Source organism: Garra rufa, chromosome 8 (genome assembly GCF_049309525.1).
Source record: "Garra rufa chromosome 8, GarRuf1.0, whole genome shotgun sequence".
NCBI lineage: Eukaryota > Metazoa > Chordata > Actinopteri > Cypriniformes > Cyprinidae > Garra > Garra rufa.
In genome coordinates this window covers 7,899,030-8,043,208 of record NC_133368.1, presented here as the reverse complement: position 1 = coordinate 8,043,208, position 144,179 = coordinate 7,899,030, and the positions used below count along the sequence as shown (strand labels likewise).

General features: G+C 37.2%; 2 protein-coding genes across 2 annotated transcripts; one reads left to right on the top strand and one right to left on the bottom strand.

The window, feature by feature from the left end:
• Positions 1 to 35,559: 35,559 nt before the first annotated feature.
• Positions 35,560 to 128,318, top strand: uxs1 (UDP-glucuronate decarboxylase 1). The gene is made up of 15 exons (XM_073845464.1): positions 35,560 to 36,336; positions 56,495 to 56,522; positions 59,510 to 59,558; positions 65,845 to 65,888; positions 67,898 to 67,958; positions 68,467 to 68,647; positions 77,634 to 77,738; positions 82,012 to 82,071; positions 92,932 to 93,053; positions 109,924 to 110,043; positions 111,972 to 112,015; positions 123,790 to 123,850; positions 125,749 to 125,806; positions 125,890 to 125,993; positions 127,517 to 128,318. Exons 1-15 carry the CDS (start codon positions 36,249 to 36,251, stop codon positions 127,646 to 127,648), a joined length of 1,257 nt encoding a protein of 418 aa, XP_073701565.1. The 5' UTR covers positions 35,560 to 36,248; the 3' UTR covers positions 127,649 to 128,318.
• Positions 128,319 to 130,055: 1,737 nt separating this feature from the next.
• Positions 130,056 to 135,162, bottom strand: ecrg4a (ECRG4 augurin precursor a). The gene is made up of 4 exons (XM_073846135.1): positions 135,023 to 135,162; positions 133,920 to 133,961; positions 133,584 to 133,747; positions 130,056 to 130,373 (listed from the first exon to the last, which is right to left on the bottom strand). Exons 1-4 carry the CDS (start codon positions 135,090 to 135,092, stop codon positions 130,224 to 130,226), a joined length of 426 nt encoding a protein of 141 aa, XP_073702236.1. The 5' UTR covers positions 135,093 to 135,162; the 3' UTR covers positions 130,056 to 130,223.
• Positions 135,163 to 144,179: the final 9,017 nt, after the last annotated feature.

The window sequence follows — 144,179 nt, the reverse complement described above, 5'->3', positions numbered from 1 at the left end:
AACAGTACTAAAATGACTAAAACCCCCAAATTTGTTGTCTTGAATATGTTAATGGGCAAAATTGTGCAAAACTAGCTTAGATCTCATTTGTTTTCCTTTTTCTTGCTGAATTTCTCTCTCCTTTCATCCCTGAAACTTAAAATAATAATAAATAAATAACAAAAACAAATGCAATTTTTAATTAATTGCAATTTTATGAATATTCAAATATATTTAATCATTTTTTCTGTATATAATCTTGTACTATGTACGCAAACCTATTATAGTTATGTTTTCTGTCATGATTGTTCTTTGTTAAAGATACTTAAGTCTTTCCCTGAGTTTGTATGGAATTATAAATTCTGCAGTAATAATAATACAAAAAATTTGAGCGACATTGACACCTCATGGCATCAGTAACACAACAACCCTACTAGTACGCTTTCCTCCATGTTTGCAACATCTACACAAAGGAGACGTCGATCAGTTGCTCAAAGATCTTACCTTTGGAGAAGACTGTTGATTTTACACTCGGAAAATGTAAGTATTACTACTTAGAAATTAAAATAACTTTAGAATGCATTGCTAGCCCACTCCAACACTTACCAACAATAATAATGATAGATGCTGACTAATAATTAATGATAGTTCTAGTTAAACAAGCATAATGGTTTTTTTTTTCAATGAAGTAATGAATAAATGCATACGCTTATGAAAATGTTATATTTTATTTACTGACAACATCAGGAAACATGAATAAATTAGTAAACTAATACAAGTATCCATGAACATAAATAAATACACATGGAACAAAGCTTTATTTAAACATATTGGTCTTTTAGTCTTTTTCTACTAAGGATGAAGAGACCACAGCAACATCTGCTCCAGATGAGGTAAAGGGCAGGTGGAGTGATGGAGGGTCTCATTGATGGCACTCGACCATTTCCAGGATGCTGTTGTGGATTTCTCCTTTCTCACTGCACACACCAGTCTGCAGACATTTCAGATCATACAAAGATGCACAAATATAATACAAAAGCTGTCATTTTAACAGCACAATGTCATTAGATCTCTGTATTGGAAATTACAAAATGATCAATCTTTATATTAAGTTTCGGATTTTACTTTTCCCCAAAAATGCTGCAGTCACCTTTCCATTCAGGTCCTGCTCCACCACAAAAGATCTGCAACAAAGGCACAGAAATCAAGAATCTGAAAAGTTCTGTTATAGCTCTGTTTGAAATGAGTTTGAAGTTCAGTTAGGCCTACTATATGTACATGTGTTTATTTACATTACTTACATTAATGTAAAGCAGTGTTGACAGTGAATTCTCACATAACGTCCATCACTCACTCAGATGTTTTGTGTTGTGATGTGCTCTAGAACATTTTCCTGTCATTTGTTAAATAGACATTTATTAAACGTCTTTAAAATGTATATTTTATGTAAATCCGCTTTTGAAGACGTACGTGTATTTCCTGGAGCTTAATTTTCGCTATACGTCATAAAACATGTTTTAACAGCGAAATCACAAATATACTATAGCATAAGCTACTGTATAACATCTTGGCACCTTATGCAAATCAACAGGTTACGATAAAGTAGCTCAACAAATATGATTTTTAAGACAGGGAACCGTGTTTTGGTTTGTAATACTCACATTTGTAAACACCCTCGTTGCGGTTCTCAATCACGTTTGATGATGACGTTTTGGCCTCCTGTGGACTCCTGGGATTGAAAAGTATCCATCGATGAAGACTTCAGAATCTGAGCTGAAGCAGTAGGACATCCGGGGATTTCTCGCCTACTCTTTTATGAATACTGAGGTTTCGAACATACTTCTTTCTTCACGTACTCTTTTTTCCTACTATATAGTAGGTAAGTAGGCATATTCGGACGCACATTAAGTAGACGTACCCCCGAATCTCGCGAGAATTAGTGCATTCGCCTACTAATTCTCGCCTACTCTTTTATAAATACTAAGGATTCGGACATACTTATTCGCTCGCCTACTGCTTTCCCCTACTATATAGTAGAGAAGTAGGCGATTTCGGACGCAGCCAGAGTCTTCGCTGGTTCCGCCCAGACTCCCAGAGTCTCCGCTGGTTCCACCCAGTCCTCCAGTGACCGCGCCGCCAGAGCGCCCTCCAGTGACCGCGCCGCCAGAGCGCCCTCCAGTGACCGCGCCGCCAGAGCGCCCTCCAGTGACCGCGCCGCCAGAGCACCCTCCAGTGACCACTCGCCCAGAGCCTGCTCTCCCAAAGTCTCCGCTGGAGACGCCCAGCCCTCCAGAGTCTCCGCTGGAGTCGTCCAGTCCTCCAGAGCCCGCTCGCCCCGAGCGCCGTCCAGAGCCTGCTCCTCCAGCGCGCCCTCCAGAACTGGCGTCACCTCTACCGCACCCTCCAGCGCGGGCTCTGGACGGCGCTTTCTCCAGCACGCCCTCCCGTGCTCTCCTGGGCGGACTATGCCCTAGGTTCCCCCAAGAAATTTTTTTTTGGGGGGGCTACTCCCCTGATCAGCTATGGCCTCCTGGACTGTTTACCGGGCCATGGCTTCCTGAGCCCCCAGATCCGCCATGGCCTCCTGGACTGTTTACCCAGCCATGGCTTCCTGAGCCCCCTGATCCGCCATGGCCTCCTGGACTGTTTACCCGGCCATGGCTTCCTGAACCCCCAGATCCGCCATGGCCTTCTGGACTGTTTACGGGGCCATGGCTTCCTGAACCACCAGATCCGCCATGGCCTCCTGGACTGTTTATCCAGCCATGGCTTCCTGAGCCCCCTGATCCGCCATGGCCTCCTGGACTGTTTACCCGGCCATGGCTTCCTGAACCCCCAGATCCGCCATGGCCTTCTGGACTGTTTACGGGGCCATGGCTTCCTGAACCACCAGATCCGCCATGGCCTCCTGGACTGTTTACCCAGCCATGGCTTCCTGAACCCCCAGATCCGCCATGGCCTTCTGGACTGTTTACGGGGCCATGGCTTCCTGAACCACCAGATCCGCCATGGCCTTCTGGACTGTTTACCGGGCCATGGCTTCCTGAACCACCAGATCCGCCATGGCCTCCTGGACTGTTTATCCAGCCATGGCTTCCTGAGCCCCCTGATCCGCCATGGCCTCCTGGACTGTTTACCCGGCCATGGCTTCCTGAACCCCCAGATCCGCCATGGCCTTCTGGACTGTTTACCGGGCCATGGCTTCCTGAACCACCAGATCCGCCATGGCCTTCTGGACTGTTTACCGGGCCATGGCTTCCTGAACCACCAGATCCGCCATGGCCTCCTGGACTGTTTACCCAGCCATGGCTTCCTGAGCCCCCTGATCCGCCATGGCCTCCTGGACTGTTTACCCGGCCATGGCTTCCTGAACCACCAGATCCGCCATGGCCTCCTGGACTGTTTACCCAGCCATGGCTTCCTGAGCCCCCTGATCCGCCATGGCCTCCTGGACTGTTTACCCGGCCATGGCTTCCTGAACCCCCAGATCCGCCATGGCCTCATGGACTGTTTACCCGGCCATGGCTTCCTGAACCCCCAGATCCGCCATGGCCCACCCTCCCTCCCCTATGGATGTAATTAGGCGTGAGACGCACCTTCGGGGAGGGGTGTGGGGTGTAATGTCAGGATATTAGCCTGTTTTGTCCTGTTCTGTTCTGTTTTCCTAGTGTTTTTCCCCTATGTTTCCTATGTAAATGGTTTAGTCCTTGTCTCCACCTTCTGGTTTTGTCTATTTTGGTTTAGTCTTGCCCATATTTGTATTTCCCCCTTATTATCTCGTTTGTAACCACGCCCTGTCTTCTGTGTATTTAAGTCTGTGTCAGTTCACACCCCAGTGTCCATCGTTAATCGTTACTTCTGTCTTGTTTAGCTTCATGTTCTTCGTTTGTTTTCACAATAAATATCAGTGTTTATTTTACTCAGATTCCAACATCTGTATCTCCACTCCTCAACCTGCTTAATCTGTGACACTGGCTTTATTCCACATCGTTCGGCTGCAGACAATATACATCAGTTGCTACACATAGTAAATGAAAGTAAAGATAAAAATTCCCCTTTGGTTTTGATGAGAAATTTATTAATATGGTACAAATAATTTATAATAACCCATCAGCAATTATAGCAACAAATGGCTTACACTCCCATCCATTTGATATCTTGAGAGGAACGAGGCAAGGATGCCCCCTCTCACCAATGTTATTTACATTGTCCCTTGAACCTTTAGCTCAAAAAATAAGACAAGATCAAATTTGTTCCATTTGGTCCAAATCATCGCTTCTACCATTAAACAAAAAAAGCTCAGAGTATCCAGATAACAACTATCCCAATCACGAATCAGATAATTTATCTAGGGATTTTTATACAGTCTTCTCTAAAAAAAATTGTACATATAAATTATGATAAAGTCTTTCAGAAGCTTAAAAGTGTTATTGACAGATGGAGAACACTTCCTGCATCACTGCAATCCAGAGTCTCGACTGTAAAGATGAACATATTACCTAGGGTTAATTTTCTTAGTGCCATGATCCCGTTGCCACCTCTTTTAAAATGGTGTAAAAGACCTGACTCTTTAATTCGCACATTTCTCTGGAATGGTAAACAACCAAAGTTAAAATTGTCTACATTGCAATGTACAAAAATGGAGGGAGGTCTCTCCCTTCCAAATTTTGAGCTATATCATAAAGCATTCCAAATGCATGTAGTCAAGACATGGTTTGACTGTATGAATTCCACATCTTGTAGAGAAATAGAAGCAATTGTTAGACCAATTAGACTTGAAGATGTACTTTCCTCTGGACTCTCTTTGAAGTACTGCAAACAATCATTCGGCCCCATCTTAACAAACACAATTAGCACTTTTAGAGCAGTGGAGAAATTATTAAGTTACGATAACAAATGGCACCTACAGACTCCCTTATGGCGTAATACGAACATTAAATGTGGTTCTGAACCATTCACATCTGAACAGTGGTCAAAGCAGGGAATAAGGACTCTTGCTGACATATGGGATGATAAGGGTATGTTAAGTTTTCAAAACATAGTTTCGTCTTTTAAAGTACCTGCATCGTTTTTTTTTTTGTTTTTGTTTTTTGTTCTTGCAATTGCGTTTAGCCCTTAGGGCATATGGAGTCCCTTGGGGGTCAGCTCTCAAGGCACATCCAGTTCACAGTTGGTTCCCCAACTCTTTTCAACAAAATGTAGTGTCAGCTGTCTATTCTCGCCTTCTTGAATTTAAAATAAAGCAGTTAACACTGCACATGATTTGGGTAAGGTAATTTGTGGACTCAATTGATTGGGAAACGGTATGGAAAAATATATTCTGTTCATCAAAAAATCCAAACCACCAATTAATTAATTTCAAATTCTGTCACAGAATGTATTGGACACCAAAGAAACGTTTCTCATCAGTATCTCAGTATCTGAAAGCCCCCACTGTAATTTTTGTCCCTACCAACAAGTGGGAACATTCATGCATATGGTGTGGGAATGTGAGAAGGTTTATGAGTTTTGGGAAAAGACCTCATCAATACTGTCTTAAATGATAGGAAAAGATATACCAGTGCAACCAGTTGTGCTCCTTCTAAATGGTGATTCTAGTTTAGGGCTTACAGAACTACAAAGAAAGATTTAGATGGCAGGACCAACATCTGCCAAAAAGATAATTGCCCAAAGATGGCTCCCTCCACATTCTTTAGCTGTGCGACACTGGCTACTTCAGTTTGTCATATTATCACAACTATTCAGTGTTTTCAACCATATAATGCTTATTTTAGGTTTCAGACATTTAAATACACATAAGTACTAGCAAAACCATACATTTATAGTTTGTAAAATACACACTGATGTCTTTGGAAGCGGCAATAATGATCCTACAAATATATTCTGACAACATATTTTATTGATATCATATACAGATTATGTAGGTAACTATAAAGTTCACTCTCCTCTTCTCCCAGCTCACCAGAGACTTACTTTAATGTCTTTCGGGAGGAGAGGATGAATTTGCGTGTTAATCCCACAGCTTGGATTCAGCGCGAACAAACATGGCGGCGCACATCACCCGGTATAGATCAACTAACGCGGTCATTATAAAAGTGTTTGAACTTTTAAATACATTTACTTGCACATATTTCGAAATCGTAATATCAGATATTTCATATTATATTGAGCATGCTTGTGAATATTAATAATAAAAAAGGAAAAACGAAATAAAAGCGATCCATGTGTTTTACAGTGCTGTTGTGGCTGCGGTGTGTCACATGACGCGTCGCCATGGAAACAGTAATGCGAAACATTCTAAAATAACGGTCGCCTAAAAAAACTCATGCTGCGTCCCAATTCATACTATCCGTCCTAAATAGTATTCGAAAATAGAATTAGTATGTCCCAAATCGTAGTATGTTTAAAAAAGTATTCCAAAGATTCCCGGATGGTCTACTACTTAACTTCGGAATTCGAAGTGCGGATCAATGCACACTCTAACGGCTAATATTGCCCACAACACATTGCGCGTTGAACGAGGATTCGATTAGAACTACAAACACGCATAAAAAGTGTTAAAAAACTACAAACATGGAGGATATGCGCGACCAACGGACAGGTAGAGAAAGGGGTTTGAGTGATAAATAATCAACGTGTAACCTGATAAAAAATATTTTTTAAATGTTATCCGCGTTATATTTCATGTGCAGCAACATTATGAACTTTTATAGTGATAGGTTTGGTCATTAACGTTTAAATGTATAATTATGCAAACACAAGAGCAGAGTTCTGGGCATGAAAGACTCGTGAAAGAACGTGCCTCTTCATGGTAGGAAATTAAATGAAAGGAAATGTAGATAATGTTAACTGTGATGATTGACAGGGCAGTTTAAACAGTGACAGGATTCAGGTAACTAAGCAAAAGAGCGTCCGTAAAAGAAGCAGTTATGACGAAGTAGTATGTCCCAAAGCTTGCCTACTATTCTGCTACATACTCAAAAGTATGTACTTTTTCTTCACAAAAAGAGTACATACTTTTAGGGCATAGTATAAGTAAGCGAATTGGGACGCAGCATCACTCTTTGGGGTTAGATTAGATAGAATATTTTAAACTCACGTGTGAAAAGGTTAATATGCTGGTAAAATACAGGAGCTTTAGATAGACATTTTTTTAAAAATTGAGATAATTATGCAGCACTTGTTAGGCTCTGTTTGGCTCTCGCAGCCTGTTTGTCTCAAAACAATGTTTTGTCTTTTGATTTTATTCGAAGAGAGGCATAGGTCAACCTTGTCCAGGTACATAATACTGACAGATTCTTGTGACTTTTATCTTCTCATCAATCTATGATGTATGATGCATGGGGTGTGCAAATTAGATGCCTGTAGTGGTGTAAAGAAATCCCATCTTGTCTTGACCTGTGACACAAACGTCTAGAAACGTCTCGAAAAATTGGAATTAGTAAGTGCATCAAAAACAGAGATATTAAAACTGTAATGAATCATCCACATAAAACAAAGCAATTCACCCAAAAAATAAAAAAGTGCTTGAAACAGAATGAATCATGATTAATTAGCACTGCCTTTGAAATGAATACTTTACATCACGTGAACCTGTTTCAAATAGAAAAGCTTTTCTTTCATTCTTTTTCATCTCACAGAATTTCATAGCATTCTCCTGAGCTGATTTCACATGAAGCTACAGATGAAACTCCTTTTCGTAACTATCTTTGTGTAGAAACTTGGCACATGTATAAAAGTCCTGTAAATGCTTCGCCATGACTGTTGAAGGAAGATACATGTTTTGTTGTATGTCTTTAGACAGCCAATTATGACTGCCCTGTGCCTTTTCAAAAATCAGTTATGCAATGCTGCATAAAAGCCAGACTAAATTATACCAGTTCTTACCCACCTTAGCCCTAGTAATCACGTTATATAGTTGTAATTGCTGTGTAAATGTCTAGTTCTGTCTCGTAATCGACAGGCTGTTAATGCAATTGATGATATCACAGAGTTATACGACTTGGGACAAGCTGATTGGTTCATTTTGCATACGCAACCAATGAGCTTGCAGCTTTACATTTAAATAGATGTAGCATTCACTTGGGCATTTCGCAGCGTGCTTTCAGAGTTTCTCTGAAACCCTCCACCTTCCCCAGCTCCACTTGTATAGATCTGCTACGGGTTATGCGGTTTATTGCTATTATGCTATTTGTGCAGCAGCAGCATGTCTTAAATACTCACAGCACTGTATCGTCATATGCGTTGGCAGTAGCAAATTCCAGCACTTGCTTGCAGCATTAATCTACAACTACAGCAATAACAAACCGTAGCAACAATTCAGAGGCACCAGCTTATCAGATCTATTGCGCCTTGACCAAATACATTCAATTTTGTCATATCCATTACCATGCTAAACTTTTCAGAGAGTTGCCATGACAGAAATGCATTTATGCCACCTCCGAGCAGCATTAAATAATGTAAAGACACTTGACACTAGTTATATATAAATGTAAATATTTAGTTGAACAATAACATTACCATAGCAGTATATGCACATAGTAAAGAAAATGATCTAGCTAGGTAAAAGAAGGATGAAGAAGGCCCCTTTATGAATCCCTGCAAGCCAAGAGACAAATGGTTTAACAACAAAAATGACCTACTTTAGAGAATTTGAATAGGCCTACAGCAAAACAAAGCAGCACAAAGTAATCTACTTAATTAATCAATTTAATTCTTCACAGGTCTTGAATTGTTGACAATTTCTGAAAGAAATTGCTGATGGCAGTGTAAAAACATTGCATTTCATGCACAGCATCTGACCTTTTTCCTACCCTGCCACATTTCATTCCTCATTGGGTATTTCACTGACATCACAATTTCTAATGGAATGGAGCAACAAAAACATGTGCCTGAGGCACAAAAAAGCATCCAGAAACCCAGTAAAAAAATGCTAATTTGATATATAATTGACTCAGCTTTTGAAGTTCATTAACGTGTATGATTTTAATGTGAAATTAGACTTTCTAATGGCTAATGATAATGCAAAACAGTTGCTTCAGTTCACACTGCATGCTCACAACAATGTGCCTCCTACGCAATCTACAATCTGCACATCATATCTACTTCTCAACTTCATCACTCATAATGATTTTGTGTTGCCTCAGGGCAATGTGGTGCAGTAGAGTGTTACTACACCGGAGCTGTAAATTTGTTATATAGGTTTGCGAAAGAACGCAGCATTAACAGAAACATGAGCTTCAGATATAATTCTTTGGGAGATTTTCAAATTTCAGCAGCATGCATGGTACAAATGCTAGTATTGACGCACAGATTGACTCACACCCGAAGGGAAAAAATAACAGATAAGATTGGACAGGTGTGAGTTTGACATATGTTTGAAAGATATCCACCTTATTCTTCAACACAGAAGTAAGCCTATGGTCAACACTTCGGATTCATTATCTGTGTTGGGGAAAGTTACTTTTTAAAGCTTTAGTTACTCCCTACAAAATAAACTAATTATGTACTTTTATGGAAAGTAATGTGTTATGTTACTTTTGCATTACTTTTTTTAATCTGGGGAAGTCTTGCTTGTTTGTTTTTAATATAAAAAGTTATATTTTGATTTTTCCGGTTATGGCGGCCACCTGAGAAGACGTGCCTCACGCTGCTCTGTCTTAACCACTATAATTTGCTACTAAAAATACTGCCATTTGCAACAAAACGTGGTAGCATAGTGTTGATGTTAAGACTATAATGTCGAAGTCTGGCAAAGTAAGTAAAGAAAATAGCAAGTCGACGAAGCAGCCGAAGTTAACTGATTATCGCGTTTGCGCTGAGACACAGAAAGGTAACGAAGATGTGGCGGAGGACGGGACCAGTGGTGAAGGGGTGAAGGCGGATGCAATATTGGCTGCCATAAACTCCATGAAAACTGAGTTTTCATCCAGATTCGATGGAATAATGACGGCGATAGAAAGTATGAAGAAGGAAATGAACGACTGCAATGAACGAGTGTCGCAGGCGGAATTGCGGATATCAAACGCGGAGGACGACGTTGCTCACTTGCAAGCTAAAGTAAACAAGTTGGAGTCAAAAAACAAGTCTCTGGAGGATAAACTCGTGGACTTGGAAGCCAGATCCCGCTTGAACAACTTGAGACTGGTGGGCCTGCCGGAAGGTGCAGAGGGACGGGATCCATGCTCCTTTTTGGAGAAGTGGATTCCAGAGGTGTTGGATGCTGTGACGTTGCAGTCCTCAGGTATTATTGAAAGAGCGCACAGAATCGGACCTATGAAAGACTCCAAGGCGCCGCCGAGAACGCTGATAATGAGGTTTCTGAACTACAAGGATAAACAGGCGGTCATCACAGCTGCACGGGCTAAAAAAGACATTCGGTACAAGAACCAACAAATCCGGTTTTATGCTGACTTGGCCACTGGAATACACCAACTGAGGAAACAGTTTGACCCAATACGCCAGGAACTGCGTGACCTGGGAATCCGACACGGAGTGGTTCATCCAGCCAGACTGTTGGTAACTTACAAAGAACAGACCCGTAGCTTTAATACACCATCTGAAGCGCGGGAGTTTATCAAGAAAATCCAGGAGAACACTGGCGCGAGTTAAAATGAACGTAGAACATTTGCATAGTATAGCACTTTGAAAGTGCATTAGCGTTCAGAAGCCAGTCTCTGGTACGAAAGTACTTTCAAATATACACGTTATGATTAGGCTATATCAGACCGTGTGATGTTATGTTTAAGTTGATAAGAAATAGAAATTTGTAGAATAGATTTAAAGTAAACGTGTTGCATATGTTGCAGATAAGTATTATAAGATAGAGCAGCAACGAGTGTTCAGTTAAAAGGATAACAAAGGGTGGTCTGACTGATCCTCACTAGGTGTGGAACAGTCTTTAGTGATACTGGGAGTCAGGGTGGTTTTAGGGGGGATCTCACGGGAGTGGGAAAAGTGTAGTTCATGTTCAGTGTGTTGGATGTGGGTTCAAGCATCCAGGTTCACCATGTTTCCCTGTATTTTTATTTTTATATGGCAAAGTAATCTATCTTTATCATTTCTCAGAGATGTCTCAAGGAGTATCTCTTAATTTTGTTTCTTGGAACTGCAGAGGTCTACAACAATTCAGAAAAGTTAAACAAGTCATGAATAAATTAAAGGAAATGGATTCCAAAATTGTGTTTTTACAAGAAACGCACCTATTAGAAAAGGATGTTATAAGGATAAGGAGAAGATGGCAGGGTAGTGTATTCTCAACATCATTCTCATCACAGGCCAGAGGAGTTATGACTCTTATTCATGGCACAGTCCCATTTCAAATGAAACAAGTACTCAAAGATAAGTTTGGGAGATATTTAATAATTCAAGGTTCTCTATTATCAGAAAATTTAAATTTAGTAAACCTGTATGGCCCCAATACAGATGATCCTAAGTTTTTTGTAGATTTGTTTCTTACTCTTTCAACATTAGCAGGATTATACATAATAGCAGGGGATTTCAATTGTACACTGGATCCCTGTATGGATAGATCCACAGGACTGGATCAATCACATAATAAATGTAGAACAGCTATTCTTTGTTTAATCAAAGAATTTAGTCTGTTGGATATTTGGAGAGAATTGAAACCACATGCTAAAGTTTATTCTTGCTACTCACATGTATTTAAGACATATTCTCGAATAGATTATTTTTTAATTTCTTCAGAATTACGGTCTAAAATTCATAATAGCTTCTACGATAATATCGTGATCTCAGATCACGCCCCATGTTGTATAGAATATGTGGATAGAAAATTAACAAAAGACCCGGCTAGATGGCATTTTCAGCATAAATGGTTACAAGATGAAGAATTTGTGAAATATATAGGAAAGCAGATAGAAGAGTTTTTTGAAATTAACACTACACAGACTTCTGCATGTACAAAGTGGGAAGCATTTAAAGCTTTCCTCAGAGGACATATTATTAGTTATACAGGCTCAAAATCAAAAAAGGTTCGAGAGGAGAGAATACAGTTGGAACATAAAATAAAGACTCTTCAGGAAAAAGTTTATGAGAGAAGTGATCCAAAAATGCAAAGTGAGTTACTAATTTTAAGGGCTGAATATGATAAACTGTCCGCGTTCAGAGCCGCCTCCAGTCTTATGAGATTAAAGCAATCTTTCTTTGAACAAGGAGATAAATCAGGTAAATTACTAGCATGGCAGATAAAACAATTGGAGGTAAAAACACCAATCACAACTGTCATAACAAATGGAGAGGTTGTAGTGGATCCTATAGAAATTAATGGTGCCTTTAGAGGTTACTATAAAGAATTATATGATACAAAAAATGAGACTAATTCGCAAAATTTAAATAGGTTTTTAGATGAACTATCCATACCCCATCTCCCAGATGAACTTAAAGAAGACCTGGAGATGGAAATTAACAAAGAAGAAATAGGGAATGCTATCGATAGTATGAAGTCAGGAAAAAGAGCAGGTCCAGATGGTCTCCCAATAGATGTGTATAAAAAATTTAAAAATAAACTGCTAACTCCACTTCTGGAAATGTTTCTGGAGGCATTTCAGAAAGGTAGTTTCCCACCCTCTATGAATGGTGCTCTAATTATCTTATTGCCAAAACCAGGTAAACCACCTAACAAATGTGAAAATATGAGACCCATAAGTTTGTTAAATTCTGATCTCAAGATAATATGTAAACTTTTGGCAAAACGGTTACAAAAATTATTGCCAAACATTATTAATAAAGATCAAAATGGATTTATAATGGGAAGACAGGGATTCCATAATGTAAGAAGGGTGTTAAACATTATTCACACTAATAAAGAAATGTCAGATACAGCACTATTATCATTAGATGCCGAAAAGGCCTTTGATAGGGTCGAATGGCCTTATCTATTCAGTGTTTTAGAAAGATTTGGAATTGGAGATAACTTCATAAAATGGGTTAAAGTAATATACAAAAATTCAACTGCAGAAATCATTACTAATAGAAATATTTCAAAACCAATAAAAATTAATAAAGGATGCCGACAGGGTTGCCCACTCTCTCCTTTGTTGTTTACGCTAGCAATTGAACCTTTTGCAATTGGAATACGTTCAAATCAGCAATTCTGTGGAATAACAATAGGACAGACAGAACACAGAATATCCTTGTATGCTGACGATGTCATTCTATTCATGTCAAAATTAAGTAAATCAGTTCCGGCTGTGTTGCGGCTAATTAAAACATTTGGCGAGATCTCTGGTTATAGGGTAAACAACATAAAATCTTCTATATTATTGCTAAATTCAAATGAAAGAAGAAATCCAATTTTAGAGGTAATTCAGTTTAATGTTGTTGAGCAGTTTAAATACTTGGGGGTACAGATTTTGCCAAGATTGGAAAACATTGTTGATGCCAACTATGAACCTTTAATGGAAGAAATTAATGACTCAATGGATAGATGGATGTCACTACCAATATCTGTAATTGGGAGAATTAATATTTTAAAAATGAACATACTACCCAAACTACTTTATTTATTTCAAAATATTCCGTTACCGCCACCTTCAGATTTGTTCTCAAAAATCAAAACCATGTTTGTCAGATTTATATGGAACAATAGGAAGGCAAGACTTCGTTTATCTTTGTTGTATTTACCATTTGACAGAGGAGGTTTAAAATGTCCAAACATATTGTGGTACTATTGGGCTGCACAGCTGAGGTCTATTATGTTCTATTTTTCAAAAAATGAGTCTCCGCATTGGATAGAAATGGAATCTCATAATCTAGCCCTACCTCTTCCCTCATATATATATTCGGACACAGCAAAAAAATTACGGAAAAGAACCAAAAATCCAATTGTAAGACATATGTTAAAGATATGGTATGATGTACAAAATTATTTAAAAGATTCTCATTCATTATCTCAATATAGTCCAATATGGGGGAATCAGTTCTTTGTACCAGGAAGAGCAGATGCAACATTCAAATTGTGGGAATCGAAGGGACTTAAAACGATTCAAGATCTCTATTTGACAGACTCTGATATTATGATGTCTTTTGAGGAGTTGAGGTTTAAATTCAGTCTTAACAGGAAGCATTTTTTCAAATACCTCCAGCTGAGAAGTTTTGTTAAAGTAAGTCAAGATAATGCTCTCAGTAGGCCTCCACTTTCATCTTTAGAAAAAATTATGATAAAGGATAATCTGAGAAAAGGTATTATATCTGAATTTTATGAATTGCTAACAGCTTACTCACCTGAGAATTCACAATATAAGTTGAATGCATGGAAGGAAGATTTGCAATTAGAAGTTTCAGACGAAGATTGGAAAGGAGCTTGTACTAAAGCTCAGACAATGTCTATAAATACACGGCTTAAACTTATACAGTATAAATGGATAATGCGAATGTATGTAACACCGGTTCATTTAAACAGATATAATAAAGACATACCAGACACATGCACAAAATGTATGGAGGTTAGAGGAAGTTTGTTTCACTGTATTTGGCAATGCAGAAATATTCAATTATTTTGGGAAGAGGTAAAAGTCATAATTGAAAAGATCATTTCAAAACAAATTTTATTAGACCCTAAGCTTTTTCTGCTGGGATTATACCCAGAAAAACATAATTATAGTAGAAGTGAACAAGCATTTATAGACCTCAGTGTGCTTTATGCCAAAAAATGTATAGCTCTATTATGGACTAAGATGCACAGACCAAGTACTAATCAGTGGATAAGACAGATGTTGTCGAGCCTTCCATTAGAAAAGATAACGTACATATTAAAGGCCAAACAGTATGTATTTGAAAGCATATGGAGTCCTTTCATTAATTATATTAAAGATTTGGATTTAACAGATGAAGAAGTGGATGACTAATCTTTATGGACAAAAGCAGTTTCGACCTCATAGATTGATAAAATCTTTAAAAAAAAAAAAAAAAAAAAAAATTAAATTTAGTACTCAGTATGATTATAAAAGCCAACTTTGAATAGATTACCATGGGCTAAAACAGGGTAACATTCTTGTTCAGTGTTGTTGTGTTTTTTTCTTTGTTTTTGTTTTTGTTTTTTTATTTATTTTTATTTTTATTTATTCCTCTAGAGTAAATGCAGCAATCTTGTGGTTGTATGGTATATGGAAAAATGTACGATTGTAAATGGCTGTATTTCAAAGTGTTTAAAAATGAAAATAAAAATATTGTGGAAGGAAATGAAAAAAAAAAAAAAAAAAAAAAAAAAAAGTTATATTTTTGGCCAGTGTAAAAGCCTTTTCACACCAAAAGCCTCAGGCGTAGAGAAAAGTAAATTTACGTCTGTACAGTAGACCGCAGAAGAAAAAATGTCAACTCTTCAGCAATAAAAAAGGAAAACAAATGTCACATTATGTTGAGTAATTTTTGCTTACTTGTATGGATGAATTGGATCATCGAAGGCCGGCAGCAAAGACATTGGATAATAAAATGGGATTAAATACATAACGGATATTTATTTTTTTAACATATTTAATTATTGCAGGTTTGCATTGATTATCACTGTTTTTATTCATTTTGAGGAATACTGTATCTGTTTTTTAGTGAGTGAGATGAATTAATACATGTTCACATTTATTCTACAAATAAAGTAACATCTCACTCCTGATTTCTCTCAACATGGGGACAGGAGAGCTTTTAATCAATAAATGGGGGAAAACGTACTTGGTTACTTTTGTAACCTCGGTTCCCTGAGATACGGAACGGGTACTGCGTCTGAAAGACGCTTTGGGAAAACTCCTTTTTCTCCGAGACTGAAGCATTTTAATAACGCAGTGTTACTGCACGGCCATTGGTTCGTGCAGTGAGTAAAAAACGAACGAATGGCTCGGCAGCGGAGCTGCACAAGCCTATGGCGAAAACTCGCGCCAGATTCCGCCAGAATGGGCGGAGTAACTGGCTATATAAGCGCGCGTTTCGCCATAGGATCTCAGGTTACTTCGACTGAAGCGACGACTGAGTCGCACGGCTACATAGCACGGCCAGCAACGCAGTTCTCGGGTATCTCAGGGAACCGAGGTTACGAAAGTAACCGAGTACGTTCCCTTTCGATACTTTACTCATACTGCATCTGAAAGACGCTTTGGGGAACCAGTACAATCCCGCCGTTGCTATGGTAGAGGAACGACTAATAATGGCCCTAGCACCTAAGGGCTAGTCCGGGCCATCCTGCTCAATCAGGATAACCCAATAACGACCGTTCCAGGGAGATGATACAGTTTGTAGCTTGCAAGAGGGCCAAGACATATAACATATTAACTAGGTACCGGTTAAATGGCTATCCACTTATGCAGAAAAAATCCGAGCCTGTAAGGTCGGGACATCCAGATTATAAAATCTAGCAAATGTGGACGGCGAAGCCCAGCCAGTCGGCGCACAGATTTCTGCAACAGAAACACCACTGGACCAGGCCCAGGACGAGGCAATGCCTCCAGTTGAGTGGGCCCTAACTCCCATGGGGCATTGAAGACCCATTGAGTATGCCAGCATGATAGCTTCTACTATCCATCTGGATAACCTCTGTTTCGTGACTGAAAGCCCTTTGGTGCAGCCACCGAAACATACAAACAGCTGTTCCGACTGTCTGAAGGAAGCAGATCGCTCCACATAGCTCCTCAATACCCTAACAGGACAAAGGAGGTTGAAGTCTTGGTCTTGCTCCGAGGGAGGAAGTGCCAATAGAGTGATAACTTGATCTCTTCAATCCTGGTGAAAGTGGAAGTCCAATCGTGCTCCAAAAATAAAGTGGGCTGATCGGTCAGTTGCTGCTTTCTGGGGGAGAACAAGAGAGAGAAGTTAGACCAGCGTAGCATTTGGCTCGAGACCAGAGTCTGTCTGTTTGTCTCAGCATGTGCTGCTTAAAAGAGCTGTGGCTGATGTGGTGCAGCTGGGACCGATCAGCCCGCGGTGATGACGTGCAGGTGTGTGCTGTTTGTTGCCAGGGTGATGCTGATTCCTCCTTGGAAGCTTGTCACAGTATATAACCACACCTTGGCTTCAGGATGAACTTGGAGTCATTAGGCCCGAATTCCAGGCATACAGGGTTCACTGAGAGAGCCTGTAAGTCACCCATGCGTTTTACCGATGCCAATGCCAAAAGCAGGGCGGTTTTCAACGTTAGAGGGCGAAGGTCAATGGACTGCAGTTGCTCAAATGGGGGGCTCTTAAGAGCTCCCAGTACTGTGGGAAGGTCCCAAGAAGGGACTGTGATGGGGCAAGGCGGATTAAGCTGTTGTGCACCCTTCAAAAAACTAACAACTAGATTGTTCTTTCCACGGATTGGCCATCCATAAGGATATGGAATGCCGCGATGGCTGCCACATAGACTTTGAGCGTGGAAGGAGATCATCCTTTATCCAACAGCTCCTGAAGGAAAGACAATATCACTGATATGTCACATAAGTTTGGGTCTGCACCGCGGGTGGAACACCAAGCGGAAAAAAACAGACCATTTAAGGTTATAGAGTCATCTTGTAGACGGTGCTCTAGCCTGAGAAATAGTGCTTAAGACGTTCTCGGGGAGGTTTCCAGGCTCCCATCGAGAGACCATAAGTGCAGCGCCCATAATTCTGGTTGAGGGTGCCATAACATTTTGTTTGCCTGTGTCAAGAGATCTTGTCTCAGTGGAATAGGCCAAGGGGCTGATGAGAGCACCTGAGGCAGGTCTGGGAACCAATGCTGGTTCTGCCAGAATGTGGTCACCAACAGGACTTTGAGTTTTTGTTCCCTGACTCGCCTGATGACCTGTGGTATCAGGGCGATAGGGGGAAACGTGTATAGAAGGAGGTTGGGCCAATCGTGGACCAGTGCTCGAATGCTGGATTGCCGTCGCACAGTGCTCCCCAACCCGTGTTGGAAGCATCTGTCGAGACCATCTTCCTTCTGTAGACCGTGTCCAGGGGAATGCCCTGTTCCATCCACTGAGGGTCCTTCCAAGGAGTCAGGGCTGTAACGCAGGCCTGATCCACCTTGACACGCAGGCGCCCTGGACACCAGGCGTGGGACGGAACTTTTGGTTTCAGCCAGTACTGAAGGGGGCGCATGTGCAGCAGGCCCAATTGAAGTACTGGGGATGCAGAAGCTATAAGGCCTAACATCCTCTGAAAAGCTTTGAGAGGGCGAAGGGCTCCGATTTTGAAGGAGGCCGCAAGCTTTTGAATGGCCAAGGCTCGTTGTGGCGTAATAACTGCCTTCATTTGAACAGAGTCGAAAACTGCACCCAGGAACGGTATATGTTTGTTGGGGGACAGACTGCTCTTGGCAAAGTTGACCCTGAGTCCCAGGCACTCTAAGTGGCTGAGGAGAAAGGATTTGTGATGTATTAGCTCGTCCCTCCACTGGGCCAGAATGAGCCAGCCATAGTTCAGGACGCGGATTCCCATCTGTCTCATGCGCTTCGTAAACGTGCGGGGAGCTAGGGACAGTCCAAAGGGAAGGACTGTGTATTGATAAGCCACTCCCTCGAAGGCAAATCTCAAGAATCGCCTGTGATGGGGGGCGATCAGGATGTGAAAGTACGCTTCTTTCAGATCCAGCGAACAAAACTAGTCCCCTGGGCGTATTTGTGAGAGGATCTGTTTCAGTGTAATCATTCTGAATGGCTGCCTGCTGATGGCACGATTCAGATGTCTGAAGTAGAGGATGGGTCTTAGGCCGCCGTCCTTCTTGGGAACAAGGAAGTAACGACTGTAAAAGCCTGACTCGCTCTGAGCTGGGGAAACCGCCTCTACGGCTCCTTTTGCCAGCAAATTCTTCACCTCTGCACGCAAGACGTTTACGTCCTTGCTGAGGACTGAGGTGGAGACCACTCAGCTGAAGTGCGGGGGTCTTCGAGTGATTTGAAGTGTGTAACCTTGTTCTATTATTTCCAAAACCCATTTCGACACTCCGGGGATGGCCTGCCAGGCCTTGGCCCGTGTGGCGAGGGGTTGCATTGGTTCGAGTAGCTGACCGCTCGTGGGATCGCTGCTCAATAATAATGGAAGAGGAAATTTGCTCTTTTTTTGAGAATGTTTGTTTTTTATTTTCTCCGCTATAACAGCGGTAGGCTTGGGGGCTGCAGTAGAGGGCTTCGCAGAACGCTTCACTGCAGCGCAGAAGTCGTCCCAAGCAATGCGACACTTCCTGCCAAAACGCTCCAGCTCCGCCACGGCTCCTAGTCGCCCCAAGTCGGCGCCGACTCAGCTGGCTGCGAAGGCCATACCCCCAGCTGCTCAGCCAGCTCCCAAGCCTGAGCCACGTCATCGATTCTGCACGGCTAGACGCTATCCGTTCCCGAAGCGCCAAGAACTCCGGCCCAAGGTAGTGCTGGACCAGGCGACTCCTGCGTCTTCCTGATCTCAAGAGCAGGAAGAGGGAGGGGCCATGTCTCGCCGGAGCTGGAGCGTTTTGGCAGGAAGTGTCGCATTGCTTGGGACGACTTCTGCGCTGCAGTGAAGCGTTCTGCGAAGCCCTCTACTGCAGGTCCGAAAAGGCCAGTGGGAGAGACTGGAGAGTCAAGGAAGGAGACCTTATCTGCATCCTTGATCTCGGTCAAATTGAGCCACAAGTGGCGCTCGAGTACCACGAGACTGGCCAACAGTCTGCCACTCGCCTGCGCCGTCATCTTCGTGCCGCGTAACGCCAAGTCGGTCGCGCTATGAAGCTCACTGAATGCGGTGTCATCCAGACCTGCCTCATCCAATCCACGGAGGAGTTTGGCCTGGTAGACCTGAAGGACCGCCATAGAGTGAAGCGCTGAAGCCGCCTGTCCAGCCGACGAGTATGCTCATCCAGCGAGTGCCGAAGTGGTCCTGCAGGGCTTGGATGGGTGCGCTGCCTTAGCTTTTCATCCAATGGCAGTGGGCGGCCAGAGGTGTGTGGCCACAGACTCATCCAGTGGAGGCAGCTTCATAGTCATAGCCTTTCTCTTCAGCGCCGTCGACCGTAGTGAGGGCAGAAGAAGAGGAGGCGCGTAGGCGGACAGAGTAGGAAACGCGCCATGACTTTGTAATCTCGTCGTGGATTTCTGGAAATAATGGTGACGCTCTTTGATGAGGGGCCTGGCGGCGCGCCGGCAGGAACCATTCGCCCAGACGACTGCGTGAGGGCTCCTCAGGCGGAGACCAATCCAAACCCAGCTCTTCAACAGCTTTAGTCAGGAAGCAGAGAAGTTCGGTGTCCATGCCAGTGCTGGTCGCGCTGGGTTGCGTAGATGGAAAGGGGGTGGGGTCATGCGATGAGCCCGACAGCTCCTCCTCATCCGATGCGGCCAATGACATGCTGTCATCCATGGCTTCGCACTCGCTCCCTCCAAAAGAGACCAGATCGCTTGCAGCTGCAGAGAAACGGCACAGCATTTGCAGCAACGCCAAATAGTGGCAGGGAATCCGGACCGCAGCTGCTGGCACGACAAGCGCAAGGGCGGAGAGTCAGCCAAGCTTCTTCCAAGGCGAAGGTATCTTCCTTTGAGAGTGAAGTCAGTCTCTGCGAGGAGAAGGATCTGAGATCCTATGGCGAAACGCGCGCTTATATAGATAGTTACTCCACCCATTCTGGCGGAATCTGGCACGAGTTTTCGCCATAGGCTCGCGCAGCTCCGCTGCCGAGCCATTGGTTCGTTTTTTACTCACTGCACGAACCAATGGCCGTGCAGTAACACTGCGTTATTAAAATGCTTCAGTCTCGGAGGAAAAAGGAGTTTTCCAAAAGCGTCTTTCAGATGCAGTACGAGTAAAGTATCGAAAGGGAACTAGTGTTACTTTTTTGAAAAAGTAACTCAAATATTTTCAATTAAAAAGTAATGCGTTCCTTTACTAGTTACTTGGAAAAAAATAACATTATTATGTAACTTGCATTACTTGTAACGTGTTACCCAACACTGTAAAGCTGTTTGTACTACAAACCAGTGTGTGTTCAAAAATTAATATAATACATTAAAATAATATGGTAAGACACACCAGTTTCCACTATCAAGGAGCAAAACAAGCTGTTTTGTACAGCAACAAATAGCAGGAAGCTATTATTTGTCTTAATATTAAGAGTTTTTGCTTAAGCTTTCCATATTTTCTATTGCATTTTCTTGTACAAAATCAGCACATGTGGATAGCCAATTTCTTGAGCAGTGTGAAACACCAAGGTTTCAAAATACACTAGAATAATGCCTGCTTAATATGGGGATTTGCCATCACAAGTGCAAATCATTCCATGAAAAGGGCCAAATCTGGAAATATCTGGCCATGGTAAATTGCCATATAATTTCAGGTTTTCCCTATGTATGTGGAAAATATCTGAGCCAAGTACATTTCCAGAAAAAAACATACATTGTATATGCAGGCATATACAGCTGGTTGTGAGGACTGATGGTTGTCAGGTGTGAAAACTTTTCATATGTTAATGACCAGCAATTAAGGTGCTTGCTGTGTTCTCAGGTGGAGAGAAAAGTGAGCCAGGAAGTTTAAAAAGAGCCTCAAAATAGATTCACATCTACATATGCATGCCAAAGTTCATGCAAATCGTTCCTGATGCAGCTTCACCCACAGCAGAAGTGAGTATAAGGGTTTTTTATGCATCTTTGCAAATGGCATTTCTTAATAATGTGCTTGTTGACCAGTTTTGGCGCTAAATGCTGCTAAAAGTGGCAAAAGCGGCTAAAGTAAACATCAGGACCTAGGCAGAGAGGGGAGGGGCGAGCAGAGCTCATTTGCATTTAAAGGGCCATACAGCAGCGGTTCCCAACCGGGGGGTCACGACCCACTAGGGGGCCTCAGTGATCCTCCAGGGGAGCCTCGAGATATCTTAAAGTGCATATTGCAGGTTAAAAAAAAATCGAGATAAACATATATTCGTGAATGAAAATACTATACGAACCGTTAATGCACTATTTGAAAATATGTTACAAGACCTAAGGGCACAAATTTAGAAGACAAAGTGACGGTTTCCTTGACCGCTCTCAAAAACAGCTTTTTTTTTCACACCGCGTCATATGACGTCACGAGAGGGAGTCGTTCGCCAAGCTCTGATGCTATTCAGTAGGAGCAGTCGTGAGTTAGTGTGTTTTCGGTAGTTATTTTTAATTTCAATTGATCATCGTCATGGTAAATTATTGTGTTTATGGAGGCTGCACAAACTCCAGCCTGTCAGGACATCGTGTCCACGGGTTTACTTACAATAAAAAGAACGGTGCTATCTTCCGTATCTGGGTGCGTTTGTGCGGATGAAGTGACGGGCCTATACTAATGCATCTGCTTCGAAAAACGCGTTCACTTTACACTGGAGGATTATCATCCCGGCGATATGATGCAGTTCAACATGAGATGCTGAAGCAAGAACCAAGTGAGGCTCAGAGCCGGTGCAGTTCCTTCGGTGCACACAGCAGCTTCATCGGGTCCGCCGTCAGCCTGTGGTTCGTCCGAAGCCGTCAGACTGTGGTTCGTCCGAAGCCGTCAGAGATGCAGCTCGACGAAAACGTGAACTGCACCGTAAGTCTTGTTTTTCTTCTCACAACATCTCATAAATACCAAATCCGTGAACATATTTATTTAAATAATGAGACAACTAGATGTGTAGCTATAAGTTTTTGTAAAGCACCGTAGCTAGCTTGTAAGCATTAGCAATATCATTTTAAGAACCATGTAAAAACGGTACCATAGGAGAAGGCATTACTGGTCAGTTATCCTCAGTTTGTTAATATTATAATCATCAAGTCTAGTTACAGCTTGTTCACATTGTTTGCACAGCTAATTTGTAATTTATTGTCATGTGTTGTGTTTATAGGGCTTTGGGAGACATTGCAAGACATGAGGATGTGTGAAGATCTGAAGCAGTGGAGGCCAGCTGTTACCTTCTCTAAAATAACACATTAGTGTGATACCCACACTGAAAATATTTTTCTTTCAGTTGTATATGTTTTGTACATCTACATGTATATATTAACAGTTGCAGTGTTGTGTTTTAAATTGGGTATTAACAGTACTATGAAATAATATTTATGATTTATTGCTGTATAAATTAAACTGAATTGAATTAGCCATAAATGCAGATCCGCTTGATATATATGTTGTAAACTACATAAAAAATGTTATACAGTAAGACAATTTGTGATTGTGATTATTTTTTATTGTTTGTCACCAAAATGGGGCCATTCAAAACCTTTATAAAGTAATCCTTCCTCTGTAAACTGTCTAATAGCTGACACAACACATGCAGGTAAGGGCTTCCTGATGAATACCAGCAGACAACTTGACTGTATGCTGTCATTATTAATTGTCTTATACCAATGGCATCAAAAAGTTTTACTTTACATGTATTTGTCACCTAAATATAGTCAAACTGTAATTGAGATTAAATTTTACTGTTTATTTGTACGTTTTTTATTTGTAAGTATTTAGCTCAGAGTAATAAATGATCTCTACCATAAACTTACTCATGTCTGCTGGCCTGGAGATGTCTATGCCCCTGCCTAAAATGCATTTAAGCTATATGTAGAACCTATTTTGATTTCAGACAGCAAGCCTCAAAGCCTGGGTGCAGAGTCAGAGACGGCACATCAAGTTTGGGGGTATTTCCCATATAAGCATATAATAAAACAAAAAGGTGTTTATCTCTCTCGCGCGCGCGGTAATAAAAACCCGCTATATCACGTAACGTTTGCGTCGGATATTAATGAGTATGACACGCTTGATCAACGATTATTTGTTTGTGTTACTGTTAAGTAGAATCAATACTTCTAGATGACAAATGCTATGATTTTGCCCGATTAGATATCATCAGCTAACACTGATCTCTCACAGACACCTGCCCTGTTCTCCTCACACCACAACTTTATTTGTCTCCTCTGACCGTTGTTCTGTTTAATCCTGGCATGTCCCTGCCCTCTTGGCCACATAGCAGGCTCATATTTGTGTCTGTGGTTCGTCATACGAGTGTAAATAAACATTTTAAATGTTCTCTGCGTCCGAACAGTCATTGCGATCCATTGTTTTCCTATGGTTTACATTGACCGCTCTCCCTCTCGTTACGTCACTACCGGTTTGCCAGTTTTTCAGATGCGGAAGTAAAATTATCTCACAAAAACGACTCTAGAAGCCTTAATAGCGTATTTTGAAGTATATTTTAAAGAAAATCTGGTTCCTACATTATTTTTCTATACATCAATTCACCGGAGTCTCTAACCTGCAATATGCACTTTAAAATTAAATATTATCCTATAATTGTTTAATTTCATTATTAATGCGCTAAATGAGAATAATAAAAGCACAGCCTCTCTCGTGTTCTGTGATTGATTGCTTCAGACTCGGCACAGCAAGCCACATCGCACTGTTAGATACAGACTGAATGGCGGCTCAAAACTTCCAAATGCTATACGCAAACTACTTTTACATCTCTCGGCTGCATGCATGAAGCAAACCGTCGTAAAGGTAAAATGTAAAAACGATTAGTGTCATAATAACGAACTTGCGCGTGCCTAATGTCTTGTGTAAATCAGAGTCGTACATGAGACACGCATAAGTCTGCTATGGATTCACAAACTATGCGCGCTCTCGGGGCTCTGATCCCTATCGCGTTTTTGCGTGAAATTACAAACATTTGCCTAGTTGTCCAAATTAATGTGAGTGTTTTATAATAGATGCTCACCCATAGAAGAGGAGTAAGGCTCGCTGTTTATGAGCATCAGGCGCGCACTGACAGAGTTCACTGATCCCGTCTTCATCAAACCTTCACATCGATGTGTTTCAACAGATTTAGAATGTATTTGCTGTAGTTTGAATTCGTGTATTATTTTTTTAATGGATACAAACAGTAGCTATTCAGTCAGTCAAGTTCAAAGGGATAGGTTTAGTCGTCTTTTGGTATCTCCCTGTTGTACGGCAGGTTCACTTATTTAAGAAAAAGTACTCTTAAGTTGTAAAGAATGTCTGAATTAAAATAATTTTAAAAGTTAGAATTGAGCAGAGGTTTTCTTTAAAGATTATAAGGCATATTTGAAGTTTTAATTTAAAGTTTGTTTGAATTTTGAGTTTTTTTATAACATACAGTAGAATAATAATTAAGGCAAAACAAATGTTTTGGTTAATAAAAAAGTTTTAAAAATAAATATTTTTTTCTTTACTGCGGAAGTACAGTATAAGAGGACATGTCAGGCATAGGGGGGCCTTGCAAAATTGGCCGGAGAAGGAGGGGGGCCCCGGAGTAAAAAAGGTTGGGAACCCCTGCCATACAGTAATATGAGTTGATGTTTTGCGAAGCTGATTTGACAAGCTAAAAGGGTGTTTTTTTACACTGCTATTGAGAATTTTTTAACCAAAGTATATTATAGACTTTTCATTAAGACATTAAAGAATCATATGAACTTGTGGAAAATGGGCATCTGATGACCCCTTTAAAAGGTTCCATGGATGTTCAAGGATCTTTATGGAGCCATCGATGCCAGTAAAGAACCTTTATTTTAAAGAGTGTACACTAGGTACAAAAAGTAATTCCACTCAGGACCTTAAGGACAAAAATGTCATCATTGAAACCCAATTAAAACGTCAATTTTTAATCCCAGGGCAATTCATACAAACTACAAGCCCAACCAACACAGCAGTGACGGTGATCCCTCCCTACCAGACAAGCTTAATGACTTCTTTGCACGGTTTGATGCACAGAACAAAGAGCCTACGAGGAAAGCAACACCCTCCTCCAGCGACCATGTACTCTGTCTCTCCATAGCTGATGTGAGGAGGACTCTCTCTAGAGTTAATCCACGCAAGGCTGCAGGACCCGACCTCATTCCAGGCCGAGTGCTCAGAGAATGTGCCGACCAACTGGTTGATGTCCTAACAGACATCTTCAATACATCTCTGTGCCAGTCGTCGGTGCCAGCGTGCTTGAAGTCTACTATCATTGTCCCAGTGCCGAAAAAGTCATCATTCACGTGCCTGAATGACTACCGACCCGTCGCGCTCACGTCAATCATCATGAAGTGCTTCGAACGGCTGGTCATGGCGCACATAAAGATACACCTCCCTACATCTCTAGATCCACTTCATTTTGCATATCGGTCCAACAGGTCAACTGAGGATGCTATATCCTCTGCTCTTCATCTTACACTGACACATCTGGACAAAAGAGACACTTATGTCAGGATGTTATTCATAGACTTTAGCTCCGCCTTCAATACGATCATCCCGCAAAAGCTGATTGTGAAACTGAGTAGGATAGGCCTAAACACCACTCTTTGCAACTGGATTTTGGATTTTCTGACAGAGAGATCCCAGTCAGTTCGGATAGGTTGTAACACCTCCAGCACCATCACGTTGAGTACAGGAGCGCCGCAGGGCTGCGTACTCAGTCCTTTGCTCTTCACCCTGCTAACTCACGATTGTAGTGCCGCATATAATACTAATCACATCATCAAGTTTGCGGATGATACAACTGTGCTGGGACTGATAAGCAGGAACGATGAGTCTGCCTATAGAGAAGAGGTAGAGCAGCTGTCTGACTGGTGCAGAGATAACAACTTATATCTCAACGTCGATAAGACAAAAGAGATAATTGTGGACTTCAGGAGGACACACCCTGCCCACCTTCCACTCAGCATCAATGGGACAGCTGTGGAGATCGTAAGGAGTATTAAGTTCCTTGGTGTGCACATAACTAAGGAACTTACATGGACAGACAACACCATCTTCCTAATCAAGAAAGCCCAGCAGAGGCTACACTTTCTGCGGAGGCTGAAAAAAGCGAGCCTTCCCCCATCTATTCTCATTACTTTTTACAGAGGTACCATTGAAAGTGTTCTGACTAGCTGCATTACTACCTGGTACGGCAACTGCAATGCATCAGACCGCAAGCGCCTGCAGAGGTTAGTAAAGACAGCGGAAAACATTATTGGAATCCCTCTTTCTTCACTCCAGGTCATATTTCATAAGCGCAGCATTGACAGAGCCTGCAACATTGTGCAGGACCCCTCTCACCCCTCACATAGACTTTTCTCCCTCTTGCCATCTAAGAGGAGATTTTGCAGCATCAGAGCCAGGTCTGCCAGGTTGCGGGACAGTTTTTATCCCCAGGCTGTCAGACTTCTTAACAGCACGCTGCCCCCAAGAATTTTTCAACACTAACTCTACCTCTCCTCAAACCAGTATGTTTGCCTTAATATACATATGCACTGTCACTTTCAAGGACTGTTTCTGGCACATAGAACAAAAAGACTGGAAATCATACACATACCTCAAATATTGTGCACTGTCACTTTTATAATGATTCATTCTGACATATTTTCTCAATTGTAAACATGCTGCTACTCAATTATAGTGTCAAGTTTGGACCCAAATGATGATCTCTATCTTACTGTACATGCAGAGCACAATGCACAATTTTGCACAATGTTTTGTCTTGTTTGTCTTACTTTATTTAAAATTAGCTCTTCTATTGCACTATTGTATGTTTACACTGTAGATCCAGAGCTCTCGCCATTTCGTCTCCCTGTATACTTGTATACGGTGAAATGACAATAAAGTTTACTTTGACTTTGACTTTAGATGGTGCCATTTTTGTTTGGCATATAAAGCGAATACTCGCTTTATTCCTGTTTTCTGCGTATGCATATTATACAGTCAACTGGATTAATTATGCAGCTATAATTGTGTGTTTATGTTAGCACGGATGTCAGAGTATGGTTTGTACCTAAATAAAATGTTTGTGTGTGCGAACCTGTAATGTTTAAAAAAGACAAATGATACTGTACTGAAAATCACAAATCCCACCGCTGTATTTGCCAGCAGAGCTTTGCTGGAATCTAATAGGAAAAGTTTGGTACTGCAACCGATTTAAATCTTACTAAAATCTAATTTTTTGAGATATCAACAGTCTCAGTTTTGGAACACAATTTGTTTAGATGTATGTATAAAATATATATTTTATATACAAATTGTGCATAAAATTTTTTCATAAACTTAAACCTCTATAACTTTTTGGGTTTAATTTTTTTTTACAACTTTTTTTACTTCAACAATAATCTGCCAAGGGTCTTCTTAAAAATGAGAAGTTAAGGTTTATGACAGTTTTTGACACGGACATTTTTGTCCTCTATGAACCTATGTGTAACTAGCCTTATGACTTCGTCATGATTCGTGGTCTGGGAACCACATGTTCATTTTCTCATATTTGAGGCGTGGTTTACGAATGCCCAGAGCCGTTTATTGGGCGCTACGAATGTCTATCAAATGCGCCTGTGCCAGAACCATACAGAGAGAGCTTTGTATGGCTCTGGCCTGTGCGTAGCTCATAGCCAATCATTTCAATTATACCGTATGACGTATGTAGAGCGAACGCCAAAAGTTGCTCTTTTTTCAAAATAAACTTGCGTTCTAAACTACTTAGAACACTATAGACCGTGTCTACACCGGACGCGACAGTTGCCGCGCCGCAACAGCTAAAGTCTGTCTACACTGGACGCGACAAGGCGACCGATGCAAATCATTTAAACTTTGTGTGAGCACGTCATAAATAGAACGCGGCATCAGATTACTGTTTGGGATTTGCCGCCCCGCGCCGCATCCAGTGTAGACAGCATAATAGGTTCTAATGTCATTTGTCGCGTCGCATCACGCCGCTCCCGTCCGGTGTAGACACGGTGTAAGGCTGCATCGAAAGATAACTTCGTGTCTGCTGCCATGCTGGATCCATAGTTATTAACAAACTGCTTTGGTGAGTCGCATAGAAGGCGTCATCGTCTTGCTGCTCCCTCCCCGTTCTGTGATTGGTTCCCTATTTTAGGTGAAAATTAGGTCCATGGTTTCCAGACTAGACTAGCAGCGTGAATAAAATCGCGCTGCGCAAGGCAGTATGGGGAAACCCAGGCTAATGTGTAACAGGGGAAAATAAAAACTGCCCTGTACATGTAAATGTAAAAATAAATAAATAAATAAAACCTATACTCAAATAAAGATTCAATTAAATTGTATTGTTTTTAACATTAATTTATATTTAATTTAGTGATTCCTCTGCATACTACTAGAGGGAGCCTGAGAACCACTACTGGTACTGTACTTGTACAACATTTTGAGAACCACTGCGCAATAGGGTAAAAACTTCAAGAATAACAACATTCAGTAAACAGTAAAGCTGTTAACATTACAAACCAGTGTGTTCATAATGAAGATAATACATTAAAATGACACAGAAAACAGAGATAATAAAGGAATTTAGCTACCTGCTGTCTACAGCGTTGTTTTTTTCTCAGCCTCACTGCAAGTTGTCATAAAAAAATCGAGTCAGATTTTTATGCTCTTACAATTGCGTAAATTGTGCGTTTACGTTCTGTCTCTGTTATCATGAAACCCACGAAAAACAACAAAAACAGCTCAGATTATGGCATCCTCCATTCACCGGCTGTTAATGTTTGTAAATGCCACGCATAAGACGAGTTCCTGCTGCCGGTGCGAATGCAACCATGAAAACGGCCTAAGGGGGAAATTGATTCGCTATAGGAACCACCATGCTGGCTTGTTCCTAGAACAGAGTTCTAAGAACTGCGTGGTGCATATAAATTATGTATAATTTATCATTTGAAGGTATCCTCTCTCTCCAGCTTCTTTCTTCTACTGGTTGTGTTGTAACAACACAGAAGGAACATGCCAGATGAAAGTACCTTGAAGTGAAGAGATGCTTGAAAATTTTACCCGTGCATTTCTCACTTTTAAAACCACAACCTGAACACTTTTGGCAATGTGACAAACACATTAAGTCCAAATATGATGGAAAAAGATTGAACTGTAATACATGCATTAATTTTTTCATTATCAGCTTATTTCTTATACTTAATTCTTATTTTTTTAAGTATAGAATGGATGGCTTGTAGTTGCATCAGTTTAAAGGTATAGAAGCAAAGGATTTGGATGGATCTGTTTGATCTTTCTTTGTTTCATCCACTGCTGCTGCATCTGGAGGTCTTAAGGTAATACGTGTTTATGGCAGTCACAGGCCAAAACCTTAGGTCTCTAGATGGGTGAAAGGCAGAAACTGCATGTGGACAAATGGGAAGTCCTGTTCTTACCAGCGCTGGTACCAAAGGTCTTCTTCTTACCCTCTAAGAGGTGTCTGACCATTGTCCAAGCATCTGACCAAGAAACAATCAAATTGTAATACCTTTGCCCACTGTTGTGGTCAGACAGAGGCCCTGCCATAAACTGGGCCCTGAAATGTGCTGCTCACCACACTAATGACATGCATTTTTTCCTGAGCAATAACAGAGGAACTGTTCAGTTCATGAGTTCTGTTTTGTTTGTTTGTTTTTTTTTTTTTTTTTATCATGAACAGTTAAACTGCCTGTTGTTTCTCAGAAAAAAAATCCTTCAGGTACCACAAATTCTTTGTTTTTTCAGCATTTTATTTGAACCCTTTCCAACATTGACTGCTTAATTTTGAGGTCAATCTTTTCACACTGAGGACAACTGGAAAATCAAATGCAACTATTACAGAAAGTTTAAATACTCACTAATGATTAAGAAGAAAAAATGATGCATTAAGAGTCAAGGGTGTAAACTTTTGAACGGAATGTGGATGTGATATTTTTTCTTAATTTGACTTTTTTATTTAACTTTTGAATAGGCTCGTTTTATAAATTGAACTATTATTTTCTCTTGGACTACATGTAAATGTCTTTTATGTGAAATATCTTATTCAGGTCAGTACTAAAAAATAAAATAACATGCAATTTGTATGACCCCTCTTATTTTGGTAAAATAATTAACATTTAGCAGATTCTATAAGCTGTGTATGTAAACTTTTGACTTCAACTGTATAGGCCTATATATATCTATATATCTATATCTATATCTATATCTATCTATCTATATATCTATCTATATATCTATATATATATCTATCTATCTATCTATCTATCTATATATATATATATATTTAATGTAAAGTGTGACAAAAAAAAGTTAATTGTGCGCACGATTTACAATTTTGTTCCCTTGGTTTACTGAATCACCAACACATTTTACTAATTCGTTCCCTTGTTTTAAGTAAATTATGTGCTCGATATAATAATTTGTTCCCTCGTTTTGAATAAATCGTGTGCACAAAGTGATCAGTAATGGTCAGTAAAACTTTCAGACTATACTGGTCCGTATACACCTCTTTTCATGCTGTAGATTGGATTGTAAAACAAGTATTTCAAGTATTAATAATAAATTATAACATTATAATGTTTTTGATCGTATTTTTGATCATGCACATTACAAGCTAAGACGTATCAGAACATTGCAGTTCACTTGTTCCCATTATGTCTGATACGCGCACACACACACACATACACACACATACACACACACACACACACACACACCCACACACCCACACACACCATTCTTGCTTTTACACAAACACAAGCACTCAGTTATTTTCTCAATCTTCCTTCCATTCTCTTGCACCATGAGAACTTTGGCGAGATGAAGGGCAAACAAGCATTTTCGTTTGTTCTTCTTGAAAGCCTTTTGGTCACACTGGCGTTCTGCAGAGTTGCTTTTCGCTGTGGATTTTAAAGGACTGAATCACAATCACATCAGAAACAGCTCTGCTTGGCTTCCTCCTTCACTATGTGAGCAAGCGTATGTGTTTGTGAGAGTGTATTAGTGAATAGTGTAAATTTTCTCTAAGCATGGCTTTCTCTGTTCCTGTGTGGACGGAACATTTTCTAAAGTGTATTTTCTTCGATTATAATGGATTCTGCCTGACATACTGTTACTTTGAGGTGAATTGCTTGCCTTGCTGTCATGCTTATTTGCCCTGTTCATACTTTCAGAATGTTTTTTTAGGTCAGTCCTGTTGTCAATGATTTGTCAGTAGCTATATTCTCTAGAAATTGTGCGTGCCACTTCAGCATATTATTACAGCCACTTCAACATATTCAACTACAGCAGAATAAAATGGACTCAACCACTGCATATAAATAAGCATGCTGTCCACCCATATAAAAAATGTGCTTTTTGTGCTGTGAGTTCATCCAAAAAAATGTAAATTTGCTAAAAATGTATTCACCCTCAGGCTATCCAAGATGTAGATGAGTTTGTTTCTTCAGAACAGATTTGGAGAAATTTAGCATTACATCAGTTGTTTAGCAAGGGATACTCTGCAGGGTGCTGCAGATAATCCACATGACTCCAGTTCCCCAGTTTAACCTCTTGTGAAGCAAATGGCTGTGTGTTTGTAAGAAACTAGTCCATCATTAAAGCGTTATACTAAACTGTCAATTCTGGCCAAAATACGAGTCTATAATCCATAATAATGCTTCCTCCAGTGAAAAAGCCCACCCCTGTTTTCCTCTCACACCAAAATCCACTGAAATGTTTTTTAGGCTGTTTTTGCTTGAAAATGGTTCTTGTTTTTTTCTACAGATTCAGACAGGACCGGAGAAAGCATAATGGGGTTTAGCTTAGAGCATCTATTTAAACTGGATTCATTATGTATTGTTTTGACAGCTGTTTGAACTCTCACTTTGACAACAAATCCTGTCTTCATATTTTCAATTATATAAGTAAAATCACTCATAAGCAACTCAGCAGCTATATGTTTAGATGTATGTTTTGGTATTAAGTCAGAAGGAATAATTCAGGAAATCTTGCTTAGAGACATATAAACATGACCAAAGGGAGCACAAGTAAAAGCATAAATAAATAAGTGACACTATCAACCCATCAGAGGCCATAAAACACCCCAGCACTGGAAAACAGCATTTGACATCAGAGGGAGTTGATGGGTAGGCAAGTGCATTAGTGAAAAAATAAATCAACACAGCCATACTGCAAGTTACATATCACCAGGATATTTGATGTTCAAAGGTTTTCCAGCATTTAGAGGAGCTGTGTTTAATTAATTTCATACGATTAAATGTGCTTAACCAAACTAAGATTAACCAGTGCACAAATTAATTTCATCCTTTAGCTCATTGACTTAATTAGTCATACTGTGTGCCCATGGATTTCTGAGAATACAGCGTAAACATGGTTATTTATAACCTGTTTAAAAGCCAAGCTATCATTTTACAGCTTCAAATGCAGTTTTCAGAACCTGAATTTTTTAGTCAATTTTCATACTTAATTATCCAAGATTTTCCCTATACCTAATCCTATCATTTAAAAAAAGTTTTTTTTAATGATCAGTTTTTAAAAGTCTGCTGTATTAATTAATCTATCTATCATCTATATATCTAATATTTTAATGAAAGTCAGTATACTAACAGTGCATACTAACCTGTCACCTTTTCTAAAAGAAAGAAAAGGAGAGAAAACCTTCCCAAATGATATTTTCAGCTGTCTGTTATTGCATCACTGCATAGAGCCTTAAGGGCAAAAGGTGCCGAGTGAATCATTTTCCTGACAACACCAGGATAAGGAGATACAGTGTGTGTTACTCACAATCAAGATGAAGCAAACACTGCTTTATTGAATTCAAAATGTCAAAAACTATGATTGGTAATATTGAGCTTGGAGAGCTTAAAGAAGGGATCCTCAAATCTGGCCCACAAGATCCACTTTCCTGCAGAGTTTAGCTCTAACTCTAATCAAACACTCCTGAGCATGCTAATCAATGTCTTAAGGATCAATCGAGAATCACAGGTGGGTGAGTTTGATCAGGGTTGAAGCTAAACTCTGCAGCGCATTGGCCCTCCAGGGCAGGATTTGAGGAACCCTGGCTTAAAGAATTCACTTCAAGAATACAAATTTCCTGATAAATGACTTACCCCCATTTCATCCAAGATGTGCATGTCTTTCTTTCTTCAGGCAAAAAGAAATAAAAGTTTTTGAGGAAAACATTCCAGGATTTTTTCTCCCTATAGTGGACTTCAATGGGGATCAGGTCCAAATTGCAGTTTGCATTGGTTTTAATGCAGCTTCAAAAGGCTCTACGTGATCCCAGCAGAGAAATAAAGGTCTTATCCAGCGAAACGAGGTGTCATTTTCTAAAAAAGATAAAAATGTATACTTTTTAACCACAAATGCTTGTTGTACACTAGCTCTGCAATACATGTCTACGACTTCATGCATTACACAATCACGTTGGAAAGGTCATGCGTCGTGAAATACTCCATCTCATTTTCTCCTATAGCTTCAAAATCATCCGACATTGGTATTTCACCAATGTCGATTGTATTGTTAGATAAGAAGACTTATTCCTTATTCATTTGAAGCTGCAATTTGGACCTTCAACCTGTTGGCACCATTGAAGTCTACTATATGGAGAAAAATCCTGGAATGTTTTCCTCAAAAACCTTCATTTCTTTTCGACTGAAGAAAGAAGACATGGACATCTTAGATGACATATGGGTGCATAAATTATCAGGAATGTTAAAGTTTACTAAAGTGAACTAAACATTCCTGACAGAGATTTCAGGCAACTTGACACTCTGAATCTTCTCTGTGGGCAAAATCTGCAGTCACATCAGACACAGAAATATTCAGTTTGCAGCCTGAAGCACAACATGGTGTTACTAAAAATAGATAGTGAAATAACCTTAGGACTTACCAGTAATCCATAAATTGAACAGCGTGTTTATCCTCAGGTATTGCCAATAACTAAAGATAAAGCACCTTGTAAAGCTCACTGGAGGAAGCGGATAAATTACATATATTCCTGTAATGGAATAAATGTAAATTTCTAAATTTCCAGCATCCATTACTGCAGTATTCAGTGTCACATGATCCTATGCAGAAATCTATCTATCTGTCTCTGTCTACATAGCCTCATATCTTACAAATATACATTTGCATAAATGTAAACCAACAATAAACAACATTATATGCAGATGAGCTCACAAGGTATTTTTTCTCTCAGAACACTCTGCTGAATACTATATATCTGAATACTAATTGGTTGGATTGCATGATCTTAACTGGATGGTTGTGACTCTAAAATCAGTTCCATACCTGCTCTGATATTATTCATGGACAGCAAGAAAAAAACAAAAAGGCCAAATGCAAATTCTAAAGCCAAAGGCAAATAAAGGAGGTGTGTCCAATTTGTCTGCCACTCCATAATATAGCTAATACTAATTCATTTTAGCCCAGTGTTTGGTAAATCACACACATGTACAAAACAGTAATTATTTTTTATGAATTAATTGTGCAATGATTTATTTATTGTAGCTACAATACACAATTTCAGCACAGTGTGGGGACATTTCCAATCTTAAATCTAGGTCATGCAACAAAGGTAGCCTCTTGAGTATTGCCACTTACGTAATGAATTACCTATTAGGAAATAGTGGTGCATTTAAGAAAAGAAAGCGCTATTCCTTATCGAGAAGAAACATTATGTTCTTTTCTTCCTAGTGCTGTCCAAAGACCAAGGAATAGTCAAATGAACCACAGGGGTATGAGTCAACGTGGAAAATCACTGAACTTTAACATCGCTCCACTCACTTTATTCATGAATGGGCCACTGTTCTCATGGTGAATAATTCGATGCTTGATTACTTTCCTCTGACAACGCACAAGAAAACATACTGGTAAACCCTGTGCCTTTTTACATTCACGTACGAGAGGAAGAAACTATTCAAATGTTTACACAAGCTCGTCAGATAGTTTCCATCTATCTGAGGAAAAAAACAAACGAGTTTTAAATTCTTGCTATCGCGGCAGGGTGTTTAATCGATCACGGAAAGCATCGCTTATGTTATCCTGGTCATGAGGATCTAATGTGGAGTCGCTTTATTGCTCTATCGCCGAACTCTTGATTAATGACAATATATTGTCGAAAACTGTGATTCTTGGACAAGACAGAGGATTTAAAGTCAACCCCGTGATATCGCGCCATATTACAGTAACATTAGTTAGTTAGCATCTGTAGCTGCATGTCTACAGCAATGCCGCTAACGTTACATGGCTAACAGTTAACTGACCTCAGAGAGAAATAACTGGCAGCCAAAATGCCGTTTTACTTTCTTTAACCGACAAGCTGGATTCACCCGGATGTTTGCTGACGATAAACACGTTGGACTACTTAAACATTCAGATATTGTTTTGACGCAAAAATAGTTTTGAGAAGAAGTTAGCCTGGTTAGCTTTGGACAGTCGTTTGTGGCACTTAACACACAGCTGCTGGTTATACAGTAACTTTCGCATTTCACTACTTTCGTTGGTTATAAATATAACTTTTGGGTATTGGGATAGTGTAGTGTATTATTAGGAAGTACCAGGGTTGAATCTGATGTGAGTGTGTGATAGATGAGAGAGATGCAGTGGTGGTGAGGAAGAGCTCAATGCCGTGTGTGCTGGAGGATGATGCGGATGAGCTGGATGATCACAGTCATTAACAGAAGAATGATGAAGATCCTGATCGCCCTCGCTCTTATTGCCTACATCGCCTGTGAGTAACATATGACACTAACTGACACACTGCCATACTTAGCTGTGTATCTTAGCTGTGTGTATCTGCTGTACTTTGTTTTTGCGACAATGTTAAGCTTAGTAGCAAGTAACGAAAGTTTATCATCGTCTTGATATCTCTAAAAAGTCATAAATTTCAATAATGGAAAGTTATGGAAATGTATCTAGTACACACCCTGTCTCTTCTCCCTCTGAAAAGTAATGTGTCAGGACCATGTGGTGCCCTACTGTATGTTTTTAACCATGGTATTTTCATGTCACTTCAAAATATACCATGGTAACAGTTACATGTCCAAAACATCAAGTGCAAACCTGTGGTTATATCCTAAAATATTATAGTAGTACCAACCATGCAAGGTTTCTACAGTCACAGAATACCTGGAAATATCAGGAAATGTTCAAAGTGTTATCTTCAGGCCTTTAGAAATCATGGAATAATTAATGTTCATCTTTCACCAACATTTAAGTTTTTAATAATTTTGGAATTACTTTTTGTGAGTGTTATTTTAGTATCACTGAGATACTATTATAGTTTTTATTAATATTTGAATTGTATTATTTATATTTTCAGTTTTAGTAATTTTGCATATTTATAATTTATAATAATACTAAAGTAAATTAATACCGTTTCATTGATTTTATTATTATTTTATTATGTATTGATTTTATATTTATTTTAGTACGTTTTAGAAGTTTTAGTAATTTTGCATATGTATAATTTATAATAATAATAATAATAATAAAGTAAATTAATACTATTCGATTGTTTTTTTTTTAAATATTTTTACTATGATTTCATATTTGATTTAGTACATTAAGTTTTAGTAATTTAGTTTATTTTTAATTTAAAATATTATTAAAGTAAATTCTTATTATTTTATTGATTTTAATATTTTATTATATATTAATTTTATATTTATTTTAGGACATCAAGTTTTAGAATTTTTTGTAATTTTTGTTTTGTAATTATAATTTATATTATTAATTATTAAAGTAAATAATACTTTCTTATTAATTTATTTTTTTCATTATACATTGATTTTATACTTATTTTAGTACATCAAGTTAAACAGAATGATTTTTTTCTACCTGGAATAAAATGAAATGTAAAAACTTAAACTTTATTATATATTGATATTGTATTGATTTTAGTACATTCAGTTTTAGTAATTTTGTTCATTTTTAATTTATAATATTAATTATTAAAATAAACAATATAATTTTATTGATTTTATTACAATTTTTATGTTTTTAGAAGTATTTAGAAGTTTTTGTAATTTTGCCTGTTTATATTTTATAATAATAGTAATTATTATTATTATTAAAGTAAATTAATACTATTTTATTGTTTTTTATTATATATTGATTTTGTATTGATTTTAGTACATTAAGTTTTAGTCATTTTGCATATTTATAATTTATAATATGAATTATTAATGTAAATTAATAGTATTTTATTGATTTTATTATTTTTTATTATATATTTTGTATTTGTTTTAGTATATGAAGTTAAAGACGTTTTTGTAATTTTGCATGTTTATAATTTATAATAATAAATAATAATAAAATTAATAATAATTATTATTAAAGTAAATTAAGTGTTGTATTGATTTTATTGTTTTTATTATATATTGATTTTGTATTGATTTTAGTACATTAAGTTTTATTAAATTAGTCATTTTGCATATTTATAATTTATAATATTAATTATTAATGTAAATTAATAGTATTTTATTGATTTTATTATTTTCTATTATATATTTTGTATTTGTTTTAGTATGTGAAGTTAAAGACGTTTTAGTAATTTTGCATGTTTATAATTTATAATAATAAATAATAATAAAATTAATAATAATTATTATTAAAGTAAATTAATAGTGTTGTATTGATTTTATTGTTTTTATTATATATTGATATTTATTTTAGTACATTAAGTTTTAGAAGTTTTAGTAATTTTGCATATTTATAATATTATCAAATAAAGCAAATTAATACTATTTTATTGATTTTATTATTTTATTATTATATATTGATTTTATATTTATTTTGGTATATAAAGTTAAACAAAATGAATTTTTTTTTGCTGAAATAAAATAATATGAATTTTTTATTTACTTATTTATTTTAATAATAATAAGCCTTGAGCAGTCTTCCCCATTTTGATGAAACTGGAATAATCATGAAAATTAATTTGGTCAAAACGTGTGGGAATCTGACCGTGGTACTTTTGCGTTTTCTGTTTGTCTATCTCTGTTTGACCCCCTGTGTCTGTGTTGGTAAATGTGCTGGCCAGGGGGAGTTTATAACATTTTAGCAGCTGTTTCTGTTTTGGCAGTATCATAATTACATGTTACTGGACTGTGCAACAGGCTTTGCATGAGTGTATTGATATGCCTGCAGCTGCCGTATGTACAGTATTGAAATGTGACCTATTTGCAGCTCATTTCTATTCTTTATCATTGAGGACATTGAACTCATTAAGTCAAGCCCTTTAATTATATCTAAACTGTTAAGTTAATGTGTGTGTTGTTGTGTTTGTCTGTTTAGCTCTCTGAGAGTGAGAGAGTGTTGCTGTTAACCTATTTTTGGAACTGTAATGTGAAATGGTCAGCTTTGTGTTATGTGACAGCTCTGGGCAACAGCAGATAAGCTTCCCTGTGTTACAATGCCAATATTAATGCAGCAAAAACATTTTCTAATTATTTGTATGACATTTGCCTAGCAGACCCACAATTAGAAAAGGAATCTGACAGTCTTTATTAGCTCTAGTTGGAGGACATACATAATACATGAAACAAGAAATTGGAACATTTCAGTGTGTGAAGAGGTTTCTTTATGAATTCACTTCTGATAAGAAAGAACGTTGTGCCCAATAAATGTGCAATTATGTTGTGTTATAACTAGGGATGCACGATATTTATCGGACAGATAAATTATCGACCGATATGGGTAAAATTACCTCATTTTTATTGCTCCGATAAATAAATGAAATCCGATCCGATAAAGTACTCTTGCTGGTAAATCAATCAATCAGTCTGGTTTATCTGAGATTCATCTGCTTTCTGAGTGCAAGTGACTGCAGCTGTAAACAGAAGTGACTCTCGGACTTTGTCGCGTGTAATACGTCATCATCGTCTTCGCCGGTCTTGAAGTTTTTCGCGGTGGCAGAGGAGGACGATGCTATTGTTATTTGCAACACATGTTTAGCAAGGATTCTGAGAGGAGGTAAAAAGCCGTCAAGTTTTAACACAACAAATCTCACTTTAGAGGTCGTCATCGCGGTGAATCTGTTTTAGGGGCCGTTCACATGTTGCGCCTAAAACGCGTGGAAAAACGCTAGACGCGCCGCTTTCTCTTTCTTTCCAAACCGCTCTGTCTGCCGTTGCTAAGCAACCATGACCTGCGCTCTCCATAAAGACGCGGAAGTTTCAGCAAAGGATAAATGGATTTTCAGCATTAAAAATCGCTTGCAGTAGCTCTGTTATTAAATTTATTTAAAAATGGTTATTCCTGTACAGCTATGATAAGCTGTTTCTCCACCTTGGCAGTGCTTTCAATGTTATTAAGGGAACGGGTGAAGCTGATTGGTTGGTTCATGTCATATGACCTGCGTTGGGCTTGCGGCATTCTGAAAGGTTGATGTTTTTATCTCGATTCTGATGTTTTATTCCCTGCCTTGTATGATTTGGTTGCTGCACACATTCATAATATGATCAATAAGAAGCTTTAACGGACATTTGGACATCTGACGTTACTCCATGATGCACTTTTCATTTTTTCCAGGTTGACAAATGTCAAAGCATTTTATTTATTTAGAATTGTGGTGCCTTACACAAAAAATAAAAACATTTTTGAAGAGTCAGGACTAGGGCTGTGCAATAAATCGCATGCGATTGTCATGCGTATCTCATCAGTAAAGCCGGTTCTGTGATTAGTAGTAAATCTCCATCACCTGCGCTCAGATGGCGCGGTATTTAAAACACTGAGCCGTAGATCACTGAAAAGCTACGCAATATCGCGTTCAAAATCGAATGCGATTCATCCGCGATTTTGAACGCGATATTGCGTAGCTTTTCAGTGATTTAGGGCTCAGTGTTTTAAATACCGTGCCATCTGAGCGCAGGTGATGGAGATTTACTACTAATCACAGAACCGGCTTTACTGATGAGTAGGCTTGCCACGATAGACGGTGTTGACGGTGTTACCGGTTTTAAGACGCAACACCGGTGACATCTCTTTTCCACCGTGACACCGTCCCATTTTTTTTTCTTTTTTTTTTTTCGTTTTTTTATTAAATATTTATTTGAATTGAATGGGAAATATCATTCTAAATAATTTACTTAAGACGAGAGCATGCACTATAATAAAAAACTGAACATAGCTACAATGCGTCATATTTCATTTATCACGCGAGGAGTTCACGAGTTTGCGCTTACATATAATAAACAGCGTAAAAGTTAAGCATGTTTGGCGTGCTGTCCGGGAGAGGGCTCCGAGCTTGGTAATCATTCCCGAGCCCGGGGCACTCCCCCTGCCCAGGGAGAGGGGTCCGATCTCGGCATTCGGCCCGAACCCAACAAGCGCTCCTCCGAACTGAAGGTGAGGAGATGGGGGACGGGGGGCTATTTAAAGGGATTCTCTTTTAGTGCTTGGATAGGGAGTGTGATTGCTGATGGTGATTTGTCCGTGTTAATTATCTGTGCGAGCTCCTCCCGAAATTTGCCCGTAAAACATCACATCGAGAGGAGTCGAATTTACAGAAAGAGAATGGCGGCCGATTTAGGGTCAAAAAGCAATGCAAAAGCACCAGTTTGGCAATATTTTGGGTTCAAAGCTTTTTATTTGTAGTTTCGTTGTCGTCCATTCAAACAATTGTCGCCGAATTGCCAATTCCCGCAAAACTGAAAGTGAAAGTATAATGCGCACGCATTTATAAGCTATTTAAAAGCAGAAAAAAAGAGGAAACCCCCACCCCCACGGCGATACCGGTATTACCGGTGTTGTCACATGTCGATTAACCGGTGGGGAAATTTCCTCATCGTCACAACCCTACTGATGAGATGCGCATGACAATCGCATGCGATTTATTGCACAGCCCTAGTCAGGACTGATGTTTGCTATGATTGTTAGACCCAGATATATACAGTAATATACATTTCATTAGTTTATCTCAGATTTTGTATTCTCCTGGGTGCACCAAATTATCATATAAAAATATGAACGTATCGGTATCGGCCACAAGAAGGACGTAATTATCGGCTATCGGTATCGGTAAAGAATTTTCATATCGTGCATCCCTAGTTATAACCAAAGCTTCCTACCTGATTTCATGATGAAAACGTACCTGTGGGAACTTTTTTGCAAGACACAAAATGCGTACCAATAAGTGCATATCACTGCAGTTTCTAACAGAAATGAACACTAGAGGCGGTAAAACAGCAAGCATTTGTAATTGTTTTCGTACACAGTTATGATTACAGCTCCATATGTTTCGCTCTCAGGACATAACAAGCTTGCTCAGTAGCTCAGCTGGCACGGAATTAGACTTAGGATGTGGAATCCTTGGGTATGAATAGGGTTGGGAATCGAAAATCGATTCCGATTCTGGAATCGGATACTTAAGATAAAGAATCGGATACTTGTTATAATATTAAAATTTCGATTCCTCGTTTCGATTCCTGGTTGCATTTTTTCCATCTAGTGATCTGCCAGGACCTTCCGCGCGTGCAATCTGCCAGGACTTTACGTGGTAATGTAAACATCAATCGAAAAGATGGATCACGGTAAGCGTTTAAAAGTGTGTCTACGCTTTGTAAAAACCGAAGACAAATCTACCGCTGCACGCAAACTTCATCTTAGAGATCTGCAAGGGACGGATTTTAGTCCTGCGCCCGCCCACTCCAGAAGGAATATATGTTATTTCGTCCCGCAAAAGCCCACATAAAAGTCACTTATACCCCCGCGGGAAGACAGGTATCTACTTTATCTCTTGGCTGCATGAAACAAACCCTCCCGGTAATGTTAAGGCAAAGATGACCAGAGTAATAGTAACGAACTCGCGCGTGCCTAATGTATTCATTCTTGTATATCGGAGTCGTACATTAGGCACGCATAAGTCCGCTGTTGATTCACAAACTATTCATGCTTTCGGTGCTCTGATCCATAGTATTTTTGCGTGAAATTTCAAAATATTTGCATAGTTTTCCAAATGAATGTCCTGTGAGTTTTTTATAATGAATGCTTACCCATAGAGGTGGATCTTGTAAGGGTCAGTGGTGTTTAAGCACATATGAGCACCAGCATAAACAGATTTACAATGTATTTACTGTATTTTTCATTTATATGTTTATTTTATAATAAATACAAACAGTAGATATTCAGTCACTTAAGAAAGAGTACTCTGAAGTTGTGAAGAATGTCTGAATTAAATAATTTAGGTGCTTTAAATCTGTATGTGTGTATTCATGTTAAAAAGTTAGAGCAGAGGATTTTCTTTTAAATTCAAAAGTATAGCTTTAATTTAAAGTTTGTTTGATTTTTTTTTTATAACATGCAGGAGAAAAATAAAAAGGCAAAACTAATGTTTAGGTTAATAAAAAAGGTTAAAAAATAAACACCTTTAGAGGAAATGTCAGGCATAGGGGGGCCTTGCAAAACTGACCCGAGAAGAAGGGGGACCTGATATAAAAAAGGTTGAGAACCCCTGTAATAAAATAATATGTTGCAAGCTAGCACTGAAAATAAACATATTTAATATATTAATGTTTGACTTTTGTGTTTGTTTGTTTTTTTTTTTTTTTTTTACTAAATCGGAATCGAAAATGGGAATCGAAAAGAATCGGAATCGATAAGTGGAATCGGAATCGAAATCGATAAAATTCAAACCATACCCACCCCTAGGTATGAATCCTGTGAAAATCATCACTCACGATGAGAGATCGAAAAACAAGCTAAAACGGCATGCTTGCGATTGCGTTTTTACGTCACATTCACTTTTGTTCATACTGTACATACTTTGTTTGTACATACGACCCTGGACCTCCAAAAAGTTGTATTTTTACCAAATATAGTTCTATTCTAACAAACCATACATCAATGGAAAGTTTATTTATTTTTTTAATTATAAAAATGTCAATTTCAAAAAATGTGACCAGGGACTGCTCTGCAGAAAGCAAATTCCTAATCTCAGCTGAACACCTCTGGTGTGACTTTAAATGCAGACCATAAGCCAAAAACTAATCACCAAACACCAATGACTTGTACATACACTATGGACAAAAGTATTGGGACACCTCTTCTTTACAACAGAAAAAGCACTTCCAAAACTGTGGCAAAAATTCATGTATTTGACTTTCTTTGCATGTTTGCTTTGTAAACACTGGGTCGGTACTTCCACCTACTGCACTTCACACGTGCATGATTACGTAATCGGTGAAGTCGAGCTAGTGCAAGATGAGCATTTGTGGTTAAAAAAAAAAGTATCTAAATTAATATTTTTCTTAGAAAATGACTTGTTAAGCTAGATAAGACACCTATTCCTCTGCTGGTATCGTGTAGAGCTCTTTAAAGCTGCATTGAAACTGCAATTTGGACCTTCAATTTTGGACCTTAATTTCTTTTCAACTGAAAAAAGAAAGACATGAATGTCTTGGATGACATTAGGGTGAGTAAATTAACAGGAAATTTTCATTCTGGAAGTGAACTTCTTTAAATGTCTCTCTAGCCAATTTCCCTTGTAAGTCTCATTTATATTGTCACTGGAGAATCGGAGAGTGTTGCTGAACGCTGAGAGCATTGCCACCTGCAGTGTCCCCCTGCTGAGTTAATAGCTGTAAACACTAGAAATCAACTTCTGTTCTGTATAAAATTATCTGAGGCAGTCGTTGGCTTTTCATTCCTGTGACAGTGACCGTTGTCCAGTATAATTATCATCGATCATAATGGTAATTATGCATTGATCGTGCCTGCAGAACAGTCTTTCAACTCATTCCCTTCCTCCATTATGAAATCTGAAAAGGTGTGCTGTCTGTCTGGGTCATCTTTAGGGGTGGCACGGTTCACAAGACCCATGGTTCGGTTCGTATCATGGTTTTAGGGTCACGGTTTTCGGTTCTGTAAGGTTCTGCTTTATATTTGTTTTATTTTAATCTTTAACACTCCAGAAGTTTGTTTTGGCATATGAAATGTAGCTTGATTATCCACAATTTAGGATACATTATTAAAAAAAAAGTTTTATCATGTAATCATGCACAAACTGAATTGGACTTGACTTTAAGCACATTATTGAGACCATCTCTGAGGAAAGCTAGGGGAGATTTGATACAGCAATAGAGAAGATATTGATGACATGCTTTTCATTTATTTGGCAAAAACAGGACAATGTGTATCTCCACAGGAATTTATGTGCCTTTTTAGCACATAAAGATTGAACTGAAGAATTAACTTGCATGTCTACCAACACACTGGTGTGATGTCTTCTCAGATGAACTGACAAATTAGAAGTGTTGCCGTTAGCATATTATATGCATTTTCCACAATGCTTGCACACAGTCTCAGTTCGATCTATTCTTTTATTCCCGTCTTCATCATAGGTAACATGAAATCCAAAATGTTCCCACACAACTGACCTGGCTAAGGGGCCGTTCACATGAAGCCTCTTTTGCGCACTCAAGTTTGTTATTTCAAATGTAGACGCGTGGTATGCGTGCTCGTAATGGAAGCGACGCGGTGCGACACGCTCGTTTTTCCCAGGCGCGTCCGCGCCGCATCGAGATAAAAACATCTCAACTTTTCAAAAAACTTTTGTTTTTCATGTACCGTGCCACCCCTAGTCATCTTATTATGGGTATCAGGCAGCAGCATTTGGTTACTTGCATTAGTCTGCATTCATATTTGCATTAGTGAGTCATTACTCGGTATTCTTTGCTTGTTAGATGCTCTTCTGTTGAAAAGACCTGTGTGAGACTGAGAACAGACACATTTGCAGATTATACTGTGTGTAGAAGGCTTATTCATCATTAATCTAATGCTAATTAGTGGAGCAGGTTTTTGAGAAATTATTCTTTTTATTTCGCTCTCTGTTGGTGAGTCTTTCTTATTGGAGTGTGTCTTGATTGGAAAATCATGCACTCATGGGGGAACTGCAGCAGATGAATAATCAAATAATTCAAATGAAAGTAAATAATTTTCAAATGAAAACAATAAAATTAAAAATGTATTTTTTTCTAAAAATAATTATGATGGTTTTATATTTTAGTATATGCATGCCATGTGACAACTAACCAACATCAGAAAATCATTAACATCTTGTTAAATTACTAAAATATTACTTGTGAGTTATAAAGTCAGAATTGCAAGATAAAAACTTTTTTCTCAAATGCGAGTTTGTATCTTGCAATTCTGTCTTTTTTTCCCCACAAATGAGAGTTTATGTCTCACAATGCTGACATTTTTTTTCTTGCAATTCTGACTCTTTTTTTTTTTTTTTTTTTTAAGAATTGTAAGATTGTAGAAATGTTTTTCTCAGGGGGAAAAAAAAGATGAAATTGTGAGTTTATATCTATATCAGAATCGCAATTCTGAGAAATAAAGTCAAAATTGCGACTTTAGTTTTCAGAATTGCGAGTTTGTCTCACATTTCTGACTTTTTCCCCCCAGAATTGCGTGATAAAACTTGCGATTCTGACTTTTTTCTCAGAATTAAGTGATATAGTGAGTTATAAACTCAGAATTGTGAGATATAAACTTGCATTTCTGACTTTTTGCTCAGAATTACATGATATAAACTCACAATTACAAGAGAAAGACCTGGTTTCACAGACAGGGCCTAGATTAAGCCAGGATTAGGCCATAGTTCAATTAGGACATTTAAGTCCTTTTTTTAAATGTGCTTAGAAAAAAAAGCATTACTAGTGTGCATCTTGAGACAAAACAATGGCGCTGATATATTTTAAGATTGATCAGTGCAATTTGATTTCAGTTGAAACAACTCAGACTTACATCTTAGTCTAGGACTAGTCTTAAGCCTTGTCTGTGAAACCAGGGGATAAAGTCTGAATTGTAGGATAAATTGCAATTCTGACTTTTTTTTCACAAATGCTAGTCTGTATCTCGTAATTTTGATACGTTGTCTTGCATTTCTGACGTATTTCTCAGAATTGTAAGGTATAAACTCACAATTGTGAGTTATAAAGTCCAATTTTGAGGTGTAAAAAGATTGATGTTCTTAGAATTATGAGTTTATATCTCACAATTCTGACTTAATTTCTCAGAATTGTGAGTTTATATTTCACGATTCTGAGAAAAAAAGTCAAAATTGTGGGATATGAAGTTGCAGTTGTCTTTTTTAATTTTAATTTTTTTCATTGGCAGAAATGGGCTTCCATAACAATCAGCATTGGCAATTAAAAAAAAAAAAAAAAGAAAATATATGGTCGGCGACTAATGATTTGCATGTAAATCCTAGCTAAGATTGATGTCTGACAGAGAAGAAGACCAGTTAGCAGCTGGGGTTTCCATCAGGCTTTATGGGGGTCAGTGCTGTGAAGTGTTGGTTTATGTGTCTAAAGCCCCAGAGATGGAGATTAAAGCAGGAGATTACAGAGGATCAGTGCAAATCAATCGGCTAATGGTCAGTGCACCGGCCGTCTCGTAGTAAGACAGCATGAGCACGCAACACCAGGACCAGTAGCTTTAAACATTATTCTGCACCACAGAGCACACAGTCACCAAAAGGCCACACAACTTTGTGTCTAAAAGCATAAAGGCTTAGCTTTTTTCACTAGATGAAGTTTCCTGGGCAATGTTCAGAGATCTGGAGAGACATGAAAGAGACATCATGCACCGCTATTTTTGGTAGTACTTGCTCATTTTTCCCTTCTGACAATTTCCTCTTCACTAATGCAATCCATTCATCTCCTCAGTGTTAAATTAACATTTGCTAGTCTTTGCTATATTTAGCCCCTTCTTTGACTTCTAGAGTTTTCTATAAAGCCTATTCAAGCTGCCATTTGCCATATTGAAATTGCCACAAGAACTAGATTCCTGGCTGTTAAGAAAAGCAGGTGATTTGACCTATAGTTATGAAATAACACCGGAGGCAGTTCATTTTAGAAACTGTTTGTATTGTTAAAATTGCATAAAGATGTTTTTGTCCATTTGTTAGGGATTTTTCTGCCATTTCGAGGATTTATGGAGATTTGTTTTCGTGAAAATCTTTTTGTTCGGGTCACTCTTATTTAGCCTCTGTCTTTGCCCCAACCTGCTAATGCCACCCCTGTTTTTCAGTCAGTGATTTCGGCCAAAATTGCTGTTTCGGTCAAAAAATGTATATTATATATATATATATATAGCCTGCCACCATAGAGCCCCCCCACATAACAAATCCCAATTTAACCCCTGCACACAGGTGTCAAGGTCATGGTTTTCCTAACTATGAAGGGGTATGCTGGAGGCGGCATATTGTAGCGCTAGTACTTTTTTGGATCTGAATGTAACATAAGGATGTTTTTATCTCTTCATGTCATTCAGAGCATCAGATTTGCCCCTGAGGGCTGCAGATGGTTTCATATGTTCTTCTATGTGATCATCCCACTTTATGAATATTCATTAAATCTCCTGTTTGACAGGAATTTGGTTGTCATAATATTTATGCTGTGTGTGATTTTCAGAAGTCGCTTTTTCTGGCTGATGAGATATGATTTACAAATTTGCTGCAAGAAATGTTTGATTATTGTGTTGGATTTCTCTTTAGAGTTTTGATGTATTGATGTATCATTATATATCATGTTGTTTGATTTAGAAATAGGATTGTTTAGCGTCACATCTTCCATTGTTTAGATCAGTTAGGTCATTGTTTAGATTCCCCTTATCTTATACTGCAGTTTGTGAACACGGCAGATATATCTGGGTTCAGCTGTTTATCTTCACACTTCATCTTATAAACACTTTGACCAAAAGATGTCCCCTCCGCTGCATGTTTACCTACACTTTTAAAAATAAAGGTGCTTCACAATGCCATAGAAGAATCTTTTTTGTCTAAATGTTTCCATAAAGAACCTTTAAAGGTCCCATATTGTCAAAATCGAAATTTCCTGGCTTTTTTCATGATAACTGAGGTCTAGGGCTGTGTAACTACCATATGAGTTTCAAAACAGTCACTCCACAGTAAACTGCACACAGCCTGAATAAAGTAGCTGTTTCTTTTCACGAGCCGCTGTGACTTCCGTAACGATGTGACGTCCGATCTACTCAGTCACCGCCTTCAGTCACCAACCACCGTCCCACCCTCCTTTTGTCAAACCCAGACAATATCGTGTCCATAACATTGCTAAGCAACAACAACACGGAAACTAATCTAGAAAACCCTGTTCAGTCGATAGATGTCGAAACTACATCATTGCACAGGCTTCAGAACAACGTGAATATAAGAGACCACTGGCACGTCAACTTCAGCCTCTTTCACTCAGCAATTCCGGTAAATACACGGATAATGTGTCCCATGATTTGTTCCGGAGTTGTTTAATTTGGTTCATTCACAGTTGTTTTCCGGAATCTGTGCATGCTTTACACACAACCCATAAAGACATGTGACGTTTGGATGTGAGATGTAATGCGACGCGTACGTTTCACTAAACTGAAACTAACCTGAACAAACTGTGCTTCAGCGCTGATAGTGAGGAGCTGGCTCTGTCTGATCGCTGCTTCATTCCACTTTGCACATATTTTTTTGTCGTGAAGAGTCACATGATAACATGCATCATCACTACAACACTGCCTTTATGGTTCTGGCTTTTGTTCACACAGCGCTCGTTCCCGTAATTTTCCGGAATCAGCGCGCATTGTGAAAGGGGCTTTACTAAAGCAACAGTTATGTAGCCTACTGCATTCGGTGTTTGAAAAAGAAAAAAACATTAATGATCATTCTGAAATATCCTGTTGAGTATCAGCAGGCTAGGCTCTCTCTATCTGGGTTCGGTTACAACGATACTTGACCGTAGTTACCTGTGATTGGCCTGGCTGTGCGTCACTCAGAAAACAACAGGCCAATCAGAAGAGAGGCTCATGAATATTAATTAGATGGGCCAAAATCGACCTGTTGTTGACAGAGCTCCTAAAAAGGAGCTGTAAAAATATATTGAGATGGATTTTGGCACTTATACCGCAAATATATATTCTTGAGGACATCAACAGCTAAAATAAACCTCCAGAAATGTGTACAATATGGGACCTTTAACATCTGAAGATCCTTTCTGTTTCTCAAAAGGTTCTTTGTGGCAAAAGAAGATTCCTCAGATTATACATATGCAATATGTATAATATATGCAAAACAAACAGTGTTCCAACCAATCAGCGTCAGGGGTTTGGTGTTGTGGACTTTCGCTCCGCCTCCCTCACATCCCTGCACCAGTAGGAAAGTCCACAACACCAACCCTCTGACGCTGATTGGTTGGAACACTGTTTGTTTTGCTGTGGAATAGTTGATAGCACCGATTGTTTTTTTTGGCATATCTCGGACCCTAGGCTGACCACAGAGACGCGTTGTTTTTTTACAGTCGATTTATGGGGCAGGCAGCGAGCGGATCGTGAAGAAAGGTCAGCTGAATTTGACACTTTATGTTTCAGGCTTGAAATCGCTGATACAACATTTAAGAAAGAGATGGTTCTTTAAAGAACCTTTGACTGAATGTTTTTGTGTGGAACCAAAAATGGTTCTTCTATGGCATCGCTGTGAAGAACCTTTTAAAGCACCTTTATTTTTAAGAGTGTAGAGGTAAATGAAAAGAGTAGCTGCGTTTCCATTACATATTTGTGCAAAACTTTTGTGATATTTTATAAATGTTGGTTTTAAAAAACCTATTATGAAATATAGGGGTTTGAGAAATTGACACAAAATCTCAGTATTTTATTGATAACAATAATTAGATGATATTTGTGTGTACCTCATGGACTTCCGTGGACAGCTGACTCCTGAACATTTAATATTTTCCATTTTCTGTCTGGTCAGTTCACAGCAGTGATAAAAATTAATCTTTTCCAATATGTTTAAATAAATTTTTACCTTTTATGACCATTTTTACCTTTATAAAGCCATTTTTTAAAGCAGTGTCCATCATCTTTCGAGTCAATTTCTTACATTTGGGCTGTTACCAATCAAATGAAATCATTATGAACAAAATTCATCTTTGCAATGCAGAGGAAACACAGAAGCTGCATCTGAACTGGTATTTAGATGTATTTACACACTCTGTTTAATGCAGCTCAGAGAGACATGGAATGCTTTAATACAGTCAAATGCATTAAATAATGTTTCAAATACTGATATTTGAAATGATTTAAAAATGAAAGATACTTTAAATGTGAAATTAAAGGAACACTCCACTTTTTTTGGAAATGGGCTCATTCTCCAACTCCCCCGAGTTAATAATTTGAGTTTTACCGTTTTGAAATCCATTCAGCCGTTCTCCTGTTCTGGTGTTATCACTGTTAGCATAGCTTAGCATAGATCATTGAATCCTATTAGACCAATAGCATCGCGTTCAAAAATGACCAACGAGTTTCGATATTTGTCCAATATAATACTGCGCCTGCTTCAGTCATGTTATGGCAGCAAACTTCCTTGACTATTACGCCGGAATGGGAGTGTAGTTCCTAATCTTATCAGCCTAGAAAATCGCAGCTTTACATTTTCATTTTCTTTTTAGTACACAATATAACTACAGAAGAGTCACGTTTTAAATAGGACAAATACCGAAACTCGTTGGTCATTTTAGAACGCGATGCTATTGGTCTCATAGGATTCAATGATCTATGCTAAGCTATGCTAAAAGTGATATCACCAGAACAGGAGAACGGCTGAATGGATTTCAAAACGGTAAAACTCAACTTATTAAAGGAACACTCCACTTTTTTTGGAAATAGGCTCATTCTCCAACTCCCCCTGAGTTAATAAGTTGATTTTTACCGTTTTGAAATCCATTCAGCCGTTCTCCTGTTCTGGCGATATCACTTTTAGCATAGCTTAGCATAAATCATTGAATCCTATTAGACCAGTAGCATCGCGTTCTAAAATGACCAACGAGTTTCGATATTTGTCCTATTTAAAACTTGACTCTTCTGTAGTTATATCGCGTACTAAGACCAGCGGAAATGTAAAGCTGCGGTTTTCTAGGCCGATAAGATTAGGAACTACACTTCCATTCCGGCGTAATAGTCAAGGAAGTTTGCTGCCGTAACATGGCCGAAGCAGGCGCAGTAATATCACACAGCACATGTGCAAATGTTTACTTCCGTCAACATATCCAACGTGCATGCAGCACAGGCAGCGTTCCTCGCCATGGAGACATTTTTGAGAGACGATTTAGAAGATATTTACTTTGGTGCAGATCCTGAAACGTATCAATTTGAACCAGAATTCACTGAAGCTAAGGTTTTGGAACGCGAAAGACAAGAAAGTGTGTCTGAACTGCCTGGGACAGAAGGGATGAGGAGAGCAGATTCGAGCTGGTGGGGCTTGCCAACCCATGCCAACTGAAAGTGAGTGCCTGTGTTGTCGCGAGTGGGACCAGGTATTGCCATCGATGGCAAGGGTGGATCTACCTGATGAGGAAGTTGCATGTCGCAACATCCGAGGACTTGGATGCAATGCTGCATCCTGCAGTAGTAGACTTTTTTTCCGGTTTGATCAAATAAACTAGAAAAAACGTCACACGCCGAGTGGACCTAATGGCCAGCTGTCGCAAGAGTAAGTTATTCCTGCAACCACTACAATATATAATATAAAGATTTTAAATGCATACTGTCAGTTTGCATTTTCAGGCTTATATTAATGATGTACACTTTTACTCAAAACTGACTTTAAACACCACCGACTGTTCGCAATAACTTTCTTTTGCAATCATACATGGAATTTGGTCATAGCAAATACTAGGCCAACTGTTCGCCCAAAACTACTCTTCAGGGGTTGCATTTCACAGGTAACGTTAGCCAACAATATCATGTTACACTTACAGCCGTGGGCGATGCTCCTCGTTGTCCTGTCTGTAACGTTAGTTTGAAGATTGTTGGGATCGCCGTGTCCTTTAGACGCCGTGCTGTAGTACCGGTAAAACCATCCAAATAGTCATCTGGTTCAAAATCCTCGGAGCAAACACGCCATTTCTTGATCGTTGCTAACGGTGTTTTGAGATCCATGTTCAGAGCTGCCAGCCATTGATTCATTAGTCGGAATTGCTTTTTTTTTTTCCGTGGGAATTCTATGAAACATGGTACTAGAGTACGTCTTCGACTTACTATCACAGCCCCTTACAATGCACATAACCATAGCTAATCACACACAGGTAAATCCAGCCACTAACAATTTACCAGCTGCAACTCTGACAGCTGCAACAACCGGAATTACACAAACTTAGCACCGGTCACATTGGAAGTTACCTAGCTGGGATCTAATTTCAGGCGCTTTGTGATATTACTGCGCCTGCTTCGGTCATGTTACGGCAGCAAACTTCCTTGACAATTACGCCGAAATGGGAGTGTAGTTCCTAATCTTATCGGCCTAGAAAACCGCTGCTTTACATTTCCGCTGGTCTTAGTACACGATATAACTACAGAAGAGTCAAGTTTTAAATAGGACAAATATCGAAACTCGTTGGTCATTTTTGAACGCGATGCTACTGGTCTAATAGGATTCAATTTATATATATATATATTTATATATATATATAAATAACATGATCAACTTCCAGAAACGTAGCAAGGTTATCAGTAAAGTAATCTACTGTATGTGACATCAGGGGTTTAACCGTAATTTTACCAAGCTACGAAAACACTTTTTGTACACAAAGAAAACTAAAATAATGACTTTATTCAACAATTTGTCTCCTCCGCGTCACCCTAGCTCCATTTTAGAGAGTATACATTTAACACAAACAGCATATGCTGTTCTAGGGCTGTGCCAATAATCAGATGTGATTTTTGGCCATACAGGTACTGATTCTCCCATTGTTTCCTCTAAAGCCAGATAATTGTGTTTCCAGACTAAATCTGGCTACTAGCATACAGAGGTGGCAGCCAAAAAGCATGAAGATCTCTCTCTTCCATGTTTACTGAAACACAGCGGCTCATATCATTTCCAGATGATGAAATGCATTGAGGGGGCTAACCACATCATATACAATTAAAAACTATTATCAGTAGTCTTGATGTGGGTGTATTCAGATGCTTCTTCATAAAAGTTTCTTACTCAATGCATTTTGAAGTACATTGCATATGATCTGTTGTGCGACATTACAAAATACATTCAGGGCATGTAATCTGCTGTATTTGCATGCAGCATAGAGCTAGTATATTTAGTCTGAACTAAAAGGCTCTTGAAAGTTTCTTGGTGGAAAAATATGTTGATTGACATTTATGTAATACTTCTGTTTGTGCAGTGTGACACAATCACCTTACTGCTTAATGTATTCTGGCAAAACCATATTGTAAACTGTTCTGTACGTTGCTTTCTTAGCAAGCATTATTCAAAGCTGCACAATGTGTCCTTGCATGATATTTTATTAATGTGAGCTTTGGTTAATACTTAGTTAAAACTCTGGAGACACAAGTGCAACCACTTACACATATTGCACAGTCTTGAGTTTTAAGTCACTGGAGACCCCAGAACCAGGATGGAGAAATTCCGATAGATGAATTTGGGTCATAGGGAATGCTACTTTGAGAAATGACTGCTCCAGTTCTGTTGGATCCCTAAAGAGGCCCCAGGACTCAACAGAGTTGTTCACCAAGAGAGTGACCTTGACAAACCAGTCTACCGTTGCCTCCCACCTGCCCCAAAACACAATTTTCATGACAGGCAGGACTAAAAATAATTTAACCACTGCAACTGTGAGAACTTGACCAGATGTAACAAGGCATGTTTTGAAGTCTGTATTATTCTATTTCCTGTTCACTTGAGCTCTTCAGAAGCTTTGTTTCTGAAAAAAGCCAGTTTCCTCAGATTAAACTAGAATTGATTTATCAGACAAAATTGCATTTCAAAAGGTTGAAATCAACGTAGTGTTATATGTGACTTTTGTCAGAGACAACAGGGATAGTTCAATCAAAATATGGCATCCTGTGTTGTTCCAAACATATGACAGAGATATTTTGTAGAACACTTTTGGGGACCATCAACTTTCATTGTATGAGACTTTTAAAAAAAATGTATTCCTTTGGGTGTCTGGTTCTGTCACCCTCAAATGGGCCACATCAAATTGCTTCTCCTCACATATTTGCCTTGACATGGTCCACAGAACAGCCTGCCGTAAATCACGCGGCACCCAGGTTTTTGTGGCGACAGCAACAAGGCCACTGGGAAGAACAGGCCAGATTGGGAACAGAGGGATTTACATAATTGTCTCTCCATCAGGTTTCCTGTTCACACTCACCTTTTGCCTTGGATTCTTCTTATACCATACTCTTTTTTTGTTCACCTCACATTTCAACACTTCAACATTTCAACTAAGCTGTCGTTGGTGATACTCATCTAGAGTCAATGTGTAGAGAGCATGGTGTATTATTTATGGTGGTGATTTTTTCCTACTCAAATCCTACTGACATTTTTGATGTGTATTGGCAGGTCTGAGTTGTTTGTCTTTGCGATGTGTAGCCTAGAGAGAAATGATATTCCACAAAATCTTAGTTAAAGAGTAAAAAGCTTGTGTTTACAATATTAATGTTCATAGTAATGAATTATATATAAATGTTCAGCCTCACGTACCCTAGACAGATTCATTTTTTCTACATATGTGTGCTTTGATCAGCAATTTATTGAAGAGGTACTTGGTAGAAACAGTGTGCGTTTGTGATTAGTATTTTATCCTTATAATATTATTCAACTTTTATTTTAGTTTAGTCATATTGCTTTATAGTGAAAGCAGTCTGGACTTTCATTTAATTCTTTTAAATAAGTACTATAGTAACAGCCCATAAATAATAGCCGAGAATCCAACCAGTGACTATTAAACTAACACTCAACCTTTCCGTTTATACTGGATTTCTAAATGTCTAAAGGTATTTAAAGGTTCATGAAACACTAAACTACATTTTCTGAGATTTTTAACAGTTTTTTTTGGCAGTGTTAGCACCCGGTAAATTAAATTGTAGAAGAAAACCAGTTCATTTTAAGCTTCTTTGCACTATTTTCATCTTCTGGGTTTAAAATAATCATGTCAGATTATAGTAGAAACTCATCAGTGTCTCATAATTACTTTTGAGATGGTATATCTTTATACTATAAGATGCCCGTTCTTCTCTTAATTATTTACATCAGTATGTTTAGTTTTCCTTCTGCTTTCCAAGCCAGCATTTATTTCATCCAAAGTACTGCAAAAACAGTACAATTTTGACATATTTTTAGTATTTTAAGATAACTATTTTTTATTTGAATATATTTTTATATTATAAATTATTTTATATTTTATAGATTATACATTCTAATGTTCTGATTTTCTGCTCCAAAAAATTACTGTTTTTACTGTACTTTGGATCAAATAAATGCAGACTTAGTGACCAGAAGAGACTTCTTTAAAAACACTAAAACTCCTACTGTTCAAAAACTTTTGACTGGTAGTGTAAGCGATCAAACTGCTTATATAAACACCACAAAAGAACACTGAATGCAAATGCAAAAGCTCATGTGTATATATATATATATATATATATATATATATATATATATATATATATATATATATAAAAATATAATATATTAATGCAAAGTACAAATGCAAACAGCTGTGCATTAATCTGTGCGTAATGTTCTGTGAGTTTACAAGAGCCATGTTCATTTTGATGTGTGCAATGTCAAATTGCAGCATGTTTTTATTGGAACCTTTGATGCTTTTAACTCTTTTAGATTGGCTCAGAAGCTGTTTTGTTTTTGTCTTCCCTCTTTCATTTTTCAAAACTATTATCAATTGATAACATATGTTTTCCATTTTCAACTGAACCAACATAATTACCTGCTTTAAGCTCTAACAGCTTGACTATATATTATTAATAAAGTTGTAATGGTAATGACTGTAAAAGCATTTTATTGAGAATCAATTTGTATTTGTTATACTTGGTTTGGTACTGATGTTATCTCTTCTTTCTTCTTTTAGCTGTCTGGGGAACCTACGCAAATATGAGGTAATTTTCGTTTCTTTTTGTAGAAAAGATGATGTTTCAGACAATTTGCTATCACAGTCTACTGCAAAAAAAAAATAAAAAATCAGCGGTCCTGTAAATGTCAGGAAAACTAGTAGATGTCAGATTTGCAGCCATTCTGCTCAGATAGGCTGCCCAAAGCTGTCATCATTAGAAGACCTTTTATTATGTTGCTCTTAGGGCTGTCACAGATGTAACAGGTTTTCACGGCATTACTATTGCAGCCTAAAGAATTCATGGTAACACTATTATAGCAATATCTATAGAAATTTGAATAAATAAATGCTATTAGTCTAATTTGTTTTCTTTCTTCTTTTTTTTTTTTTGATGATGACTACACATACACATACTTTTGCCTTTATGCCATAATTAATTTAAAATACAGTATACTTCACATATTTACTGACATATAACTTTACTGATATAAAATTATAATTAAACTATATTAATATGATTTCTTTATTGCACAATGCACAGTAAGTATACCAGTATACTGAAAGTACACTTGCAGGGTATTTTTATTAAGCACATAAATATGTAAATGTATTTGTAGTATACTTAGCACAAAATATATGTATTTCAAATTTTAGTATATTTTTTTTTTTTTTTTTTTTTTTTACAAGGGTACTGGAGTTGTTCACTTTCAGAACAAAAATTTACAGATAATGTACTCACCCTCTTGTCATCCAAGATGTTCATGTCTTTCTTTCTTCAGTCGTAAGGAAATTATGTTTTTGAGTAAAAAATTTCAGGATTTCTCTCGATACAATGGACTTCTATGGTGCCCCCGAATTTGAACTTCCAAAATGCAGCTTCAAAGGGCTCTAAACGATCACAGCCGAGGAAAGAAGAGTCTTATCTAGTGAACCGATCTGTTATTTTCAAAAAAAAAATTACAGTTTATATACTTTTTAACCTCAAATGCTTGTCTTGTCTAGCTCGGCAAGACGAGAGCTTGAGATTCAAAACGGTCAATATCGTTACGGTATGTCCCGTGTCTTTTGCTTCTTCAACTTCAAAAAATCGCCCCCACATCGCTGTTTTACCCTTTTTTTTTGTAAAGGGCATTTAGTCTACTTTGCATGTTCACATCAGTGTTGTTTTCGTCAACTGTCCCACGCTTTCGCTGTAAAACCAAGGGTGGTCGGGCCTTCTCTGCTGCGGCACCTAAACTCTGGAACAGTTTGCCCTTCGCTGTGAGATCTGCCCCGTCATTATCCAGTTTTAAATCAGCTCTTAAAACTTATTTATTCTCTTTGGCTTTTAATTAAGTCACTCTGGATTGATTTTATATGATCTATTAAAGGGATTATATCGAGTGAAATAGTGTCTATAATTGTATTTTGTCTTGTCTATTCTAAAAGCTTTTATTTGCACTCTGTAGCTCTGTACAACACTTTGGCGCAACTCTGTTGTTTTTAAATGTGCTATAGAAATACAATTTGACTTGACTTGACTTGATGACGAAATCATTTGGTTGACGCCACTTTTTTTCATGACGATAACGAGACGATGACGAGATAAAAATGGCTCGTTGATGACTAAAACATGACGAGACGTGTGTGACTTTTCGTTGACGAGACGAGAATAGACGAAAATGTTAGTGGGTGGTCCGTCAGACGTTTAAAATGCATGACATTTCTGCTTATTGTGCATGCCAATCAAAACCTAAAACGTATCTGCCGCTGTGGCAAGCCGTTTTAGCATTAAATACTCTTTGCCATACTAGTATGGCAAGCCGTTTTAGCATTCCATCCTTGTTTGTCTTTTATGTTTTAAAACATTCCTTCATTATTGTAATTATTGGTGAAAATAGTCGATCCGGAAGCTCACATTGTGTTGAACTATAGATCTGCTATTTTCAGAACTTATAAGTGACACTACCCAACAGCAAAATACTTACTGACCTACGTTAATTTGTTAAAAGACTACTTTTTCCCCTTTTTTTGACTAAAACTAGACTAAAACCTTTTTGACTTTTCGTCGACTAAAATTGGACTAAAACTAATAAGCATTTTAGTCCAAAAGACTAAGACTAAGGCTAAATCTAAGATGGTTGTCAAAAACAACACTGGTTCACATTGTAAACACTGGGTCGGTACTTCTGCAGTGATTTAGAAAGATTTTGAAGTTGGGGAAGAAAATGGATAGGAGTTTTTTGACATACCCAAACTGTATTGGCCGGTTCAGCAGACTTAGACCAGACTTAGACTTAGACCGGATGAGCATTTAAGGTTTAAAAGTATATATCGTTTTGCTAGATAAGACCCTTCTTCCTCGGCTGGGATAGTTTAGATCCATTTAAATTGCATTTTGGAAGTTCAAACCTGGGGGCACCACTGACATCCATCATATGGAGATAATTCCTGATTTTTTTTTCCTCAAGAAACATAATTTCTTATCGACTGAAAAAAAAAGGGGGGGGGGGGGGGTAAGTAAATTATCTGTAAATTTATGTTTTGGAAGTGGACTTCTTTAAAGGTAATCCTGCTATGTTGTCTTTTCTGTTATTTAGTTAGATTTAGGCATATAATTACATTATGATTGCACACTGAGAGGTGGTGAAGAAATCATGCTTTCTGCAGTTTAGAAATACACATGCTCACATCGTGATTTTTATTACGATTTCGATTAATCGCAAAGCCCTGGATACTGTGGGCAATTGATGTTTGAAGTTTTCTGTAGGCATCGATTCTGATCAAAGCACATGTAGTTCAAGCCCTGCGTGAACGACCGCTGCACTGTGCGTTAATCAGAAACCGAGATTAGTTTTACGCACTGGGCCATGGAAACAAGCTTTGGTATAGATCAGCTGCTGTCATGCGGTACTTTTGACTGTGAGCATCTTCATCATGTGTCCAGACTGAGCAGAGGAAGAGTATTGTGTGCTTCAGTAAGCTCTGCTTTGCAAGTGTGTGCTTGTATATCTGTATGGCTGAGATAAAGCCGACTGTTGTTGTTTCCCACAGGTCTATACAGGAACACGGAGAGATGAAAGTTGAGCAGAGAATAGATGAGGTTTGTAAGCACAAGCTGTTCATGTTTAGTTTCAAGCTTTGACTTTTTTTTTCTTTTTACATACCTCTTTTTTACTATTTTTAGTTCACTTTTCCACATTTTTATTGGTGTCAAACACCTGCCTCATTTTCACTGGAAACCATATGTACCTAACAGCTGATATCCTCACTTCAAGCTCTTGGGAAACATTGTGCTGCTACCCAAGAGTGCTATATAATTAAAATCTTAATTACTCATGCCTTTGAAAGCAATTAAGTTTCCTAGTCAGGGGCCAAGTAACAAGCAGTGCTGATCTTTGTTACGCTCTGCTTGGATGCCGCAAATACTTTTTTCTGCTTGTGATGCTGTCCTGGCTACAAGTGTGATGTTGTCCGGTCTTTTAAAAGTATTGATTTTATACATTTTTGTCTGTTATGGTATTGTTGTTTTGCAAAGGGAAACAGGTGAAGGCTGGAATACACTACACACAACATTTAAAATCGAAACAGAATTTCAAAACACTCGGAGTCACTTGCCAACTTCAGAAATTGTTACAAAAAACTTGGGCATCAAAACTGAGGATTACGCACTACCAGACTTTCAAGTAGTTTCAAATGCAACAACTTCACACAGAAACAACTGAAAACAATGTGTGTTCTGAAATCGGCTCAAAATTTTGATATCCTGGCCAAAATCAGCGAACTGGCTCTGCTTTTTGGCAACTAGCATTGACTCGGCCAGAATGTGAATTGGACAAAAATCTGAGCAAAAGTCCTGTTGTGTATTCCATCATTAAGGTGGAAAGAAATAATAATTTTGAGTGTGATGTAAAGCCTGCTGCTTGATTTTACACCTGCAGCATTAATACTCTTGCATTCTGCATTTAAGAGTCACTTTGTGATCCTCAACCCAAAGAGTTTAACTTGTTAAAGCAATGAAATGAATACACTGTATTTTGTTTCATTAATATTTTTCTTTAATATTTTTAATTTTGAGGGACTATTATGGTACTAGACAGTATTCACCTCTAAATAACACTGCCGTTCAATAATTCAGGATCAGTACGATTTTTAATGTTTTTTTTTTTTTTAAAGAAGAGCTCTTCAAGGCTGCAAATTAGTTGCTTAAAACCCAGAAAAAACAGCATTATTGTAAAATAATGTTTCATTGTAAAATAAGTTTTCTATGTGAATATATTTTAAAATGTAATTTATTACTGTGATGAAAAGCTGAATTTTTAGCATAATTCAGTGTCACATCCTTTAGAAATCATTTTAATATGCTTATTTATTATCAATGTTGAAAACAGTTGTGCTGTTTAATATTATTTTGGAAACTGTGATACTTTTTTCAAAATCTTTAAAATCTGTTGTAACATATAAGCTACCTAATATAAACTAACGTTTCAAAGTTTTTGGTTGGTACATTTTTTTTTTTAAGAAATTAATACCTTTAATTACCAAGTATGTGTTAAGTTGATCAAAAGTGATAGCTAATACTTCTATTGTTAGAAAAGATTACTATTTTGAATAAATACTGTTCTTTTTAATGCTTTATTAATCAAAGAACCTTAAAAAAAAAAGAATGACAGGTTCCAAAAAATATTTGGCAGGAACATTGTTGCTGAAATGTTTCCAACATTGATAATTCTAATAATAAATTAAAATTTTGAGTAACAGCTCTTGAAAATTCAGTATATAAAAATAATTAAAAACAAAGTATATATAAATATAAAATATATAATATATAAATATTTAAAATAAAGTATATTTTAAAATATATTAAAATTGAATTTAGCCTTCTTTATTCAGTATAAAATGACTAAAGACAACCACAAAGTTAAAAAAAAGAATGATTAATTGGTGGACATTAAAAAAAAAGTTAAATTTGCAACGTTTTATGCTGTTTTTGTACTGATGTCACCAAGCCCTCTTATTTTTCCTTTTTTATTACCTGTCAGTGAATGCCAAAACAATTTTCACTACCTAATTACTTCCAGATGGATCAAGTACTATCCAACATTTTTTATTATTATGCTGATTCACTCAGCAATACAGTGCAACTCTTCATGTTGCTTTTAAAATACACCACATAACTCAACCTCTACCACACTCCTAAAAATAAAGATTCTTTATTGGCAAAGGTTCTATAAAGAACCTTGAACGTCCATGGAACCTTTCAAATGCAGAAAAGGTTTTTTAGCGTCGAAAAGGGTTTTTTAGATTTTTAAAATGCTCTCCAAAATGGTTCTTTTAAGAACCGTTTACTGAAAGGTCCTATTACTTGCAGCTGTGCACATTGTGGTGGCAGAAAAACACTGATAACAAGTGGAAGGAAACAAGTAGAATTCATAGAATAAGATAAGTTCAGACTTCATAACTCTGTTTAACTAAACAATTGCAAGTTTGTCATTGAAAAAATGATAAGTTGATTGTTTTTTTTAAATCAGAATTGTGAGATATAATCTCAGAATTGCCCAAAAAGTCCGAATTTTTAAATAGAAGTTTATAAGTAAAATATTTTTTTCTTTTATTCCATGGCTTACTATAAAACAAATTTTCTTCCACCAGACAGGCACAAAAAAACATAATCAGAATTTTGGTGTTTGCAAACACTGAAATTGGTCTAAAGACATGAATAATAAATCAAATCAAGTGGTTTGTTAAGGTGAAGTAACCTGTTCCATTTCTTAGCATTTAAATGTACCATTTCTACTTAAGGGGTGACAAAACAGGTAAAAAATATTGAAAAAAGTTGGTAAGAATCAGACCTGGGCCACTAAGAAACCAGTCAGAACACCTAAAGCAACCCAATGGAAAACAGTGTAGACTGCTAAATTTTGAATTTGTTGTGTTTGTTATTCCCATGCACCATGTTTGAGAAAGTGTACTTTATACCACGTTTAAAACCTATTTAATTAAACTCATGCCGGTATTTGTACTCGTGCATTCACATTAAAAGCTACATCTGTGATCTCTATCATCTCATTATAGATCCCAAATGTCTGCTTATCACCTTGCGAAAGTTCATTAGAAACCGCCTTTCCCCTATCTGCTTGACCTTAAAGTTCAAAGTGTGTCAACACCTACTGATGTTTATTTGTCAGCATCTGTGATAGCTTTTAGAAACGCTGACATTTTTAGAACGAGGGAAAAAAATGATCGGATAGGGAACGCACCGGCTTCGTGTGGACGGAGTCTTAATCCCCTGCCTGATGTTTGATATTTCATTTAAAGAGGAGTTACAGGTTGGGGGTTTTTGACCCAGATCTTAACTCTTGCTATTCTACGTTCAAATGTCAATTTGACTGTCATTTGGCATGCTAATAAAGTTAGGAATACATAAAGGATTAGTTCACTTCCAGAACAAAAAAATCTATCTTTCTTTCTTTCTTTCTTTCTTTCTTTCTTTCTTTCTTTCTTTCTTTCTTTCTTTCTTTCTTTCTTTCTTTCTTTCTTTCTTTCTTTCTTTCTTTCTTTCTTTCTTTCTTTCTTCAATCGTAAAGAAATGTTTCTTGAGGAAAACATTTTTTATCCTTCAATTATCCTTGGCTGGGCATTTTGAATTATAAATTGTCAATTTGTTTAGCAAATATCGGATCGTTTCACTAGATAAGACCCTTATTCCTCAGCTGGGATCGTTTAGATCCATTTGGAGCTGCATTTAAACTGCATTTTGGAATTTCAAACTTTGGGGCACCATACATATCTATTATATGGAGATATATCCTGAAATATTTTCCTCAAAAAAACACAATTTCTTTACGACTGAAGAACGAAAACATGGAGATCTTGGATGACAAGGGGATGATTATCTACAAATTTTTGTTCTGAAAGTGAACTAATCCTTTAATGAGCATAATTAATAATTATGGATTCATGCTTAAATCAATAAAAGTATTCAGATTCATTATATGATATGCTGATTAAATTAATCACAGTTAATTACATGCATCAGTCCTTTCTGAAAAAACTGTTGGTCTACATTGGCAGTCAGGTACATTTAGCATTGGTGAGCACTTCTTTCAAAAACAAAATTGTATTTGCCTCAAATTTATGAATAGTGTATGCTATTAAATCAACAGCTTTGCTTAAAATACCAGGTATATATGACTTTCTTCTTTCTGACGAATACAGGCATAGTTAGTACGTTTTAAATATGGATATTTTTCGTATACAAACACATCAATTCACTTTAGAAGGCATTTTATTAACCCCCCTGGAGTCATGTAGAGTACTTTTTATGATGGATGGATGCACTTTATTGGACTTAACAACAGCCATTCACTGCCATTATAAAGCTTGAAAGAACCAGGACTTTTTTATATTATAACTGATTGTATTCATTTGAAAGTAGAAATTCAAATACAGTCGTGGCCAAAAGTTTTGAGAATTACATACATATTGGAAATTGGAAAAGTTGCTGCTTAAGTTTTTATAATAGCAATCTGCATATACTCCAAAATGTTATGAAGAGTGATCAGATGAATTGCATAGTCCTTCTTTGCCATGAAAATGAACTTAATCCCGAAAAAACTTTCCACTGCATTTCATTGCTGTCATTAAAGGACCTGCTGAGATCATTTCAGTAATCGTCTTGTTAACTCAGGAGAGAATGTTGATGAGCACAAGGCTGGAGATCATTATGTCAGGCTGATTGGGTTAGAATGGCAGACTTGACATGTTTAAAGGAGGGTGATGCTTGAAATCATTGTTCTTCCATTGTTAACCATGGTGACCTGCAAAGAAACGCGTGCAGCCATCATTGTGTTGCATAATAATGGCTTCACAGGCAAGGATATTGTGGCTACTAAGATTGCACCTAAATCAACAATTTATAGGATCATCAAGAACTTCAAGGAAAGAGGTTCAATTCTTGTTAAGAATGCTTCAGGGCGTCCAAGAAAGTCCAGCAAGCGCCAGGATGGTCTCCTAAAGAGGATTGAGCTGCGGGATCGGAGTGCCACCAGTGCAGAGCTTGCTCAGGAATGGCAGCAGGCAGGTGTGAGCGCATCTGAACGCACAGTGAGGCCAAGACTTTTGGAAGATGGCCTGGTGTCAAGAAGGGCGGCAAAGAAGCGACTTCTCTCCAAAAAAAACATCAGAGACAGATTGATCTTCTGCAAAAAGTATGGCGAATGGACTGCTGAGGACTGGGGCAAAGTCATATTCTCTGATGAAGCCTCTTTCCGATTGTTTGGGGCATCTGGAAAAAGGCTTGTCCGGAGAAGAAAAGGTGAGCGCTACCATCAGTCCTGTGTCATGCCAACAGTAAAGCATCCTGAGACCATTCATGTGTGGGGTTGCTTCTCATCCAAGGGAGTGGGCTCACTCACAATTTTGCCCAAAAACACAGCCATGAATAAAGAATGGTACCAAAACACCCTCCAACAGCAACTTCTTCCAACAATCCAACAACAGTTTGGTGAAGAACAATGCATTTTCCAGCACGATGGAGCACCGTGCCATAAGGCAAAAGTGATAACTAAGTGGCTCGGGGACCAAAACGTTGAAATTTTGGGTCCATGGCCTGGAAACTCCCCAGATCTCAATCCCATTGAGAACTTGTGGTCAATCCTCAAGAGGCGGGTGGACAAACAAAAACCCACTAATTCTGACAAACTCCAAGAAGTGATTATGAAAGAATGGGTTGCTATCAGTCAGGATTTGGCCCAGAAGTTGATTGAGAGCATGCCCAGTCGAATTGCAGAGGTCCTGAAAAAGAAGGGCCAACACTGCGAATACTGACTCTTTGCATAAATGTCATGTAATTGTCGATAATAGCATTTGAAACGTATGAAGTGCTTGTAATTATATTTCAGTACATCACAGAAACAACTGAAACAAAGATCTAAAAGCAGTTTAGCAGCAAACTTTGTGAAAACTAATATTTGTGTCAGGATGGCTTGAGGGTGAGTAAATCATGGGGTGATTGTCATTTTTGGGTGAACTATCTCTTTAATTAAAGAATGACTAAAAGATTAATCACCTAACAACTATTCCTGTTCCTTCACCAAAGCCCATTTAAATTTGGCCTTCTTTTCACACGACCTTAACGACTGCTTTTAGATTCATTTGTAAATCAATTCGAGTGCTGATAGTTGAGATAAATTTCTGCCATTTTGTCTGTTCTGTTTTGCTTAGAAGACTGTAACTGTCTCACTCTCACCTGCATAATTTATAAAGCCCACTCACTCTATATAAATCTCTCTCTGATCGCCTTTTTCCCTGTTCTCTTTGTTTCTTCCTCTTTTCTTTGCCCATCCTGTCCTGTTCTTACTGTGATGTCTCACTTTGTTTTTTCACAGGCAGTGGCACCTCTCAGGGAGAAGATACGGGAACTTGAGCTTAGGTATGCTTTTCTTTTACACCTAAAAATACTTCATACTTCATACCTTGCCTTAAAATCATGCCATGGTCTATTACACATAATAAAATCATTTCATACAATACAAAAATTTCAAAACATTAGTTGTTTTTGAATGTGGCCACACTTGATAAACATGTTTTGCTGTAGTGAGGAAAAAAGCAAGCAATCATTTGATGTAGGATATAAAAATGTTTTGAGCATAGAATATTTCTCAGCCTGAAATTACACTGTGAGTTTGTCTTGTAAAGTGCCATGCTTTTTAAAACAGCCAGCTTTAATTGAAATGGCAAGAGGAGATCAAAATTGCTCAACAATCTTTTCTCAGTCCCTTTTTTTTTTTTTTTTTTGATGATGAGATGTGAAGTCTCTGCAGATTGTAAGTCTCTCTTTCTCTTCACTTTACCGCACCTCAGCCAGGTCCAAAGGAAATTACTTGATGCTCAGTGTAAATTACCTGTGTTAGAAGATTCATCAAACAAGCTGAAGTGTCATGGCAGTATGGAATCAATCTTGTTTCTACTAAAGCTAAAGCAGTTTGGCCAAAGTGACTACAAACAGTTCTTGGATAGACTTTTGTCACTTTTTAACAAGGCACCACCAGCATTATCAGCATGGGCTGTGCTCCTGAAATAACTTTTTTTACTGTTTCTCTGGGGGTGGGGGGTGGGAGGATTTATGATTTTTTTTTTTGCCCAGAAAGGGAGTGACAACTTTATATACTGCTTTTTTGATAACCTGAGATAAAGAGTGAACATTTGGATAGACAGCACTCTGCAGTTGAGTGGAAAGTGACACTTGTTTGAACAACATATAGCACTAATAAATATACAGTTGAGCTCAACCCTTCAGGTCCCACAAAATACTCAGAAAGTTCAAACACTCGTTGATGCTCCAGAAGGAAACGCAATGCATTATGAGCCGGGGGTGAAAACTTTTGAACAGACTGGAGATGTGTACATTTTTCTCTCTTTTTTTTGGCTAAATACAATATTTTTTTTTATTTAGTACTGCCCTTCAGAGGATACAGAAGATATTTGCATGTTTCCCAGAAGACAGAATAAGTCAAATTTACTCTGATCTTCAAATTATTATTATTTTTTCTTTCTGAAGCATCAGTGAGCGTTTGAACCTTCTGTAATAGTTGCATATGAGTCCCTCAGTTGTCCTCATTGTGAAAAATGGATCTCAAAATCATACATTGTTACTCAAAAATGCTGGAAAAACAGAATTTGTGCAAACTGGAAGATTTTTCACATCTTTTATGTGAAATATCGTATTCAGGCCAGTACTAAATAGACAGTAACGTGCATTTTGTATGATCCCTCTTATTTTGGTAAAATAATTAAGTTTTGCAGATTCTAAAAAGGGGATGTGAATTAAATGTCATCAACTGTATAGCACAAGTATAGCAATTAACCAAATCTACAAACATAAAATCAGATCTACAGAAAAAAAGCAAATGAAAAATGCTTATTTTATAAATATAGCTTTTCAGAATGGCAGTGGTACAGATTTTTCTGATGGGTGAATTCATGTTGTTTGTTCGTTTGAAACATGTTATGTAGCTTTACTGGAGCGCATAGAAAACCCACAAAATTAGAGTTATCTAAAGAAAAGTGTCCTCAATTGAAATTATCAGTGGTGAAGTTATCAGTGAAGTCAGGGGGTTATCTATATCTACAAATCCATTTGTCTGTTTTGAGTACCTGAGCTGAGAAACTCAAGAATAATTGGAAGAGAAAATCAAAAGCACAGATTCATCCCACTGGATTCTTGAAACATTATTGAGTTTCTGTTCTCAAATACTGACATATTCAATTCTAACAAGTGGATTTGTGCTGAAATATTTTGAAAGAGAAGCAAGGAAAATGCAGTTCTTAAGAACATTTTTCACCAGCATTGATTTATTTGCGCTTATGTCTATGTATATAGTGCTGTTGACATATAGTAGATTGAATCATGCTTATTTAAAGGTTTCTTTCATATTACAGTTTTACCCAGAAGTATCCGCCTGTGAAATTCTTATCCGAGAAGGACCGAAAGAGGATTTTGGTGAGAAGTTCTTTACAGTCTACTGCTTCAATAATACATGTACATCTGTCTAAATTAAAGTTGGTCATCATAGTTTATAGCCGTTTCATTGTTTCATTTTCCAATCTTTGACACATCAGTGCCCTCTTTATTCCTTCAACTGCAGTGTTAGTAAATAAAATCTCCTGCTTTTATAAGGTTGCACTGACAGTTTGAAGCATAACCAGTTTGATGTGTCACGGTAAAGTAACTATAGTTATTTCCGAGGAGGCTACATTGCACCCAGATGATTGAGACTGGAAGTGCGTAGAATCAATGAGGAAACGAGAAAACAGTGGGGAGTAGGAACCCTGCTCAGTTTTTGTGATTACTCACTGTGCTGATCTAACCCCATGTTGTGAGACAGTCCCATGGGACCGCTATTTTATTAAAATGTTTCTTAACCTTTAGTAAATAACAAGTCGTTTATGACTCTGTGTACTTCAATAATGTTGACTTGTGAAATGATATACAGTCTTTCCTCTGGTAGATCACCGGTGGGGCAGGATTCGTGGGCTCGCACCTCACTGATAAGCTGATGATGGATGGCCACGAAGTGACAGTGGTGGATAATTTCTTCACTGGCCGCAAGCGCAATGTAGAGCATTGGATTGGCCATGAGAACTTTGAGCTGATCAACCATGATGTGGTGGAGCCACTCTATATTGAAGGTAGGTGCATTCATGGGATTCATCACTTAGCGAGGGATCTCGCCGCAAAGCACAAGGTATCTGTAAGCAAGTTTTGTCTGATACCAAAAGTCAATGAACAAACTATCAGCAGAGCAAGAGCAGAAAGCAGGAGACAAAGTGATTATGATAAAAATGATTGAGGAATATTATAAATTGTTGAGTAAGTAAATACAAATGGTGAACACTGGATGTAAGTAATGAATAATAGAAAGCAAACTTTGCTGTATGAGCCATACTACAGAAATGGTGTAAACTGCTGGGCAACAACCAAAAAAAACACATTTAAAAACGTTTAAGAGACAATTTAGTAGGAAAACACCCAAAAACTACATGGTTTGGTCATGACTGTTGCTGTAGTGACATTTTTATGGGATACCACCCAAAAAAAGAAAGATGTCACGACCGAAACTCCACCAGATGTTTTGGTCGTGACTGTTAACGGTAGTTACGTCTTTCTTTTGACATCTTTCTCATAATAATTGTCTCGACCAAAACATTTGGTGGAGTTTCAGTAGTGATATCTTTCTTTTCTTTGGGTGTCATACTACCGTAACAGTCACGACCGTAACAGTCACGACCGTAACAGTCACAACCAAAACATGTCGTCACTGTTTCAGTAGTGACATCCTTGTTTTTTGGGTGTTATCCCATAAAATTGTCTGTACCAAAACAGTCACACCCGAAACATTTGGTAGAGTTTCTGTAATGATATCCTTGTTTTTTTCGGGGGTGTTTTTCTATAAAATTGTCTCTACCGAAACAGTCATGATCGAAACATTTAATGGAGTTTCGGTAGTGACATCTTTCTTTCTTTGGGTGTTATCCCATAAAATTGTCACTAGCGTAACAGTCACGACCGAAACATGTCATTGTTTCGGTAGTGACATCCTTGTTTTTTTGGGTGTCATCCCATAAAATTTTCACTACTGTGACAGTCATGACCGAAATATTTGGTGGAGTTTCGGTAGTGACATCTTTCTTTTTTGGGGCGTTATCCCATAAAAATTGTCTCTACCAAAACAGTCACGACCGAAACATGTTGTCATTGTTTCAGTAGTGACATCCTTGTTTTTTGGGTGTTATCCCATAAAATTGTCTCTACCGAAACAGTCACGACCGATACATTTGGTGGAGTTTCGGTAGTGACATCTTTCTTTTTTTGGGCGTTATCCCATAAAAATTGTCTCTACCAAAACAGTCACGACCGAAACATGTCGTCATTGTTTCAGTAGTGACATCCTTGTTTTTTGGGTGTTATCCCATAAAATTGTCACTACCATAACAGTCACAACCAAAACATGTCGTCACTGTATCAGTGGTGACATCCTTGTTATTTTGGGTGTTATCCAATTAAATTCTCTCTACCAAAACAGTCACACAGAAACATTTGGTGGAGTTTCGGTAATGACATCCTTCTTTTTTTGGGCGTTATCCCATAAAAATTGTCTCTACCAAAACAGTCACGACCGAAACATGTCGCCATTGTTTCGGTAGTGACATCCTTGTTTTTTTGGGTTTCATTCCATAAAATTGTCACTACCATAACAGTCACGACCGAAACATGTCGTCATTGTTTCAGTAGTGACATCCTTGTTATTTTGGGTGTTATCCAATTAAATTCTCTCTACCAAAACAGTCACACAGAAACATTTGGTGGAGTTTCGGTAATGACATCCTTCTTTTTTTGAGTGTTATCCCATAAAATCGTCACAACCGTAATAGTCACGACCGTAACAGTGACGACCAAAACATCATCAATGTTTCGGTAGTGACAAAAGGGAACACATAATCCTTTTTTTGAACTAGTTCTTTAGAATGGCCAATATATGCTTTATTTAGCTGCACAAAATGCCTCAAAGTTACAAGGTAGATACAATGCGATTTAAAAGAAATCTCTGTGCTTTTGTGCACTTGTCACTAACCTACAGTTATTTCTGTTTGTGTTTGTGAAATGCATCTGCTGATTGCAAGGTCTTTCTATTTAGGGTGGGATTGTTCAAACAAGCATTGTTATGGCAACTGAAAAAACTGTCAAAAAAGAGAAAAAGTTTTGCTTCAGTTTACTTTGTAAGATCCTAAAGTTTTGAGAGTTCAAGAGGTGGAAATGGACAGAAACATCCAGCATTGAAACATCGGCTTTCAGAAATTCAATCTGGTTTGAGGACAGTCGCTTTCTGTGACTAGACCCAACAAGGAGTGCTTGAATGAATTGTTAGAAGTGTTAGCGCTTAGAGGAGCTTCAGGTCATTATTTTGGCTCAGGTGTGAGTCTCACAGTATTTTTTGCCCCTCTTTGTCAGGCAGCATCACACCTCCCACCACTCCTGCTAATCAAACCAGGAGAAGTCAGAGGGCGGCTAGTTAAAAACAATATCTGCTATCTCCGTAATGGAAAATCTCAACAGCCGGGGCCAACCCCTGATGAGTACAGGGTGACACACTCAACTGCGATATTAGCCACATTCACACAAGAAAGCCATTAAATTACAAATTGCAAATATTTTCAGTAAATGTTCACAAACAAAGAGACTTTCTTTTATTCACATCACAAATGTGCACTCATCTCCACTAAAATGCTGTCAATAAATGTAATCAGTGTCTGCCGGTGTAAAAAGATCCTTAAAATTCTTAATTTTATTTGCCGTTCCACAAATTTAGGCCTTGAAAAGGAGAACAGAAACTTATGAATTTATAAAGTTATTGCATTAAATGTTGCATCCACTGCAAAGAAATTACTTCCTCATGGTTTTTGTCTTGTTTTCTGCTGCACATATCTTAACATCCTTAAATCAAGATACATGCTAGGAGTGAGCGATAAATCGATAACGATAATTATCGCAATATAAAACGATAACAAATGTTATTGTGAAATTATAACAAGAGTTATTGTGAAATTATTCAGATTTGTTTTTCTATTGTGATCATTTTTGGCCATATTTTGTCTCACCCCATTGACAGATATTTGTTCTTATTTTAATCAGTCACATTTTATTGATTTCTCACAAAACAAGACTCCTTATCTTGCAACATTTAACTTCTCAAGTAAATGTATATTCATTTAAGGACGTTTAGACTTTTCCTGGAAAACAAAACGACAATACTGAGGAAAAACAAGCACATTTTACAGTGATTAGAGTGGTCAGTAAAAGTTTTGTAGAGCTAAAAGTGGTTGTGAGCTATTTTTCTAGTGGTTCTAGTGGCTATTTTTTGGTAAAAGTAATGGAAATCTGCTGGTAGTGTTGCTAATACAGTACAACTCATTGTGTGCTTTCTAGACATTTACATTTCGCCAACTGGAATTTTAAGGTTCTGTGTTCTGAGTGGTTAAGAGATATTGAGCTTCAGAGTTTTTGCCTTCCATATAGCCTTTTTGTTTTCTGAATAACATAATGTATATAAGTTGTCACAGAAAAAAAAAAGTGAATAACTCAATTTTGACAAATGTCAGATAGTACCTTATAATTCCAAGGTGATTTAGAAAGCACACTGATGTATTGTGTCCCCTTGGTCTTAAAAAAGCTTTGAAAAAAATTAATAACCTTTACCTTCATAAAGTCTTCAGAAACTCTGGGATGTAATTAGCTGAAAATTAAATTTTAACGGCCGCATTATTAAGCATTTGTCCAATTTAAACAGAGTAGATAACCATCATTTTTGACTTCCACAAAGTGGCATGGATTGCCAACACAATCTCAGGATTAAAAGTAACATTTTTTATGAGGTGGTGATTTTAGATGAGTTATCATTCGTGACAAAATGTATGGTTTTTAGAAAAAAAAATAAGGTACACATAAAGCTCCAACCTTAAACCTTACCATCAAATGGGATAATAATTTGCCAAAACAAAATAGTTATAAATGGTTTTTGAACTTTTTTAAGGCAGACTTCTTACATTTAGAGCATTCTAACCTTGTACGTGCTTAAATCATTAATCTCACAGCTTTTCTGAACTTTTCTGGCAGTGTTACAACTTCATAAGCTAGCTCAACAGGCCCACTACATGCATGACCTCTAAACTGGAAAAATACTCTTGAAGGTGGTGTATGTGAAAGCGCTTTTGTTTTCTGACAGATTATTTTTTATTTTTTGGTTAGTAGTGTGTCACAACACACACAACCAGAACGGTAACAGTTAATTGTAATTGTTATGGTAACAATGGTAAAAATGTTATCTAGTGTATTTTTGTACTGAATTGCCTTTTTAATTGAAATCTTTTTAAGAAACTTGATCTTGTTCTTTCATTTTCTTTATTTTTTAAGACTATAAGATATGACATTTGTATTAAGACTTTATTAATACAAATTATCAAGGATTGTGGGTCAAAGGAAATGCTAAATGCTAAATCACACTGGATTTAGTGTAATAAAGCCAATCAAATTACTGTAAGATAAAGGTTCATTAGTAAATAGTGTGTCAGCAGTCACTTTGGTCTCTCTCAGCCTTTGACAGTATGCCAGTAGACCGTCTAATACATTGTTGATGGCTTCCATGAGTCAGGATAAACAAGATATTTTGTTACCAGAAGTTAACAGACTGCCACAGTGAGTCCTTCTGGAGAAGAAACTAGTCGCAGTGTTTACAATTGAAACTATGAAAGATATTCGTTTTGCTTAAGGCACTTAAACCTGCAAGTACAGTAGCTGGTAAAATAGCACAAATGTACAGTATCTCACAAAAGTGAGTACACCCCTCACATTTCAGAAACCATTTTAGTGTGTCTTTTCAAGGGACAATACTTAAATAAATACTTAAATTAAACTTGGATATACTTTATAGTTGTCAATGTGCAGCTTCTATGGCAGTATAGATTCACTGTCCTCTGAAAATAACTCAAAGTACAGCCATAATTGTCAAAATAGCTGGCAACAAAAGTGAGTACACCCTACGTGATAACAGCAGTATGTTGTTTACCCATGCAAAGCCACATGTCCTATTCATCATGTTTATGTTTGTCTGCTTGACAGGACCATACCAAGTTGTGTATCTTATTAGAGCAGTTAAACAGTAAATCAGTACAAGGCTCTCATACTAACCACTGGATGTTCAACATGGCATCTCATGCCAAAGAGGATTTGAGAAATAAAATTGTTGCTCTCCACAAAGATGGCCAAGGCTATTAGAGGTTCAGTAACACCCTGAAACCGAGTTACACTACAGTGGTCAGGGTCATACATACGTCCCAGAAGGAAGCCTCATCTGAAGCTGGCTCACAAGAAAGCCTGCAAACAGTTTGCTGAAGACAACCTGTCCAAGAGAATGAATTACTGAAACCATGCCCTAGGGATGGGCGATATGGCCTAAAATCCATATTGCGATATACATTGCAGCCTCTTGCGATAACGATATATATTGCGATATATAAATTATAATAGAACCATTTCAGAACAGGTTACATAGACCCTTAGGAAAGCCAAGCTGCAAATTTTTTTTTTTTTTTTTTTTTAAAGAAATAAAGAAACGTTGCATGTCCTTTTGAGAACAATTATTGTGCAAAAGCAAAACTGTAATTAAACAACACAATGTTGCAGATAAATAAACTAAATGTAGTGGTAGAACAGATTAGTCGTGTTACCTCTCTTAACTGGAACTTTTGCCCCACACACTCTACAGAGTATATTTTGCTGCTGCTCGTCGGACGGCTTAAAGCCAAACCACGTCCAAATAACAGATGTTGCACCCAGGGCCGCTGCTGGCCAAATGGGTGCCCTAAGCAGAAATTTACTTTTGTGTCCCCTCTCCCCCAAATATTACAGAAGTAATAATAAAATAATAAAAAAACACCTACTATAGGGGCCAAAATAGAACTTTATTCAAATAAAAGTAAATAGTAAATACATAAATAAATTGTATCATTTATAAATTACAATTGTAGCTCTACAGCAAAAAATACAAACTAAAATTACACTTTAAATAAAACAATTAAAACTGTGAAATCTCAATCAAATAAACCATAATAAACTGAAATAAAATCAACACTGTCATCTGCTGAAGCTTTCCAAAGTTCAAAATTTACAAAGGCACACTTCTGCTTTTTCTTGAGGCAAAGTCGTAAATGAGCTCTTCATATAATAAAGCCTTTGCTATTTGACAATAAAGCAGACAAGGGTTATGATGTCCACATATTTTAGTTGAGGAAATGATAGGAAAGATTATGTGGATATTTTAATTAAATGTTTGGTCAATATTAAACTAGGAATTTGATCATCATGTAAGTGTAACAACTGCATTTACCAGGCCTTTGGTGCCCTTTTCAGGCATTTCTAATAAAATTGTAATGTAAACTGTTAATTTTGTATTAGATTATGTATTTTAATACTGTTATTTAATGACACTATATGGTCATTATTAATCAATAATCATAATTTCCATAATTGTGTTTTAATATAATGCATTTTAAGTCATTTTGTTTACTTAGATCTGCCTGTATTCATATTAAGAAAGATGCGTTAGTCGTGAACTTATTACCGACATTAAAACACATTATTAATGTCGACAGAATAATATAAAGTTTCACAGGATTATGAAAGTACCTGAAAGTGATGCACGGGCTTCATCTTGGGCTTTTTTTTTTCTTTCGTTTCTCGGCGCCGGAGTGTTGATGTCTCTTTCCAGGACCAGGCATATTGTTCATCAATTATTATCATCATTTTTGGCCAAATAGGCAGCCGTAAACAGAGGTGAGAGCGCGTTGCGGCGCAGATGCTGCGCGTCATCACGTGTGTTTACAAGCCTAGTCTGCGTATATGGAGCGGCGGTACTGGTTGCACCAGTCTTTTTCACGAGCTCCTCTGTTTCGCTGACGCTTTCAGCCATGTTTATTCAAGATGATGCGTTGCAGCCGGCTGCAGCTCGTTACTGTAAATTTCGTGGGTAGATTGCGTCATCAAACATGCATTATCGCGATAGTGCAATAGAATTAGAATCTCTATCGTAGGCCAATTTTGTATCGTTTATATCGCATATCGTTTATATCGCCCATTACTACCATGCCCTGTGGTCAGATGAGACTATAAGATAAACTTGTTTGGCTCAGATGGTGTCCAGCATGTGTGATGATGCCCTGGTTAGGAAATTGTGTCTTGCCTGCAGTCAAGCAGTGGTGGTGGTAGCATCATGGTCTGGGGCTGCATGAGTGCTGCTGGTACTGGGGAGCTGCAGTTCATTGACGGAAACATGGATGATTCAATTATGTACTGTATATTCTGAAGCAGAACATGATGCCTTCCCTCCAGAAACTAGGCCAAAGGGCATTTTTCCAACATGATAACGTTCCCAAACACACCACCAAGATGACAACTGCCTTGCTGAGGAAGCTGAAGGTGATGAGGTGGCCAAGTATGTCTCCAGACCTGAACACTATTAAGCACCTGTGCTGCATCCGCAAGCATAAGGTGGAGAAGCACCATGTGTCTAATGTCCAGCAGCTCTGTGAGGAGTGGAAGAGGATCCCATCAACAGCCTGTACAGCTCTGGTCATTTCCACGCCCAAGATGATTAAGGCAGTGCCAGATAACAATGGTGCAAACACAATATATTGACACAAGTTCACTTAGAGTTTACTCACCTTAGTTGCCAACTATTTTGACAATAATGGCTTTATTTTGAGTCATTTAGTAATTTTCAGGGGACAATAAATCTATACTGCTTTACAAGCTGCACATTGACTACTCTGAAATATATCCAAGTTTCATTTCTATAATATTGTCTCTTAAGAAGATATACTAAAATGGTTGCTGAAATGTGAGGGGTGTACTCACTTTTGTGACATACTATCTTACTTTCTGTAGATTTTGGGTTGCTTAATATATCTTCAGCTAATGCTATATTTGGGTAGACCAGGGGCCAGATTCATAAAACATTTGTAATAAAACCGTGTTGTTCTTAACTGCTATGTTTGATATTTAATTTACAAGAAAAATACTCATTTATGATCATTTTAATAGCTTATGATTTAAAGCTTTAAAGCCTAAACTATACTTTAAAACATAATAAATTATGCAAATACATTAATATGGTGCTATACACACATGATAGGGCAGGCAAAAAATCATACAGTATATAACGGTCGCTGTTTTGTCTCTCTCTACCAATGAGTCCTTGGCCTGAAAGTTTGAAAGTGAGTTTGAAGGCTCCTTAAAGAATTCTTGCTTTGCTCCTCCATGCCAACTAAAGCATAGCACCATCATGTCTCCGCACTTTGATTTTTCATTCCTATTCAACCTCAGTGAGCTACTCTTTTGACTCATCTTCTTCCTGAGCTCTTTTTAATTGATCCCTGCCTATCATTGCATCTAGGTTGGGCTGGGTGAATAAGAACTCGTCCATTTATTGTAATTGTTCTGCATCTATTAGATTGACTCACCTATGCTTCGTCTGTCTGAGTCATATCCTCCGTTACTTATATTCATCTTTCTGTACGTCAGACTATATATAGATAAAGCATTGAATAATAGTGATGAGAATGGCAGATATTGTTGAACATGACCTTCTTGCCTTATGTGTGTGTGCAAAATAATGATATATCCGTAGCATTGGTCCGGGGGATGAACGTTGATAGCATTTTAAATGCTCAGAAGTTTCTCTTGAAAGAGTAAAACATTGAACAACTTTGGAGACTGATTATAGATTCAGGGAATGATTAAGGTCTTGCATTAACTGTCTTTAGCGATAATACCCCTGAAACAATCATTTGCATTAAAAAGACTGCTCATTCGGTTGGGCATATGAATGGGCAGATGGTTACCATCTATTTAGGCTGTTGTTTTGGATTTGCTTCAGGCCTAATTCAGTATCTGTAATCATTGTGCAGTTGGACAGTGTTTAAATTGGTGTAAATGGACGTGTGTTTGATTTGTGTCTGTCCAATCTGTCCTCTGGCAAGAGGATTGGTGCTTAATGGAAAAATGCTCAATAAACAGTTTCCCCTCTCACTTTTCACTTTGTTTTTTGTTCCCCTCTTTTCTCAGTTGACCAGATATATCATTTGGCCTCACCTGCGTCGCCACCCAACTATATGTACAACCCTATCAAGACACTGAAAACTAATACTATTGGTACTCTCAACATGCTGGGTAAGTATCAGACAAAAATAAAATGCTACAGTACTGTTGAGCACTTGTGTAAAAATGCTGCAAATGAGGATGCTGTCAAAAATTAAAAAAAAAATTAAAAAAATTTATCAGTCAACTTTTGTTAAAGGGGTCATCGGATGCCCATTTTCCACAAGTTAATATGATGCTTTAGGGTCCTAATAAAAAGTTTGTACTATACTTTGATTAAAAATTCTCTATGGTAGTGTAAAAAAACACTAATTTTATCTGGTAAAAAAATGCCTCTGTTCTCAGCAAGCGATATCAGTACCTGGCCCTTTAAATGATATGAACCTCTGCTCACCCCGCCCTTCAGTTCTGTGGGGCGTGTCATTACATAGCACACAGGGTGTTGCCTAGACAACAGTTGGGGGTATAGTTGTATAGTTTGGGGGAAAATGGCACTGGGGGGGCTTTAAAGACACTGTACAACCCAAACCATTTAAAATTGAATTTAAAAACTGGAGTTGGAACCGAAACAAGATGACACCCGCAAAGAAGTTCGGCGATTACGGTATATACTGGACATGTCTGAATGGTTAGTAAACTTAAAGTAAATGTAAGAAATTTATGTCAGTTAATCATAAAATGGCCCTGATATGTCACTAGACATTAAGAAATCATGTTCATTTCAAATACTTATATCACTGACAACAGTGGTCCGGCCAGGATATTGTCATTTAAAAGTGAAAGTTGCAGCCCTCAACTGATGTTATTGTTGTCATTTTGTGTTTTGGTCTGAGGCTCCACCCTCCAGCTATCTACCAATCACGAAGTCAGTAGAGTTTCATGAGATGGGTTGCCAGCTCTGCTCTAGTTAGTTACAGCTGCTGCTAAGAACGAGTTGGATAAAACATGTATAAAGTTACGAAATCTAAAAGACCTCGTTATGAATCCGAAGAGCGTCGTGACAAAGTCCGAAATAAAACAAGGATTTGTATAGGAGATGCCTTTGACAGATGGAGACGGCTGAAAACAGAGACGAATTTGAAGACAGATGCCAACGTTGCTAATTTTCTCCTGGACAGCTAAGATTCATCTATGTTTGGCTAACTTACTTGTACTTAATGTAAATAGACATTTCAAATATTCACGACAGTCGAACAAAGGTATATATGTTCGTGCAAAGTAATGTAGCGCATATGGAACCTACAGTCCTGCGGAATCCTGCAGCTTAGCTGGCAACCTCGAGTCAGGGGGGAGGGGATACACCATTCTACAGTATTTTGAAAGTGATTGCAGTACCAGTTTTGGCCACAATCCTACATATTGTTCCTTTAATGTCACTTTGATTTATCTTTGTATGTACTGGCAGGGTAGAGTACTGAGAGAGATACGAACGCAATGTGTTTACTGAGGTATAGAGACCAACTCCATGTGTTTACTGAGGTATAGAGACGAACGCAATGTGTTTACTGAGGTAACGTTATAGCTGATTGAAAGAGAGCAAAAAAGTAATTGGTTAACATAACTTACCCCGTCCTAATATTGAAATACATAAATGTGAGTGTTATGGTCTTTACTCATATGCAGTTGCGGGCTGTAAACACTTTTGCAGGTATTGCGTTAACGTTACCGTTCTTAATGCAGTTATAAATAATTGTACATGACATCTTAATCATTAACAGACACCGTTTTAAACCATCTACCGTTACAAAGCTACACTTAATGTAGTTTGACTACAACGTACACAGTTTGTAAATAGACAATCACCTTAATGCATTGTTCGTTATAAACGTGCGATTATGAATTATATTGAGACAGATGTACATAGAGAAGACGACATAACCATGTTCTCTGAGAGTGTAAGTTACACTTTAGCCGCATTCATCATGCAACGCGCTAACTTTAGCACATTATTTAAAAGGCGATTAGAAAAGATTCATATAAAAATAAATTACACTCACTTTTTCTGGTGGAGATGAAGCAAGAACACATAGTTACAGACCCATTTTTCAGCAGCAGCTTCGCAAAAACTGCTTTATACTGACCCTCGTTTTTAAAGCAGTATGGTGAGAAATGATTCGTGTAAACATGAACCCATTTAGATAGATCAGCGGCCACATTCCCTCAGTGCCGTCACTTCTGACTCCGGGCGGGTCTATGCTAAAACACTGCTGTCTATCAACTATCGCAGGAGCGGCCTCTGTCGGTGTTACACCACAATGACAGGCATCTGAGAACGGCTCAATATGAGAAGAGGCAAATTATTTTACTTAATTAAAAGAAAACTACTGGGTGGATCTTTGTCATTCTAGGTTGGTTGTGTACACACACTCCCAACACACATTTCAGTTCAAACAGCTTGTAAAAGTGCATGTGGCACCGGATGACCCCTTTAACTAAATCAAATCAACATTTGATGTGACTATCCTTTGCATTTAAAGCACCTTTTGCCCTAGGTGCACTTGCGCATAGTTTTTTCCAGGTAGCTTTGCAGGTAGGTTTTTTGAAGCATCTTGGGAGACGTTGCCACAGTTCTTCTGGATTTAGTCTGTCTCAGTTCTGTTCTTTTTCTGGTTGATGATAAGATTAGATCTCTGTGTGGAGCACTGGCTGTTGTCAGACTCCATGTGCAAACAAAAATCTCACTGGATTATTACAATTAATAGCAAAATTAATGTTTGGAAATGCAAAATCATATTTTCTATTGACACACTACAGCAAAAGATAGAAATAATTGACTTAAAACCATTTTTAGCTAGTGAAAATACTAGTGTTCTAATAATTTTGGCCACTACTGTATGTCATTTTGTGTTGTTACATGCTCTGCTACCATTACTGAAAAAGTCTAGTCTTGCATATTGCATATTTCAGGGAATGTGATGGACAAAAAATCTGGTGTTAAAAATTTGTAAAAACGATGTTGTTTTGCTGTTTGTGGTTGAACAATCAAACTGGAGCTAAAAGCTTTGACAGTAATTAGGAAAAAATATTTAAGCTGACAGACAAACTAACAAGGCTTCCCAGTGCTGTTTACCAGGCAACAATCTATAATTCAAACTATAGCTTTGGTGATAGAATTGTTAGAGTAATGAAAGAAAATTGCAGCAGGTATAAAAAATAATTTAATTCAATTTGATTTTCTGCCTGTCAGATTTGGAAAGCTTAGCATCTTTTCTTAGTCATCATCAAATCAATTGCACTTTCTTTTGCAGTCTTCAATCAGTCCACTCTCTATAAGTACAGCAGTTGAAGACCACACTATATAGAGAGAGCATTTTGAGTTATCATTTCTGTGTTGACATGAAGTGATCTATTTTCATTCTCAAGCCTGCAATTACATATAATTGCTTTGGCAGGTTATTGCCAGATTCACATGGAATCTGTTCAACAGAATTTCAACGCCTGTCATTCTTAAAATTCTTGTGTGTATAATTAAATATCTTGAATTTTCTTTCAGCTGCCAAATAAAGTGCAGTTGGGATGGGATCAAGTAGTAAAAAAACATATTGCAGGCTCTTGAAACAGTTCCTTGCAAATTACGATGCACATAGTGTGTGATCTAATACGTTTTGATGTTTGCATTGATAACCAGCACTATATGAATGCCTTTTCTGATGTAGTAAACTTGCTCAGTAGCGCAACCAGTACAGCACCACACTTGTATTGCTTGAATGCAAGTCAAAACACAAATCACGTAAATGAACTCAAAGACCTGTAGAAACAGTTCAAATGGAATGATTGCTTCAGCAAATGCATTTTTATTTACGCTATCAGTTAGGTTTAATGTAGGTGGTATGTTATTTTCAAATGCAAAACGGCATTGACATTTCAGCACCACTTTCCTGACATTTCATTTCCAAACAGCTGTGATATGTGCATTAATATTATATTATAAAATGTTCTAGATGTATGTGTGTGTGTGTGTGTCGGGGAAACATAAGCCTGAATCAAATTTAAATGCATCAGTGTGCAGATAATCGTTTATCATTTATATTGTACATCCTGTGCATGTCCTGTTGTAATAGTGACTTCCAGTCATTCAAAGCATTTAATGAAAATAATGAGAATTTTGTACCTCAACTCAAACATTAAGCTGTCAAAGAGGTGGATTGTTGCACATTATTTCTTTGACTGATATCCTGATTGTGATTTATCTCTCCTTTTTCCTTGCAGCCTTTTTCTGACTGATGTCTAGTTTCGTTTTTGTCTGACTCACCCAATGGGAGTCACATATTGATTGATGAGTCAGACTCTGTCTGGTTGGATACAGTTTAACAACTGATTTGCTCATGTCTCTCTCTGTTCACAGGATTGGCCAAGCGAGTCGGAGCTCGTCTGCTCCTTGCCTCCACTTCAGAAGTGTATGGAGGTACGTGTACAAATGTCTCCATTTTAGGAAGATATGAGATATAATAGACAAACTAGCAGTGATATTTACAGTTGAGGTCAAAAGTTTACATACACCTTGCAGATTCTGCAAAATGTTAATTACCAAAAATTACATGTTAATAACCAAAAAAGAGGGATCATACGAAATGCATGTTATTTTGTATTTAGTACTTACCTGAATAAGATATTTCACATTTACATATACCCCACAAGAGAAAATAATAGTTGAATTTATAAAAATGACCCTGTTCAAAGTTTACATACATTTGTTTCTTAATACTGTGTTGTTACCTGAATGATCCTCAGCTGTTTTTTTGTTTAGTGATAGTTGTTCATGAGTCCCTTGTTTGTCTTGAATGGTTAAACTGCCTGCTGTTCTTTAGAAAAATCCTTCAGGTCCCACAAATTCTTTGGTTTTTCAGCATTTTTGTGTATTTGAACCCTTTCCAGCAATGACTGTGTGATTTCGAGATCCATCTTTTCACACTGAGGACAACTGAGGGACTCAAATGCAACTATTACAGAAGTTTCAAATGCTCACTGATGCTCCAGAAGGAAAAACAATGCATTAGGGGGGTGAAAACTTAAATTTGAAGTTCAGGGTAAATTATATATTGTAACTTATTTTGTCATCTGGGAAATGTATGTATTTCTGAAAGGTAGTACTAAATGAAAAAAATATGATATTAAGACAAAATACGAAAAATATACACATCTTCATGCTGTTCAAAAGTTTTCACCCCTGGCTCTTCAGCATCAGTGAGTGTTTGAACCTTCTGTAATAGTTGCATATGAGGCCCTCAGTTGTCCTCAGTGTAAAAAAAAAGGATCTCAATATCATACAGTCATTGTTGGAAAAGGTTCAAATACACAAAAATGCTGAAAAAACAAAGAATTTTTACAACCTGAAGGATTTTTCTGAAGAACAGCGGGCAGTTAAAATGTTTAGGACAAACAAAGGACTATGGACAACTATCACTAAACAAAAAAACGTAGCTGTGGATTAATTATGCAACAACACAGTAAAAAAAAAAAAAAATCAAGTGCATGAAAACTTTTGAACTATTTTTTTATAAATTCAACTATTATTTTGTGGACTATATGTAAACGTCTTTTATGTTAAATATCTTATTCAGGTCAGTACTAAATAAAAAATAGCATGCGTTTTGTATGATCCCTCTTATTTTGGTAAAATAATTAGCATTTTGCAGATTCTGCAAGGTGTATGCAAACTTGACCTCAGTTGTACATATCTCATGAATGCACTTATACATAAATTGCTGTGCTCCGATTAGTGCTTCATTACATGTTTGTTGTGGAAGTAAGTCACATTGTAGAACAGTGACTCTAATTTCAGATAACTCCATCTATGTGCACATGGTTTTCGACTTTAGAGACCTCTAGCCAAGTAACCTTAGCACTTTAGTCATATGTCTATATGTGCCACATTTTAAGTTTAGATCAAAGGCTAGAAGGAAGAGGGAAGGAGTGCTTTAATGTGAGTATCAGAGCGCATATGTCTGGTATCTGAAAAGGTTTTGGTAGAGGTTGAACTTTATGGCTGTTTTATGCAATTATAAAGAACCTGTTCCCTGTTGTGAAGTATGGTGGTGGAATTGATGTAGTGGAGGCTGCTTTTAGTTCATCTTGAATTACCACACAAATAATCTAAGCTAAAAGGAAATGAAATATTATGACTGTAAAAACTTGCAGAAATGTCTACAAGAAGTATGAAAATGTCTTCCAAAGAAGATAGCATCAGCTCTTGAGGCTAAAAGGGTTGTCTAGACAATTTTGTATTCAGTATTTATTTTTTTATTTTTTTTATTTTAGAGTCAAAGAAAGTGAATTAAACCATTAATCTGCAAACCCCTTAAGTTAAGAATAATTACACCCCTGAGAGGTTGTGGCATGTGAAACAACCCAACAACACCTTTTCTGGTTGATCCCTCATCTCTTTGAGATGTGTATATATATTTTTTTTTTGAAAGGATTTGGGAATAAACAGATCTCTGTCTATCAAGAGAGAAAAAAAAACTATTGTCACTTGAAAATGACCGTCAATTCAACTGTTGGGACATTATTGCCTTCAAACTGCATTAAAGCTACTATTCTTCGTGATGATTGTTTTAAAGGATTGTGTTTTTGTTTCCGTCGTCAAAATCTGCCTTTTTTATGTTAAGCTTAATAAGCCAAGAACATTGAATTGCACTGAAATCCAAGAACTGCTTTTTTATACTGAATAGTACAATGTGTTTTAAAACATAAACATACGTAAGTACTTTAATATCCCCTGTATTGTAGTTGTGTAAGTGTTATAGAGGGAATTATATCATCTGAATGTAATTATTGGTTTTCAAAAGACCTTTCTTGCAGATACAGTGATTACTAACAGAAAATAATTTACTTTCAAACAAATAATTGAGATTAATGGCTGCTTCAATAACTATTGCTTGTAATTTCGCCATATAACCTTTTAATTTGATCTGAACTGATTTTTTTTTATATACTTTACAGTTGTGTCCAATGGTGTTCATTAAACAGTTTGATTACATTTACATTACATTTACATTCATTCATTTAGCAGACGCTTTTATCCAAAGCGACTTACAATTGGGAATACAACAAGTGATTCATCCTAAGGAGGCAGATCGACATAGGAAGTGCTCAAAAATACCATATGTCAGGCGTTGTTAGATGAGTATGGGCTGGAAAGGGAAGATCAGGAAAGAGAGGAGAAGAATTTTTTTTTTTTTTTATTGAGTCAGATAGTGTCGAAAAAGATGGGTTTTCAGCAGTCACTTGAATACAGTAATGGAGTCTGCGTTTCGGATGGGGGTGGGAAGATCATTCCACCAGGCAGGGACATTGAAGGAGAATGTTTTGGAAAGTGATTTCGTGCCTCTCTGTAGTGGTACAATAAGGCGTCTTTCACTAGAGGATCTCAGACTTCTGGAGGGAGTGTAGATGCGTAGTAGTGAATGGAGGTAGGCCGGTGATGAGCCGGTGGCTGTCCTATAGGCCAGCATCAGTGTCTTGAATTTGATGCGTGCTGTAACCGGTAGCCAGTGCAGGGATATGAAGAGAGGTGTGACATGGGCCTTCTTGGGCTCATTGAAGACGAGCCGTGCTGCTGCATTCTGAATCATTTGTAGAGGCCTGATTGTACATGCTGGAAGACCAGCTAAAAGAGCATTGCAGTAGTCCAGCCTGGAAATGACCAGGGCCTGGACGAGGAGTTGTGCAGCATGCTCTGTTAGGATGGGCCTGATCTTTCTGATGTTGTGCAATGCAAACCTGCAGGATCGAGCAGTTTTAGCTATGTGGTCTTTAAAAGTCAATTGGTCATCAAAGATTACACCAAGATTTCTGGCTGAAGTCGATGGGGTAATTGTTGATGAACCTAACTGGATGGAGAAGTCATGTTGTAAAGTTGGAGTGGCGGGAAAGACAAGGAGCTCAGTTTTAGCTAGATTGAGCTGAAGATGGTGTTCCTTCATCCATGCAGAGATATCCGCCAGGCAGCCAGAGATCCTTGCAGCTACTGATGGATCATCTGGTTTGAAAGAAAGATAGAGCTGTGTGTCATCAGCATAGCAATGGTAGGAGAAGCCATGTGCCTGTATGATGGGGCCCAGAGATGTGGTATATATGGAGAAGAGGAGGGGTTCAAGAACTGATCCCTGAGGAACCCCAGTGACCAGTTGATGAGTTTTGGAAACCTCCCCTCCCCAGGCCACTCTGAAATACCTGCCAGAGAGATAGGATTTGAACCAGCGAAGTGAAGTCCCTGTGATGCCCAACGATGAGAGGGTAGACAGAAGGATCTGGTGATTTACCGTGTCAAATGCTGCAGATAGGTCCAGCAAGATGAGTACTGATGATTTGGAATCAGCTTTTGCAATCCGCAAGGCTTCAGTGACAGACAGTAGTGCCGTCTCAGTTGAATGGCCACTCCTGAACCCTGACTGGTTAGCATCCAATAGGTTGTTCTGTGAGAGAAATAAAGATAGCTGGTTGAAAACAGCTCGTTCCAATGTTTTTGCTATGAACGGACGGAGAGAGACAGGTCTATAGTTGACTATGAGTGAAGTGTTAAGTGTAGGTTTTTTGAGCAGTGGGGTTACCCGGGCCTGCTTAAATGTAGTGGGGAAAGTGCCTGTGAGAAGAGATGTGTTGATGATGTGTGTGAGCGCTGGTAGGATTGTAGGGGAGATTGCTTGGATAAGGTGTGAGGGGATGGGGTCTAAAGGACATGTCGTCGGATGGCTGGAGAGGAGAAGTTTGGTTACTTCTGCCTCAGAATGGGGATGGAAGGAGAAGAGGGGAGTTTCAGCCGTGGGTGTGGTCAGTTTTAGTTCCTGTATATGTGGAGCTGAGAACTTATTACTGATAGATGTAGTTTTGTCTGTAAAAAATGTGGCAAAATCATCAGCTGTTATAGAAGTGGTGGGAGGTGGTGAAGGGGGACAGAGCAGTGAATTAAAAGTTTTGAAAAGGTTGCGTGTGTCCGGAGCATTGTTGATCTTGTTGTGGAAGTATGAAGATTTGGCAGTATGGACTTGGGTAGAGAAAGATGAAAGCAGAGACTGATACATACTCAAGTCAGATGGATCCTTAGATTTGTGCCATTTTCTCTCAGCTGCCCTAAGTTTGGACCGATGCTCACGAAGAACATCGGATAGCCAAGGGTTGGAAGGAGCAGCCCGTGCTGGCCTGGAGGAGAGAGGGCATATATCATCTAGGCAAGAAGTAAGAGTGGAACATAACGTGTCGGTTGCTGCATTAGTATCCAGGGATGTGAAGTGGGTAGGAGAGGGAAGAGAGGAGGATACTGAGGAAGAAAGATGGGAGGGTGAGAGAGAGCGTAGGTTTAGTCTAAAAGTAACAGGTAGGGGGGATGGGGGTGCACAAGTAGCAAGATGTAGGTTTAGTGTAATGAAGAAATGGTCAGAGATGTGTAGGGGTTTGACCACAATGTCGTCTGAAGTACAATTTCGTGTGTAAATGAGATCAAGTTGGTTGCCGGATTTATGAGTGTATGCAGTGGTAGTGCGTTTTAGGTCAAATGAAGCAAGGAGTGAATGGAAGTCTGCAGCATAGGGTTTGTCCAGATGAATCTTAAAATCTCCAAAGACTAGAAGTGGGCTGCCATCTTCTGGAAAAGAGGATAGAAGCCCATCCAGCTCTTCTAAGAAGATGCCAAGTTGACTAGGAGGGCGGTAAATGACCACAACATGGAGTTTGATAGGAGATGTTATAGTGATTGTATGAGATTCAAATGAGTTATAATTGCATAGAGGAGAATGGGTTGAGTATTTCCAGTTGTTGGAAATCAGAAGTCCCGTACCCCCACCCCTTCCAGTCTGACGAGGGGTGTGAGAGAAGGAGAATTTATTAGATAGAGCGGCTGGGGTTACAGAGTCTTCTGGACGTATCCAGGTCTCAGTCAAACCTAGGATGCTCAGGCCAGATTGCAAAGAAAATGCCAAAATGTCAGCTTTGTTGACGGCTGATTGACAGTTCCAAAGTCCAACCGTGAAAGAGAAAGGTTTAGTGGAAGAGGTGTCTATAGGACGCAGGTTAGAGAGATTGCGTTGGCGTGTGCGTGTGATGTTAGTGAGGTGTGTAGAGAGCACCGGAATGAGTTGGAAACACATGATAGAGAAGGACAGAAAGAAGAGTGAGAAAAAGGAAAGGAGTACTTAAGTGCGTTGTCGGTGTTGTTGCTCGGTTAAGTCGCGCAGGAAAAGTCGCAGGTCTTTACTCTCGTCGGTCTTCACGCGAGGAGGCTGAACGCTTCCGCTGACGCTTTAACTGACGCAGTTAAATAGACAACCAAACAGTGCTTCACTGATAAAAGCTAGGGACGCCTCCTAGGCTCAGTCAGCCGCAAATGTATCGCCCGCACGCAAAATGGCTCAATCGAAACTCAAAAAGCAACAGCTTCGCACTTGTAATAGCTCCAGAAGGGAACGATATGAAATAACAAAAGCTTCCCTTGGCCGTACGCTCAGTTATCAATTTTAATGATTGCAATAAAAACTAGAATTTAAAGCAAAAACAAACGCAGGACAAATAACAGAAGAACACTCCTTTTCTAACAGTGAATAGATGTAAATAAAACAAACGAATATCTAAATAGAACAACAGAGTGCTTTAAGAAGCAGCTCAAAATTAATATTAACGAATAAGTAAGTAAATAGAAACGACAGAGTGCGTTTAGAAGCAGCTCAAAATTAATATTAACGAATAAGTAAGTAAATAGAAACGACAGAGTGCATTTAGAAGCAGCTCAAAATTAATTTTAACGAATAAGTAAGTAAATAGAAACGACAGAGTGCGTTTAGAAGCAGCTCAAAATTAATATTAATGAATAAGTAAGTAAATAGAAACGACAGTGCGTTTAGAAGCAGCTCAAAATTAATATTAACGAATAAGTAAGTAAATAGAAACAACAGAGTGCGTTTAGAAGCAGCTCAAAATTAATATGAACGAATGAGTAAGTAAATAGAAACGACAGAGTGCTTAAGGGAACAGCAGCTTAAAATTAATACTTAGGAATAAGTAATTAAACAGAAACGACAAAGTGCTTTTAGCAGCAACTCTAAGTAACGATCGCCTATCGAAATAGTATTAAAGTAGACACTTACGCGCCGTCGTTCTTTCTCGTCTGAGGACTGAACTCACTTTCCTGGCTCACAGTTATTTTACCACTAGGTTTCCACTAAAACTGTGGACTGTGCCTAAATATTATTCTCCCTGATTATGGGCATGATCTTTGCCCATCATGTTTGAGAGTTTAGGATTTACAAGATATCCTCACTGATCCTTGTTTCCACTATAGTCTACTGCAGTGTTGTTTTTGACAACCATCTTAGATTTAGTCTTAGTCTTTTGGACTAAAATGCTTATTAGTTTTAGTCCAATTTTAGTCGCTTCTAAATGTGATAGTTTTAGTCCAATTTTAGTTGACAAAGTCAAAAATGTTTTAGTCTAGTTTTAGTCAAAAAAAGGGGAAAAATCTTTTAACAAATTAATGTAGGTCAGTAAGTATTTTGCTGTTGGGTAGTGTCACTTATAAGTTGTGAAAATAGCAGATCTATAGTTCAACACAATGTGAGCTTCCGGATCGACTATTTTCACCAATAATTACAATAATGAAAGAATGGTTTTAGACATAAAAGACATATATTTGAAATACACCCATAAGTCCTCTCACCGTTTGCGATCACCCTGTGTGCAAACTGCCGCCATCATGGTTAATCGTCTGTCTGTCTGAGTGCCAACAATGTGACGTGTTGAGCGTAACCAAACAAGGATAGAATGCTAAAACGGCTTGCCATACTAGTATGGCAAAGAGTATTTAATGCTAAAACGGCTTGCCATAGCGGCAGATACTTTTTCGGTTTTGATTGGCATGCACAATAAGCAGAAATGTCATGCATTTTAAACGCCTGACGGACCACCCACTAACATTTTCGTCTATTCTCGTCTCGTCAACGAAAACTCACACATGTCTAGTCATGTTTTAGTCATCAACAAGCCATTTTTATCTCGTCATCGTCTCATTATCATCATGAAAAAAGTGGCGTCAACCAAATGATTTCGTCATCGTCATCATTGACGAAAACAACACTGGTCTACTGCCAGTGTCAGCTGTGTCTAGCTGAGTTGTTTAGCATGTTGTTAAGGTCTTTATGGCAGCAGACAACATAAATGCAGCTTATTATAAACAGAACATTGTTATCCCTTAGTATGATAATGTATGTCTGATGCCTGAGTAATGATAACCATAATAAGCAGGACATTTACCGCTGCAATCAAAATTATTCCAATAATTTACAAAAAGGAACCTTTTCTAAGGGATCCAGAGTTTTTATCTGTTTCTCATCTTTAACAGTTTAGTGGCATATTAAAATGTGATGATGTTAATATATAATGTAATATTTTTGAGTTATAGTTTTTTTTTTTTGTAATGCAGCTGTCATAATTATTTAATCCTTATTCAACATTGTGGTTTTTAAGTCACTTATGTGTATGGTCGGGTGCAAAAGTGTGTTAATAAAAAGTGTTGTCCAATATTGTCAAAATCGAAATTTCCTGGCTTTTTTCATGATAACTGAGGTCTAGGGGTTATGTAACTACCATATAAGTTTCAAAACAGCCAGTCCACAGCAAACTGCACACAGCCTGAATAAAGTAGCCGTTCCTTTTCACGAGCCGCTGTGACTTCCGTAAAAATATGACGTCCGATCTACTCAGTCACCGCCTTCAGTCACCACCCCCAGCAGCAACCACCGTCCCACCCTCCTTTTGTCAAACCTCGACAACTTCGCGTCCATGCCATTGCTAAGCAACAACAACACGAAAACAAGTCGAGAAAACGCTGTTCAGTCGATAGATGTCGAAACTACATCATTGCACAGGCTTCCGAACAACGTGAATATAAGAGACCACTGGCACGTCAACTTCAGCCTCTTTCACACAGCAATTCCGGTAAATACACGGATAATGTGTCCCATGATTTGTTCTGGAGTTGTTTGATTTGGTTCATTCACAGTTGTTTTCCGGAATCTGTGCGTGCTTTACACACAACCCATAAAGACATGTGACGTTTGGATGTGAGATGTAATGCGACGCGTACGATTCACTAAACTGAAACTAACCTGATTTTCAGTGCTGATAGTGAGGGGCTGCCTGATCGCTGCTTCATTCCACTTTGCACGTATTTTTCCCGTCGTGAAGAGTCGCAGGGTAATGTGCATCATCACTACAACACTGCCTTAATGGCATTTGGTTCTGGCTTTTGTTCACACAGCGCTCGTTCCCGTAATTTTCCAGAATCAGCGCACATTGTGAAAGGGGCTTTACTAAAGCAACAGTTACGTAGCTTACTGCATTCAGTGTTTGAAAAAGAAAAAAAACATTAATGATCATTCTGAAATATCCTGTTGAGTATCACCAAGCCACAGCAGGCTAGGCTCTGGGCTAGGCTACAGCATACATGACCATAGTTACTTAGTAGTTGGCTTGGATGTGCGTCACTCAGAAAACAACAGGCCAATCAGAAGAGAGGCTTATGAATATTAATTCGATGGGCCAAAATCGACCTGTTCTTGACAGAGCTCCTAAAAAAGGAGCTGTAAAAATATATTGAGATGGATTTTGGCACTTATACCGCAGATATATATTCTTAAGGACATCAACAACTAAAATAAACCTCCAGAAATGTGTACAATATGGGACCTTTAAAAACAATTAAACCTTTGGAAACTCTATAACAAAATTTAATTAGCTTAAACCGTTAATACTGTACATAAATTTAGCTCATCCATGTGCTAAAATCGACTAGCAAATAAGTCACAAGTGCTATAGAGAACAAATTGTTTAACAAATTACATTAGAAAGTCTACGGTTAAAAGAACATTTCCAGTACACAAAAAATTCCCAGAGACAGCTAGCAGACTATTCATCAGTTTAAAATGTGTTGTACCAAAAAACTTTGAGGGTGTTGAAGGGCATTAAAGAAAAAGTGCAAATTCATCAAGGGAATAAAATGTTTGATCAGAGCCTTTAGTTTGCTGCCAAATACTTGAAGTATAACCGGATGAAAGGAGGAAAAATGAGCAGAAAATTGGTCAAACAAAGAGTCTTTTTATAGGGCTAATTGCTAGTAGTTCCAAGAAGTGGAAGACTTAACTGTATAACAGATTTATTTTTCATGTTAGTATTTGGCCATTTTGACAAAGATTGTGATGCTTTATGATCACTGGGCTTTCCAGCAGAGCAACCATCCCAAAATATACATCCAAATCTACTGAAGTTTGGTTCAGGGATTGATCGTAGAATGTTCTCGAGTGGCCTGTTTGGTCTACAGCTACCTCCCATTTGTTCAGGCTATGGTATATTTTCTCGACCTGTCTGGGTGGTGCAGCTATTATTTGTAAGTGCTTGGTGTCACCTCTGAAGTCCATCGGGAATTCACACATCCACAGTTTCATGTGTGACTGGAATTTTGTTCTTTTACTTATTCAGGCACCTACAAGCACTTATTGAATGGAGTGTGGATGTGAAAGGTCTCTCGGAAATAACAGCTGTGTACAGCGATCTATTCTAATAGGCTGTTTCACAGCAATCACCACATGCATTAGTCTGACTAATGTCAGTCATTTTGACAGTAGTGATCTTTGAAAGCTAAAGCATAGGAAAAAAGAAGAAAAGGTCTTAGGTCCTCTACAACAGTGGTTCTCAATCCTGGTCCTGGGGGACCCCTGCTCTGCACATTTTGCATGTCTCCCTTATTTAACACACCTGATTGAGATCATCAGCTTATTAGGAGAGAGATCCATGAACTGAACTAACAAGCTGAAGATCTCAATCAGGTGTGTTAAATAAGAGAGACATGCAAAATGTGTAGAGCAGGGGTCCCCCAGGACCAGGATTGAGAACCGCTGCTCTAGAAGCACTTATGCTATCTATCATATAAGTAGCAGTTTCTTTATTTTGTCAATGAATCATCAAGTAGATTGCTGTACACAGCATGTCGAACAAGTCATAAGAAGTTTTAATGTCAGTTCATTAAATTTAATGTTAGACCTAGATCAAATGTTTTGAACCTTTTTATGTCTTTATGATTTATTGCCAGAGTCTTTTAAATCATTTATTTATTCATAGCTCTGTGTGCATTAAGACCATTTATATATGTTTAATTTTTGCTGTATGGAAAATGGTGTTATTTTTTTACTTTTGTTTTTCTAATTCTAATATTTGTGTTTACTGTAATCCATATGGGGTTGTGTATCACATATCATATTTGTGTGTTTGTGTCTTCAATTAGACCCAGAGGTGCACCCCCAGAATGAGGACTACTGGGGTCATGTGAACCCTATTGGTCCCCGGGCCTGTTATGATGAAGGAAAACGTGTTGCTGAGACAATGTGTTATGCCTACATGAAACAGGTAAGAGTGAAAATCACCCATGCATTACTGTTTGCCACTGTGTAGCAGCTGGATTTTTGTATTTAATTTTTTCATCCAGCTCGGTGTGAGAGCCAATTATCAGAGGAAGAGGTTAAGAATATATATAATGTAAAGTCTCAAACTGAACTTAGACCTCCAAAGCCATGGAGGACTTGAAATAATGATGCAAGAATTTCAGCTATTTTTTCTACATCAAAGGGCTTAAATTGATATACTTGAAGGAGTGACAAATATTTTTATGGAAAAAACAAGGCAGCTTTGCAACCTCACAGCTTCATGGCTGGATGTGTGGTTTGATGAGAAACTGAATGTGAAAAGGAAATGGTGAGTCAAAACATTTTTCGATGGAAACTGTGGGTCTGCACTAATATGCACAAATTTGTGTGTGAAATCTATGAACAGATTCACCAATAAATGTGTTTTCTTATTTTTTTCCAAATGTATAAAGATTAAGGTTTATACAGATTAAGATTATGTTCTGTGGTACAGTGCAAGATCATTTCCAGAGATCGTTAGATAATCAGAAAGTGTTTTTTTTTTGTATATATATATTTTGTTGTCATGTAAAAAGATATACCCAAAAATAAAAAATACCCCATGATTAACTCACCCTCAAACCATCCTAGGTGTATATGTTCAGACGAAAACAGTCAGAGTTATATTAAAAATGTCCTGGCTCTTCCAAGCTTTATAATGGCAGTGAATAGCTGTTGAGATTTTGGAAGCAAAATAAGGTGCATCCACCCATCATAAAAAGTGCTCCACACGGCTCCAGGGGGGTTAATAAAGACTTTCTGAAATTATTTGATGCGTTTCTGTAAGAAAAATATCCATATTTAAAACTTTACAAATCGTAATCTTTAGCTTCTTCTTCTAAATATGGATATTTATACACAAACACATATATTTCGCTTTAGAAGTCCTTTATTAACCCCCAGAGCCGTGTGGAGTACTTTTTATGATGGATGGATGCACTTCATTGGACTTCAGAATCTTAAAGGGGTCATCGGATGCCCATTTTCCACAATTTTATATGATTCTTTAGGGTCTTAATGAAAAGTCTATAATATACTTTGGTTAAAAATAGTAATGTATCAATAGTAGTGTAAAAAAACACCCTTTTACCTTGTCAAAATCAGCTCTCCAAAAAATCTACTTATTCTATGGCATGTTCTAGGGCTGGGCGATATGGACCAAAAGTCATATCCCGATATATTTAGGCTGAATATCGATATACGATATATATCCCGATATTTTTATCACAAAGTGAGAGCAATTGTTTAGTCACAGTCAAACCCAAATATGACATTTCACAAGTAGTTTTATTTAAACTGGCCGGATGAAACAATACTCAGCTGTTCAAAGAACAATAAAATGTAAAGATAAATACTGTATAACAAATATTATAAAATAATTAAATGACAAACCCTAGTAAGGGCAGGGTTTATATATAAAGACAGAACAAAATAAAGTGCTCAGTTTACTCAGTTTTCGACTTGTTCCACAGTTGCAACAGGGACCATATCTTTAGCGATGTGATAAGTGACCGCTTTAGTTATAGTGCACCACTTGTCACTTTTCTTTTCGTACGGTACACCGCGGGAAAATGAAGCTTGAAGGGAGCTTTGTGTCGGGGCTGGAGCTTTTGCGGGTTGCGGTTGGCTTGCAGCTGGGGCCTCGGCAGCGCGCAGTTTCACACACTCTTCATACTGCAGTTTGTGCCACTGTTTTAGATGGTGAAAAAGATTTGTAGTGCTTCCACCCCTGGCTGTAACTTCTTTATGGCACTCCCTACATATGACATGGTTTTGTTTCTCATCAGATACTTTGAATCCGAACCATCTCCATATTACTGAGCCGCTACTTTTTCGTTTACCAACCAATTTCTCCGCATGCTCAGCAGATGTTGTTGCTTCCTCCATGTTTGTTGAAGAGTGCCGGCGGAGTGTCTGCTCCAGAGTCCAGCCCCTCCCCTCTCTGTGCCTGAAAGAGGAGGGGCGTGGCCAGGGGCGCGCGAAGTAGTGCTGAGAGCTCCGGGTTAAAGCAGTTTGCTGGAGCAAGGCTCACAGCGCAGTTTGAACTACGCAGCCTATATCGATATATGCGATATGGTCAAATTTCATATCTCGTTTAAAAATATATCGATATATTTTTAATATCGATATATCGCCCAGCCCTAGCATGTTCCTTTAAATGCAAATGAGCTCTGCTCGCCCCGCCCCTCTCTGCTGTGGGATTATGAGCCGTAATGTTTACTTTAGCCGCATTTAGCCGTGTTTAGCGGCGAAACTTGCCAACAAGCACATTTTTAAGAAAGGCCATTTGCAAAGATGCATAAAAAAACCCTTATACTAACTTCTGCTGTGGGTGAAGCTACATCACGAATGATTCGCACGAACATAGACGCATATGTAGATGGGGGATCGGCGCTTTCCTTTTAAAAACGAAAGTAACGTTATCCTCTGCATCTTCAGCGGCTCAGATGTTGGGAGTAAATGACGACTGCTGTGTTCATTATTACATCCAACAACAGAACACCTCAATCGCTCAATCGGAGACATTCTTGTTTTCCCCTGCACCTGAGTCGACACAATGGAGATCGGAGTTTTAGCTCAGTGGGGGCGGGTCTAAGGTAAGGTGCTCATGTCAATCAACTATCGTGGGAGCAGCCTCTGTTTGTGTGTCGTCCCACCGACAAGAAGCTGAGAATGACTTAAAATATTACTTTTAAAGATTAAAAAAATACCAATGACCCCTTTAACAACCATTCACTGCCATAATAAAGCTTGGAAGAGCGAGGACGTTTTAAATATAGCTCTGATTAAATTCATCTGAAGAAGAAAGTCATATACACCTAGGATGGCTTGAGGGTGAGTAAATGATGGGGTAATCTTAATTTTTGGGTGAACTATCCCTTTAGGATACCAAATACAATGGACTTTTGACAGATGCATTTTTGTGATAAATAGTTTTATGTCATCAGTTATTGCATTAGATGTCAAGTTAAAAATACTACCTGTTTTTCACTTTTAGTGGCTTTTTGGTAGTAATTATATGGAAGTAAAATACTGACAAATGTTTTTGAAGCCAAACAGGGTGCTGTATAGCACTAACTGAAATAAAATGCATCGTATTAACAGTGCTTGCATTTTAAGGTTGTGCAATTCAACATGGGTGGATATTTAGGCTGTGAATTTTTCAAGTGGAAACATAAAATTTCATTTGTAAAATGTTCAATGTTAATAATACAGATTATTTTAAAATACTTTCACTATTGCATTGTTTACAATTTCAATATTAAATATTAATATTATTTTAAAATACAAATTTAACAATTGCAGTGTTCAAAATTTTAATACTAAATAATTTCAATACAACCTTTGATACTTGACAGGACATTTCGGTGCGTATTATTTCGCTTCCAAAAATTCACTGATTCAAATTCGCCAAGCAATTCGATACTACACATCCGGGTATGGCAGGAAGAGCAATTGAGCATCGATACAAAATCGACACCTGTTGCTTTCCGCTTCACCAGCAGGTGGTGAAAGCGAGTCTTGCTGAGACCATTGCAACAGGTAGAACGAGGCTACACCAGTGGCGCCTCCAGGATTTTTTTCATAGGGTGGCCGAAAGAGGCCAGTAAAAATGCTAGGGTGGCACAATGCAAAAAAATTTTGCATGCCTAAATCTAATTGAAGACAATAATTTTTTGCTTTACCGTTATTTCTGGTAGCATATAAAGTTATAGGCTTTAGAACTTCAGTATTACTATTCTCTGTACAGAGCAAAATAGAAAAAAAGTCGCTTTGCAATTCAACTGCAAGTAGCCTCATGTTTATTTGGAGTGCAAATTCATTTCAAATGTTTAAAAATAAACAAGAAAGCATAGATGTTTAATCAGCATATTCATCAAAATACACACAAGCTTAATACAAGTGCAGCACGAGCGCCACGGGCAGCAGCGAGCGTGCCTTCAGCGCAGTTTGAAGAGTTGCGCGATCATGCGCACGCAATAGCCTAAAGCTTGCCACAAAGCACCGGCAAAAGTAATTACCATGAATGTGCGGAGGGAAATAGTAACAAAATATTTTTAAAAAATAAAGCTGACGATCCTGACACGCCATTTCCTCGGACTCGCCTTTGTAGAGAATTGCGTCTACAAGGATTTCATAGCCTAATAAAAGATTTTGCTTTCGGTTTCGGTTCATCATTGTGAAACGCTCCTGTTCAAGACCAAGACGGCAGAAGCGCATCCTCTATGTTTTCTTTTCTTTATATAAAGTCACAAAGTTTTGTTGATATTGTGAGTGCACACAAATAAACGTAGCCCCTTTACAGCTCCGAATCATATATTACGCTTACCTTTATGAGCAAAAATGATGCCGTATTTTAAATTGTTTTCAGTGCAAGTGATCGCGCTGGCGCCTCCAAGTCCTGTAAGCCCGCTTTAGCTTTCACTTTGCGCACAAACGATTGGATATGGGTCTAACAGCGTACATTTATATAGGTTAAACCTTTAAACTGTTTACTATCTATAGATTTTATTTCATGCAAGTCGTGATTATTTGAGAAGGCTAAATTGATCAAACATAGGCTATGATCGACTCGCTGGTCGTTTGAAAATCAAAAACTTAGATTTAACGAATAAAAAAATGCTCCCAAACGCTTTTCTAAATTAAATTAATATAATAACGAAACAAAATATAATCACTTTGCCATTACATACAAAACTGAACTATTTATGCATGCTTCGCGGTGCGGCTGCGCTTGTGTGAGTGCGGGAAGTCGCTGCAACTCATGTAAAGAGGGGGAGGGGTTTAGAGCGTAGCCTACACATCATACACGTTTATTATATTTACTTTTAATGCTGTGTTTTGTCAATGTCCGTGTTAATTTAATAAATATTATTATTATTCTAAAAAACTCCACTCTTTCTGGTTGGAGGTGCCAATGGGGGGCCAGTGTCAATTTAGGGGTGTCCCCCTTGGGGGCGCCACTGGTTTGAAGTTCTACCTGTTGCAATGGTCTCAGCAAGACTCGCTTTCACCACCTGCTGGTGAAGCGGAAAGCAACAGGCGTCGATTTTGTATCGATGCTCAATTGCTCTTCCTGCCATACCCGGATGTGTAGCATCGAATTGCTTGCCGAATTTGAATTAGTGAATTTTTGGAAGCGAAATAAAACGCACCGAAATGTCCTGTCAAGTATCAAAGGTTGTATTGAAATTATTTAGTATTAAAATTTTGAACACTGCAATTGTTAAATTTGTATTTTAAAATAATATGAATATTTAATATTGAAATTGTAAACAATGCAATAGTGAAAGTCGTATTTTAAAATAATCTGTATTATTAACATTGAAAATTTTACAAATGATATTTTATGTTTCCACTTGAAAAATTCACAGCCTAAATATCCACCCATGTTGAATTGCACAACCTTAAAATGCAAGCACTGTTAATACGATGCTTTTTATTTCAGTTTGTGCTATACAGCACCCTGTTTTGCTTCAAAAACATTTGTCAGTATTTTACTTCCATTAGATATAATGACAACATTTTGTCAAAACAAAACAAAAATTTTTTTTTGACCACCTGTTAAGCACCTTGATCATTTTTGCGCTCTGTTTGGTTGACATACAGGCAAGATCACAATAATTATCTGTCTCTTTGGTTCTATGTAACACCTTTTTTTGTTAAACGCTGTAATATGATTGATTGGCACCAGCCTTTGTGCGGCTGGTTTTATCTGTTTTTCTTCACTCAGTGTCACTCTCAGATTGTCTTTATCATATTCACTGTTCCTCCAATACATACATTGTCGCTCTATGTGTCATCACATGAAAAATATCATCAGTGACTTGTGGCATCTGGCATGTCCTTTTAAAATGAAATTCAGTGACATTTCAAAAAGATAAAGGCTGTCTTTTTGTTTGTTCAGAAGAATTTTTTTTTTTTTTTCCTGTTTGCTACCTTTTATGCAGGTTGAGGATAATATGCCAGTTTTGAGCATTTTTGTTTTGCATAAAACACGGCCTAACGGCATAGTCTACCCGAAAATGAAAATTCAGTCATCATTAATTCACCCTTTTGCCAAACCTGTATGACTTTCTTTTGGCTGCAGAACACAAAAGAAGATATTTTGAGTCTTAAAGTGTTTTGTTTTTCCATACAGTGAGTCAGTTTTCACCAAAATGGTTTGGTTACCAAAATATCCTGTGGTCAGTTTTCATTTTGGGTGAGCTATCCCTATGAAGCCAGGTGTATATGCATGTTTTATGACAGCATGGGGCTGTTGTAATGTGGCAAGATAGTGAGATTAAAGGCTGTACTTCCATTAACCTTTGCTTTCCATTAGGTTAGTAATGAAAATCATCAAATCCAGGACCTAGAAATGGCCCGTTCTCTCTTCTGTCCCACTCCCTCACCTTGTTTTTTCATTATCTCATTTCTTTTTTGGGCTTTTGTGCACAATAGGGCTCTCCTTTTTTCATGTTTATCAGTCCATCCTCCTCTCACCCGTGCTAATCTCTGTGTCTGAGATGGAGATGGAGGTGCTTCATCAGTCCCCTGCATTCATTGATGTTCAATTAGATTTACTCTTCCATTCATGCACTTCCTTCCATCCATAGCAATTGACTTTCCTCTTTATCTGATTGTGCTTTGCTTTCTGACTCTGGACAGACTCTGTTATCCTCTGCCCTCATATTATTACTCTTTTGTGATTGAAGAAGTTACATTTACAGGTAAAATCTCTACTTTTAGAATGTTAGAAACACCCTTAATAAAAGGGTCATGAACTTCCTTTTTTATTATTTTGTACTGTTCTCTGAGGTCTACTCAACATTATCAAGATTTTTACATCAAAAAATATCCTAATTTAGAAGTTATAGGCTATTTTCTGCCCTGATTTTTTTAACCCCCCTCATCAGAACGCTCTGTTTGAATAGGCATGACGGATTGTAGACTCAAAAGTAAATGCCCCCTGCTATGATTAGCGATAACATGGGTATGTTTGACAGCCTAGATCCTTCATAGATGGATCCATAAATACTCAGTATATATATATATAAAATGACTTGAAAACACTTTTGTTGTGACATTACTGTCAGATCCAATATAGTCAGCACAGCGTCGTCTTTTAGTTTCAAGATTTTTGAAATCCTGTGGAGAATTTTGCCATGTTTGCATGGTGAAATTAAGTGAACAAAGGACCAAGTTCTTACTGATGTGGTCTAACCTGATCTATTCTCTCTTAATGTTGAGATCAGAAGGAAGGCAATGCAAAGGCTGTATTTTTCCACAACTTGGCACTGCACAGCACACTTGTTGTCTTCTGAGCCACATTTATCATTTGGTTTTTGCATACACCTGCATTTGCCTTTCTCATTATTTAAAGGCATTGACCTTCTTATGTTTAGCTGCACTATTACATCATAGTGGCACATTTCACAATCTGTCGTTTTTCCAGATTGGCTTCAATATAAGCCTGTTTTTAGATTAACAAGAAGGTTTTGAATTCTGATACTTACAGGATGTTTTTATAGTACACTGTAAACAAAATCTGTAGAAATTACAGTATTACTGGCAGCTGGTTGCCAGTAACTTACTGTAGATTTAAATTTATGCTATTTACTGGCAACAGTTTGTTCAAAGTTAATTGAACATTAACATTAACAAGTCTTTATCTTTACAGAATAAAACTAAAATAACAGCCTCATGCAAAGCATTCTGGGAACCAAAATCTGAAGGAAAAAAACAGAAAAAGGTTGATGAAGGTTTCTGGTTCCCAGAATGCTTTGCAGTAGGTTGTTATTTTATAGTTTTATTCTGTAAAGACAAAGACTTGTTAATGTTTAATGTTCATTTAACTTTGAACAAACTGTTGCCAGTAAATAACATAAATTAAAAATCTGCAGTAAGTTACTGGCAACCAGCTGCAGAACTACAGCAAATTTTTTACAGTGTACTATGACCTCTTATATGTCAAATAATCAAGGGAATATTTGATTTCTCAGTTCATGACCCCTTTAATTAGTCCACTTCAATCCCCTTTGCTGTCTGTCCATTCCCTTATATCACCTGCACTCATCGAGCAATTTCCTTTATGAGCTTCCTTCATCTGTTGGGCATTATGCCTCTGGCATTGGCTGTAAGTCAGCTCTGTCTGTCTACTTTCACCTCAGGCATCAGGAGGCTGTTTGCTCAGCCTGAATTGCAGCTTTCTGGCATTTTTGAGACCCATCATTGCTCTGAAAATGATTTCTCAGTCCCCATTTGAACTAATGGAAAGCATTGATTTTAAGCCTCTTTCTCTGAAGACAGCTCTCTTGCATGCTCTCATGCTGCAAACTTTTATTCCTTACATTTTTGCCCAGGCTATTTCGAAGGTGTCGTTATTAGTTTGAAATGTGATGAGCTTCACCACACACTTTAATGAGATTTTACAGTCTTTAATGTGAGTGGGTCTATTCTTTATATACTACCAGTTTAAAGTTTTTGAAAAGTTTTTGAAAAACGCAGTTTTGAGATTTTGGGCTTTTTGGTCTTTCTCAAAGTGTTGTGTTTTTTTTTTTTTTTTTTTCTCAGACTAGTGGAAAGAAAGCATCCAAAAGAGACTGTTAAGCGTTTTTTTATAGCACTTTATCTATTTGTGTCAATAGATTTCAATTACAATATATATTTTTAAAGGCTATTTTTTTTTAATTAGTCTTTTTTTCTTCTACACTGAGCCATAAATCTCCACTTCAGTAGCACTTACACACACAAAACTTTATATTTTTATTCCTGTCTATATCCTGAAGGTTTTTACAGAGGGATTTGTTCATATATTATTTGCTTGTATTTTCTGAATTATGGAGTGACAAAATGAGATACCCAAAATTCCCTTCTGTGAAAACATTTGACTGTAATGTCAAAAATATTAAACAGGAGTTTTGAAACTGACTTCATTCAGTGTTTAGATTTTTGTAGTAGAAATGTATGCAAATTAGAGCATATTTCATTAAATAATGCCTCATTTGCATATTTAAACCTAACATTTTAGAAAACGTGTAATACAGATATTTGCAATTATCAATGTAATTAATCAACTGGGTAAGGAAATAACTATTATGTTTTGTATATTTTTTTTCCTTATGAACCTGCAGTGTCTCGCCTTAAAATGTCTTATTCCTGTGATCAAATATTACATTTTCAGCATCATCACTCAGACATGATCCTTCAGAAATCATTCTAATATGCTGATTTACTGTTCAAGAGACATTTATTATTATGATTATTATCAATATTTAAAACAGTAAAGTAATTTGTTTCAGGATTCTTTGATTGATAGAAAGATCCAAAGATCACCATTTATCTGAAATAAAAACAGCTTTTGTAACATTTTACACTATGCCATTCTTTACAGGGGGGAAAGAAGTTATAGAAATTAATACTTTTTTTTATTTTTGTTTTTTTTTAACAAGGACACTTTAAATTGATAAAAAGTGATGATAAATGCATTTATAATGTTACAGAATATTTCTATTTCAGATACATTCTGAACTTTCTATTCATCAAAGAAACATGAAAATTTTACTCAGCAGTTTTCAATATCATAATAATAAATGTTTGAGCAGCACATTGGAATATTAGAAAGATTTCTGAAGGATCATGTGACTGGAGTAATCAAGCTAAAAATTCAGCTTTAAAATCACAGAAATAAATTACATTTTAAAATAAAATGTATTCAAATAGAAATAGTACAAATATTTCCAAATTTGACTGGTTTTGCTGTACTTTGGATCAAATAAATGCAGGCTTGGTGAGCAGAAGAGGCTCAAAATCAAAATCTTAGTGCTCAAAAACTTTTGACTGTTAGTGAATTTTCCTAATTACATTTTTTGCCTATTTGCCTAAATAAATGGAACAATTTCATAAGAGTGCATAAACTGGGCCTGAGATCAGGAAATGATTCTTGAACTTGGTTTGTGGTTGTACATGTGCACAGCCTACTGATTTTATTCATTTATTTGTTTAATTTCTAAGGTTTGCACATTTTGGTTTGAATGTCATCAGACAACCAAGGTTACTCAAGTTACCTAATATTTTTTGTACGTGCATCACATACTTGCTTTAAGCGTTCTCTCTTACCCGTGGTAAAAACGGTAACACACAGCCTTGTCATTGCAACTAAATTGTGCCGCGCTCACACACATTGTTGTGTAATCACATGATAGGCTTGCAATCAGGGGAGTGCTTTTCTTTGCTAAAAAGGCCACTTAAGTAGGCTGTCCTTGTTTTGTCCTCGTTATGTGATGTAGTCTGGCATTTTTGCTGGCCATCCTTCATTTATAATGCTATTCATGAGTTTCCTTGTTTTTATTCTTGTCCACAGAGTTAATTATAGAACTACTGGACCTTAAAATCCAACCATCCCTGTTAAGCTTCCAGTTTCTCTCATACATTGTTTCAAGGCCAGTGTTTGATGCAGGCACAAGTACAGGTTTTTCCATGACACGGCCTGTCTGTAATGATTTATGTAGCTGATATCATATAAAGTATTTTCCAGTTGTAAGCAGTATTATTATTTTATTTTGATGCCTCATATTAGAGCCATTAATTCAGTTCACAGATAAATAATTTATAATAAAACATCATTTAATTTTGATGGTCACTTAAAAGTTTTCTAAGTACATGGACATTCTTGTAGTTTGTGCACTGTGCACTGCTTAAGGGAACAGTGGCATGATATAAATAGATATTAAAGATGTGCAATAGTTTGTCCCGTCTCTTTTTATTATGCAGAGATCATATCAGTAAGCCATTCATATTTGAAATTCCCTGAAGTATGTCAACACTGTGGCTCTGCGATGCCGAAGGGTCTATAGGAGTCTTTTAGAAGCATGTTTGGAAACATCATTTTATTTGCAGTTTCATTGAATGGGGATGCTGTTTAGACATAAATAAGCAGCTTTAATCATTTACTTTTTCTTTGCTTTGCTTCCTCCCTGTGGTCTTGCTTTTGATTTGATTTTTTAAAATGATGTGGCCATGTCTTTTGGCCTTATCGCCCAGTTTTGATTGGAATTACTAATTTGGAGCAATGTGGAGAATAGTGATGTTACTTCATGTTCTTAGGGTATTTTAGAGCTATTTCAACGTTTTTTGACCCAGAGATGCCCCATGAGGCTCCCAACTACCTCAGGGTCACCATTAAATGATCACGATAGATTGACACCATATCATTAATCACTTTATTTAAGGGATAGTTCACCCAAAAATGAAAACTTGCCCATTATTTACTCACCCTCCAGGCATCCTAGGTGTATATGACTTCCTTTTTTCAGACGAATCCAATCGGAGTTATATTAAAAATTATCTTGGCACTTCCAAGCTTTAGAATTGCATGAGTGGGTGTTTCTCTTCATCAGTCCAAAACAAGCCCGATAAAGTGCATCCATCCATAATAAAGTGTGCCTCACACGGCTCCAAGGGGTAAATAAAGGCCTCCTGTAGTGAATCTTTTTTCTAAGAAAAATATCCATATTTAAAACATAAGAATCACTTTAATCTGGCTTGCGCCAACTGGTCGTACACGGAAGCCCTTCTGCGCGGATGACGTAGGACGTCGGCGTTACACATGCGCTGGTGAGTCTCGCACAAACCAGCGTTTCATTACTTTAGCAAAGGAAAACCATATCGAAATCCTCTAACATTTTTTTTTTATATAAATCCTTGTTTCGTTGTACTTCTAATTCGTGATTTTGTTTTGAATCCTCTACGGCGCTTTGTGTTAGTCACTTCTAAGTGGCACATGCGCACCGGCAACGTCCAACTACATTCGCCCAGAGCTGCTTCTGTGTGCGACCAGTTGGCGCGAGCTAGATTAAAATTATTATAATGTTTTAAATATGGATATTTTTCTTAAAAAAAGCTTAAAAAAAAAAAAAAAATTGAAATGCCAGGACATTTTGTAATATAACTCTGATTGGATTTGTCTGAGAGAAGGAAGTCATACACACCTAGGATGCCTGGAGGGTGAGTAAATAATGGGCTAATTTTCATTTTTGGGTTAACTAACCCTTTAACATTAACATACCTTACAGTTAGGGATGCACCGAATGTTCGGCAACTGAAATTATTTGGCTGAACACCGAAATAGCTTTTTTTTTTTTTTGCTATTTTCGGCCAAATTATTTCGAATAAGCAAAAGGAAGAAAAAAAATGACCATGACATGACACGACCAAATAGAGGCGCGCACTAATGCAGCAGCATGTCGGCAGTGTGGAAGCATTTAAAACTGTCTGAGAAAGACGCAAAAATCATTACAAGCACCGACAACACGAGACTGTTTAGTGTCGCATCGCATGTCTTCCATGAGAAGAGAAAGGGGTGGTTGTTGCTGCTTACTGTGTGATGACTGAAATTGCGAAAATGGCCTTAAACCATTAGTAAATAAACTACAGAACATTGTGTTGTCTAATACACACACAAATTGTATTTATTCTGACAGCTCTGCACAAGCTCATTAGCCAGGGTTCAAAGTCCAAAGCACAAGGATGAGAATCATTCATAAATCTGCTGCTTTCAGCATTAAGTAGTACTGAGGTCTTCTTGTGGGGTTCCGCCAAAATAAAAGTCAACATTCATAAATGTTAGTATTGGAATTTTACTGTTGTTCTGTGAAATAAAATAAAGTAACACAAAAATAATGATAACAGTCATTACAACAGCTCTCTTAATACATGTATTATAACATTTCCCTTTACTCACCAAGGCAGCATTTATATAAAGAATATTATTTTATTAACTTATAATTTTAAGTTAAAAGTTAGTGTTGGTAGGCTGTAATGTCTACTAGAATGTTAAAAATGTTCAGTGTTAAATGAATATTTTGAAATAGTTGTTTTGTAATTGATTTTTTTTTTCTTTGAAAAGCAAGACAAAACTGTAAAAAGCAAATATAGGCTATTTAAATTTCTGCAGTGGTGAAAAAAACTGGCAAAATACATGGGGGGAAAACACGAAAAACCGTGTTCGGCAATCGGTAATCATGTTCACTCTGAAATCTGTTATCAGTTACTCATCATTTGCCCTCATGTTGTTCCAAACCTTGATGACTTTTTCTCTGTGAAGTGAAAAAGAAGATATTTTGAAGTCTAATTAATTTAGACTTATTTGTATTGTCGTCTTCTGGCTTTTAAAAACAGGCATGAGTCAGAGTAATTAGATGTGACTTGTTAGTCCTCATGTACGTCAGCAGCGTCTTCTAATAATTTTAGGCCTCTATTTATAGCCTCTTGTAAACAGAATCAAATAAAAGTTAGTCTGCATAAGTTGCTCATAAGTCATAGTTTACTACCACATCATCTGTTTACGTGTTTGAATGCGTTTATGAATGACAAATATTTGTACACATGACAGGTGGCAAAAACACCAAAGAAATCTTGATGTGTACTTATACAACAACAAATATGCATAACTGCACATTGTTTTAGGGTATTCCATTAGTTTGGATATTTGTGATCCTGGACCACTAAACCAGTCTTAAGTAGCACAGGTATATTTGCAGCAATAGCCAAAAATACATTGTATGGGTCAAAATATAGAATTTTCTTTCATGCCAAAAATCATTAGGATATTGTTCCATGAAGATATTTTGTAAATTTCCTACCATAAATATATCAAAACCTAATTTTTGATTAGTAATATGCATTGCTAAGAACTTCATTTGGACAATTTTAATGGTGATTTTTTTTTTCTTTCTCCAAGCCTCCAAGATTTTAAAATAGTTGTATCTCAGCCAAATATTGTCCTATCCCAAGAAACCATACATCAATAGAATTAATTACTGGTTTTGTGGTCCAATGTTACATTTATGGATCTGTTGTTTAATTTGTAATGTTTCCTCTTTTCATATTGTCTTTTTCCCTCATATACTAGCTAAGTAAGCTGTTTTATTTTAAGTCAAAATACTCTTAAAATGCTCATCTTCTTAGTGGACATTTGTTTCCTGCTCCAGATATAATAATAAAATAATGTATTATTTTTGAAGTGTAACATATTCACATAACAGTAATTTAAACATAGCCTTTATAAAAAAAAATAAAGCTAATGTGTAAAAAGTAAACAACTAGTATTTCTTGGAATCATGTTCCATCTGTTCAGTAACCATGGAAATTTCACTTGACCCAAGAAATTATACACATCTGTTCTCATCTTGTTAAGGCTGAAAAGAAGTGGTACAGTTTTAGAAACGGCAAACATTAGAAAAGTCCATACAAGACTACATAAATTAAATAGATACACAAACAATTTTGTTGTGATGCCACTACAAGGGGATAACCTGATTTTATTAAAAAAATAAATAAATAAATAAAAGTCTTGTAAATGTGATAGTATTGCCTGGTCATTGGTTTGCATTTAAACGAGTAATAAGGTTTATTTCAATAAGCGGATTGTAGCAGTTATCAGCGTATTAGTGTGCCTGCAAATTTGCTTAATGAGTTTTAATACGCTTTCTGCCACTGCTCTATGGAAATTAAACAAGCCATATTTTGATACTCCTAACTTCTTAAACTCTCCTAGTTTTTGGCCTTTTTTGATAATGCATGTTACACTGTAACAAAACAAACTGAAAAAAAAAAAAAAACATAGAACAGCCAATAAAGTCTTGGCAGAAAATAACCAGTATTTTCCTTTAGGTTAAAAGACATTTCCTTCAACCCTAAAATACTACAAAATACAATGTGCAATTCAAAATGTGGATAAAACACCGGTGGAAAAATCAATATGGAAAATTTCTTTTTATTAACACAATACATTGGGCTCTATTTTGTATAGACTTTTCTTCGAGTGCACATTATCAGATGTAGTAGTCCTTAAAGCTGTATGTTACCTGAAATTGTAAACTTTTAACTTCCAGGGTGTTGATGGGTAATGGTTAAATATTACCAATATTCTCACATTAAATCACATTAATTAAATGAACATACACTTTACAAATGCTGAGATGAAAACAACCCAGTGCTGAAAAAATATAGACAAACCCAGTGACTTTTTTGGTTAACTCAACTTTTAGTTAATTATTAATAAGTTGATTAAATAATAGTTAAATATATATTTTTAATTGCTTATTAGTAAATGTTCACCTTTTGCTTATTGCTAATGCCTTTAGTAATTATGCATCTGTTTTTTAATTTACAACCTATTTTGGGATCATTTTAAGCCAACCATAGTCATTTTTAAACAATAGTTGAGTTAAATAAAATTACACAGAAGGTTGGTTTAAACATTTAAAGGAACACTCCACTTTTTTTTGGAAATAGGCTCATATCAACTCCCCCCATGTTAATAAATTTGAGTTTTACCGTTTTTAAATCCATTCAGCCGTTCTCCTGATCTGGCGATATCACTTTTAGCATAGCTTAGCATAGATCATTGAATCCTATTAGACCAATAGCATCGCGTTCAAAAATGACCAACCAGTTTCGATATTTGTCCTATTTAAAACTTGACTCTTCTGTAGTTATATCGTGTACTAAGACCGGTAGAAAATGTAAAGCTGCCATTTTCTAGGCCGATAAGATTAGGAACTACACTCCCATTGCTGCGTAATAGTCAAGGAAGTTTGCTACCGTAACATGGATGCAGCAGGTGCAGTAATATCACGCAGCACATGAAATTAGTTGCCAGCTAGGTAATTTCCAATGAGGAACACTCCCTGTGCAAGCAGTTGGTCGAGTTGTGCTGCGTGATATTACTGCGCCTGCTTCGGCCATATTACGGCAGCAAACGTCCTTGAATATTACTCCAGAATGGGAGTGTAGTTCCTAATCTTATCGGCCTAGAAAAATGGCAGCTTTACATTTTCTACCGGTCTTAGTACACGATATAACTACAGAAGAGTCAAGTTTCAAATAGGACAAATATCGAAACTCGTTGGTCATTTTTGAACACTATGCTATTGGTCTAATAGGATTCAATGATCTATGCTAAGCTATGCTAAAAGTGATATCGCCAGAACAGGAGAACGGCTGAATGGATTTCAAAACGGTAAAAATCAACTTATTAACTCGGGGGGAGTTGGAGAATGAGCCTATTTCCAAAAAAATGGAGTGTTCCTTTAACTCATATGCTGGGTCAAAACAACCCAGTCACTGGGATTGTCCATATTTCACCCAGTGCTGGGTTGTATTTAACCCAGGATTTTTAGACTGTAGCTGTATTATCAGCCAAAAGTAAATTATGAGATGCTAGAAATACAAAAAGCACTGGCATTTGCATGATCCAAAAGCATGAAAGAGTTGCATGTCTTCCTCTGTTATGCTGACAAAGGCTGTCCATCAATGACCAACACCTCTGAAATATGTGTGTGTGTGGGCCACATGCTTTTAATACGAGACTTTCCACAGTTTGGACAGGTGGGCCAAGGAAATTTGATGATTAATGTCACATTTGCTTGAAATAAGATGCTGTCTGTCACTGTGTTAATCACAAATGCCATTCATACTTAATGTGAGTGTGTTAACAGATCGGCCCACTTATATTTGTGACACCCAAGTGCTGCTGTCAATAAAGCAAAAGGGCAAACAAACCAAATACTAATGCATTCTAAAATTTTTCATTTTTCAGTCCAGTTGTTACCCTTCTGCTGATTTTTAATTTTTTTAATAAGGATCTCATATATCAATGCAGTAGTTTCAAGACAAATAATCAGTGAAACTCTAGTAATAAATCTTAAGCTTCAGCTACATAAAATCCCGATATCTTTACTGAACATTGCTGCATGTTCACTGAATAATTAACACTCGCAGCAGAACTCTTGGTGTTAATAAGGTTTGCATGTGTCTGTGTCTCACAGGAAGGAGTGGAGGTGAGAGTGGCTCGGATCTTCAACACCTTCGGGTCTCGCATGCACATGAATGATGGGCGAGTGGTCAGTAATTTCATTCTGCAGGCTTTACAGGGAGAGCCACTTACGGTAAGACCCACTCACCTCGTTAAAATAAAGAACCATATACAGTGTTAATTGCACCCCCTGACTCTCAATTACTGCTTTGACCTTTTCAGCTTCCCACAGACACAAATTGTTTACTTCAGTTTGTAGTTTTGTGAATTTAAACTCCCATAAAACACTTTTATTTCATTATTAAATCCCATTTATTTAATTTTGTATACAAACCGTTTTTAACAGTGGGCATCCATACAAAAACTCTATTAACACTATTTGTTGTATTATATTAAACAGATATGGAAGGAAATATGGAAGCCCACTTCTGCCACTGAATAAAAATGTAATTGTGACTTTTTATCTCACAATTCTGACTTTTTTTCTTTAAATTGCATGTTTATATTTTCTGACTTTATTAAAACCAATTGGAGTTATTAAGTCTGATTTGTGAGAAATAAACAAAATACTCACATTAGCGGAAAAGTCAGAATTGTGAGTTTTGACTTTGCAATTGTGATTAATAGTCTCACCATTGTGAGATTATATCATGCAATTCTGAAAAAAGTTCAGAATTGAGAGTTTATATCTCGCAATTTTGACTTCATTTCTCAGAATTGCGAGTTTATATCTCACAGTACTGACTTTATAACTCGCAATTGCGAGTTTGTATCTCACAATTCTAAGAAAAAAAGTCCGAACTGTGAGATAAAAAGTCGCTATAACCTTTTTTATTAGGTGGCGGAAACAGGTTTCCATATGGAAATGATAATAATATTTTTTTTCCTTATGGCTAATTTATTTGCTAGAATTTTAAATGCACACATCAGTCTTTTTTACCTCAAAATGTGACTTTTTTTCTCAGAATTGTGAGATATAAAGTTGCAATAATTTTTAGTTTTTATTTATTTTTCTTTTTTGTTTTAAGTGGCAGAAACGGGTTCCCATATGGAAATGATAATAATAATTTGCGATTTTTTTTTCCTTATGGCTAATTTATTCGCTAGAATTTTAAATGCACACATCAGTCTTTTTTCCCTCAAAATTGGACTTTATATCTCACAATTCTAAGAAAAAAAACTGAGATATAAAGTCGCAATATTTATTTTTATTTTTTTTTTTTAGTGGCGGAAACAGGTTTCCGGAAATTATATATTTTTTCTTCTTATGGCTAATTTAATCGCTAGAATATTAAATGCACACATCAACCTTTTTTTCCCCTCAAATTGGACTTTATAACTCAAAATTCGGAGAAAAAAAAGTCAGAATTGCAAGATACATATTCGCATTTGCAAGAAAAAAGTCAGAATTGCAATTGCAAGTTTATATCTTGCAATTCTGACTTTATAACTCGGATTTATGAGTTTGTATCATAATTCTGAGAAAAAAAGAATTGTGTGATACAAAGTCGCAATAACCTTTTTTTTTTTTTTATTCAGTGACGGAAACAGGTTTCCATATAGAAATAAAATGAATAGTTTGGGATTTTTTATGGCTAATTTAATTGCTAGAATTTGAAATGCACACAATTTAATATATTTAAAATATGTAAAAGCACACATCAGTCTTTTTCCCCTCAAAATTGGACTTAATTCACAATTGCAAGTTTATGTCAATTGCGAGTTTTGACAAAATAGAAACAATAGTAATAATTTTTGAATATTTTTTTCCTTATGGCTAATTGAATTGCTAGAATTTTAAACGCACACAATTTAATATATTTTAATGTATTTAAAATATTTTCACTTTTTTTTTTTAAGATGATGTCATGTAAAAATGTTTTTTGTAAACATTTATTTGAATGCAAAAATCAGCCCATGTGACAAGTCACCCTTAAAAATGAATTTTTCATATTGATTGACTGTTCTTTAATCATTTTGTAGTAGCTCCTTCTCTTGCTTGCTGTATGTGCTCTGATGACTGATTGTGATTCTGTTTGTTTCTCCTGCACGTTTTTTCAGGTTTACGGTTCAGGTTCTCAGACAAGAGCTTTCCAATATGTGAGGTAAGCACTGATAAAAAACCAAATGGATGTATGTGTGGGCTTTCATTTGTTTGTCTATCTAGAGTACAAGAGTACACACATGCAAAAAGTAAACAGGATGAAAAATACTACAAAAAATTAAAAACAACAAAATATGGGAGCCTAATACCATGATTCACTGATGTTCCCATCATCTTGAACAGTAAATGTTCAAACTCTTTACAAATGGATTGAGGCAGAAAATGATCTGTGAAAGATGCGTTATAAGTCAGCACTCAAACAAAACAAAAAGAAGGATCAAATTGGCCTGTTCTGTATAAACAGGCGATGTTACAAATTTGAGGGGAAAAAAAAACTACTGCCGTGAACAAAGATTTACGTAACGCATCCATCTGTCCCTTTTTCCCCATTTCCATCTGTTTTCAACCCACCTCTAGTTTTCTGTATTATTCCTTCTAATGTTATTGTGCATTTGAATGATAGGAGCAGAGAAAAAAGCCATCTGGTCTCTGCCGAATGAAACACGTGAACAAACAAAAGTATTAAAATGAGTCTGCTGCATCAGCGCAGTCCCATGTTTTGTCTTAATGAAATGAACCCTGAGGACAGGAGGACCCTGAGGACTTCTGAACAGTCCTTCCTGACAGATTGCTCCATAGCGTTTTCAAGAACGGAGGTCTGCTTTTGATAGGATTATGAATGCTTTCTGGTAATTGCGTTGAAGGTATTTCAAAGGCTGAACTCAGTGTTTTGATTTAAAAGGCTGCCGAGTTTGTGTACGGACTGATAATGTGGTGGTGCTTTGGTGGAAGCAAATTTATCAGTTATTAATGGTCTTTGGACTTATCCCCATGTGATATTCATGGAACTGAGAAATACATATAACCAGTGGATGTATTTGTGTATATCCTTATTTTTACATATTTGTGTCAGGAATTTTGACCTCCTTGATCTGACCATCATGTATCTTTCATCATTCGTTCCACCTCCAGGGAACAGAATGGCTGAAATGATCTCAAAATGTATTACGGAACTGTTTGTAGGTGATATTTTGAGTGTAATTTAATTAACCCAGTTTCATCTGGAGGTATATGGCTGCTTGGCTCCATCTTTAGAAGACTCAACACTCCGGCGGGGTAAGAGATCAGAGCCATCGTGGGTTTTTTGAAGTCTCAGTATCTCCGTAGAACAAACATTCTCCTGGATGAGCAAAGTTCATATAATTAGGACTGTGTAATATAATACACGTGATTGACTGCAGAATTTTCCTTCAGCTTTTCTCTGTGAATCATTTCTCACAAACCAAAGACTATAGAATACCCAAGACATGTCACTCGTGTAGTTTTGAATGGGGAAAAATGCAACGCTCATTATGGCCGCGAAGCCCCGCCTTCTTAGTGAAAGAGCCAATCGTTGATTAGAAAAGTCAGCGTGTCACTGCAGCTGCCGTTAGAAGTCCCGGTTGCTATAGAAACAATCGGCGCTCTAAGACGTGCGCTCAGTTCTGCGCATGCGCACTGGCTCATCTAGCCGGAAAAATAAGCGTTTTTTCACGCTATTGGAGCACAAGGAACCATATTTATGAGGCAGTTCTTGTTGGATTTCTTTGGAGATTTAAAATATGAAATTTAATCGTAAGCTTGGTGAACAGTTTTGGAGAATTTGATGTTTCCCCATTCAAACAGATAGGAGCTGCACTTGTATGCCCGAGAGGCGTTTCAAAGATGGCCGCCGAGTGACATGACTTGCCTTAAAGGGACTTTGTCACAAACCCACAGTCTTAAATGACAGACATTAACTGAGTGTCTAAAATCTCTGCTTAGCTTTTAACCATCTGTTTATATATAAACTACTGGCCACCCTACTGAAGGAAGTGTTTTTTTTTTTTGGTTTTTTTTGCATTAATGATACTGGGGAGTTCATTAAAGTCATAATTCGGGTACATTCAAACAGCATAGTTCAGAGGGAAATGTAGGATACGATCATACTGTACCCCGCAGGTACAATGCAACATTACCACTGAGCATAGAGTGAATTTAATATTTAAAGGGAACTTTTCCTTTAAACAGTCTCTTAATATGTATATATAGTACAGATGAGAGTGCAAGAAGCCAAGGCCAATCCTTTGAATATTTTTGAACTCCAGGCATTTACAGAAAGAGATGTTTGATTTTAATGGTTGATGTGGTTGAAGAGAATGTTTTTTTTTTCAGTCTGAGAACTAGCAGATCAATGTTCAACAGCAATGTCAAGGCTTCACAGAGAACACACGTGCTACCTTGGGGGGAAAAAATGTCAAACAGTTCAACCCATGTAATACAAATAGCTTTTGTATTACATGTTCAGTGTGTTAAATGTCCTGAATACCTATACAAATATCTCTGAAAGAAACAGCATAAAGAGTCAGAGAAGAAGAAGCCCGCACATCTTTAGTAGGTTAAAAAAAGAGAAAGCCCGAAATGCTCTTTGTCTTCTGTGGATTCAGATTCTTTGAAACTGACTGAAATTGTTTACAGCATTTGTTGTTCTAGCTTCCAGTGAGTAAAACAATTCAACCCGATTTCATCTGAACTGTTTTGAGTTGGCAGCTTAAAGTTTATTATTGTGGTTTGATCAAACAGATTTCACTAGCAATTTGCAAAAATGTGAAATAGTTATGAAATTAAGTGAGTGTGTTGGAAAAATTTGATGCACTAATCTAAACAAAAAAAGAAACCTTTCAACCTTGACTTTATCTTAAAGGGATAGTTCACCTAAAAATGAAAATTTAGTCATTAATTACTCACCCTCATGTTGTTCCAAACCTGTAAGACCTTTGTTTATCTTCAGAACTCAAATTAAGATATTTTTGATAATATCTGAGAGCTTTGCATAGACCGCAGTGGAAATGACACGTTCAAGGCCCAGAAAGGTGGTAACAGGGTTCACACAAAGTGCTTGAAGTACTTGAATTTTAAGGCCTGGAAACCCTTAAAAATAGAAATATTCCTGAAGAGGCGTGAATTATTGAAAGACAATGTATCTAAATAAGTGTTTAATTTTGTCAATAAGCACATCTTTTCATGCAAAATTCACGCAATTCAAAAAGTATCATACCTTTTTCGCTTATTTCAGCAATGTCAGAAAACAATCAGGCTAAGCAAGTAGTAGTACTGACAGTGTTGCGTAAACATGGCTGAAAATGCGAAAAGAGGAACAGATGAACCAAATCAATTGAGTCATTTACGCTGGAACCACTCTGATTGATTCAAACTCGTGATCAGATTTAAAGAGCCATTCATTTTTGAATTTGAACATGCTTGTAGCGATTTTAAAAAGCAATTAATTGCGAATCATTTGTTTCAGATCGGTACTTCAAATCGCATATCACAAATCATTCGATTTAGATCGGAACAGGTTTGTGAATCATTTAGAGAATTTCAAGATTCAAATCAAATGATAAGCAAAACGCGATTTAAAATCCTGATCTAAATAAAATGGTTCACGATAACGCAAAGTTCCGATCTATGTCAATCTATGATTCGCAATCCACGCTCCAAGTCCTGATATGAAATGATGGTTGACAAATTGTTATTCAGGGTTCAGGACTTCAGAGCATGGATCACAAATCATTTGGTTTATATCAGAACATTGCAGCGGGTTCGCAGATCTTTTGCTTTAGTTTGGACCTTTGGAGCGCGGATCGACAATCATTTGATTTAGATGGGAACTCCAAAATTGAACTGTGGTTATACTATAGTAAAAGTGTGGTATACTTTGTAATACTTCAGTAGTAATACTTTGCATGTGCTTCACTTTATTTGTGCCATTTTTATTAGTATATTTTTTTTAATCTTTTTTTAAGAATTTGAAATAGAAGACATTAGTGAGATCTCTGATTGAAGATCAGTAAAGTATGAAAATCAATAAAGCAGTGCTTGAAAAGTCCTGGAATTTCAGTTTACAATGTCTGTATGAACCCTGTAGTACGGACATCAATAAAATAGTCAATGTGTCATGGTACTCTCGTGAACGCGTATCTAAGACGGACACGGGAGAGAAGAAATTGTTGAATAAAGTTGGACTATTTTAAAGATTTTTTCAAGACCTTTCTGGGTCTTGAAGGTTGTAGTTGCGTTGCTGTCTATGGAGGGTCAGATAGCTCTCGGATTTAATCAAAAATATCTTAATATATGTTCTGAAGATGGACGCAATTAATGACAGAAAGGGAACTATCCCTTTTAAGCGATCCCTGCCTTGTTAGACTCTTGGCAATCTTTGCCTTAGGAAATATTGATTCTGTATTTAAACTCATTGTTATTGAGATAATGTATGTCTGACATTTCAGAGACATTTTAATTTGTCTTTGCAAAATAGTTTTTATCTTTGTATGCAGATGGGTGTTGTACAGCAGAAGCTTGACCTTTGAAAGAAGAGCATAATAAGATTAGATTAATGAGAAATAAAAGATTTTCTCTGGAAGGAGATCATGACAGCAGTAGATCAAGGCTGGATTGGTCAAACAAACCTACCCAAGATAAGAAGTTGTGTTGCATCACGTTTAAAACAATACAGTAGCACTAATTTAGCATATCCTATACAAGCAGCATGTAGTTTCACTTACTGTCGCCAAAAATCTTGTCAGAAAGATCCATCTTTCTTCCATCTTCTCTGTGATGTTTCTCAGTTATCTAAGTCATCATAAAAGTTGCATCGTTTACTCTGTTGTTAAAGACATTTCACCACTTGTTTGATCAGTTTTAAAGGCATTATTATCGTCCCTTCTGACTGAATAAGGTTGTTACAATACCAAATTTCGAGTAGTGATATTATTACCAATATCAGTAAAATTGCTAGTTTCAATATCAACAGTTAAGTATTAATATGCATATGGTCTGGAGGAAAAGAAATCAGTAAAATATCACCCTAAAAGAAAAGTTAACTCGCATAAACATGGCACTTGGTTTGGAAAAGTTGCTTTTCACAGGCTTTGATACCCTTCCCAGGGTCGGAGCCCACACCGCTCAAGGAGATGGCTTCGCAGCTCAAGTCTGATTCATCCGAAAGATAAATACGGGAGTGTTATCTCAAATAAGCAGTGTACACTCAGTAAAGAGAAGATGGACCAGTCTGATTGAGCTCATAGTGTTGTTAAAAGGAAAGAGACCAATTCACATCTATCTTTCCAGATGTATTGACAGATCAAAGGCGACTCTTGTGGCTAGTGTTTGGCTCACATCTAAAATGAATAGCTCATTCCAAAAATCAAAACTCTGCCCTTATTTATGCCCCCTTATGTTATTCTAAATCTTTTTTATATCATGAAACACAAGACATTTGTAAGAAAATGATGACAGAATTATAATTGGGTCTTGGGTGAACCATTCTCTATGATTTTGAGTAAATTCTCTCTTTTTTTTTTTAAGCAATTTTTTTTTTTTTTGTCATTTTGCTTTTATTTAGTAGTACAGAGAAAGAGAGGCATGAAGCAACGGGGTGGACAGAAAGAAATGAGAAAAGACCATAGCCTGCTAGAGGTGATTACAATTCTAGTTTGATTTATTTATATATTTATTTAGTTGTTTTTTTTTTTTTTTTTGCCAAGGCTGATTTGTTGACCAATACTTCGCACGTTTTTATTTTATCTGAATCGGCTGCTAAGGTTTTCTGTTTGGCCAGTAAGTGTTAGAATTGGACATTTATTTTTACAGTGGCAGGGCTTTTGTTTTGACAGATCTAAAAGTACCAGCGCCTAAGCACAGATGAACAAAGAGCTCTTATTCTAGTCTTCATTACTGTTCTAGTAACGAAGGAACATTGATTTGCTTCATTAAAAGCTTTATTGTATTACTGTATTAAAAGTTCACTGTAGAGTATTATGAGATATAGATGGACTGTGTGAGTGTGATTTCCTGCATCTGATACAGCATTCATTCTTCAGCTCAATCTCATATTCACAATAAAACATTAGTTTGAATGTCCACTGAGGAAAGCCATATCTTTGTCGTACTATGCTTTCATCAGCTTTTTCGATAACAGTGCTGCTCAGTGCATTTGTTGGCTGCGTCGTACAAGGTGTTGTTTAAAAGAAAAAATAACTTCTATGTTTATAGCCCTGTTTCAGTTTCTTGTAATATAAAAATCTTTACTGCTGACTCATATACAAAGGCAAATGCTAATACTTTACATTACACCGTCCACATTCAGCAAATAGACATTTATATAATTTCAAGTCTTGCATATCATTTTACAATTGAACAAATCTAGCTGTTAGATCTTCTGAAGTATGAAATTTTAATCGATGTAATCAAATGGGATGCGGACAGGAGAATCCTTCATTTTTAACTATGCTGCTCAAACCCTTCTTTTAATGTTTTAATGTAAAACTGATTTGTTTCACCCATTTTGTTATGTGCAAGTCAGAAATTTCGACTCTGATCACTGAGAATAACAATATCTCCTTTCCTCAATAAGCCACATGATGTAAGGTCTAATTCATGTGTGAAGCACAAACATGTGAGAAGTGCTTGAAAACACTAATCACAATAGTGGTTTTTGACTTGGCTTGACTATGTTTCTGTCAACCTTCTTTATAAGTTCATTCAGAACATTTTCTGACAACCCCCTCCATGCTTCATGTTAGAGTGTAAAGCACACAGCTTGAGAATATACCTGGTAAGAGAATGTTCTTTGTGAAGCATAAAACCCTCTGCAGTTTTACCTGAACATAATGCTATTCAAATTACACTTATTTTTATAATGATAGGTTAATGACTGTCTTGCACAATATAAAGCTCTACATGGCAGCAGCCAGCTCTCTGCTTTATTGTATAAGTTTGTAGGTCATTCATTTTTATAGACATTAATTAATTAAATACACATAATGGCAGCTGCTATTCAGAAAGTTATAGACAACTTATTCAGAAGTTTGTGTGCATGTGCTATGTGGAAATGACCAGTTTGCACATTAAATTCAGTGGTTAGCTTAGAGTTGGACCACAAAGCAAAGCAAAAGAGGCAGTTCATATTAAGAAAGATAAAGAAATATTTGAATCACATTTTGTATTTTTTTCTAGGACACATAATAAAGATAATAAAAAATATATAGATACATCTAAAAACTTGCATTTTCTAACCCAAAACAATGCTCAAAACAACTAGCAATTTTTCCAACAAGCAGTTCGTCCACCCCGAGCTATTGCTGTGTCAAGCAGCAAAATTGCTTCACTTGAATCAATAATGGCTAATCAAAAGATTTTTTTAAGTGTCATCTACAGTTATGACAAGTGGCATGTTAGGCTAATGAGATGTGATAGAGGGCAGGGCTACAGGGTCTAATGGAGCAGAAATGGACCCTTTCCACAGACCGTAATGACACATTTCCACAGTTGTTGACATCTTGTAATTTTTTTTTTCTTTTTATAGATAGATGAGCATGGCATTGGCATGGCTGTGATTCTGCCATAGGTAATCACAATGTGCACATATACAGCCATGTCACATGACTACGAGTGAGATATTGGGTTCATACAATGGCACAAGTGTGTAAATACATAAGAAACAACAACGGAGTGTCTTTAACCCTCATGTGGTGTTCATGTCATTTTTGACTGGAGAAGATTTTCTTTTTCCTGAAAATACTAGTTAATGTTATCGCATTGAACTGAAACTTAGTGACTTTGTTCACAGAGACTATAACAACTTGTCCACATTTTTTATTTATTTATTTTTTACTTTTTTGTGTCGTTTTTTTCACCTTGTTACACCTATGGTGTTGCCGGTCAAAAATGACAGGCCTACACAAAATAGCTTATAAATCCCTCGTTATGCTATATTATCCCCAAAAATTGGATTCAATCTTTTTATCAACTTGTTTTCTTTCAATTAGGACTTGTTTTGTATTCAATTTTCAAACAGTTTAATTGTAGGAGTCATTTATCCGAGCTTATGCACCTCAGTTTTTGAGTGAAAAAAACATTATTTGTTAATAATTTTGGCAATATTGAGAAAAATATGAAAATACATTGCACTGTTGATCACACTAGTCTACTTTAATGTTTAACCAGGAAATTTATTTTGAAATGCTTTTATTTTGTACAAAATGACACAGAGTCACACTTGTGGTGTTCCTGGTCAAAAATGACGAGCCTACACAAAATATCTTATAAATCACTTGTTATGCTATATTATCACCAAAAATTGGATTCAATCTTTTTATCAACTTGTTTTATTTTAATTAGGACTGGTTTTGTATTTCATTTTCAAACGGTTTAATTGTAGGAGTCATTTATCCGAGCTCCTGGTCACTGAAAGTGAATGGGGGAGACTGAAAATTTAAAAAAAATTTAGTTGTCAGGAGCATGTTTATCATGTTCACATATGTATATGTGTGCTTGCAGACATAGAGCCATTGGACATGTGCATGCATGGATACATGTATGCCACACGCACACACACACACACACACACACACACACACACACACACACACACACACACACACACACACAAACTATTTTCTGAAAGAAACATTCTTTTTCACAGTGATAAAATTTTTTTTATCTAATATCCATTCATCAATCTGACATTACCACATTCGAACACACACTCACACACCTAAAATCACACTCACGCACAAACTGGCTGTGACTGCAGTGACCCTGCTTCAAAAGAATCTCTCTTTCATGTTCTTGTTTCATCACACCTTCCAGACAAAATATTATGACATTTTGTTTTGGAACTGTGATGTTCTCATTTTTTTACTTAAAAAATTAGATGCCTACTCTCAGATAAATGAGGCCCACAATTAATTAGATGCAAATAGAAATATAAAACCAGTCCTAATTGACAGAAAACAAGTTGACAAAAAGATTGAATCCAAGATTGGGTGAAAATGTGGTTAAATGAGTAATTTATAAGCAATTTTTTATAGGCCTGTCATTTTTGACAGGGAACACCACAAGTGTGACTATGTGCCATTTTTTTACAAAATAAAAGTTTTTCAAAACAAACTTCCTGGTGAACCATTAAAGTAGACTAGTGTGATCAACAGAACCAATATTTGTTCATATTTTTTTAACATTTCCAAAATTATTCAAAAATAATTATTTTTTTACTTAAAAAATTAGATGCCTACTCTCAGATAAATGAGGCCCACAATTAATTAGATGCAAATAGAAATATAAAACTAGTCCTAATTGACAGAAAACAAGTTGACAAAAAGATTGAATCCAAGATTGGGTGAAAATGTGGTTAAATGAGTGATTTATAAGCAATTTTTTATAGGCCTGTCATTTTTGACCGGGAACACCATAGGTGTAATAGGATTTTGAACACCACATGAGGGTTAAAAACCCTATTTTCTACAGAAATCTTACTTACGCCACAGATTAAAATTTATATTTGACAGTTCAACAGCTGAGCCCAAGCCTCCATTAATGATTTGAAAACGTAATTTAAAAGCTAGTACAGTACGAAGGAACATTGAGTTGCTTCATTGAAAGCTTTATTGTATTACTTTATTAAAAGCTCACTGTATTATGTAGAGTATTATGAGAGATAGATGGAATGTGTGAGTGTGCATCTGATACAGCATTTATTCTTCAGCTCAATCTCATATTCACAGTAAAACATTAGTTTGAATGTCAGCTGAGGAAAGCCATATCTTTGTCATACTATCCTTTCATCAGCTGATAAGGGTGATTTTCGATAACAGCGCTGCTCAGTGCATTTGTTGGCTGCGTCATACAAGGTGTTGTTTAAAAGAAAAAATAACTTCCTTGTTTATAGCCCTGTTTCAGTCTCTTTTAATATGTGACCCTGGACCACAAAACCAGTCATAAGGTTAAATTTTTACAAAACTGAGATGTATATATAATATGAAAGCTCAGTAAATAAGCTTTCTATTGATGTTTGGTTTGTTAGGATAGGACAATATTTGGCCGAGATACATCTATTTGAAAATCTGGAATCTGAGGGTGCAAAAAAATCAAAATCCTGAGAAAATCACCTTTAAAGTTGTCCAAATTAGGTTCTTAACAATGCATATTACTAATCAAAAATTACATTTTGATACATTTACAGTAGGAATTTTACAAAAAATCTTCATGGAACATGATCTTTACTTAATTTCCTAATGATTTTTGGCATAAAAGAAAAATCAATAATTTTGACCCATGCAATGTATTTTTGGCTATTGCTACAAACATACCCCAGCGACTTAAGACTGGTTTTGTGGTCCAGGGTCACATATAGTCTTTACTGCTGACTCATAAAAACAGAGTCATCGCAGAAATTCTAACACACACCGTTTCTTAATATTAATACTTCTTAATACTTTTATTTAGGTAAATATTATTTTTAAATAATAACATTTAATAAACAGCAACAACGGCCATGCAAAAATGTACAAAAATGTATAGGCAATTCAGTCAAAAGTACAAAAGCAGTGCTCAATACAGCATTACATTTACATAAAATATACTGTGATGAGATTATTCCCTCAAACTAAATTTTGTCTGGAACAAATAATAGATTGAGACCAAAGACTGCCTGTTAGATTTACCCAAAACAAATTGTATCTCTTGTTTAACCACTATAGAGACAGTCAGTCATCAGAGCCAGTGGAAAATTCCAGAAGAATGGGTGGGTTCATGAGTGCTGAATGGCTGCTGATGCCCTGAAGCTCACATCTCCAAAAACATTGAAGCAGATTTTCAAATAGACGTCATCTTTTTTAACAAACTGCCTATTTGAAGTCTAAACAAGTTAATTCTCACCTAAAAAAAACTCTTAAAAATACATTCCGTGACACAAAAGCATATGAAAGTATATCAAATTATAGTAGATTTGTTTGTCTGCCATGACACTCGCTGTGAGACAAACAGTGAAATGGTTGGATATCATACATCTCTTAGCCAGTCAGATTCAAGGACCAGAAAGAACTGTTGTATAAAATATATATTTTTTTTTTTCTGTTCACCACTATAGAAGTTAACCCAACTATGACCTTGTGCTTCTGAGTATCCCAGAAATGGGAATGGGTCAATCGATCAAATAAATGCTTTATCACTTCTCTTGTGTATTGGACAGTTATTAGAGAAGTTAGTGGAGGCAGACAACTGAACTTGAGGGATATTGCACACTTTTTCAAACTTCCTCTCACCATAGGCTGCAGGGACTCTCAAGGCTTTAATAAAATATAGATGTCCAGAAGTATCTGTCCTTTCCTGTTGCTGAACTGACCTTGCGAGCCTTAACCATTCATTATTCACAATCTGCATTGCGTCCAATTAAGCCTCTGCATAGAAAATTAAAAGCTCTTAAGCATTGTCATTTACACTTGACTTGTACTAGCACTGTTCATTTGGTTCTTTTGCCCTTGTGGAGGTGCAGATGACAGCACTTGAGCTGTTACTTAATGACAATTATTAATGGTCTTACCATCATTATGCTGTCAGCTCTCTGAATGTGTGCTGACAATATTACATTGAAATTGGAAATCTGTTGTTAAAGCTGGGTGTTTGAATGGCTGTGCTGGTGTGTTAGTGAGATCTCTGCTGCCCCACTGTGTTCATGCACACACACTGAAGGATTTCACATAAGTGTGTTTGAACACCCTGAAGAGGAAACAAACTGTGACTCATTCATACAACCGGATTTGCAAATTGCCAAAGGCCTCTATTGAATTAATGAGTTTAAGTAGTTCTTATCATTTCATTTCCGTTTTATTTATTAGCTCATCACTTTAAATGAAGTCATCACATCTGCATCATTCTTTCACAGACGCCACATACTTGTTTTGTTTTTTTCTGTAGTGATCTGGTGAACGGCCTGGTGTCCCTGATGAACAGTAACATCAGTAGTCCAGTTAACCTTGTGAGTTGAACATTTTGTCTTCTGGCGCTATTCATTCGCATTGAGTTGTTATAATATACTGAATATATATTTAAAATACTCTGTAATTGTTAATAAATTATAAATAGAAACAATCCAGTCATTTGCAGTTTAGGCCTGTCTTTCAGTTGTACTGTAATGTTGAATGACTAATTAAAAACAATCTTCATTAGTACAGGTTTATATAGAAGCCCATTTCCGCCACTGAATAAAAAATAAAGAAGGTAGCTGCGACTTTTTATCTCACAATTGTAAGTTTCTCAGAAATGTGAGATATAAACTCGCAGTTTTAAAGTCAGAATTGTCAGAATCTTTTTCTCACAAATGCGAGTTTGTATCTAGCAATTCTGACCGTTTTCTCAGAATTGAGTTTATATCACACAAAAAAGTCAGAAATGCAAGATATCAACTCAGAATTGTGAGATATAAACTTGCAATTCTGAGAAAAGGAAATGAAGTCTTCTCAGAATTGTGATATAAACTCACAAATCAATTGTGAGTTATAAAGTCAGAATTGCAAGATATAGTCGCAATACTGGCTTTTCTTTCAGAATTGCAATATATATAAAGTCAGAATTGCAAGATAAAATCTTTTTCTCACAAATGCAAGTTTGTATCTGACTTTTTTTTTTTTTTTCAAAAAACTGAGTTTATATCACACAAAAAAGTCAGAATTGCAAGATATAAACTCAGAATTGTAAGATATAAAGAGCTGCAAGTTTTTTCTGCAAGTCAGAATTGCGTGATATAAACTTGCTATTCTGAGAAAAGAAAATGAAGTCAGAATTGCAGGACATAAACATATATTTTTTCTTTTAGAGTTGTGATATAAACTCAAAACAATTAGGAGTTATAAAGTCAGAATCGCAAGATATAGTCACTATTCTGACTTTTTCTCTCAGAATTGTGATGTATAAAGTCAGAATTGCGAGATAAAATCTTTTTCATTTGTATCTAGCAATTCTGACTTTTTTCTCAGAATTGAGTTTATATCGAATAAAAATTCAGAATTGTGAGATATCAACTCAGAATTGCGATATAAACTCAGAATTCTGAGATGTAAACTCACAATTGCGAGAAAAAAGTCGGAATAGCTAGATATAAAATTACAATTGTAAGAAAAAGTTTTTATCTTGCAATTCTGACTTTATATATCGCAATTCTGAGAGGAAAAAAACAGAATTATGACTATATCTTGCAGTTCTCTGCAATTGCGAGTTAATATCACAATTCTGAGAAGAAAAGTCAGAATTGCACGTTTATATCCTGCAATTCATTTCTCAGACCTGCATTTCTGTCTTCCATAGGTTTATTATAGTTAACTAAAACAAAAAATTCTTTTGATTGATTAATTACAGAAACCACATATAATTTCAAGCGACTCAGTACTATATATATATATATATATATATATATATATTATTTTTTTTTTTTTTATTTTTTTTTTTTTTACATTATTTAATAATCTGTTAACCTACTATTGATACTATTAATCTGTTTAAACTGTTTATGATGCAATATTAATTTATTCAGCTTGAAACGTTAAAAAATATATAGCATTTGTAGTAATTAATATTAACCAAAAGACAGCCCATTTTGATCATTTGATTACATGAAAATGTTTAAACAAACACATTAATGCTATATAGATTGGACAACTATTATAAATCTGAAAAAAAAGACACTTCTAGAGCTATTTTTAAACTTGTTTGATAATAATTCTGCCTTTATATTACATTTAATTGAGCTGCTAGCGCTTACACTGGGCACATAGTACCAGGGCTAAATTGCTTGTCCTTCAGAGTCAATTAAATGTGAAGGTGATATTAAGACCTTCTCCTACCTAACCCTATTGATCTCTCTCCTCTTCTCTCTTCTAGGGCAATCCCGAGGAACACACCATACTGGAGTTTGCGCAACTTATTAAGAGTCTAATTGGTAAGTAGAAATTCTATAAAATTGCAAATGAGGTTTTAGATTCTGTGATTAAATGAACAGCTCACCGCTGATTGTCTCCTCAGTGAGCCGCAGTCATATTCAGTTCCTTCCAGAAGCACAAGACGATCCACAGAGAAGACGGCCAGACATCCGCAAAGCCAAATTGCTTCTGGGCTGGGAACCTGTGGTGAGTTACAAACTGAGCATCGTGAATATTAGGGCCGTTTTATCTATTCAAAACCAGAAAATCCTGATGCCTAAAACTGTATGTATATTGATTTCTTCAAGATTTATCATTATTTTTTTTTTTCCTGGTTTTATTTCATGTATTTATTTGATTAATTTATCTTTTTTTTTATAGATTTATTTGTATTTTTTGTTCCCTATTTTTATTCATTTTTTATAGATGTAGATTTGTATATATTAATTTTTATACATTGATTTATTTTTTATACATTTTATTTATCTTTTCTATGTATTTATTTATTTATGTATTTATTTATTAATATATAAAAAAAATCTATTTGTATTCATTTTTTTATTTTATGTATTTTTATTAATGTATCCATTTTTATAGATTTTTTTGTACATTTAATTTTTTTTATTTCTGCTTTTATTTTTCTATTTTAATGCAATTTATTCTTATTTTTTAATGTATTTTCATGTATTTATTAATTTATAGATTTTTTTTACATTATTTTTTTATATATTTTATTATTATATTGTTATTTTTGTTTATTTTATTAATTTATCATAGATTCATAGATTTGATTTTTATGTTTTTTTCTATTTTTATACATTTTTATTATTTTTTCTTTTGCTATTAAGTTATTGATTTTTATCAATTTCTTTAATACATTTTGTTTTTTCTGTTTTTTATACTTTTTAATTTTTTAATTACTTTTTTTTTATGTATTTTCATTAACTCACTAATTTTTATAGCTTTCTTTTTATAAATTTATTGGTTTCATTTGTTTCTATTTGTATACATTTTTATTCTTTTTTTATTTTAATAATTTATCGATTTTTATAGATTCATTTTAGAATTTATTTAGTTTTATGGATTTATTTTATTAATTTGTAGACTTTTTTTGTTTATTTTTACATTTATTTTTGCTTTTTTTATTTTTATACATTTGTATGCATTTGTTTCTTTATTTTTTATTGATTCATGTAAAATTTATTTTAGTTTATGTAGTTTTTACTTTTATACATTTTTTTATTATTAATTTATAGATTTTTATAGATTTATTTTTTTGTTGTTTTTATTTTTATACATTTTTATTCACTTTGTATTTTTATTTATTTATTTTTATTAATTTATTGATTTTTATAGATTTAATTTTATAAATGTATTTTAGTTACTTCTATTTTTATACACTTTCATTCGTTTTTTCTTTTGTATTTATTTTTGTGTATTTTTTAACTTACTGATTTTTAACAGATTTATTTTTTTAGTTTTGATTTAATTGTTTACAATGAGACAAGGAGCATACCTTGAATTTTGTTTTAAATAATTTATTATTAATTAAATATTAAACATAAATTGTTTATATTAATTAAATGAAATACTAATAATCAGAATTAATGTTTCTTCCTACTAACAAAGTTTAGTAACTTATTTTTATGACAGTGTCAGTTAAGGTTGAACAAGTAATAATTCATTGTTGGAACAGTGTGTTCAATAAGATGCGCTTGGTGTGTTTGCAGGTGCCACTGGAGGAAGGCTTAAACAAAACTATCCAGTACTTCAGCAGAGAGCTGGAGCATCAAGCCAACAATCAGTATATACCCAAACCCAAGGCTGCACGGATGAAAAAAGGAAGACCCCGACACAACTGATGACTTGTGTTGATCTCAGGGATGCTGGGATACTGAGGGACCTTAGACGTCCAGCAGCCATTTTACAGCGTGGGCTTCCCACCTCCCACTTACAGATCCATCTTTTTGAAAAAAAGAAAGGATTTTTTCTGATGTTTTTCGCTAATGTTTTTGAAAAGCAGCTCAGGCAGAGAGCTGTCTCTAAAGAGTTTGTTTTTCAGTCAAATGTGCCTCAAAGATACCCAATTTACAGACTTTGCCTTGCACTTTGGTTCGTCAGTCGTCTGTCTGTTATTTAAAGCGAGCTTAAATCTTCATGTGCATTTTTGTTGTGTGTTTACATTCTGTGCCGTTTTAATTGATGTGATCTATTTTTTTATCATTGTCAAAGCTAGCGGTGTGTTTTTTTTATTTTATTAAATGGACACCTGTAGAAAATGATGGGAATTAGCAACTGCAAACTATTTAAAGATCTCGAACGTCTGCTCTGGAGCAGGAAACCTCATCCGGCTCCGTCAAGAAATTTGAGGACACAGATAAAAGAAAAGCTTTGGAAAATGTTCTTTCTGCTTTAATCTTTGTGACGATTTTGAGCTAAATCTGTTGTTACCTTTGTGAAACTTCATACAGAACTTTGAACCTATAATTGATTTCAGGTGAAAAGAATATTTTAATAAAATATTTACTGTGACTTTCACTGTATTCTATTTTTAATCTCACTTTATCTGTTTCTATTGCTTTTGCTGTGTTTCTGTTCATAAATCCATTTCTCTTTTTTCTTTTTTTTCTCCGTTCACCATTTCGTCAGAAGTAACTTGTTTTTTTTAAGGCTGCATTTATTTGATCCAAAGTACAGCAAAAACTGTAAAATTCTGAAATATTTTTACTATTTAAAGTAACTGTTTTCTATATCAATATATTATAAAATGTAATTTATTTCTGTGATGCAAAGCTGAATTTTCAGCTTCAGAACTCCAGTCTTTAATGTCACATGATCTTCAGAAATCATTTTAATATGCAAAGCTGAATTTTCAGCTTCAGAACTCATTTTAATATGCTGATTTGCTGCTCAGAAAACAGTGTTTTATTAATTTTACGAATAGAAAGTTAAAAAGAACAGGATTCATTTGAAATGGAAGTATTTTGTAACATTATAAATGTCACTTGATTAATTTAAGTCATCCTTCCTGAATAAAATAATTTCTTTAAAAACAAACACAAAACCTCAGTTAGGTTCTGTGGTCTTTATTTTAACACTTTCCAACCTTTCGAGAAAAAAAAAAAAAGATTGCCATTTACTCATCATGTTCCAAACCCATTAGACATTTTTCAAGAACATCATTCTCGTTCTTTTCCATATAATAAAAGCTAAAAATATGATTTGACAAGATTGGTAATGACTTAAAGGATTAGTTCACTTTCATAACAACAATGCACAGATAATGTACTCACCCCCTTGTCATCCAAGATGTTCATGTCTTTCTTTCCTCAGTCGTAAAGAAATAGTTTTTTTGAGGAAAACATTTCAGGATTTCTCTCTGTATAATGGATATGTATGGCGCCCCGAAGTTTGAACTTCCGAAATGCAGTTTAAATGCAGCTTCAAAAGGCTCTAAACTATCCCAGCCGAGGAGGAAGGGTCTTATCTAGCGAAACGATCGGTTATTTTCGAAACAAATTGACAATTTATATACTTTTTAACCTCAAATGCTCGTCTTGTCTCATCTCTGCGCAGCGCATGTGAAATCTGTGTGATTCAGGTAAATACAGTTAGGGTACGTCTAAAAACTCCCATCTCGTTTTCTTCCCTAACTTCAAAATCACCTTAGATCGCTGCAAAAGTACCTACATAGTGTTTACAAAGTGAACATAAAAAGAAACTCAAACTCCCTTTACAAAAAAAAGGTAAAAACAGCATTATAAGACAATTTTGACATTGAAGACATAAACGAGATGGGAGTTTTTAGACGTACCCTAACTGCATTGACCCGGATGCTACTGACTATACATTCACTGCACAGAGACGAGACAAGACGAGCATTTGAGGTTAAAAAAGTATATAAATTGTCAATTTGTTTTGAAAATAACCGATCGTTTCGCTAGATAAGACCCTTCCTCCTCGGCTGAGATCGTTTAGAGCCTTTTGAAGCCGCATTTAAACTGCATTTCGGAAGTTCAAACTTCGGGGCGCCATCCATATCCATGATAAAGAGAGAAATCCTGAAATGTTTTCCTCAGAAAAACACAATTTCTTTACGACTGAGGAAAGAAAGACATGAACATCTTGGATGACAAGGGAGTGAGTACATTATCTGTGCATTGTTGTTATGAAAGTGAACTAATCCTTTAATTTTCAGTCTTTTTTATCACATACAGGTATCATATTTTGTATAGCAGTGGGTCTTAACTCAGGTCCTGTGTAGGCTACTTTTAAGTTTTTCAAGTCATATTTTAATTAAATGATGACAGATGAATTTATGAGATGTTCTCTGTTATTTCCATTTACAAAAGAAAGCACAAAAGAAGTACAAGCTACAGAAGGAAGAAGTAAGCTGACATCACTGTGGTTATGTTTTATAAACATACTCTTGCTGTTTTAGTAGTAGTCATAGTTGACATTTGCGCCGTGCCTGTATGAGCTAGAGCTGCGAGGCCCCATGGGAGCGTTTTCATCATAATGATGCTGGCGCCCTTGGTCACTGGATTGGTAGTGGTCCATCCAGTAGGCCAGATCCGTCTCAAGTCTCTGAAAGAAGGTTGGAGGAAAAATGTTCAAACATAAAGAAAACCCCCAGAAATCTGAAACAAGATGTCTCATAAATAATGACATTTTATACCACTTGTTTGTAGAAGTAAAAATTACTGGAAGTGAATGTCACCAGAAGCCAGACACATTACATTTACAAATGGCCGCACCCGCTCTTGTGAGAAAAGTAAGGCGGAGCTTTACTCGTGGTTTGGGTCTTCATAGTTTTCTACAAGATACACATAAATCAATATTTCATGCCCATTACTTATTTATTTATTTGGTAAGAAACCATAGGTCATTCGTTTTACTTGTGGAGTTCACCTTATCAGCTTACTGGTGTTTATTTTGCATTAATGACTATTTTAGGTTATTTGCATATTGTTCATTTAATATTTATGGTCTAAAGAATTGATCAAACCAAAAAAATGGTTCAGAAAGAAACCAAGGAATCACGTCCCTCATTGATGTGTAAAACACTCAACATCAAACCCTGTAGATACAGGCTGGAAAGACAAAGGTGTGCATTCACTTACAGCAATTTTCACAAACATCAAGAAACATGGAGGCGATCAAAAATGACAGTGACAGTGTCATATAAACATATTTTTATGGAAATTGGCTCAATGAAAGTTAAAGTAGAAATTACTTAACTACTATTACTTAACTTAGCCTAGATTTAAGAGATAATTTGCATATTGACATTTTTATATTAAAAAAAAGTACCTGTTTAGATATTTTTTTATATTTTTAGAAGTATTACTTTAGATGTTTGATGTTTCAAAGAAATAAATAGAAGCTGCAGCTCTGTTTAAGTCACAGAAGCGTCTTATGCTGTGTTCCAGACAACTCGAAATTCAGATTTTTCCCAAATCTACTAAACATTAATAATAAACCGTTTGAAATCGGACATCCGACCTAAATTCGGGGCAGATTGATCAATCCCGACTTCAGCGAGACGCACCATTTGACGTCACTAGTTGCTTCCAATGAGCATACTGTAGAGCTACCTCATGTCAAACTTAAAGGAGTACACTCTTAAAAATAAAGGTGTTTCACGATGCCACAGAAGAACCTTTTTTTGTCTAAACAGTTCCATAAAGAACCTTTAACATCTGAAGAACCTTTCTGTTTCACAAAAGGTTTTTTGAGGTGAAAGAAGGTTCTTCAGATTATAAAAAAGTCAGAAAAAGATGGTTCTTTAAAGAACCTTTGAACGAATGGTTCTTTGTGGAACCAAAAATGGTTCTTCTATGGCATCGCTGTGAAGAACCTTTAAAGCACCATTATTTTTAAGAGTGTAGTTCACTTTCAGAACAAAAATTCACAGATAATGTACTCACCCCCTTGTCATCCAAGATGTTCATGTCTCTCTTTCTTCAGTCGTAAGGAAATTATGTTTTTTGAGGAAAACATTTCAGGATTTCTCTCCATATAATGGACTTCTATGGTGCCCCCGAGTTTGAACTTCTAAATGCAGCTTCAAATCCCAGCCGAGGAAAGAAGGGTCTTATCTATCAAACGATGTAATTTTCTAAAAAAAAAAAAAACTTTTTAACCTCAAACGCTCGTCTTGTCTAGCTCTGTGTGTACTCTATGTAGAGATTAAAAAGTATATAAATTGTAAATGTTTTTAGAAAATAACCAATTGTTTCGCTAGATAAGACCCTTCTTCCTTGGCTGGGATCATTTAGAACCCTTTGACTCTGCATTTGAAGCTGTTCAAACTTGGGGGCACCATAGAAGTCCATTATATTGAGAGAAATCCTGAAATGTTTTCCTCAAAAAACATCATTTCTTTACGACTGAAAAAAGAAAGACATGAACATCTTGGATGACAAGGGGGTAAGTATATTATCTGTAAATTTTTGTTCTGAAAGTGAACTACTCCTTTAAAAACATTACTCATTTAGTTTACAAAATGATACCTTCATTTTCACACATTTCGTGTTTTCAAAAGGAAGGGCAGTATTTTTTTCCCCAGTTTTTGCCATAATTAACACGAAAACACGAAATGTTGGTACTTCATGTGTACTGTCATGTGTAGCCTACACACCAAACGCTATTTTATTAGTAGATTACATACAAAGTCAATGTAAAGCCGCGAATTCACGCTGGGCGACACAAATGGCGCGAACTGGGCGTCATGATTGCCGCGAACGCGCAAAGTATGGTCTTCTGTTCTGTGCAAGTTTGATCATCAACTCGCGGGGAAAATTCGCATAACGTGTTGTCGCCAATCAGCGAAGAGCTTGTTGACACATCTTGTTTGACACGTCCGATTTTTTTTTTATTGTTTTTAATCACACGAGTGACGTGAAAAACTAATATTTGCTTAGCGTTTGGTGTGACTGTGATGAAATCATTTAGACCTTTTTGCGAACCTTGTTTAGCAGATTTAAAGGAACCAAATTTAATTTAAATTTTTTACGAACTGGATTTCACTATGACTGTTGTTGTTTTTTTTTTTTTTGTTGTTGTTGTTGTTTTTGTTTGTCTTTTTGCATTTTTTTATTTATTTATTTATTTATTTATTTTTGCTTTACAGTTACAGTCAGTCATAAATGTAACAAATCGGTGTGGGGAAAATGTATCAAAATAAAAGTAGCTATCAGTTTTAATGTAGTAAATTAAAAGTCAACAAAAATATTTATACTTATACTTTATACTTAAATACAGTAACACAGTATGAAAGTATAAGAGATACCTGCTGAAAAAACAATAGACACCATCATAGAATTTGTTATGGTTTTACTGGTCATAATGGGACTTGTATTGGTTTTAATAAAAACTGTAATGGACCCTGTGGGTCTCTACTGGTAATTGGTTACTTTCTATTGGTGACTTGTTAAAACCACTAAATCAATAAATGGAATATGTCCCAAAACACTACAGAAAACCATTTTGTAATAGTTGTAATGGTTAAAAGTCAATGGTTTGTATGTTTGTGATTGTATTTGTAGTTGAAACCATTAGACTTTCTGTGATGGTTTCTATTTTTTTTTCAGCAGGGATAGGTCTATTCAGAAACATCTTAATGTGGTTGTCTTAACTTAAAGTGTGGCACAATTTTCAAATTTCTGTAAGTGTGAAGTAAGAATGACATAAAGGTGTTATAGCAGTAGCTACCTGATGCTCGTAAATCATTTAAAAATCTTTAGTAGTTGAACTGATTTATGCTATTTTTAAGAAATGCCAACGAGCACTCACTGCTTCATCAAAGCCCATGTACATGAACTGCTGGATCCACTGCTGAACGTCCGGGCGGCTGCGGTCCCACAGGTTCCTTTTGGGTCTTTTAAGGGAGGCCAGAAACTGTTTGGCCCTGGAGGGAGTCACAGCCACAGCTGCAGCTGGCTTTACATTACCGTCCACTAGTGGGAGACAAACACAATGGACCAATAGGGTCATAGCACACCCACAGATATTTTCATATCAGTGGGAGCATGGGAAAACATTTTCAAAAGATATCTAATCATAGTTTTAACAAGAGAAATTAACTGTACAACAAGACAAGAAAATATATACTGAAAAGAGAAAAATCACCTTTTTTCAAGAGTTTTTCCAGAGTGTTCTCACTGGCAACATCTAAAGAATATTAACAATTGAATTAGAAAGATTTATATATTTTATGCATTTTTACAGTTTTGTGTGTGTTTGCGTGTACACCATAGAGATTTTTGCAATTTACAAAAAAAAACTGTAAAAATCTAAATTATGGCATGTGCAAGTAAAAACTATGAATTACCATGAAATTTACAGTGGAAAAACAGTAAAACGACATCCCCAAAATGTCCAGTTTCACATTATATTTGGTTATATTTTAAATGCATTTTTCTTCTATTCATTTGTATTATCAGTAATGCACATAAATTGTTTTGTGTTACATTTTCTGTTATTTAGTAATTGTTTATTGCACTATTTTAGTGTCAGACATATGTCTTGAAGGCCACTGAATTCTGAATTCAACATGTGGTTTTCTGTTGTGCCACCTCCAGTGTTATGGTGGTGCATATTTACACAAAACCACAGAGGATATTTTTCAAGATGATGAATGTAAAAGACAAGCAGCATCACAAAAGAACATCCCTCAAGTAAATAACATTCAGTTTGGTATTTTCAAGTCTTCATTCAAGAACAAAGCCATTTTCATGCATTCAAACTCTATGTGGAAAGCTGGAGACTATCAGATGGGGGGAAGGGAGTGAGATCATAAGGTGGAGAGGAGAAGCTAACAAACTTATGCAAAGATGAAAAACAAATAATAACCTGCAAGTAGGCGTCAGATTTCAAAAACTTTTGATGTTTTAGTGAGACATGTGACTGCAGAGATTTCCTAACTCTCTCTCTTGATTTTTACTCTCTCCGTACAGTTCCTTTTTATACATTTAATATGCCGTTTGAAGATAAAAAAAAAATCATTCTTTGTCTTTAAAGTGCACATCCAGAGACCAAACAATAAACTAATTTCTTCCCACAGTACATTTACTGACCTTTCCCACATTTTCTACTTTATATATCAAGTAAAATCGCCCACTTTCTTACTTCAGACATAACTAGACTGCAAGAAACTTTTAGAAGACATTTGTGAAAGACAGAAAAAGCGAGCTGCAAAGTGCAAGAAGAGAGGAAAAATTGAGAAAAATTACCCGAGAGAGCCAGTACAGTCAATAAGGTCACAAAGGTGAGCAGGCGCAGGTAAAACTTTTCAGAAACCATGATTTCTTGTCTTCTTCTCTGTCGATTTGCACAACAGCAATGATCTGCAAGCAAACTTGCAGAGACGAGAGAGGAGGAGAGAGCCCGAGGGAAGCCCACGCAAACATTCTCAACGGAAACTGCAGCTGGCAAATTACTGTAAACCAAGACGACTCGCAGAAAGATCCTGTCTTTTTGTATATTTAAGCGCTTACACATGTGCAGTGGTAGTATTTTTCCACATTAAATGGAGTTGCAGCTTTTCATAGTGAAACGTGACACTAGCTTGACTTTTTTAAACCTCTTCATATTGATTTATTTTATAAGTAACTGTCGTCAAGACCCTGGTGTATGATTTATTTTGAAACAGTTTTCAATTGGAAATTGCTAGAAAATGTCACAAATAATTACAATGAAATGGCAAGCATGCACTGAATTAAACATGAAATTCTGAAGTACAGTCGAAAGACTCAGATTATATTTTCCTGTAAAATGACCTCCTGCAACATTGCCCTGCCTCATTTTTGCTGAATGAAGCCCAATATTTTTGGGGTGCTTATTCTAAAAAATGTTGCATGATTTGCTGTAGAATGTCTTTCTTTCAATTTTTAGGGGTTCAAGCCTGTAGCGCTGGAAACCTATTGTAATTGTTAGAATGGCCAAGAATCAGCAATCTTCCCTGTGAAACTGATTGTGTAGACCAAACCATAAGTCGTAGAAATTTGAAACTTGGAGGGATGGTAGTACTCACACCACAACAACGTCACAAAGGTTCCCCCTAATTGGCATTATAGGGGGCACAACATCAAAAGTATGAAATTGCTCATAACTCCTAAACCATCAGTCATAGACTCAAGTGTCTTATGTTGTTGGAATCCATGGCTCATGTCAAATAACATGCCTCAGATTCATGAGGGCGAAATCTTTGGGGTATTTTGGATTTTTGAAAAACCTACTTTAGCGAACTAGTCCTACACTGTAACCGATTTTTGTAATTTGAACAGTATTTTACTGTAATATCTACAGTAAGATACTGTAAAATGTATATACAGTATTTTACTGTAAACTGCAAAGGATTATGGGAAAATATATGATCACTACTGTAATTCTCCACTACTGTAAATCCGTTTACAGTAAACTACTGTAAATTTACAGTAGTGAACTTGCCCGCGAAAAATTGACCAATGGCAAGGGAGATTTTTTTTTCTCCTGTTGAGAGGAAGTGGCGGTAAAAAGGACAAAAGAGAAATGTTGCATCAATAACTCGACAAAAAGGTTAGTATGATTGTTAGAACCTCGTTTTGGGTCACTGCAGTTTCTCAGGTCTGTCGAGTGGATCAGCAACAAGCGCGCTTGGGATAGACAACAACACACCAAAGTCTAATACAAGTTGGTTTATTGTTATCTACTAAAGAAGATGGGGCAGTCCCATCTTTTATACAGCACCCTTACAAGCCTTCATGTAGGCGGGGGTTCACATATCATTTAAGCAAATACTTCTACATATGGGAAGGAAAATTACAGATGATCCAGGGCAACTATAAGGATGAGAGGAAGATAGTGCAGCCGCACTCAACTGGTTTCCTGACGACAGATAACCCTGAAACAGACAGACAAAACATCCCCAGAACGAACTGTTTCTCTTAACTGAAGTAAACTGCAAAGAACAAAACTACAAAATATTAACTCAAGGAAACTGCACTGAAAAACACATTAATGAAAAACACATTAATTCTTATAATCCCCTCTTCCAGACTCTCCTCTAGAGTCTGGATTCTTCTCTATCCTTCTGTGGCAGTGGGCGATATCCTGCAGAGATAGCAGACACCATAGTATACATACGTTGTGTGAAACATTTCACAATGCATGGACCAAAAATACACAATAGAAACAAAATAAGTAATACCGGTATTATCATTGAGACATAAGGTGCAAACGTGCCAAATAGGCTAGAGAGAATACCCCAATTCCAATTGTTAGTTCTAGACTTTAGCTCATCCTCATATATCTGGGATGAGATCTGCTTCATAGTAGCTACAGCAGTGCCAATTGATCCCTCGGGCTCATCATTTGCAGGTATGTATGTGCAGCATTTGTCACCTACAACAGAACAAACCCCTCCCTGCTGGGCAAGAAGCATGTCCAGGGCCAACCTGTTTTGCACGACCACCTGTCTCAGTGCACGCAGCTCGCTTTGTACCCCTACCAGTGCAGCTGTGGTGCTGTTAACAAAGGATGCCAGTCGATAATGCATGATGTTCTGTTGTCTCAGTAGGTCAGAGACGCCGAACTGAGGTACCATAGACTTCCAGAACCGAGTCCAGTGTGACCTCATCTGATGTTCCTCAGGGACGTCCTCGTTGTCCACTGATCGTTTGCTCCTGAAAGACAAATCACGTTGTGTATGCATAACAGTCACACGATGTTGCAGCTGCACTGGTGCACAGAGGCCTGTCCAGCTCATCCTGTACGTGTTGTTTACAGTGTCCTCACCACAGTACCAGTACCAGTCATCAGCCAGCACTGCACCTTTTGCTGGCCAGGGGGACTCACAGTACATTAGTAGTGATACACAGGCAGTGTTCGTGGAGGTGTAGCAAACAGTTCTATTATTTCCCTTAGCACATGCTGTGGTGTTCTTCTCACATGAGCCCCTCTCGAACCTTGGACAGTAGCTTTGCAGCCACCTGTCTATACCCTGCCCTTGGTTTATTATTTGTTTACAATTTGTAGCACTTATACCTGTCACGCTTTCACCTGATGTCCCATTAAAACAGTAAGGAAACATAAAACCTTCTGGTAACACCAGGCTAACTTTTACATCAACAGTTTCAGTTTCATTTTTACTTGATGCACTACCTTCTTTCTTGCACGTTTCATTCATACAACAGTAATTATGGTACCGTTTAGTTTGATCAGTATAGGGTGTCGTTACCCTTTTTACACACCTAGGAGACCATACATACATTTTCCCTGCATAATATGTACAGAACACAGTAAAATTGGGGGGTTCACAGTTATGGACAAATGGTTTCAAGGATACAGTTATTATGGTGCGGAATAATTCTTGACACACCACACATGATTCATTGGTCAGTTGACGTGCTGTCCAGTTTGCATACTGCCAGAAGAGGTTTCTTTTGGCCTCCTCCTTCGAAGCGTTGTACCATGAGTCCAGCTAGGACAATACACATTATTGCTCTGGAAAACAAAAACAGTTAGTACTTGTAATACATTGTTCTTCATTTCAAGGGTTTCACTCTGGTTGCATGAATCCACTGTGGAAAAAGATCAGTTAAAACAGCAGTTCTGGTCACAGCTAGTATCTCTGTAGGCCCATCATACCGAGAGTCATTGAGGCCCCCGGTTTTTAGTTTCTTTATCAATACTTGATTGCCCACTTCAAAGGGGTGTGAGTTAGCTTTCGGGATCTCAGGGTGTTTCATGTTAACCCTTTCCCAGAACTCATTTAATTTTTCTATTAGGCCTACAGAGTACTCAGACATATGATCAGTTAACACCACACCTATCCCTACCATTCCGTGGCGCCAAGGGATGGGGAAAGGTCGGCCCATCACCACCTCATAGGGTGATAAGTTGTCTAAATTTGGCTGAGGCATCATTCTTAGGTCTGCTAAGACAATTGGAAGAACCCTTGTCCAATCGGATGTATTCATACTGATCATTGCTTTTCTTATCTTTTGTTTAATGGTCCTGTTCTTCCTCTCAACGAAAGCTGAGCTTTGAGGATGGAAGGGTATATGTAGTCGCCAATCAATTTGTAACTCTTTCGCCAATTGCTGCGTTACTTTTGATGTGAAAGGTGTGCCCTTATCGGAATCTATCGATACCGGGATACCATATCTGGGTATGATTTCTTTGGTTAAAAACTGCACTACAACATTTGCATTTTCCTTCGCACATGGAAAAGCTTCTACCCACTTAGAAAATTTGTCCACAAGCACCAAGAGGTATTTAAAAGGTCCCCTCTTGGGCATGTGTGTAAAATCAACCTGCCACTCAGTAAACGGTTGGTTAGGCCTCGGCAGGTGTTGATGTTTTGCTGGAGGTTTGCTTATATTATTTTTAGCGCAAGTTAAACATCTGTCAAGAATGTCATTAACCGTTTGCGGTAATTGGTCGACGCAAAATAGACCTCGCATTGTATCTAGTACCCCTCTTCGGCCGCGATGAGTGATACCATGAAATTCGCGGACGAGAAACGGTAAAACAGACGTAGGTAAACACAGTCGACCATCTTTGTCACGCCAGAGGTCATCAGGTCCCTGAGACGCAGAAAAAACTGACCAGAATTGACGGTCAGATTCACTTGCTGCTTTCTGGACAGCGATAAGGTCAACATCTGGAATTAGTGATGACGTCATTTTTGAGGTTGACACTAGAGCTACATTAACATGGGGGCTTTGAGGCCCCTCTTGGGCCGCTTTTTTTGCATTTAGGTCAGCCAGTGAGTTACCCTTAGCCTCATCTGTATATAAATTCGAGTGTCCCTTTGTTTTTACTATGGCTATTCTCCTTGGGAGACATGAGGCTTCGATCAATGACTCAACTAAATTTTGATGTGAAATTGGCTTTCCATCCGCCCCCACAAATCCCCTGGCTCGCCATATTTGAGCAAAGTCATGTACTACTCCAAAAGCGTATCGTGAGTCAGTATAAATAGTCACATCTTTGTCAGCAAACATCTGACAGGCTCTGGTTAGAGCATACAGTTCTGCAGCTTGTGCTGAGCGAAAAGGAAGGCTGTGTGCTTCCAACACCACGTCAGGTAGTTGACATACAGCATAGCCACATAGGAAGACGCCATCTTGTGGTTTTGAGCACGAGCCATCCACAAAAACCATGTCACCCCCATCTAAGGGGGTCTCTTCCAAGTCAGAACGGAGAGCACATGTATGTGTGATCTCTGCTAGACAATCATGGGTTTCCATGGTGGCATAATCTATAGTTGGGGCTGTTGCTAGAAGGTGATGCAATGTCATAGCAACATGGCTCATGCCTATTGAGCTCTTAATACTGAGGTTAGTTGTAGCAGTTAGCACATGTTCATACCCCGTCCTACGCTGTACTGACATATGTTGTGTGTTCAAATTCTGTATGGTGTGCTTTACCTGATGACAAGTGTGTAATGTTAAGGGGTGTGACAACACAATCTTTTCAGCATCTTGCACCATCAGTGCGCATGCTGCTACCGCCTGTAGGCAACGTGGTAGACCCCTGATGATGTTGTCCAAGGTTTTTGAAAGGAAAGCCACAGGTCTCATTCCCCCTCCATGTTCCTGTGCTAATACTGCACATGCAGTATCAGGGCCATTGTAAGCAAACAAGTGGAAAGGTAACTTGTAATTGGGCAGGCCTAATGAGGGGCTGGAACATAGGGCCCCTTTTAGCTGCTTAAATGCCTGTTTAGCCTCATCTGTCCAGATGATAGGTGACGATGCAGGGGTTTTATTGTCATAACAGGACCTCAATACTTTATCAAAATGAGAACAGTCGGGAATCCACTGTCTGCAGTAATTAACCAGTCCCAGAAAAGCCAACATTTGCTGCTTAGTGCGCGGTTGTGGGTGATTCCTTACTGCTTGAAGTCTGTCAGCAGTGAGGGTGCGCTGACCTTTGGTTAGGCAATGGCCTAAATAGGTCACGGATGGTTGACAGAATTGTAACTTACTCTTAGAGACCTTAAAGCCGTGCTCACTGAGATGCTGTAACAGTGCTAGCGTACTTTCTTTGCAGACTTCCGCCGTCACAGCTGTTATCATAAGGTCATCAGCGTACTGATGAAGTGCTGCCCCTTCAGGCAGACTCAAAGTGGACAAGAAGTCTTTGACCACCATGCTAAAGTAGGCGGGACTATCAACATACCCTTGTGGGAGGCGTGTCCAAGTGTATTGTTGACCCCTGTGGGTGAATGCGAATAAGGGCTGTGTATCTGGTTCCACAGGAATGCTGAAAAAAGCAGAACAGAGATCAACCACTGAGAAATGACCATGGTTACAATCAATAGCCATGAGAACAGATGTTACATCAGGGACCAAAGGGGCCATTGGTACCACCAATTCATTAATTCTCCTTAAATCTTGAGTGAATCTCCAAGTGCCATTTGGCTTGGGGACAGGATTCACTGGTGTGTTATAGGGGCTAGTGATGCGTTTTATTACCCCTTGCTTCACTAGCGATGACACTATAACATCAATACCCCTAGCCTTATCCTCTGATAGTGGATATTGTTTAATGTATATAGGGTCACTATGCTTAACTGTAGCGCAGTATGGGGAACAGGAGACACTGCCTACATCATCCTTGTGGGCTGCCCACAGACTGTCTGGTAATTCAGAAAAGTCAGGTTGGGGTGAGGTTATTTTACAAGTGGACAACAGTGACACCTGTAGGCCATTCAGGGCACCTATTTCATTACATACGTCGTCCGAGGTGTGCACTACAAGTTTACCATTTTTAAACTTCATCTCCACCCCCAGGGCAGCCATCAAATCCCTTCCCATTAAGTTATAAGTGCACGAAGCCATATATACAAATCTGTGATTTAGTCTGTGAGAGCCTACCTTCAATTCTAATGGTGGCGTAAGCGGTGTCAAGAAAGGAGACCCATCAATCCCTACAGAATCAACACTCTGGTTAGAGAGTGGCCCCTCGTAGCCCCCACCCACCGATGACATAGTAGCCCCTGAATCAATGAGAAAAGGGAAATCCTGCCCTAACATGTTAATCATTAGAGTAGCAGGCTCCTCCCCATTGGGGGAGTCTATGGTTATAGACAAAAGTGTGGCGTTGGGGGCGTGATTCTGTGGGCAACCCTATTGAGTGTAATAGGGATGTGTAGGTGGAGGGGGAGGGGGAGGAGGGAGTGCGGGCAAAGAGTGATTTCCCTGATGCTGTGGCTGCTGTGGCTGCTGCGGCTGCTGTGGCTGCTGCTGTGGGTGGTATTTACCCTTCCTCTCATCAGCCTGTCTCTTCCTGCAGTCTACAAACCAATGCCCCTCCCTCCCACAATAATGGCAGTTCCCCTTTCTACGTTGAACTTGCCCTGAATTCCCTGATGTGCGGGCTCCACCCCCTGCGTGATGCAGGAAGGCAGGGTTCGCTGTTTTAGGCAGATCAAATAACCCATCACCAGCCATTGTTCTAATCTTTTTTCCCACATCCTCCACAGTCAATCGTGATCGGTCGGTTAACTGCAATTTCAGCAAAGGCTGCACTTCGGGTGCACAATTATTAAGGAAAGTGGAGACAAAGAGGCAATCTGGCACATGGTCATCTAATTCAAACCCGCCTAAGTGAATCCAAGCATCTTTAAATCTTTTGAAGAAAACAGGCACTGGTTCTTTCTTTTCCTGTTTACAGTTAGTTACATGTGAAAGGTCCCTATTGGCATGTCTTTCACCTATCAGAAATTTAGTAAGCTGCTTCTGAAGAGTAGATATAGCGTTAGGGTTGTCTCGCCAGTAAAAATAACTTTCCCCATCTTTTTTATAAGATGCGGGTTTTGCTCTACCCTCCCACTCATCCTCGTCCTCCCCCTGGGGAGAAAAGAGGGGATTTGCCTGGAGCTCATCATTCGCTGCAGCTAAGCAAGTAACTGTATCGAGTAAACGCGTCTCGTCGTATTTATTACCCATTTTGGACATGATTATGAACTTATAATCAGCGCCGGTAAAATGACTGTGTCGCGATAATTTTATTAACATGTCCACGAAGTGTAAAGGTTTGTCCACTTCAGGCAACATGCTCAAAATATCTTTCAAAGTTGAGACAGACGGCGGAGTTACCTCTACGTGACCCTTTCGTTTTGATATCCACAAGTGAGCTTCATTTGTTTTTTTTACGGGCGCTGGTGGGGGCGCGCAAGGCTCTGCGGAAGTAAGCGCGGGCGCGCTGCGCGCAGTTATGTTAGGCGCGGGCACATTAGGCGCGGGCGCCGGATAGTGTGGCGGCGCGCACGGCGGGAGTGAAGAAGTAGACGGTACTTCTGGATCGAGTTTAGCTGCTTTCTCTAATTTGGTTTTCTGTAATTTCGACTCAGCCTCAGCTAATAATTTTTTCTCTTTTTTTCCTGTCGGCTTTTTCGGTACCACATTCCTGACAGATTTTGGCAGTGAAATACCCTGTTTATCATTCCATACAGTTTGCATTTTTAACCAAACATCATACCCGTCTTTCATATATTTTTGGTCCCATTCAGGGTCACCTTCACCTTTATATGTCAATCGAAAAGCTTGTGCCATATGATTTGGGTCAAAAGAACCCGTTCGTGGATATGTAGGATACATCCCATTGGCTTCGGTCCAACCCGCTAAATTATTCACCCATAAATTTGTGTAAAAACCCCAACTACATCTATTCATCCAATCATTGGGTGTTTCGCCAGAATTTGGTTTAGGATAGGTGGCTCCCATGATAGATATACAGATATTCACCTCACCACGGGACAGACCAAAACTCGTGACTCACACTTTTGCTTTTAATTTCGTTTTCGATTTTGATTTCTATAGCGCTCTTCCCAGCCTCGCTGAGGGTATACCTTACGTCAGTACAGATAGTCAGACTATACTCTGTCTTACCTTACTACGCAGTTAAACAATTGGTAATCAGACAGTCAGACTATACTCTGTCTTGCCCGAGTTACGCAATTTAATCAGCAATTACTAATTAGACAGTCAGACTATACTCTGTCTTGCCCAAGTCACGTAATTACAGACACACAGTAATAGTAATGTCACTAATCAGGTAGTCAAACTATACTTTGTCTTACCTGATCAGAGACATCACGAAGGGGTCACCAGATTGTTAGAACCTCGTTTTGGGTCACTGCAGTTTCTCAGGTCTGTCGAGTGGATCAGCAACAAGCGCGCTTGGGATAGACAACAACACACCAAAGTCTAATACAAGTTGGTTTATTGTTATCTACTAAAGAAGATGGGGCAGTCCCATCTTTTATACAGCACCCTTACAAGCCTTCATGTAGGCGGGGGTTCACATATCATTTAAGCAAATACTTCTACATATGGGAAGGAAAATTACAGATGATCCAGGGCAACTATAAGGATGAGAGGAAGATAGTGCAGCCGC

What these genes read in the sequence shown, in the direction of transcription:
- uxs1 (XM_073845464.1), top strand. Translation starts at nt 36,249, where the DNA reads ATGATGCGGATGAGCTGGATGATCACAGTCATTAACAGAAGAATGATG. An exon ending in CACTTCAGAAGTGTATGGAG is followed by an intron (nt 82,072 to 92,931) that starts GTACGTGTACAA and finishes GTCTTCAATTAG; the next exon opens with ACCCAGAGGTGCACCCCCAG. An exon ending in AGAGCTTTCCAATATGTGAG is followed by an intron (nt 112,016 to 123,789) that starts GTAAGCACTGAT and finishes TTTTTTCTGTAG; the next exon opens with TGATCTGGTGAACGGCCTGG.
- ecrg4a (XM_073846135.1), bottom strand. Translation starts at nt 135,092, where the DNA reads ATGGTTTCTGAAAAGTTTTACCTGCGCCTGCTCACCTTTGTGACCTTA. An exon ending in GACTGTACTGGCTCTCTCGG is followed by an intron (nt 133,962 to 135,022) that starts GTAATTTTTCTC and finishes AATATTCTTTAG; the next exon opens with ATGTTGCCAGTGAGAACACT. An exon ending in ACATGGGCTTTGATGAAGCA is followed by an intron (nt 130,374 to 133,583) that starts GTGAGTGCTCGT and finishes ACCTTCTTTCAG; the next exon opens with AGACTTGAGACGGATCTGGC.